Source organism: Anguilla rostrata, chromosome 4 (genome assembly GCF_018555375.3).
Source record: "Anguilla rostrata isolate EN2019 chromosome 4, ASM1855537v3, whole genome shotgun sequence".
In the NCBI taxonomy this organism is placed as follows: domain Eukaryota; kingdom Metazoa; phylum Chordata; class Actinopteri; order Anguilliformes; family Anguillidae; genus Anguilla; species Anguilla rostrata.
Genome location: NC_057936.1, coordinates 57,074,169 through 57,218,347, shown reverse-complemented (window position 1 = coordinate 57,218,347; position 144,179 = coordinate 57,074,169). Strand labels below are relative to the sequence as shown.

At 36.5% G+C, this 144,179-nt stretch overlaps 1 long non-coding RNA gene across 1 annotated transcript; it reads right to left on the bottom strand.

The window, feature by feature from the left end:
- Positions 1-30,277: 30,277 nt before the first annotated feature.
- On the bottom strand, positions 30,278-135,274 carry LOC135253735 (uncharacterized). Its single transcript, XR_010329682.1, has 3 exons — positions 134,927-135,274; positions 102,642-102,720; positions 30,278-32,912 (listed from the first exon to the last, which is right to left on the bottom strand). It is a non-coding gene; the product is annotated as an uncharacterized LOC135253735 (long non-coding RNA).
- Positions 135,275-144,179: the final 8,905 nt, after the last annotated feature.

The following is a 144,179-nucleotide window of genomic DNA, read 5'->3' as shown; positions in this document are numbered from 1 at the left end:
CCAGTCAGCACAATACAATGACCTCTTTCTCACACATAGCCAACTCTTGCATGGTGTGAATTCACCATTAGTTTAATAACTATTTAAACAGAAGCTACTGCTAAGCACACTTTACGACTATACCAGATAGATGCCATTGTAACAGAAAATTATAAAAATCTAAAATATTACACAAACATTTTATGGGCCAAAAACATACGCTAACATTGGAATTATTATTTTTTGGAATCCAAGAAAGTGAACTTTCCCTTTATGGGTTAACTTTGGAACACAGCCTACAAAACTAGACATTGAGAGTAAAACTGTGAAAATGCATAAAACTGTTTCAAGTGAAGCACTATAAGTAGATAAGTAACAGATACATGATTCCATCTATTGATTTTGGCCATTCATTTTCAGTGTCAACAGACCTACCAACTCCATCTAGCCAGTAAATATGTGGGAGGTGGAAAGAAAAACTGTATTTAGGCCAATCATTCATTTGGATTTACTGTAAAGATTAATTGCCTTTAAATTGTATTCACTGAGTGCTTCTACCATAATTTGCAGCTACTATAATGATAATGTTTGTTAGTCATTCTCACATACACCATCCAGTGATGAAAATATCCCCATGTAGAAGTCTTGTGGTGCTTTCTCAGTTATGGCAGGGTTTTTTTTTTTTTTTTTCTGCAACAGAGTTTTGTATTTTCTCAGACATTTTATAGTATTAATGGTACTAAGGGGAAAAGACATAGATAACATCTGAAAAATTAAAAAAAGTGAAAAGGGCAAGAATTGTGGTAAAAGGTGTCTTTGTCAAAGAAATGCCATGACCAGGAGCTTTGCTCTCAAATGGTTGGGTTGTGTTTGTACTGCACATCTCACTATACTACTACTACAAATTCAAGCAGTAAATTGTACCTCATCTGCACCTTTAATGTATTATTATTATTATTATTATTATTATTATTATTATTATTATTAATACTAATAATAATAATAATAATAAAAACAATAATGCATTTCAAAAGGATTTTGAGTGTCTTTCACTGTGCTAATAATAGTTGCAATTATCATACATGATTGCAACTGAATCATGTCATGACAAGTGAACACAATGGGATAATTGTTTATGATGACACAATTGACGTCTAATTCTGGAAACTATTTAAATCTTGAGGATGGAGTGGTGAAATAGAGGCAAAAGCACAGAGTAAATGTCATGTGCCAGTTTAAAATGAATACTTCTCCAAAGTTTGATTTAATTTGATTTATGAACTCAATAAGAAACTCTGTCTTTTCATCAATGTTTATTATAATAATACGGCATGCACATTAATTAATAAAGTGATTGTGGAAGACTACAGTTACAATCCTTTCATTAGTTACCTGTGTGGTACTGCCCTCGTGTTTTCAACATCATTAAAAATAAGCTAATTAGGATATTTGTTGATTATGGAATAGTACAGTTCCCTTGTATGTGTATTCATTTTAATATAAATCAATACATATTTGTTGAGTAGTCATTGTTGTTTTTAAACTTTTGTTTTCTTTATTCCCTTTAGCCCCTGTCTGTATTCCTTAACAACAAACCAAATTAGAGACAGCCTGTTTTCTTCTTTTTTACTGTCTTTGTCATTTTTGTTTGATGATTTTTAGTAAGAACTGAATCCACTTAATGCTGCATGTATTTCCATGTTGGCCAGTACCGATCCAATATCTACAGAATATGATTAACTCATCTGTTTTCAACTGTACAAGCTTACTGTTGTATAGTGTTCTTTCCCTCACAGCAGCTGCTACATAGCTCATACAATTAGGCCCACACAATCCAGAGAATGAGCACTCTGGTAGACTAATTGAAGGAAAATTATTTTTTAGCAAATCCACTTTCCTGACTACATTAAACATGGGCAATATTCATAATTTGTCTTGCAAATTTCAGTGCATATGCTGACAAGGTTGGTGAGCCTGCAAACAAGATCTAATCTTTCTAAGCATGCAAAATATGCACAATCACACTTACTCAGATCCAAGTTTCAATCTGTGTATAAAATAAAACTCAAATGTACAACCCTTATAGGGATAATGAATGCAGATTGGGTTTCAACAATACCATACACAAGTGATTCAGTGCTTCAGATGTTTCAGGAGCTCAGTTCAGCCAGGAAACATGTAACTATTACTAAAATGTCTTGATGTGTCCTGAGGGGGATCAAAGAGTGGCTGTGTGTTTATGGGACACATAGCACTGCATTTTGAATTGGAAGCAACTGACAAAAGGCACATGAAGTCATTGAAGCTGGCCTATTCCTCAGGGCAATACTACACCAGTAATCCAAGAATATTTGATGCATAGCATTTGTGTAAAAATGAAAAATGCAGATGATATATTATTCAGGACACAACGTGGTGCAAAATTAATTCCACACAAGTGCACCGAGGCCATTAGCTCACAATACAGAAGACCTATGTTTCTCCAAATCAGCTGTAAGGCCAATGCAAGGTCAGCCTACTGCAATGTACCTGGAATCCATAGATTACTTGTGATAATATTACGTTTGTCTCATAAATAAACTTGCCAATGTTTTTTCTTCTTTCACTGATACAATGCCCTCTGCCAATTATACAAGCTATTTGTCTGATTGAAAGTCATCCAGTAAAGATATATGGGTGAGCCATAAAGTCCTCCATGGTTATGCCTTCTGGTTAATTTTCCTTGGATGTGCAGTAACAATGTTGTCACTATTAGATCCTGGTATATTGTTATTTTAATTGATGTTTAGCTATCACACTATAGTAATAATAATAATAATAATAATAATCATCGTCATCATCATCATCATCATCATCTCACTTGGATGACACCTTTCAGTTACAGATTCCCAAGGTTTTTATTTATTTATTTATTTATGTTTTTACTATATTAAAAGTTTCAGCATAGGCCTATGGGAAAGTTTTCTGGTAAAAGAGGGGACAGTTTTAAAAGCACTGACAGATGGGGTAGTTCTGAGGTGGTCAGGGAGGGAGTTCCACAGATGTGGTGCCATTGAATAAAAGGCTCCAGAGTCGTGTTGTGGGCATGGGGATCAGTGGAGATTGGCTGGAGAGATTAGATTACTGAAGTAGGTGGGAATTGGGCCAGTGAGGGCTTAGTAAGGCAGACGGTGAGTGAGGACACATTTTGGATGATCCGGAGGCAGTTGATGAATTTAGCCGTGTAGATTGTTCATATCTGTTAATAAATGGTCTTATCGCTTGTAAGTAAACCTTTTACAGCCAAAAATTTTATGGGGCAGAAATACATGTAACAGTCTGGAGGAAGGCATAGCTTGACCTATTTTTTTATAATCTATCATTTTAAAAGATGTGTGCATGCAGTGGTGATTCACAGCAGGGTTGAGAAGGAGGCTGTCAGCACAGCAAGAAGCCCTGTTAGCTGCATTTACTAAAGACTGAAAGCTCTGAAGGGTGATGTCTTCTTTTGAAGACATGAAAAAGCTTTAGTATTCCAGGCGCTTTTTCCTATACCTTTCAATAGGAAGTTTTATTTCCCTCCGAAATGTCTGAATCCATAACCTAACCGCTCCATAGGACTAATGATTGCACCGTGGTAAAGAAACAAAACTAGGATAAGAAAAAGTGATCAGTACACCAAAATCCTGCAACCTCAGTTCCACGCCACTTCAATATTAGCAAGAATCAAGCAGCTGGCCTAAACCTACTTTGTTCGACATTGTTTTTGCAACACACAGCCCATAAAAAAGCCATGAATGGCGATCACAACAGCAAATACGGTTCAATCAGCACAATAACAACTGTGACGCAACTAAACACAAGTGTGATTTATTATTATTATTATTATTATTGTTGTTGTTGTTTGTTTTTTGTGTTGTGTTGTTTGTTATTTTATATAAAATATTTTAGGTGAACTGAATAAACTGCTTCGTCTATCTGAAATAATTCATTACCTCTGCTAAGGAGGTTATGTAATAATGTCTGTCCTTCCATACACAATAGACATATCTGGTAAAGTAATGGCTGGATTGCCAAATGTGCTGTGCTTATTTATGTTTCCAAGAGGAAGAAACCTATTGATTTTGGTGACCCTATGACCTTTCCTGTAGTGTAACAAACATATCTCAAAGCAATGACTGCCAAGTGCCAAGACATGTATAAGTGTGCACATTTACTCGAGGGGGTATTGATATGCCTTGGCAAAGGTTTACACTCTACTGAGTGGATTCATTATATTTCATTATTTCGTCTCACTCTAGCCACCATTTTATCTATCCTGAACTGCTAGCGGGTGGGCTCTCTTAGAATATTTTAATGAGAGCCAACAGAAAATTAATTGATGAAGCTCATTGATGAAGACTCAGTGAATGTTTATGCTCACAATAAAAAGAAAAAAAACAAAACAAAAGACAGCCATTGAACAAGTTAGTGTATTCAACAGTGTGGATCTGAAGAAATGGATCATACAATTTGTGACCAATTCTTCCATCACAACCCATACCACCAAAACCAGTACTTTTATTTCAGAATTGGGAGGTCCATCCAGCAAGAAAAACATCTTCAAAAAAAAGAAAAAAAAAAGAAACATACTGTAAAGTAATTTCACGCCAGTTTCACTCTTTTGAAGTTGTACCTTTTGGGCTCAGCACTCTCACAGAAAAGTGGTAGGATGAGCTATCTGTGCCTATTAGGACTTTAGAGTTGTTATTTGTCATCGACCGTGAACTGAAAACACATCTTTGGACAGTTACTACACTCCAGGATTTCAGACCATTCTTATTAATAGCAACAGCAGAACTCCGTAGAAGTCATTGTTTTACAAATGGCAGCTACATTTGCATCACTTTATTTATATAAAATATATTGAAGCTCGTTCTGTCCTTATAACGCTCAAAGTAGGGCTGAAATTATGTTCACTTACCGTGAGTCTGGTCAGCTTTGCATGAAACTGCAGCGTAACTGTCAACTCTGTTATCGTCCATGCTGTAATCCCAGTTATTGGCACTCGGTTTTGTTTGCTGTAGTTGTTATGAAAGTCACTTCCAGATCAATACATTCTAGTACACATGTAAATACATTCTAGAATGATATGCTGTTATTTTAATGTATATCCACCCAAATAACCATCATGCATTTCTCAATCTAATGCCTGTTTTTTCTCTGGTACCTATTCTTGACTACATCACTTAATATGACACAAATAGCCATGCAATTGTGCGAATAAACATATATTCATCATATTTTCATATCATTTGAAAATGTATACAAAAAACAATATGGTGCATATAAAAGCAGTAGTTTAACTCAGTATCATTTTTTTGTCATTCATCATTTCAGTTTTCTGTCCATAAACGTGTGGTGCAATTTGACCACTGTACTGTGATGTTGTACACGCTAAGAACAAGCTATATGCTTTCATTTTCCTCATCACTTTGGCTTGTTATGAGACTAAAATGACACTTTAATCAAATCCAGAAATCATATCTTAGGAAGCCTGTTGTAAAGTGAGTGGCAGGCAGCCACTGAACTGGAGCTAGGACTGTATTAGAACATGACAACTCACGCCACAACAATCTAATGAAACTGTCAAAACAAAGACATGTAAACAAATTTTTCACCTGTCACCTGGACAAGCCAAATAAAGATAACTCACAGCCACAATCTTGAAAATGTTACAAGTAAATATTGCATGACTGAGAGAATACGAACAATAAAGTTGTTACATATGGTTTTTATCTGGTGTCTTCCATCACCGTGCTTGAAAACAATATTTTAGACATGGAAGGACAGCAACATTTTACTACATGGTTTTAGCTGAGTCAGGCTGCAAGACTTCATATTTTTGCTTCTATTTGCAGTGAAATTAGCCCTTTTTAGCTCTCATCACGAGTATAGGAAGCAAAATCACTCTGCCCTATGGGTTCTCTAAACATTATGGTAATTTATTCAATTTACAGATTTTGACAACCATTTTTATTTCTGCATTTTAATTAAAATTATCATGACCTACAGTAAGTTAGATTTTCATTTGACGTCCCCAGGCTGGCACAGAATGGAGTATCAATTAGTAAGTTCCTGGTGGAGTTATTATTGTGATCAGGGATTCATCACATTTTATTCTGAATACTAATTATTTCAGTGAATAAATTTAAACATTTATGGTCTAGGATTTCATGACTTTGAAATGGATTCATCTACTGGTTCCACATAAAATGACACCAGCCTTAAAATTGTAAAGGTAATATTTAACAAAGAGTAAATACTTTTAATATGGCATATTCATCATAATCTATACATGTGAATGTGGAAGTGAGAATGAGGAGTTTGTAGTTGTATTTCATCCCAAACCAAAAGTAAGTGTGTTAAGTAGCACAGCTCCTTAAAGATCCACATTAACAATTACAATGCTTGCACTGAGCTTGTCAAACACTATTCAGTTTTGTGCTCTTCAATCAACAACCAGTAACTGTATTTTTTATTTTATGCACTGTAATGATTCCCTTTGCCAAGGACACCAGCTGTGAATGCCCATTAAAGGTCCTCTTTGAAGGGGAAATTCAGTGATACATCTGAATTTGTCATTATGATGTAATTCAATGTTGATTACCAAGAAACACTTGCAGTACAACTTATTTGAAATATACAGCCAGCTGGCATTGAGAAATACTGAATTAGACCAATACAAAACCAAATAAATATTTCTGAGGAGACCTGCCATCTGGGATTTAGATTGATATATCTAAGATTGATATATGTCACTTTTTGCCCCACTTTGTAATCCTTTCCGATTATGTTTTTAAATAAGTTCAACAGTCATCCAAAGTGTGACATAAAGTGATGGACACAACAAGAAGGGGGGAAGGTGGGGCGCTCTTATATTTGGCTCATTCTCAAAGTCTTTATTGCAGTTGGCAAGTTCCTTGTACTGATGATTAATGTTTGTAGCTGTGTTCAGGCAACAAATAAAGTTTTTGCGACATGGAGCAGTGCAGTTTTCATTAGAACAAATCTTGATGGCACCATTCCGCAACATATTCGAAGGAGACAGAGAATTTACTTTCGTGTTATTTTCAGAAATAACGTTACATTATAATACATTTTATAAAGTACCTCATGCCAAATATACAATGTGTTATGATTAAAAAAAAATATATAAATTGAATTATGATATTAGGTGTATGTTTTTCCATTGTAGTTATAGGTTGAAAAAAAAAAAATGCCTATTTATAAATAGTGATTGCTGCACCACTAGCAGAACTAGCAGAAGCAATATATTATTATTGAATGCTTTTTTGCTAGCTTGTAAACATAGTTTTGCAATTCTGAAAAAGAACAAAACAAAACAACATTGCTTTGAATCGGTTTTATTTTTCTCATGTGCCATGGATCAATATTGTCTTTTCATTGAAAAATCAATAAAATATACTTCATAATGTATAATAAATTGTACAGGAAATAATTTATCACATTGCTCAAATATTTGCTATGTTGATAAGCAATTTACATCTGAAATGTTTATGCACATTAGAGACACACAAAGGAAAACATAACCTTTTTGCTTAAATTTTTATCGGAGTCTGTCAGAAACTTAGCAGCTATTAAATTCTCCTGTGTGAGTGAGATAAAATGTTCTGTCTTTATTTGCAAATTAACCTTTTTTTCTTTTTTCTGTAAATTGCACACATCAGCAGTAGTCAGCGTCAAGTCAAACATGAAACATCAATTACATTAGATTGATTGTATTGCTCACCTCTCCTGCTTTATTGGTGTCCTTGTCTAGAGGACACAACTCATGAATTTATAAAACTGTTACACAAACAAAACAAAGAAGTTACTGAAAATTAAAACAAATCAAACAAAAATAACTAAGCTCCAAATTACACGGCCTCAGAGTGGTGTATCATTGAGAACACAGTAAATATCTTTCAGCTCGAGGCAAGAACAGGTACATAAACCTGTTAGTAAGCATTATTTCTAGAAATGTACAGAGCAATTTAACCACAGCAGATTAAGCACAAAAGAATTTCTGACAACACAGGATATCAACAAATATTTGGGATTATGTTTGGATAGTCTGATCGTTCCTAAACTTGCATTTCTACTGTGACCACACAGGAAAGTACTTTGAAATTTTCATGAGACATACCTGTTCTTACTGCAACCAGGAGAGCCACGGTTGCCTGTTTGCTTAGCTTTGCGCAAGGTAACATACTATATAAGGTAAAATAGCTCAACGAGGAGGATGCACTCTTGCAAATTTCCTTTGACACCTGAACATCAGACCCATATGTACTTGTTGAACATCTCATTCCAAAACTGGACATTAAGATAGAGTTGGACCCCCTTTGCTGCTGTAACAGCCTCCACACTTCTGGGAAGGCTTTCCAGTAGATTTTGTGACATGGCTGTGAGGTTGGGCACTGATGTTGGGCATAAGGCCTGGCTCGCAGTTGGCATTCCAATTTGTCCAAAAGGTGTTTGATGGGGTAGAGGTCAGGGCTTTATGAAGTTCAGTCAAGTTCTTGCCCATCAAACTCAGCAAACTATTTCAATATTAACATTGTTTTGTGCTAGGGGGCATTGTCATGTGGAAACAGGAAAGGGCCTCCCCCAAACTGTTGCCACAAAGCATGTGTACAATTCTCTAGAATGTCATAGTATGCTGTAGCATTAAGATTTCCCTTCACTGAAGCCTAGCCCAAACCACGAAAAACTGTCCCAGACCATTATTTTCTCCAACAGACTTTACAGGTGGCACTATTTGGGCCAGTACAGTTGGCACACTATGCATTCTGACAATTCATCTGTCAATCTGCGAGATGGTGAAGCGCGAGTCATCACTCCAGAGTTTCCACAGCTCCAGAGTCCAATGGCGGTATGCTTTACACCACTCCAGCCAACGCTTGGCATTGTGCCTGGTGATCTTAGGTTTGTGTACAGCCGCTTGGCCTTGGAAAGCCATTTCATCAAGCTCTTTACAAATAGTTCTTGTGCTGATGTTGTTTCCAGATGATTATTGCACACCACACGCTTCAGCACTTGGCAGTCCCGTTCTGTGGGCTTGTGAGACCTACTGCTCTGCGGCTGAGCTGTTGTTGCTCCTATATGATCCCACATCACAATAACAGAACTTACAATTGACTGGGGAAGTCCTACCAGGGCAGAAATTTGAGAAACTGCCTTGTTGGAAAGGTGGCATCCCATGGCACTGCCACGTTAAAGGTCACTGAGCTCTTCAGTAAGACCCATTCTACTGCCAATGCGTGTCAATACTGTACACTTGATTTTATACACCTGTTAGGAATGGGTGTGGCTGAAATAGCTGAAACTACTAATTAGAAGGGGTGTCCACATACTTGTGTGTGTGTGTGTGTGTGTATGTGTGTGTGTGATGTCTCCTGTTCTCACTGGAGAGACAGTGAATTGGATGTGACTAAGATAAATATTATCCTACACAAAACAGTCTCCCCAGCCTAGGATTGTGCAAGGGCTGCGGAGGATGATGTGTTTGAATTATTGATACATCCTCAAGGTTGAGTGCATTACACAACTTCAGAGGACACCCCCTCTACAGAGTGTTAAAGAAGCTGGAAAGCTCTTCTATATGGAGATATCCAACAAGTAACTGGAGATGAATGCATAATGAAACCTATGAAAAACAAGGGTCTTTGTGGGCTCTTTGCTGCTTTCCTTTGATTTAGTCAGTGTGGTGGGATGTGTGCTGTACTGCTGTGACCAAAATGATGAATTAAAGCCAGGAGTAATTTATCTAGACACCGCTACATAAGCTGTACTTCCCAACTGCCTTAATTAACCAATAGCCTACTATATTATCAACTAAATCAACTACAAATGTTAAATCTGTTTTTCATTATATACATTGTTAAAGTTTAGAGTATGTATCTAAATACTCAAAATCATTTGCAATCTTTTATTGCGTGTACCTGTAAGAGAAGCCATCCTTCGATGTCTTTTTTTAAAAATACAGTATGTACAAAAAATATAGCTAAAATGTATAATTCAACAAATTATCTACAAGTAAGATGATCAGAACAAATGCACTCTTGGCAAATTAAATAATAATTATTGGAAGCTATTTATATCTTACAAACAGATGCCCAATCATGCTGAAGGTACTTAGTTGTTATAATTAACTGTGCTAAGTGATTGCTTTCTGCAGAGATTATTTAAATGACTTCAGTTATCTCAGAAGTTCAGAATAGGATCATGAACTCTGAAATGCATCCCCTTGGCATCTGGGTCTCCATCTAAACAAACATACAACCTCATTTATTTCAGATTAAAAATGTAAAACTATCAGATATACAGAAGCTGTTATGCACATTACACATCATTAATAACGGGGTGTGCTGTGCAATATAAGGTTTTTAAATATGTTATGCCAAAAGATCACAATTTCAGAGTTGGAATTAACAATGCTTCCCAACTCGGGGGGGGGGGGGGGGGGGGGTTCAGGAGGGCCCCAATATCAAGAGACCCACCCACCACCTCCCATTTCATTGAATTAAATGATTATGAATGAGGAGTAAATATAAATAACGCATTAAAAGGAAAGGAAGGCCAGCACTCACAAAAATCTTATGATTTATTTTAGGCAGTATGTCTTTTTGAGTGAACAAAAGCATTCAAGCCGGTACAATGCCTATCTAGTGCTGCTTTTCCTTTTCTGTGCTTGAATTGTTTTGATCTACAAAAGCAAACCTTGAAGTCGTATAGACAGGTTTCTGCACAATGACACAACTGAGATACACATGTAACCTTGGGGCAGCATGTTCAATATACAAAAAAAATATTTTCTTGAAATGGTAGAAGCTGAAATATATAATAAACACTTATTTAGCATTGAGTATGTTAGTTATATCAACACTGAGGACACTAAGTAGTTGCGCAATATGTGCAATATGTATTTATTTTAGCAAGTGTTCACAAAGTATGTAGTGCTATGTTGTTAGGCCATGTTGGCTCCAATCTCATCACACATGTGCTCAATTGAATGCAGATAGCTTCCATAAGATTTCCCTACGACAGCATAGCTGTAGTTTAGAAGCAAGTGGAGTAGATGGTTAGCTAATGATCCATGATTGAAAACATACTGCGATAGTATTTTGACCCATGATAAAATTCAGTTTCAATACTGTTTATTGGCAATAAGTTGCTCCGCGAACCTTGCCAATAAAAACAGAAAAACATGGTCAGGAAAACCAGAAATTTCTGAGAATCAATATAAATAATTAAAATATTAAATCGTCCTTAAATAAATGTATTTTTTTAAAAAAACTATTTATTGTACTAATAAACTCCTTATGTGGAATTTTAGTTTGTTGCACAATTTTGACTCAACGTTAAACTCACATTTTGATGTCATTTTCAAAGCATCTGAACTGATTCATCAATTGCCAGGGATGTATGATCAGCTTGACTGACACCATCTATCCACAGACTATGGATATTTTCTGCCAAGACATGAACAGGGTGTGCAGCAGATGCAGCTGACAGAGGTACCCGTTTCACAGATTCAATAACATTATCCATTGATTTATCACTGGCAAGCTCACTCAAAGTGCCTGTAATGCACTCTTTTAATACCTCTGCATCAGTGAAGGGTTTATTGTGCCTAGCCCGTATCTAGGTGGCTTGGAGGGAAGCACTTGTAGCACGCTCTTGTTAGTTTAGCGAATGGGTGAATGCTTCCCTGCTGTGTTTGTAGCTTGCTTTCAAGGCCTCGATTTTCCTGCTCCGGGACCCAGACTGCGGTGGATGCGATTAATTGAAAGTGCCATGCTTCCGAAGATAATGGCGCCTAACTTGTACTCTTTTATCACAGCAGCTGTTTCATTGCAAATCAGACAGGTCGGTTGAGCATTTCTGAACGATGGCATTACAAAGACATTTTTTTGCGCCATTCTTGATTGAACATGCAGTTCTCAGCATAAATATTTCTCTTAAGACACATCGACAGAGATATTTGTTTGCTAGATCACTTTGCTAGCTAACTTGCAGTGCATGCTTTATGTGTTGCTTCCAAGTGAATCAGTAAAAGTGATACGTTTGGCTGCAACTACTGTGGATTCTCATGAGAAAAAAAAAATACATAGATTTAAATGATTGAGTTTGATAATCTGGAATGATTTATTATAAACTCCAGGATGTATTCAGTGCAACATAGTATTGATTATTCCTTATTCTGCATAGATATAATTTGACTGGGAAGAGACAGGGTTGAACATATTTGTTGTAAATGCAGGATGTGTGTGCTACATGAATGAGTAGGTGATTGAGAGACTGTTCGGTGAATGAATGAGGAAGTGTGTGTGAAAGTGTGTGAGGTGTGCGTGTGTGCTTGTGTGTGTGGTGGGCAGGGGGGCGGTCTGGCCCAGCCCAGCCCAAAGATTATTTGGTCTTTGAGAATTTTGCCCCAGGTCAAATCTATTTGATAACCCCTGGCCCATACCAAAACGTGTATGAAATTTCATTCAGCAACACTACAGGAAAAGAGAGGCTGAAAACTCACCAGTGACAAAAAAAAAAAAAAAAAAAATCATAATAATGTTCAACCTAGCCAAAGAGGAGCTTGATGATGCCATAATGTGGGCTAACTGACACGTTGTAATGAAGCAGCAATGGGAGCTCGGTACTACAATCTTGACTGCAGTTAGAGAGACCTTGAACAGCATTCTAGTTGCATAGATATACAATCTAAAGGCCCGGGTGAAAAAAATGATACTGTCTGCTCAATGAGCACAGATACAGCATGCTTTAGCCACTCTGCTTTAGCACTCATATCCTGGACACGCAGTCCAGATATGGGTGCATGCTAACAAGAACAAGCTTAATGAGCATTAACAGAAAATAGCTGAGCTTCCATTCAAGCTGAGTGAAATGGAGGATCAAAGCCGACAGATAAATGTGAGATTGGTGGGAGTTGCTGAAAACAATGGACTGGCTGGTTGGGACATCTAAACTGGAGGGGTTATCACCTGTACAGTAGCAACAACAACAGTCAATCTCGTTCAATTGAAAATGTGGACTGACAAGACATCCTGAAAGGGCCGAAGAACACCTTCCCCCCGTGAAGCACAAAAAAACAAATGCTGCTGTTTTTTTTTTTTCCAGATTACAGGAATTCCTGCAGTGAAATGCTGTATTTTCTTTACGCCATATATAATGGGACCTGCATTGTTCAACAAGATCCAATTGTGTAACTGTTCTGATTAATCTGTTCATGGTAACAGTGGTTTCCACCCTGCTACTCTCCCTGCTCCTCTCTTATTGTGCAGTCATGAACACCGTCCTTAGCTGATTGTTCTTCTGGGATCTTTTTATCACTTCCTGGATGAGTTGTTGTTGCGGCCTTGGAGAAAATTTGGCAGGCTGGCCACTCTAGGGAATATTCACCACTGTTCCAAGTGTTCTCTATTTTGTGATAACGGCCCTCACTGTGGTTCAGTGAGGTTTCAGAGCCTTCGAAATGGCTTTGTGACCCCTTCCAGACTGATATATTTCAATACTTTTTTTCCCCCATGTCTTCTAGAATTCCCTTTGATCGTGGTATTCTGTGCTTATACAAGCTTTGTGGCGACTACTTCACTCTGCATTTGCAGTGTGTTGGCCTGGCATTGTAATTTGTGTTCACGTACTTGCACAGGGTATGTTTCCGGCCTTAAGTTTTAGGTCTATGCCCTGTCGGTTAAATTTTTTGTTTCGCATTATTTTTTAGCTTTTTTCAGCACTGTCGCTTTTATGGCTCATGCACCTCTCTGTATGAGTAAACTGATGATAGGACAGCTCTCAGGATATTTGCTCTTACTTTATGTGGTGCGGACATTAATGCCTCCTTAATTCTCTGTAATGGCTAGGCTCAATATCTTAAGCTGGAGCTTAAGAGGCCTGAAATCAGTGATAAAATGTATGAGAGATTTGGAATTTCTACATTGTAAACATGTGTCCAATGCTTTGATATAGGACAGTCATTTAATGAAAGAAGACATACATGGGTTTCAAAATAAACATTAAAGTTGTCGGCAATTCCTGTGCTACAAATAAATTGAAGGGTGTGTAAATTATTTCTGCTAGGAAAATAAATGTCTCAGTTGACCTCTGTGGACAATGGTTGTGGATGATTTGTTTGAGCAATGCTCACAGTTAATTGTACAGATCTTATTTTGACATCAAGGTGTGTGCCTTATGATTTTGATGTTGAGTATCTGCCCTCTATTACTAATGTTCTGTTAAAACATACTGACTCTCACTTTTTTGTGGGTGGGGATTTTAACACCACTGTGAACCCAGTACTGGATCAATTTTCAGGAATACATCTCCTCTAGCTTCTTCAACTGCTCTGAGAGCCTATCTGGCAGATTTAAGTCTGTTCTAGGGTTTTTTTCTTTTAAACCCCCATCCTTTATTGAACTTACACCTTAAATAGACATGTTCCCCGTCCTCATCTCTGAAATTTCTACAGAGCAGAGGTAATTGTTTTGCTTTTTCTTCCAAACCTGAATTCAACTATTAATAAATGATTCATGGAAACCGAAGATACAGGATTTTGAAAGTAAATAAAAGGACTCATTCTCAGAACAGAGGTCAAAAGCATTCTTTTGATTAAAGGGCATATATAGTTCTCTCTATGGGCAAAAAAAATAAAAATGTATTTTGCACTGAAACAGACAAAAATACAACTTTAAAGGAGACAGGCCAAGCAGGTCACCGGATTTGTGATTGTATATTCAGCCTCAATTGTTCCAAGCAGGGATCAGTAATAACAGATTCTAGGGGAGTTAACAATATATGATCTACTTTTATAGTGGCCTGTATTCATCAGAGCTGACCTTTGATAGGTGCAGGTCTGAAGCCTTTCTTTAGAACCTGGTACTACCACATTTAGATACTATTGATACCAACTTCCAAGAACAGCCTGTAACTGTAGAAGAGCTGGAAACTGCAGTTAAATCTCAGACAGCTGAGAAAAGCGATGTTGGGCCAACACAGGCGCTCTATCGCTGTCTGTCTGTGGGAGGTAGTCACGACGTAGCGTGGAATTGGTTTGCCCGTGGGGAAGATGTTGCGGCTACATTGCGTAACCCTGCTCTGCTATAGAATCATATCTGTGTCAAAAGTATTAAACATAACCTTGTATCAGGTATCAAACCAAACAGATAGTTTGCACAGGCAGACTCAAATTTCTGCAAGAGGCTCACTATAGGCTTGTTTGTAGGTTAACACTGTGTGGAGAAAACTTTGTCATCATAACTCATAATGTATTTTCACTAAGAACAGTATTCCAGACACATTACTTGCAGCTCAGCTAGGTTCACTCACATAAATGGGGCACATGCTTCTGTCGCTACACTATTATATTACTAATGTTAGCTGACTTCCTGCCATTTGTGGTGCAGTATAAATAACGATAAAATACTCAGACATACTCGGAAGAATACCTGTGTGGCAATAAAAAGTTGATATTTTCCTGTATATGCCCTATTTACACAGTTAAACACTCCTAGACTGAGACATTTTGTTTTTTGACGAATGCTGGCCCGTCACAATACAACATAAGTTTTAGTTTCTTTTACAGAGTTTTAATTAGCAGAAAGTAACAAAACACATTGATGGTAAATCGTTTTTTTGTATCAACCAAATACTTGCCGGTTTCCTCAACAACAAAAAAAAACGCCTCTGAAGTCCTGCATTCCCCCAAAAAATGAATTTATTTGATTGTTCATTGAAACAGAATGAGTGAATTGTCATCTGCCTGTCAAGTGGTGAAGCTAACAAAAAATCGTGTTGCAAGTCTTAGTGCAGAGGTCCTATGAATAGGCAAGGTGCTTATGTGCATTTCCTGTCTATTATATCTCACTTAAAATGCTTTGGTAGAACTTTGTTTATGGCCTTTGTCAACCATTATCCAATTATCTCTCGCTTATGTAATTTTTTGGGTTCATTAATTTGAAGCGGACAATGTACTGCAGCTACACATGAACCAGCCGTAGATGAAGTGCCGCTCCACAGAGCCAATTCACAGTTCATAGATCTGGTTTCAAATAGCTGAAGCAGCTAATCACCTTGCAACAACGTGCCCTCCAATTTCTGTCTCTTTGAATCAATCAGTTCAGGCCCTGTGTCAGTTTTAATGGACAATTACAGGTTTCTGTTTCAGCCTGCGTTGGAGCAAATATTTAGAATTCCCTTGTCAATGAAAAATCACTTAAATTTCACCCACAACACTGCTCTCAGTATTTCCAAAACATTTTCATGTCTGAATGTAAATGTTTTCAAGGCTGCAATTCACTGATCTTCCTATAGCAATCTCAGAACACTGTCATTATTTCCCTAACAAAATAGTGCTTGACTCCCAAATAACTATCATTAAATGCGCAAATAAATGACCCATATAAGCTCATTAATATAACAAATTCTACACTGTAGTCTGCATTCTTGGATTTAATTACAACATGTTGGTCTCAAGTGTTAGAAAAGGCAAATCTACAAATGGTGCATGCAACTTTAAAGGGCACCTTGCTCAAAATTAATAAATCACAAAGATGTTCTCGACAGTACGTTAAGGACGTAGATTTTAAAATAAATCTGTGCCAGAAAAGTGAGACCCCCAGATAAAGGCCATGTGTAAATTACTTTAAAAATTGTAGTCTCTGTAATTATATGGAGCATTTTACAAGCAACTGGGGACTGCTTTCGACGGATGAATGGAATTTAATCAGTTTCTGGCACACAGAGGTCTTGCTCTACACCTTGCCTTGCTGGAGCGGATGTTTCGGTCTAACTGCTAGAGCGTCCTTATTTACAGCCTGTTACCGGGTAAAGAAAATCATAATATCTAATGCTGTAGGACTTACTAGTAGGACTTCAGCTCTAAACTGAAACTATGAAAAATATGACACACACTTTATTAAAATCATAACAAAACAGTAATATGAATGAAGAGTGAATTATGCATGTTAATATAGATCTCATATATCATTTAGAATACCGATGTGCTACACTCTCGCTCAAATTATGTATGCTGTCCACTCTTCAGATACAGTGCACATGAAGTATTATTTATATCAGAGCAAAGAAATGCATCATTTTCAAGAAACTGGTCAGCTTTACAGAAGTGTGAATATATATATTACGCCTCTGGTAACTCTTAACTAGAGCTGTCAGAGTCTCTTTTTTGAATACATGTATAATACTGATTAATAGTTAAAAAAAGAAACCGCATGCAATAAAATGGGGATTTAAATTATATGTATAAGAATGAGTGATATGAGTAATCTACCATATGGGTAAGGTAGATCATCGTACATGATATGGCACAGAGGAACATAGATTATAACCTTTTAAGTGTCCCTCTCACTGCTATGAGTCAACAAATATGAATTCCCATGGTGAAGAAAAAATGTCCATCCATCTGGTTTTCACAGAAAAATACAGCACATGTAGGCAAAAAAAAAATTATTTAATTTTTGTGCAGTGATTTTTTTTTTTTTTTTTTAATTCACATTGTATATAGCAGTCGAACAGAAAAAAAGAATATTCCCAATCTCTATTGATGAATTAAATATAACTTTGAGATCGGGCTTCATCACTAATTGACCTACAGAAAATCACACCTTCTTTAATACTTTACAAGAGATTCCCTTGTATTTACATGCTGGAAGAATCAACTAGGCAGAGATGCATTATTCCAGATTCAGCCTCCATTGTGATTTGCTCAGTCTGCCACAATATTAATCAGTCCCTGCCCCCTAGGCTTGAACAGATGGTACTGTTAACATGTTTAAAATGAACTAAAACTCCTCATACTGTGCTAGAATCCACTGGACTATCCATCTTTTATGATGCCCTGATGTTATGTTCCCCGAGCAAACATAAGTATTTTACTGTTTGCTTGGGGTGATGATCATGGCTCCAGTGCTCCCTTCAGTCCTATGGTTTGAGTAGCATCTCTTTAAAACAGCCAATAGACAGTGCAGCTCGATCGGCTATTATGGTCTGGCATGTGCTGAAAATTTTGGTCTGTTACCAAGGATATTTTTATTGGGTAGAATTGACATATTCACCTTATTTAAAAAAAATATATATATGCCAAAAAAACAACCATACCCAACAATCGTCTGATCTGTATTATGCAAAAATATAACCTTAACACAGACTGTGAAGAATCATTTGATTACAAGTTGCTTGGTAGTCTAGTCAATGTTAATGACAGTTGTCCAGTTTTCTCCCCCTCATCTAAGATTTAACAAACAAAATAGGGTAAAAGTAAATTTTGTGAAGGAAAAAAAAAGATATGATGAGTTCCTCCAGAATCACATATGTCTAAAGCAGTCGCTTTGTGGCCCAAATTGAAGTGAAACCTTTCCTAACGTATCAAAATGTGTTCATGTCTCAATAAAATGACATTGCATGCTTATTCAATTTCCTTCTGTTTGGTAGCAAAATGAATTATTTTTGGCTCCTCCATCACTTAACGGTCTTGAGACAACATCTCCAAGACAATGCAATGTAGAAAAAGCACTCCAACACAATGAAGGAAAATAAAGGATAGATTAAAAAAAAAACAATGATCAACATTTGCTTGGCATAAATTAGAGGCGGCAATTTTTTGGTGAGGGATTTTGTTTGTGGTTGAATGGAGTAAAAAATGCTATTCTTGTTACCAATAGCTATGATCATAAACTGCCGTTGATGACAGAAGTTTCAGGACAAATGCTCATGAGCTGAACCGGCTTCAAACAGTGTGTGTGTGCATGGATGTGTGTTTCAGAGAAAGAGAGAGAGAGAGAAGGAGAGAGGCAAATTTTCAGCTTTGTAAATCTGGTGACTTAATCCAGTATGCTCAGTGCAGTGTTCAGAGGACCAGGGGGAAGACATTGATCAGAAATCAGAGGAGCTCAACACCAAATTAAGCCCCTACATGAAGGAATCCTCTGGGATCTAAGACTGCAGCCTTCAGCTCTGAAGACACTGAATACTATATTTCTTACTGTGGGAGAGGGGGAGAGAGGGAGAGGGGGAGAGAGAGAGAGAGAGAGAGAGAGAGAGAGAGAGAGAGAGAGAGCGCCTATGGTCCAGAATGCCAGCACCATTCATCACAACCAGTTAGAGGAGATAAATCTGATTTTTAGATTTACACATATTCTACATCTCAAGTATGTGAGGCATTATGTCTGAAACAAATCAGAGATAATTAAACAAAATTATTCGTTTACAGAAGTCAGGGTCCTCAGAAACACTGAAAAACATACAATACAATAGGAAATTACACACAGTTTACAAATGTATTCTCACTTTCCTTAATGACATAGCCTGTTGTGAAACCCATCACAAAGAAATCTGATGAAATACAAATGGTCATATGAGCAACAGATAAGAAGTAAACCTCATTGCATACAAGGACCTTTTTGCATATTGTAGCCACCATTGTCTGCTGATGGGTTACCGCGGTATTAGCCACACCATTTTGCTGAATAACCACCCTCATTACCATGCTTTTGTTGGTGATGGAAGAGAGAGCCAACATAATCACAGCTGCATTTGTATAAAATGGCTGCATGAACAATTATGTTAATTATTTTCATCTCAGCCAAAATAACGCATTTGCGTCCGCTAAAAACGCAGATGACCACATTCAGCAGGATTCACACAGAGGGCCACTTCTGGCCTGATCTGAAGATTCACGTCTTCAGCATTCAGGCTGCATTGTGTAAAAGATAAATTAAAGGTGGTGTGAGATTGCAAACAGTATGTACCTGGAGTCAATATTACAATGGATTGAACCTCTTTGTTTCTTTCATATGTCATTAGCTGAGCTTCCACACTGACGTCAGTTTTCTAAGCACATTGCAGGATTACTCAATGAACGCATACATTATGTGTGCAGGCACCCATGCAGCGATTTGATTTTGTATTCTATAACATAAAATAAAACCTCAAAGACAAAACCCATAACCTATTTAGAGCCATGCTCTTCCATTCCTCCGTTTGTTGTAATAAGTGGGAAATTTGTTGAACTCTGTCTCCATCTGCTTTGGATTTTTAGCAAATTCACATTATTATTGTTCTTTTTTTCTGTAAATAATTGCCATTCACTAATTTGTATCTTATTTTCTGCAGTACTTGCTTGTCTGACCTTTAAACATTCTGAGGATGTGCACCGGAATTTAGTTTGATTTGGTATTTGCAGTCAGTAAACAGATCAATAAGGCTGGTATTTATAGAAAATGGACAAAAAGCAAAGACACAAAGAAGAATCGGAGTTAAAAGCTAGGCCAAATGTTTGTTTTACACATGATGAATAAATAAATAAATAAATAAATGAGATGCCAAAAATGGCAGTAGACTTCAGACTTCCTGGGAAGTGAGCCATGATTCGGCATTGCTGAGTTTTGTTTAAGGGAAATATTTTAATTTTTCATGCTTCAATATTTAAATCAATTGTCAAATAACAATGGAATTTAGAAATTTGAATTGTAAAAACCAGGCCATTCCTGATAGAATGTTATATATTTATGGAGAATAATGTTTTTTGATCAATTTCAATTTTATATCCAAACTGGCATAAACTATCCCAGAACATTATATAAGAAAATGTTCCGTAAGTAATTTTGGGCCAGTGAAGACATGTGTTCTTCATTCACCAACCAGTCAGTAAACATACATTGCTCACTAGCTGCGTGTGCTGAGTGCAACATTTTTTTTTTTTGCAAATTGACGCTTAAACAGTCAATGAAGTGGGAGACAAGGATAGCTGATTTTTGGCAAATGGTAGGTTTACTTGCTCTTTAAATTAATTTGAAATACTGCAGCCACCAGCCCAGGCTGGAGCACCAAACCTTTTGGCCACACCTTTTCCTGTCTCTCTGATTTTTTTTTGGTCTTAGAGTTGCCTTAAATTTAGTTTGACTGAATCTGGAACAAAGTCTGGTGTGATTGAAGTGAATATGCCCTTACACTGGGTGAAAACATGTGGACAGTAAAATCACAGACATTGCATGAAAACCATATTATTAGATATAATATTAACTATAATGTAGATTTGAACGTTTATAGAAACATTAATTTGGGCTAAATGGTTACATTTGGAACTGAGCAATCATAGAAAACCATTATAGTCGCCCTTTAACATGATGCAAATTCTCTCAGCCAATCAGAACTAAATACAGATTCAAACTAATGATTGTAACAGAGGTGCAGAATAATTGTAACAGTAAATTAGAACGCCCTCATATGTGAACACTGGTTTTTTTCTGCACATACTAATGTTATTCAAGGAAACACATATCCAGTTGTAACATGAGACCAGTCACATCCTCAGATTATGAAGCATGGGGCTTTACTCACTCAAAAAGTGCTTAAACATTGACAGACAAGCAACTTTGAAAATACTGTGAAGCTAGTTGTGGTAATGTCCAATGATATTCAATGATAAAAGCTGGTTTTGTTTGTTTCTTAACACACAGGTAAGCTGTTATAAAGCAAAAAGCCTACCACACAGACCAATCTGGAGTGTGCTTATTATAAATGCCTGTGACCAGGTTGCTTCTTTTACATTAATCACTTGGAGCATGCAGAAGATGTCAACACGGCAAGTACATAAGCTGAACACATCTAACATCAAGTTAAACACGTTAATCAGTAAAATTAATTACTTTAATACATATTCAATACCATTTAAAATGCCTATGGTCTCTCCAAATGGACACTACATGTCGCTGGTTATCAATACCGTCTAGTGTCCCTAATCTTCAGATAAGAAGCCCTCTCCATGACCTCCCCAGGTACCAACCCTCTTGTTTTCTCTGTAGATGGTATTCTATAAACATCAAACATACAACAGTGGCGGCATACCTGTTACATTTATACAGACGGACCCATCATTTAAAAAAAAAAAAATTGCCACCTTGCATCCAAGGACACACACACTGAAAACCATATAAACTTTTCAAAAATTTGAAAACTTTTTAAAATGTTGCATGATTTAATTAATTGTAAATAAATATATAGCCTTATACCCAAAAATTACTTCTGGAACAGGTTTTTACTTAGCACACATGTTTTTTTGGAAATATTTCCCGCTAAGGTTATCACATTGCTCCACTACTTTCGGAGGTGGTAGAGGACTGAATTGCACACACATATATATATATATATATATATAATAACCTATAAGATTGCAGTTGATGGTTTCATTGTAACCACAGTCATCAAATAAGCACTATTTTTGCCCCTACCTCCCCATCCCTGTACCCATCATCTGTGTCCATTCCATGTTCTTGCCACTAAGCTACATGCCAGTCTTTGAGCTCAATGTCTGGTAGACATTTAATGAAAGGCATACTCGCATATTGACCTGGTTAAAATGCCATAATACTGCAGATCCAACTGCAATGATTGTGTTTAGGAGATCTAAGGGGTGGTAAAGACTGCCTTGGACTTTAAGCAGTAGGGGTTCTTCCGCCTATGACTCCACAAACAAACAGATTCATTTGGGCAGATAGGGAAAAAAAGAAACTGCTCACATTCACGTTTCTTCTTAGCACATGATTTAGTACAACAGTTTAAGTACATTTAAGCAAAGGGGCTTACACACACACGGACAAACACACACACATCCCTCAAAGTAATATTTGTTAGGTTCCCGTAATGAACAATAAAGAAACCTTTGCTCACACACACACATACACACACACAATAATTTTCCCCCATTTTTACAGTTTTTCATACTCAAAGCACTCTTTCTAGAAAGATATAATTAGAGGTTAGAAAAGTTTAACTCATCATTGATCACAAAAAATAAATAAATAAATAAAATTGGCCGATTTCTGACTTCCACATCTAACTAAATTTATGTGATTTGTGTGAGTTCATAAATTTCTATTCAGACATTCCAGCAAAAAAATCACACTGATCTTATCACAGATCTCTTTTCTTAAATCTATATATATATATTTTTTGAGAAATAAGGCTCACAAAAAAAGTCCAGAATTTTAGAAAAAAGAGCTTAAAATAAATAATATTTATTCATGAAAATGTTTTGCTTCACATGCTCTAATTCATTCCTGCATTGCATATCACAGATGTCCTTTGTGAAAAGTATGAAATTACTCCATGTGGTTGTAGTTTGTAATCATTTGAAAAGGACAGAGCACAATGCATAGAGGAAACAATGCTTGAGAAATGCATTCTGGCCAAATGGTTAGATAAGTATAGCATGAGGATTTCTCACTGTATTAGGATTTGTTGGTCAAACCACAATTGGTCCCTATAGAACTCTCCATTCCAGAAATGCCAGTGTAGGTGAAAGTGTCTCGAGTGTACATTCAGAACAAACGTCCTCTTTTGTCAATGAAAGGCATTTCATAGTTAGCATATAGTTTAACACTACAGCAATTGTGTATGTGCGTGCTGTTGCGTGTGTGTGTGTGTGTGTGTGTGTGCGTGTGTGTGTATCTGAGACGGAGTGAAAGAGAGAGAGAGAGAGAGAGAGAGAGAGAGAGACAAAAACAGGAAACCATCTACCTGGATTATTGTACATGATTACTGTAGCTGTTTTCATGCTCTGGTTCACATATCATTATACAATTGTCTAAAATAATATTTAAAAAATTAAAAACAAAACAAAGAAAAGTAAGATCAATATCATCACCAAATATGTGTCTCTATATCAGTAACAGAAGTGTGATGTGTCATCAGTTCCCCAAAACTGTAAGTAGGCATGAATGTCATCATGTGCATTTGAAATCTTCAGATAAGAAAAATAAAATAAAATAAGAAAAGATGATCCCACTGTGTAAGTGTCATTCACCTGGCAGATAATGGAAATGTGTACCAGAGGACAGAAAGGATGGGTGTAACTTAAGAGATTTTCAGCTAAGCCACATTTCAGACTAGATGGCAGAAAACCATGGAGTTAGAAACTCTAATCTCCAGTCAGGGAGAGTTGGAAGTGCCAACAAAGTGGAAGCAAGCACAGTAGCATATTTACAGGCTCATTAATCTGTTTTTCCCTTAAATGTCTTCCTTCTCAACCAGTGCACAGTCACTTGACATGTGTTGTTGAGATTTTATCTGAAAAATAAAAGGGACATTTTGTCTGAAAAATAAAATTTCATGAATGTCTAGATCAAGATAAAACATATTTCAGAGAGACTTAACAGCATCTGGGGAAGTAGTCTTTTAAGAAATTACAACATAATATTGCCTGCAGTGTTTTTAACAATTAAAGAAGCAGTCCTTTCAAAAATAAACAAATAAATAAATAATAAACAAACAAGGCCATAGATATAACTTATAGATAATAATAATTTATGTATGACAGTAAATTTCAATAAATAAAAATGGATAGTCTTCTAAAATATAATGGGTGGTTAAAGCGTCACACTGTTGTTCAGGCTCTGTGCCATTATTAACCTTGAGAGAAATAATAGAGGAGGACATACATCCCTTCCCCCAGCACAGATATCTCTATGGTATGTATAAAACACATATTTGAAAGGCATAATAAGGTCTGCATTAGAAACATATCAGCTACAGTGGAATGGGTGGCTGATTTGGCAAACATTAGTTTGTGTTTTAAAGTCACACCAGCCACCTCAGTAACTGCAATGTAAAGCCCAAATCACTCATGCCCATTACCTCTGCTCAGTACAGCAAAATATTGAGGTATGTGTAAAGTACTAACAGAAACATCACTGAAACCTTAAAAAAAACAAACAAAAAAAAAACATTAAATTCAAGGAAATATGAGTATTAATTTTCTGATTTACATTGAAAATGGGGGGGGGGGGGGGGTCACGAATGTGAAGATAACCATTAAAATTACATTGATACACAATGTGTGACTGCCAGACGATGCACCCCGTAATCAGACACATTGTTGACACACAGGCAGACACATTTTTAGGTTTTATATGTTTTATATAAAAGAGCTGACGCCCATCTTCAAACGTGATTATTATTTCATATCTTGGTTATGGCATCGCTAAAGCCTCCAGGTGAGAGAGTAATCCCAGCACTTCCTCAGCATTCCCAAATTTCCCACTTCTTTGCAGTGACTCTGGCAAAGTGGCAGTGGATGAACAACAATCAAATCCCAAAGCGTGACAAATTGCATCCTTCAATTTGATTCGATATGCTGAAAGGTGTTTCATCCATCCCACCCAAAACCCATGCCATCATCAATTTCTGCTTTTGCAAAGCTTCTTCAAAGCTTCTTTTTCCCTCCAGAAAAAAAGCACATATAGTTCCATAACCTTAAAAAACATAATTAAAATACATACATGATTGTTCTATAAGACGACATCCAAGTGAAGTGGTGAGTTGTTTGTGTCAATAATATACAGTATAGTCTCGAAAAGATTAAGTTTGTATATTCTTAGTGCATATAAACACTTTCTCTTGGTTTAACTTTAAAATATTTCCTATTTATATATCTGAAAAAGTAGTTAATTGTTCGGTGATTATTGTTTGGTATTGAAAATGTTCTGGGCCACGTCTTTACCCCACAGGAAAAAAAAAATGGGCCCAGAGAATTCACAATACCAAACAATAATCACTGAACATTGAACTACTTTTGCTTTGTGTTATTTATTTTTTTATTTTTTTTTTTTGTCTTACCATCACAATCCCTTAATTACTCAATTATCTTAAGCCATAAAATACAAAAGGCTTTGGTATTTTATGTGAAGAAAAAAAAAAAAAGTTACATGGCAAATCTAAATATCAAAGCTAGATTCATCACAAAAAAGTTTTAAGGCTTTGGGTTTCTCTTGTTGTTCAGAGTCAATTGAATTTTTATCATTTGGGGGAATAAAATGTTTACCATGTTCATCAGATCAGATGCCTCATATGACATAACAACTTTGTGCCAATGAATGACTAACCATTGCTGATTTTAAATTTGTAAGTCTTGCTTGTTGATAACATCATCTACAGACAAAATTTATATAACAGTATAATAAAACATTCTATTTACATAACACCTTTCATAAAAGGAATCAAGCACTTCAAAGTGCTTCACAATGGAATGAAATAGATAAATAGAAACATATACTGAAGTACTCCAATGAATTACAAATATAAAATTTGAATTAATCTTACTTAAAATGAACTTGTGTCACATTTTCTTACATAGAATGTCTTTCTCTCAAAGATTACCATGTAATATGGAACATCCATATAGCCACGGCACTTCCGATTAATTTAGACATTTTTTAAAAATTTATTATTATTCTTTTTTCAACTAGAAATTTGGTTAAGAATAACAATGTTCGTCTTTGATTACCACTGTCGTGTGTATGGGAGTAGTCCAGGGGAAATACTTGAGAGTTTCTCAAGACTGCTCGACTTTCCTCTCGCGGGAATATATTGGTACCATATGGTGAGATGACAGGATCACTCATAATCTTCTGTGTACCTGTGCAGCACATTAATCATTGCAGGAGATCCCTTTCCTTTCATCAAGCGGGAATTTCCAAAAAAAGCCTTCACATTAAATTCCTTCGCACATTTTCAAAAACGACTTGAACATTTACAGTCGTCCTGTATTTCTGTACTTTTATTTTTATTGTTTTCGGTATGTGCTTTGTATGTGATTTATGTCTGTGCTCAGGAATTGCAATATAATTGTTCAAAAAAATGAATTTTTGTACATAATGAAAAATCACAGTAATATTGCATATCTGTGAACATTTTAATTCTGAAAATTTGTTTCCTTTGTTTCAAACTAAAGTGTAGCAACTCATTTTTGAACATTTTATTACAGTTTCTGTGCTTGAAAAACAAAATGTATATAATTATGAAATATATAAAAAAAGAGAAATCTTTCCAATTGCCCTGCCAGACCTGCCTCATTGGTTGTATGCTTCCACTGACCTGAAAAATATTTATGTTTCCATTTAAATAATGGTATGTATAATTACAGTTCCAGGAAGAAGGAAGGTGGTAAGGATGCCGTCATATGACAGATTATTAATGACACCTACCTTTCTGTACACGCTAATGAGAACTCCATTGAGAGGTTGCTGCAGGTAAAACAGAATAGATGATGTAGGGAAACTGACTCCATTCATTCAGCATTGGAAACAAGCAGCTCTATAAGGCAGAAGAGACTAGAGGCCATGGGGGTACAGAAAGAGAGAGAGAGAGAGAAAAAAAAAAAAGTGAGGGAGTGACCTTCTATAGTGATGGTGTCTTGGAGAATCAAACATGCCCTATTTGTGGAGCCCAGTGCAAGTGATTTGCATTGATTATCTCCCCTTCAACAGATACATTTAAATCAATGTGGCACAGCAGAGCGGGACAAAAGTGTGAGAAAGTGTGCAGAGTGGAGTGGATAAAAGAGCTGCAGCAGTCAGACAGACAGGAGGAGCTACAGCTCCCCCTTCATGCCAGACTGGTGAGATAAGGCCTCCAGGACTGACTGCAGCACGGATAGGAGCGCAGCTAAGCTTCACTACGAGCACCCTCTCCCTTTTTATGGAATTTTCACTACTACGCATGTAAAAGATACAGAATGGTAATTACGCATTATTATCGTATTTAAACACCGAAAACCCAAAAAATGGGGGCACATTATTTTCTGAATTTAAATTATTCCTTTTTTTTGGTGAGAAACACTTTCATTCCTTATGTTTCAGGACCGTAAGTAGTGCAATAAACAGCCATGGTTATTGTCACATATTTTCCTGCAGTGTATGAAGGCATTCAATAAAACACTCTTCTCTTGTTATTCTGTGATTTGAAAATGTTAATGAATATTGCATACTTGGGGATTCTGAACTATGGTGGATAGATGAACTGTGTCAGTTTTAAAGTAGGTCACACTAAAATGATAAACTAATGCATGCTACCTTCAAGATTTCCTTTGGCAGGCTTCAAACACGGATTTAAAAGAACATCGCTGAATGGAATGACAATACACATTTCAAATCAATATTATGTCTTCTGCTTCATTCTAATGTCAGGATGTGATTAGTACGGCATACTGTAATCCCTAATACCAGGGTAAAGGAAACTGAACTCGTCAAGGTATGAACAAGGTTTTCAACTGTGCCATTACACTTCATGAATGTAAATATGTTTTATGTGATTGACAAAATATACATCCAATACATATAAATGGGAACAAATACTACTGTAAAAACATTGTAAATTTTACAGTAAAATACCAGTTGGTAATAATATGTTGAGCATATGGTAGCAGGGCGAGTATCTAACAAATGTAAAATGTATTATGGTGTTTCACAGTAAATAGAATTATTTACACTTCAGCTGTTTATAATTTCATACCTTTTTGCCATTTTACATATTTTTACCAAAACATTCACAGACTTATTTATTAATATTATTATTATTACAGTTTATCTTGTTTATTAAGATCATTATTTCAGGTTCACATGGATGTAATGTGTTCCTGGAAAGAAAATGTACTGTTATTATTCGTACACGTTATAACTGATGGTGGTGATGATTATTATGTTTTTAATATTTTATAATTTTATAATCATTGACAAAAAAAACTTGACAATGTATTTGAAGACTATAAAGGTATCAATATAAATACATTTCACTTGACAGCACATGTAATAACATGTTCTGCATGTACAAAAACAATAAATAGAGATACAGAAATATTTTAATCTGAATTGTTTTATTGTGGGACTCTGCAGTATCTAAATTATCCAAACACCTTTTGCTTACCTTATAGGTAAAACATACACAAAATGCTTTGAAATGAACTAATCAAGAAACAATTTAGAAGGTTTAGCACTTGCAATGAATAGTAAGTCTGAGGCAAAGTCAGTGAAACAACATCATAAATATTGACTTATTTACATTTCTGACCACAGTGTAAACACAACATCTCAAGACTCCCACTGCCTGGAATAATAAACCTGATTTTTCTAATTGGCTGGAGCAATGTTTTTTTTTTTTTCTCTTCTTCTGTTTTCCACATAACTCATTGATAATTTCTTCTGGAGCTGCTGACCCAGAGGACTGTGATCAAAGTGACTGTCGCGTGCTGCCAGCTAGTTGAATACTGAGGAGAAGCGTTCCTCTGCAGTACATTTTGCAGTGCTTGATGAAAGACTGTACGAGGGATGCAGATGGTGGGAGAAGGGAAAGTGTGGGGTACTGTGGAAACACACTGATCCTGAAATTAAACCTACATCTTACAAAATACATATCTGCTGATCTTTAATTTGCAGAAATCATTTTTGTTATTATTAATAATAATAATAATAATAATAATAATAATTTATAAGTATGCCACTAAAATAAACACATTTGTACATACTGGATAAAGACAAACAGTTTTGGCATCTTAAAATAACAAATGTTGCAGTTGGATTAACTGATGGATTGTAGGGGTGGAACACCATTTTTCCAAAAGATATTTTCTCGTTTGGTGTTTTGACGATGGTGGCCATTGACTATGGTTTTTTCACCACTGACCTCTCAAATGTGCATACATCTTTGCAATGTGGGTTTTATGTACTGCAGCCTTACGATAATATCCCTCTTCATGTAGTTGTTGACAGACTGCTCTTGCTGACACAGTCTGATCACGTCCTGCATTGAAATTCTCAGTCGCTTGAGGAGTTGCTCTTCCACTTTTCCTTACATATCACAGTAATGTATGAGCATCACGGTCATCAAAAGTGTGCTTTTGACCACAATTTCCGATCCTATTCCGATTCAAATTTCCGATATATGTCTTTTCATATATCTAATTGCAGATGTCACTTTAGTTACTGTTCCTATTGAAACACACACACACACACACACACACTACAATTCTGTTTTAGCCTTAATTTGTAAGACAAATTAAGCAAATTTCCATACTGTACTATACTGTATATATATGCAGCTGAAAAAAGAAAAGAAAATCACAAATAGAGTGATATGCCACTTTCCTTGTTGAATTCCAAACACCACGTTTAGCTAATTGACTTCAGTCAGTGAATGTATGAAATTCCTTGCTATTTAGAACTGCAGGTTAAGAGAGTGACAGAGAAATGGCATGAAAGCACGAACTGCATGCAAATTAAAGTCACGATCACTAAGCATTATATAGGCCATGAAAAAGCTCCAATATCCTTAACTAATGACATGGTCATTGTTTGAGACTATTCATGCCACTATGTACTGTATAGTCCAACAGTGCGACACAAATGAAGGAGAATAATTTATGTCTGAATGTGTCATTTCCTGCCAAAGAATAATTCAGTTTCATTTACTTACACATGCAATATGTATCATATCACAATTTTATTATGCAAAATTAAAGGCCTCCTACTGGTGAATATCAATATGTCTTCTGCGGTCTTGTGAAGTCTTTGGAGATTTCAGGATGCAAAATCGTTATGCAGTTTTTTGACAGAGTGATGGGTGCATACCTTGCAGATGTGGGCCAACCCTCTTCACATTAAAAACACATCAAAAAAGTCATGCCTACCAATCCACCTGGGTGACAAGGACTCTCAAAGAGGCAAAATCCCTGTGAACGGCTTACTGGGTGGAATGCCAATTCTGAAATGTGGGGTGCAAATAAATCAATGATAAATAGTTGTGATTCTGCAGCAATGCCAAACAAAGAGCACAATTCACAGTAAGTATTATCTGCAGCCTCATGATGTAAAATACATTTTTTGATGGATGATTTAAAAAATACAAATAGAAACAGAAAACACACTTTAATCACAGAATGTGTTCCGAGAATAAATGTCCTGACCATTACTGACACATAAGTATGCCTGAAATACAAATGCTCTGAAATGTTCACCATTCTGCCACTTAAATATCTGAAATTTGGAATAGTGGTTGACAAAATAAAATAGCACATACTCAATGGCAGTATTGTCCAAAGCTCTGTAGCTAAGCTCTGTGGCTTCTCCACATGTCTCATATTAAAATAATCATACTGAACAAGACACGGATAAATGTTAAGTATTGCGCATGAATATTGCACACACCTACACACAGAAGCACGCACATTCTAATAATAATCTACAGTACATCAGAAAGAGTAAAACCATTTATCCTGAAAGCACAGATTACTCTGGATCATCTACCAGACAGAACAGAAAGTGCCCTATCCATGACCCTTATGAGCTACATGTCCATGAGAGATTACACCTTCTGACTACAAAGAGGTTGAAATAGAAACACTAAAACAAGTATAACCACTATGTCTGAAATTGCCTTTTGTTTGCCAAGCGACAGTGTTGTAATTCTGAGGACTCGAAAAGAGGCATAATAACACATTTTGTTTGAATGAAACGGTTTGACTGCTGCAACTGTTGTCAACACAGTTCAAAATACAGGTTTTCAATATCGAATGTAGCCAAATGCCTCCTGTGAACAGAGAACGCACCATGAGTCTGACTCATGTGTGCCCTCCTCTCTCACTGAGTGTGCGAGAGCAGTGAAGCAGAAGAAGTGAACTACAGAGGATCCTGCTATTTAGCAAACATCCCTGCTTTGGGGATGTATTCATTATTCAAGACAAAGGACCACAGCAACCTCATTTGGTCGCATAGCTGAAAGTGGGCAGTTTATCAGAGCTTTATATGAATTTCTCATCCAGCTTAACCCAACTGGCGTAACCAGAATTTCATTTGACACCAGGTACCTTGTCATTTTGTTTGCCCAATAATTATATTACATTTTACATGAAGGGAGGTTATATTTATATTAGTAATGAGTATAGTGATTGCTACTAGCTGGATAGACACTCAAGCGGGTAAAACAGAATACAGTATGCCTTCCATTATTACAACCGTATGTTTCCTTCAGCTAACTGAAAAAAACATACATTTTAAAAAGATATAGCCAGGGAGTGTACGTTTTAAAACGGGCAAACACCAAAACCATGATTATTCTACTGGTAACTGCTTCCCTCATTCACCTTATTCAAAACTATGTAATCAAAGTAGACACTGTGGATATGGGATGTGATCGTGATCTGAAAGTATCTTCTAGAGAAGCATCTTTAGGATCCCTATTTATAGAAGATTACTGGTGGTGTGATTAATCCAGTTTTAATAAAAATAATACCATGGATGATCAATTGTTGATAGGTTTTACATTCCATTTTCATTATCTGTGTAAATCAATAAGAAATTAGACTTTTTAACTGCACGTTTAAATACTGCGTGATTATGTGATGATTAACATATAAAGTAATTATGATCAAGCACATAAAATGTAACTGGAATTGTAAAATTAAACTGTAAACAAGAAAAAGTATATTTAAGTTATTATAAAAGTTCTGAATTCTGTTATTGGGCCCTATGATTCCAAGTTGTAGATGGATTATATACACTAATTACACTGCATAATTCAACAAAAATAGGTGAAGATGACGTTGTCTTGTTCTTATATTTCCTTTTTCACTGGAGCTGAATAATCAGTCTTGTCATCTAAATATTATAGTAGCAGTGGAAAATATTGCATTAATGAAACTTTAACACATTGACAATGTCCCTGGAAAAGTAAGTGGGTTCATACTTGACACATAAGGACGGATGAAGCAATTTGTTTCGTGACACGGACAATTCTTTTCTGTCATTATGCACCAGGTGAATTGTAATTTCCATACCTCTCCACCTTTCATGTAAGCTCAGTAATAGATACATCGGATCCTTCTGCCTAGTTTGTAGTTTTCTTTTTGCTGGAAAAATCCAAAATAAGTTCATTGTTTATACAGCAACGGGTGTCCTGGTAATCCGGGGAACGAATGGTTTGCATCCATTTTAGCATAATGTCCTCAATTCGCGGGGGGCAGCTGCAGCAGGGGAGGGAGCTGCAGCGAGGAAGCCCACACTTTCTGTACACAATCCAAACAGAGCTCTAATGTGTCCCAAGAGTGCAGGGGCTGAAACCTGAAGTGGAAGGAGAAAAAATGCTGAAAACAGGCAACAGGGGGCCCCTTCTGTTTCCTGACTCAATTTCAGTACATTAGAGACCGGAATGTCCATTAGATATTCCCCAAACTACTGAAACGCACTCGCGTTTTTAAATCCAACATCAATTTCTACCTTCATCCCTTTGGAAGGACACACCACATTAACCCAGTGACTAGCCGTTGCAATAAATTTGAGCATTAAAACATTTGTAAGATTTTTTTGTTTTTTTTGGGTGTGTATCTTTTTTTGGTTTCCAAAAAAAAAAAAAAAAGATACACAAAGTAATTAAAAAAAAAAAAATCCTTAACAAACCAGGCATAGTGACCCTAGTGACCCTTCTCTATGACCCTAGCTTGTTGTACACACCTCTGCATGTATCCTCACAATTTATTCCTGAACTTAAGGTTGACTGAATGACATTTGTCCTGGTACCTCACCTTGCTGGCTGTAAATGCACTCTCAATGTTGACAGCATAACTGAGATGACTTCAGGCTGGATATCGTTCTCAATGCCGATGTCAGCATCATTTGAAGAGACCTACAGCTAATTACTACCAATATAATGGCAGACCAGTACAATTTAAATACCTGAGAAACTTCATCTCTGAAGCTCAGAAAGGCTGAATGCAGCTGAACAACTTTTTTCAGTTGAACTTGTGTATAAACACTCAAATAAAGTGGAGAAAAACCACATAATGTAAAGTGGAAAACGAAAGAAAATGTGAACAGCTGTAATTTGTAATGCTTTATAAGCCTACAGTCTGAAATGATTTTTGCTTTTAAATATCACACATACGCAGTGTGCAAAAATAAATAAATAAATAAAATAAAATAAAATAAATTAATTAATTAATTTTAAAAACGGTTGAAAAACAATGTCTTAGGTATCATTAAATTCAACTTATTTAAATCCAGAGCACATTTAAAATGTGTCAGTTTTTATTCCAAAACAGGATCACAACAGGCATTGCTTTAATGTCCCAGGAACCTTCTTGCTGAATACACAGATACAGACGTCGAGGGCAAAGGTCTCTCTCAAAAATGATTTCTTGCAGATGGTACAGCCATTAAATCTAAGTCCAGCAGATCATTAATTTTCCAGATAATAAAGCTGATCCTGTTAGCACCTTTTTATCTTTATGTGCTGGCAACACAGCTGTGCTCCTGCCAAATGGAAAATGACAGTCGCACCGCTGTACAACATTGAGACCATACAGTTTAGTTGAGTGTGTGCCGCGCAATAATTAAATATTAATTCAGACACAAAAAATTAAGTGGTTTAAAAAAGTCTGTTGTCCATCCCCCGGGTGTTTTTTTCTGACACTGATGTCTGCTTCGAATGCATCTATTCTTAGACGAGCAAAACCGCTGGTAATGTGACCTAAGTAACTGTCTGCTGGCTTAGGGGAAAATGAAAACGCATTTGGGTCCGGGTCTCTTAACGTCCGTCCATCTCGCGCATCTGCATTCGTGGACCCATTATGCTTCACATGCCATCAATCACAATTTTGAATTAAACGATGAGGGGATTTCATGAATAGCTCAAAAATGTGAAATGGGTTATGCTCTTTGAAAGTTGATTGATATTATTGCCTCATTATTTAATGCCTTATTGAAATAAAAACATTTAAATAGCAAATTAGACGTTTAAAGAAAACAATTTGAAATGCTTAAATCGCATAAGATACGAGTTTTCTTAAAATAGTAATTTCTACAATTATTTAATAAATCACTCATTCTTATGGAGAAATTAACTAATTCCCCCCTTCAAGTGGTGCTGGGCATAGTAAGCTTTGATAGTTTTTTTTTTTTTTTCTAATATATTTTTTTTATTAAAATGTGAACCATTTCAGCACTTTATTTAGCTTTCCAATTAAAAGTTGTGGAAGATATGACAACTGAATAATTACTTGCAACTTCATTTCAATTTACTTTGAGGCATAATGTGAACTATCATAATGCCTCTAAAATGAATACTTTATTATTTAGTTAGAATTACTTTTGTCACCTTTTACTTTGTGTCAATATTCTTCTTATTCTTCTTATTTTAGACTATGTGGTTGTGCACTATTGCTTCCTGAAGATAAAGGAATTAACTTGATAAAACTACATTTAGGTAAAGTAAGATATAACCGAAAGGGTAACTGAAACACAACCATATTTTCCACATGCAGGACATCTAGTGGCTGTAACCAAAAGTTGACCATGCCAAATCTCAGTATGTATGCTGCCCCTAAGGCTTCAAGCTTAACTTTTTTTGTATTCCTTAGTTTGAGGCTCAGTGTTATGATCTAATGCATTTTACCAAGAATACTTTGTAAGTTCATGATGACATTTTAAGCTTTCGTGTATTTACTTACTTTTAAAATGTTTGTCCACAGTCAATACAAAATCAATGAAATCCTTTACACAACCAACAAAGTCATTGTGGTAAAGGTCAAATCAAACAATAGAAAGCAAATAAAGTAAGCAAATTAGTTAAAAAAAAGTATGCGTGTTTTCACAAAGTTGTCTTATAGTCTTCACTCTGTTGACTGAGCTATTCGTCCAATAGCTCAAGCTACCATTAGGGAGCCAGTAAGGAAATGAGTCAAGTTTGGAAAGCTGAGAGACGGTCAGAGGTTGCTGAGCACAGAGCTTGTTCAGGGGTATAAGGTCTGCAGGCAGGAAGAAGCTGTCCCCGTTTCTTCCTGGTGGGTTGGCTCAAGGGTGTTCTATTTCATGACAGCAGCAATTTAAAACAAGTTAACAGAGGCAAGGGACCCAATTAATTAAACGATACACGTGCAAATTAAATTTGATCATACGTTCCCATAGAAATGTTGGACATAACAATACTAATGTAACAAGCTCACTAAACATGAATGACTTCACCTGAACTTGCATGCACATATTTGCTTGTGCTTCCAAATCAGTATTGTTTAACGTTTTTAGCCTGAACATCTCAGAAGCAAAACAGCAGAGCAGCTAATGTCCTTACATCTCAGAAAGAAAATGAAAAATATATATATATAAAGTTAATGCTGCACAGGTATTTATGCAAAATTGACGATTTCATGATTTCAAAACTTCAGGCCAAACAATGATTCTGTTCAAATCAGAATAATGTTGATAATTAATAGAGGATGTGATGATAAACACAAAGACCCCCTAACATGTTGCTCCTGCCATCTAATGTGTATATCCTAACTGGTAGAGTTCATGTATCTGTGCTTTTTCAGGCATGAGAAAATGACATTCCTCCATATCAGCCACTGTAATCTAGACCGATTTGCAGAGTAAGCATTTTACAAATGCCCATAATCCATTTTGACAGCTGGATTTTTACAGGAGCAATTGAGGTGAAACTCCATGCTAAAAGGTACCTGAAAAGGATCAACACCCCACTGATGAAAGCTTTGCTAAAAGGGAGAGGATTTCCCTCTGTGTCACCTCCTGAAACAATGCAGGTATGTAAAACTATAAAACCAGTGCACTTGTCATTGCCTGCCACTGGTCCAACTATTTGTTCAAGAGGAAAGGTGACATTTTAAAACAAATTAGGGGGAGAATAAGCTAAGCTTTTTTTAAAGTGTGTGTGTGGGGGGGGGGGGGTTATAGTGGGTCCCTCAGTTATAGTGGGTCCAACACCCATGGGTTGCGCCCTTGATTTCCAAAAAGCTCCAGTAAAAAAAAAAATTAAAAAAAAACACAATTCCTAATTCCAGTTCATGCATGTTTGTCTGATCAAAGTATGATCCATTTTTCTGATGACGATCCCAAGTCTGAATGGAAGCACTTCTGCTGACTCTGACGCCAACTCTGAAAGAAGGAGGTTTTCCTCTCTCAACTTCTGCAGACGCCGACACCAACTCTGAACGAGGCCGATTCATCTGGGCCCAACATTGACTGTAATACAACTATTTATGTATAACAATGTCCTACATTTGCCACCGTACACCCAAGCTCAGCTCAGCAACAGAATAGCTGTGGGCAAAGGATTGCATAGAAGGAAACAGTATGACCCAAAAAAGATGGACAGTACATGGACAGTATCTGGCACTGACTGTAGTGGCTTTGCAGAACAAATACAATCATATGAAATTTCATCCGGTTACCAGTAATGAGGTTTAGGTTTATACCATCACCTGCCTTCCCTTTCCCTATCACTTGTATTGATAAATTGCTTAGTATTCTTGCAAATTGCACATTTCACTGCAGCAGTATTTTACTGTATATACTTACCTGCTATACTAACAATGCTCAATAAATGCATGTGGATGTGTGCACATTGTCCCAGTCAGCAGTAAGTCCCAGTTCATTGGAAATGCTGGAAAGTGACAATGCACTCCAGGAGTGGCATATTGTAATGTAATGTTGCCCTGTGTCATATCCTGCCTAAGGCAAGAGCTTCCTGTTATGTTTTGAGTCGCCATCTTTCTTGTCTGTGACAGAGAAATCCAACAAATAGCACATGCATTTTTCCGCTTGCCTCAAGGGGATATCTGTTTAATATTTAATCAATACGAGCCATTCTCTTACCGGTGGGCCAAGTGCAATGCTTATGTGTGGTAGTTAATTCTGAATCATCCAGGTTTGATATGAAGAGGAAACTAAGAAAACATGTATACAATGCATACAACGTATTTAGACTGGGCTTATTCTTTTGGGCCACAGATGTTCCGAGCCCATGACAATTTTAGGTCAGATCATATAGGTAGAACAATATGTACATAGTGTAACAGTCTGGGCTCTTATAATTTGGTTATCACAGAAAAACCTGAAATATGCCAAAAAACAAAACTGAATTGAAGGATTACAAAAGCATAATTTTCAAATGCAAATATTTTAATAAATACTGACAAACAGTGGTAAAATGTCACCACATTTGCTATACAGCATTAACTTTACAGCCTTGTATGTACTTACACAGATTAAATACATGGTGCAAATTAAATTCCTGACAGCTACTCAATTTAATACTTGCAAGGACAACTACATGAGGTAAAAAATTAGTGCTGAGTGAATAACCGACATTTCGGTGTTTTTTTTTTTGGTATTTAAATAATTAATTGGTCAATGTCGGTTAGATTTTTTGAATTGTCTTAATTCGGTGGATGAAGTGTGTTAATCTTCAAGCTCGGTGTGATAGTTTTCTTTAACTTGTAGTTCTTAAAAAGCTGCCATTCAACACAGTTCACCCAGAACAGATAGACAGAAATAAGCATAGTGAACCGTTAGTGAACCACCGCTTGACAAACACAGGATTGTTTACCCTTTTACAGCATGGTATTCAAGTGTTGCAATCTGCAGACTGATGTCAGGAAATTTCACTCTTTTACAGCATGATAAAACACAGCATTTACAGCAACTTGCAACACTTGAGCATCAAGTGGTGCATTCCAGGTTAAGTAATCTGTAATGCACTAATCAATAGAATATTCATGGGGATGCCTGGAGTAAACCATTGCTGAATAATTATCTTTTTTGCTGACGTGAAACACAAAAATATCATTTTATGTTGGAATGGCCTGGGATTTAAATCTAAATCATTCAATAAACATAGATCAGGAGTTCATTCAAAGTGAATCCTGACAGGTCACTAAACCCCTGGAACTCTTGAACAACTTGAGGTCCAACATCTCCCATAGGTGTGCAATTTGGTTGAGATCTGGTGACCGCGAAGGCCATAGCATATGATTCACATCATTTTCATACTCATCAAACCATTCAGTGACCCCTTATGCCCTGTGGATGGGGCTGTGTCATCTTGCAAGTGACTACTCCCAGCAGGATAGAAATTTTCCATCATAGGATGAAGGTAATCACTCAGAATACCTTTGTATTGATATACAGTGACCCTATAAGGGGACAAGTGGACCCAAACCATACCAGAAACTGCCCCCAGAGCATATGAACGCCCCTATCAGTTATCACTGTTATTTATTTTTTTACATTTGAATATCGTACCATCATTTGACAGCCGTAGTACACAGTGCTAAATGGTCTTTCTTAGAGGCAATTTCCTTGCACACTGTGGTGAATGGAGTTTTCAGCCTTTGATTGGTTCTTACTGGTTTTGTCAAATGGTCTGATAGCTCTGACGAGAAATATCATTAAAGCTTTCATGCTTTGCTTCGGAAATTTAAGGTTTTCAGAACTATAAAGCAGAAGCTCTTCAAATGTTCAAAAATCCCAATATTAACTGAGCTTTTTATGAGTTTGTCATTTTACTGTAGATGAAAGAAGTTACCATAACAAGAGACTTGGTAAAAGTGGTTCATTTCACTGCAACACACAAACGCCGTAACCACAGTAGCTTTCATGCCTGGTTTAAAATCACCAGTGATGTGCTTTGTGTATCCCTGTCACCAACACATTTGTAGAGAGACTTCACTTATGATGAGGACCAACTAAATTAACAGGTGCAGCATCACACTGATAAGGAGTGATATTCAGAGCAGGGAAAACTGTGCACTAGCTAGGACTTTTACTCATATGTTCTTAAGAAGAAGGAAATACTGGATCCTGCCCATTCAAACTAGAAATACAAAGTCAAGATAGAATAGAAATGGGTATGGTGAATTTTATTTTGTGTAAGTTTACGTCTTCACACGGTCAAGTAAAAAATCGCTTACCACGTGTATTTCTTTGGCAACTTTATTTTCATGGCCTATTACGTTCTTGCTGCTCTTTCAGTTTTAATTGTATTTTTAACAACCTGACAATGCACCATTTCATTTAAAATGTCATATTGTATATTAGATGTAACTTCATGTTGAGAATAATTGTGATGGATCATAGATGCTTAAAAGTTGATAGAGTTGTATCTGCCTGTCTGTCTGTCTGTCTGTCTGTCGGTCTGTCTGTCTGTCTGTCTGTTAGTCCTGCACGGTCCCACAAAGCTTTTTTGTGCTGTCCTGAAACTGAACCAACCAGGCCTGGTCATCCTAAATGGCGAGTTACTGCAGTATAAGCTTTTTCTTCATAAATTCTGCAAAGGCCTCCAGAGCAATTGTCTCTGAATCAGAGAGCTCTCATCAATCTTTAATCCCCCAGATTGCCGTGGAGAGCCTCAGCTGATAAAACTCATGTGCACGATGGAGGAAGAGACCTCAGTCCCACAGTCCCAAAGTTCAAGCACAGGTCATAGTACTTGTTGACACTCTTGCCCGGTCTGGGCAGGGGCGAATCAACTGGGATTTCATCTCCAAAATATTATTTTGCTTGTGCTTGTGCTGTATTGGAGCACTTTGTCAGTTTTGTCTGCAACAATAACAATGCATCCATCTTCCAGTGCTACTTGTCAGGGAATCTATTCTCGCAGCAAAGAGGTGCACAGTGGAGAAACAAGATCACAGGAGTCTGCCACAGCCTGAACATCAAAGCCACCAAATGTAGAGCAGACTGTCAGGACAATGGTAGGATAATACCATCACCATATCATCATTTTCAGGGAAGGGATTAGGGAAAATCACTGCACGGCGTAAGCAACAGAACCCCTCGGATTCATAGTCTCAGTTTTGTCTGCTGTGGCACTTCTTTTTGCAAACAAATCTTAAAGCTGCGGGAAACTACTTTCTTGCTCATTGGAGAAAAGCCTGAAATGGTGATTTAATATGGTTCATAGCTTAACCAAACGAGAACAATAAAATCATTGGTAGGCGATTATGCAATGCTCATGAAAAAGTAATTCATAAATTATAATTTAATCTGTTTGGTTAAATGAATCACAGCTACAATACATTAATTTTTAAAAATTATATATATATATATATAAACTTTTTCTTTCCATCTATCACAATGATAGCATTTCTTTGTATATAAATAAAGATGCTTCATTGGTTAATGGAGTGTTTATTGCTTATTTTATTTTATTTTTTCTCCGTGTGCTGGCAGAGTGGATTCAAGAAATGGCCTGGTGTGTCTTGTAAATAACGGTGTTCATTTCAGGATATTCTCAGTTTTGTTCCCCCATCTTGTCCCTACCATAGGAGAAAGCCATTACTTTCCAACTCTATGTCTCCAGAGAACATCTTGTTTCATAGATCATAAGCACTCTTATTTAGAGCAACTTAAACCTTAATTTTTCCACATACAATTTATTTATGCACCCAGATATTTTACTGAAACACCAAGGGATGGGGAAAAAAAAAAAAAAAACTACCACCAAAAATATCTCTGCCTTACTCCAAGAAATCTTCACTAAATAAGTGAATTTCGATGATATATGTTTTTCAAAACGATATGATATGATATGAAATGCTTTTAAATGAACAAATACATTTCACTCTAACATAATACATTTTACCCCAACAGGACTCACATAAGCCTTTAATTAAAACTTGATAAATGTAGGCCAGCCCATGAAAGTGTTGATATCAAATTGAGGCCAAGTTGCAACAAACTATTTTGGCTATCTTAGCTTCCACAAATTAAACAAGCTCTATTCCAAAGCAATGTTACCCAATGTTTCCTAAATTATTTAATGTAACTTGGCCCTGTGTTTTTCATCTGACCATCTGAAGAGAATGTGGCTCTCTAATTAGCTGTTGCTGCACATCGCCATGAGGTCAGTTTTTGTATGCTGAATGCATGTTTGTCTTTCTAGTTAAATATGCATATCTATGTGTACAATTGTACTCTTTGAGAGATTCTTTTCTCATCCCTTGAATTTAGAGAAATGCACTACACGCATGTATCTGCAGAAATACACATGAAAGTGCCTGTCATACAAACTGTATTTGAGCAAATTAATTCATAGACAATCTCAGACTACAGACCTCACATCTTAGAGCACAGCTGGATTCCTAGCTAAGGGCAGGTTCAATTTAAGCATCAAGTTAGCAAGATAAGAAAAAAATCAATAAGGCATTTTGGGTCATACTGCTTTTTGTGATGAAACATATTGCTTTTTTTCCCCATGTTTGAATAAAATTGAAAATGTAACACATTCCCTTTGATTTAATGAGCCCATCTGTAATCTTAAGAAAGCAAACATTGTTATTCTTCAGTATACCAGTCAGAATTACTTTTTTGTTATCAGCTCTGAAACTATATGACACTGTCGGACAAGCGAGGACAAATTAAAAATATGTTTATTTTCTGAATCCAGTGGTTCTAATGGGCAATGCCTTTGTTAAACTATTTGAATACTGAACACAAGCAGTATTGCGTGCTAGAACCCCTCACTTAATCTGCAACAGGATATTTGTAGATAGATAACTGTCAAAGCCAGCCAGTTGTAACCTCCACCTTCAGTCAAATTATTTTCCATATAACAAAACCAAATTGTACCACGTTGGTTTCCACTTTGGAAAGTGGAACTGGTTCTAAAAATTGAAATTTCAACTATCAGGCCTCAACACCATTATCTGTATAGACATTACGATTTTCACTCACTTAAATGTCACAGATTGCATTCAAACTTTAAGGGAAATGTTTGGCATGTAGCCATGCAGGGTCTCTGACCCTCGATATGGTGTCCTTTGTCTTCTGATTTGTCTCTTCTGCATGAGGTCAGACCCATAGATCGCCTGCCTAGATTAGGGTATCAATGGATTTTAAATTGGCCCAATCACATTTTCTTTGATTCTTGTGGAGGGCACGGAAGGGGACATTATTAGAAACATTATAATATTGTATACAATTCACTGTTTCTCACTCTAAGGCCACAATCTAAACGCTAGATATTTGAAAACACATGAAGACAAACATTTTCTAAAAGCATTTCCTGGGCCTTTGTGGTGTTTTGCCAAGGATGGGTTGACCTTTGGCACAGTGTTGCCATGTTAAATGTGGCACAGTGTCTACTGTGACTTTGTTGCTCCTAAATCCTGCCCTGAATCCTGATGAATGCGTGGCCTGCATATTTTATACAGTTTGATACAACATGACAGGGAACATAATATGCTCCATGAGCTATTTACAGTGTATGTGCTGTCGCTTTTATGGAAGAGATTTTCTGCTTTAAAATTATTAGTACACATAACTGATTTTGGTTTAAACAATGCAATTAAATATCATTAATATTGGGATGGCAGGTATGCCATCCACCCAAGTTATGGCTTAGCAGAGCATGTTCCACACATATTCTGTACTTCTGCACTTTCTAACCTCACGTAAAAACACAGACTTCATATACAACGTCACACATCCACACAATAAAGCCCCAAACTTAGGTTATTTTGCATTTTCCCTTTTCCCTGCCAATTTCATCATCACAAATGGTCCAGTCCCACAATCAACAATTCTCCACACTGGATATTTAGCTACATCTTCTGCCCATAAAAAAGACAATGCCTGCAGTGAACCGGTAGTCCACCTTCCTTCAAACAAAGAGCAAATGATGACATTAAAGAACATCTTTTTTTTGTTTTTTACTGCAAGGCATGTCCCAGTGTTTGAAACATTTGGGTGACATACAGCGGAACTATCGTAGGGCACACATACCATTCATTCACACACTCATATCTATGAGCAGTTTAATCTAAAATTAGCCTAACCTGCATGTAGACAGGGGGAGAACATGCACACAGAAAGGCCACGGCTGGGATTCGAACGAAGGACCTTCTTGCTGTGAGGTGACAGTGCTACCCACTGCTGCTAGATAGATATATAGGATACTTTATTGCATTACTAAAATAATATTGTTTCTGAGTGTCTGTTTACATTTCTTTTAAGTTTGTTTTGGTACAATGTGTTGTACATTCCCACGTTTGAGTCTTTAACGCTATAAAGGCCAGAGTCATCAGTGGTTTGTGCCATTTTATTCACAATCACACCCCCCCCCCCCAAAAAAAAAAAAAATAAATGAAAAAATAAAAAATTGTAGGCTAGTTTTCCAACTTCATCTTCATGTGAAGTGCATAAAAACTCATTTGTAATATACATTTATTAACATTAGTTTCTCCCAGTAGAATGCATGTCACCCACAGGTTACCTGCTGTTGTCACTGAGAAATATGTCTTTGCTGTGATCAGGACTAGCTCTACTGCAGTACTGTATGGCCTAGGGCGTGGCCTGGGGAAAATAGTCAGTGCCTCCAGGTGGCTTGACAGACACAATTGACTTTTTTATTTAATGTTTTATAGAAAACATTGATTTCTTCTGTCTCAATTATACTGTCACAATATAATGCATATTAATCACTCATTTTACTCTCTTTCTAACACACACACACACCTTTTTGCTAATTGTTTCCTTTTGAAGTCTGACACATCTTGGAAATGGGTGCCTCATAATAAATCTTATATTCCCATGTGTAGTAGCCTGATTGCATGCCTGTGTGTGTATCCTGCAGGTGAAGCTGATCTCCTGACTCCTGAAGAGGCCTACCTGGGTCCTCCTGATGGCCAAGAAAACAAAAGCCTGAATGACCTGCAGATCTTGTCTCTCCACTGACTTCTCACTCTGTTTTGGCAGAGTTTCTGTACCGCTACAGTCTTTTGCCATATTTGTCTGTAATTTAAGTTTCATGTTGTTGTGTTTTGTTTCCTGATGTAGATGCAAGTAGAAGTGCAGCTAGTTTATTTATTGAATTTTTTGTTACTTGTTGTGGTGGTCAAATAATATTTTTTTGTATGAACTACCAAGTGATCGCTATTGTCTAGTGTGTAATTATTGGGGTGCATAGTTGCAGATGAGACTGCAGTGAGGGGGTGCTTGTTAAATGGATGACCTGCACTGAATGGTGGCACTTAGAAACTCAGTATTTAGCATCACTGTATTGTATAAAGCTAAAAACACAGTTTGTTGTTGCTCGGGAAATTAAAATAATGTGATTCTTGTTGCATAGATTCTCTCAATGTTCTACTTGCATCTCGATTAATGCCCGCACTTTAGAGGCAATGAAATGCAAAAAAACCCTCATTCATTTTAGTAACTTTAGTAAATTCAACAGAATACATAATCAGCCACACTTAAAATATCTCCTTCCATCACTTGCATAATGCTCTTGCATGTGCATTAATGTGAGCAGTGCACCTTGCGATGACTCATGCAGTGCAGTAGATGACGCATACTGCACTTCCAGCTCTGTGTGCCTCTGATACATGCTGTAAGACAAATGTCTCTGGGCAGAATGTGTCATATCCGCATCTGAAATCAGTCACAAAAGGCTTAGAAAATCTTAACTTACCTAGCCTGCCAACTAGCTGTTTAGGAGACAATTTGTTTTTTTAATTGTGAAGCAAACGCAGAAACAAAAAACTATGAGCTAAAACAAATGTAACATCTGTTCTTATGTCGCTGCAGCGTTTTCCATTACACTAAATCACATTTGGATCTATTGTGATACAGAATTAGCTGGTAACATTTCTGAAAAAGGGAGGCGGGGCAAAAAAGCACAATCAATATTTTAGGGTTTACTTCTTGCCTTTATTTCAATAAAATTGTGAATATCTGGTATATCTGATGTTTTATAATATCTGGTACTTATACTTTAAGGCAACTAGCCCTGCATGCAAAGAATATGTAGAAAATTACTAAACATGTCTACTTTTATTTAAATCACAATAATATTACCAAAACATTATGGTGCCCTGAAATGGGAATAATTTCTACATGGTGAAATCAAAGTGTATGAAAATACACTTACATAAAAACTGAGAATGTCCACTTTAACTGAACCATATTTGAATGTGTTGAATACAAATTGAACATTGTGGAGCACAGAGCCAAATCAAGAAAAAAAATGCATTTGTCCCAAGCATTAAGGAGCTCACTGTATGTTTAGCAAGCTGCTGCTAGTCATTCTTAGTACTGTATGCGAGAAATTGGAAAACAAAATCTGGACTATGCCTTTCTAAATGAGGTGAAAAGCATTTTCCAGCTTTGTGTAACATAAAGTACCGTAAAGTTAACATGATGACAGAAGCCTACGGCTTGGCTAGTTAGTTTGTTTAGCTTGCTAAGTCTTATGTAATAACGTGTTACATGTTTGGGACATCTAACGATGTCTACTATTGAAAGAGGGAGATAATCTTCCTTTCCACTTTTTAACTTTGTCAGCTTTTGAAAACTGAAAACAAAAAATAACAGGGTCAGCACAGGTTTTTTTTTTCTCAATAGCAGACAGAGATGACTGTGACACATTTGGGCAATAGATACTCACTTGGTAGCTGTAGCCCAGGCTAATGAGAAAATTGTGTCCCAAAATGAACGTTTTGTTCATGCTCTCACTCCTCCTGTAGTGTACTACATATCATTTGCTATGTAGGGCATCATAAATGACTGAACGAGTAAGCAATTTGGGATGCAATCATCGTCGATGTGCTGGCTTGAAAGGGGTCCATTAAACATATTCCTGTGAGAATGCAGAAACCAAGTGTGCCATACAGAAGCTGGTCATTTACCTATGGACTCACAGCGCGCTTATACGGGTCACTTCAGTTTTAGCATTCATTTCAATTTGATGGACTACTAAAAAAATAAATAATGGCTGATTTGCCAATGCAATATACTGTATGTCACTTGAAAATGTAAGTTATTGGGAACCAATGAAAAAACAGTTCTCTAGATAAGAAGCAAAGCAAAGGCATCATTTTTAATCTGTGAGAACCTGAATGAATGATAACAGTTTACCCTGCTGCAGTCCATCAGTTCCACATAACACGTTTTAAATACCCTCAGGCTTGTCAACACAAGAGTTGTCACCATGGGTAAAACTCAGGCTCAGGTTTACAGAATAAATAGTTCAAGTGGTGCTTTTTTATTTGTTAATTGTGAAATACATCATTGAATAATTCAGTATATAATCTTATAACCTAATTGTGTTCTGCCAAAAGTAATACAAATAGAATGCCTATCAGTTAAAGAATATACATTGTATTCAGTCATGAGTTTACTGTAAATAATTTCTTAACCCAGCCATTTGTTGCTTTTCTTAAAATATTTTGTTCTATCCGTTACATACACTGAATTTTGGAGATATGACACACATTTAGTTCATTTTCTTTTCATGCTCATAGCTGTACTGTCCTAGATTCTGGGTTCAGCAATATATGCAGAAGAACTGCCTGTGCAAAAGAGACTGAATTTGTTTTATCTTTTATCACCATAATGCATATACAAAATATTTTTAAATTTCACTTGAACTGGGCACACCTCTTTGCAGGGTTGATACATTGCTGCTTGCATGCTTCTGTCTGTATACAATAAAGACTACCTTGCCTGTCTGACCAACAAGACTGCACTGATGCAATTAAATGGTGGACCTTTGATGAATGGAACATACTATGCTAATAACAACAGTAACATGAACATAACATAACACTCACATGTACCCTTTCTTTTCTAATCTAACAAAAAAATAGCTGCACAGTAAAATAATGATTTTTTTGTTTAATGGACTTAAATTATGTTGTTACCATAGTAGTGCCAATGTATGCATGCCTCTGTAACATACAGCAACAAAACTTTTCATATAGTCACTCCAATAACAACCCTGCAAATCTATTAAAATACCACTGTGCCATGGCATTTACACCAAACATCTCATAAACAACTCACCCAGCCCTCATCCCTCCCACTCAGTGCAAGAGTTAAAATGAGAGCGATGAAAAGTAAACCTAAATGCATACTGAGAAACTTCATTTTGAAAACATACATTACAAAATAACTACATACTGTACAGTAAGATGCCGCAGCAGTCATCCGATCTTATATGTATCCAAAGTCTGGCTTATGTTCCCCTTGGTTCATATTTCATACCTTACGAGCAACTGTAAAATTGAGACAAAATAGAGGTCAAGATCTGTGTCAGTATCGATCCAGTGCTTCCCAAGAGCTGGAGCTCAGGTATTTAACTGAGGAGAAAGTATAAAATCTTTTTGCATTGAATATTTTCTATTGGTCTGTATTCGTATTAATAAGAAAGTTTAAGTTTGGAAAAGATGTATTTTTACACTGTTATTTAGTGACGATTTGTTATGAGAAAAGAAAGGCCAAACTCATTTCAACTCACTGATTTTAATATAGCCCAAAGGGTGAAAGTGTGAAATTATATACACACAGACAAATTCACAAATAGTAATTACAATTATCACAATTAATCAGTCATGGTTGAAAGTAGATTCTCACCCATTGAATTATTAAGCATTTCTTCCTTGGTGCCCTACGAATCACTTTAAATAAAAATCAAATGGCCAGAGAGAAACATGCGAAGACTACTTTCAGTATTTATTCAGTAAGATGAGCCCAGTAAGAATTATAAGGTGACATCCCAGTATTTTGCCCAGTGTTTGTGCATATGTATATTGTGTTTCTACTGTTATATATTCAAAATATAATTATCTTTCATCTGATAGGATTGTATAGCATAGTATTGCATAGTGTAGTATATGTTAAGCCACAAATAGAATCATACAGAAATATACATTTCTTAATTTAATTATTTCTGCACTGCAACCCAACTTCACTGCAATAGCAAGGGATGGGAGCCACCATGTTATGTAAAACTTGTTCTATATGAACTGTATGAATAAGTATTAAGAACTGAAGATCTGTTGTTTGCCTAAATAAAGATTTTAAGGCAAGCCACGTTACTCATTATCTTAAGTACAGCCGCCTTGAAATGTTTTACAGCACAGTGTCTGCAGATAAAATAGCATTTTCTATATAACGGCACTAGTTGGCAGGCATAGCTGGACAGATCAAATCAGACCTTTTGTGAAAGTAAGCAGAAATTCCTCAGCTCAGAGAGCTGCATGGGATTTTGGGTAAAGGAGGACGTATATATTGAGGTGTATGTCAGGGTATTGAAGAGGGAACCAAAGACTGCTCAAAAGAAGTAGAGTGGAGCAAACAATGAAGCTAATGTGGTCTTGGGGGAGCAAGGACATGCTGACAATGGGGGGAGGGCATCAATACACAGACATAATATTACAGTGAACAGAGCCCATTCATTGCTAATTGTATTTTTAATAAATACAAACTCATACTGTATGCCAAGTCAAGGACATGTCTGTTCAATTTAACAGTTTCCCCCTTTTTTACTCACTTATTAGTATTATTATTATTTCTTTTTACGGAACTAGAAGGTTCTCATTGCAATTCCCGAAAAAAACACACATTTGAACGAAACCTGATTCTTGTCTTACACCAGTGGTTTTCAAAGTGGGGGGCGCCAGGGGGCCTCAGCAATTGGAGGGAAAATGAGGGAAAATGCTAAAAAAAGAATTTAAAAAAATAAAAATTGAATTATTATTATTATTATTATTATTATTATTATTATTATTATAATGTGTATTATTATAAAATATAATACATAATAATATATAACATATCAACATCTTATTTGCCATGCCCATCTTTCTAATTGCCCACCAGTCAAAACATCATTCATCACGTACTGTCAGTGTTGACCTGGTGACGGTCTGCACCTGCCACGATGCTGCTCTGCTCCTGAAATTTAGCTAGCTAACTTGCTTGCTAGCATCTAGCTAGCTAGTGCTAACTAGGATCTAGTTAGCTAGTGCTAACTCACAAAAATGGACAGGTTTTTGAAAAGGAAAAGACCTGACAAGCAGACCAGCAATGCTTATAATGGAGTTTAATGGAATGATTAAAGATTTTAAATACAAATGTAATTATTATTGCATTAATAAAAGTAAGGAAATATATTCAGGTTTTTTTTTTACATTTTCCGTAGTATTGTCAATGGGTTTCTAAAGACATCTTGCAAAGGCCAGAAGCTAATGCTATTTGGGGGGCCTTGGCATGGAAAAAGTTTGAGAACCCCTGTCTTACACTACAACTACTGTAATATAGTAAAAAGTAAAATAGACTGCCACTGCCGAGAATGATCTGATTACTGCCAATAATCTGCTCAGCATTAGGTCAGTAGTCACTTGATAAAGCTGAAATTTAATTATCTCTATTTTTATTTTGTTTTTTTAATTTGAGACATTTCCACTTTTTTTTCTGTGGCAGATTTTAGTTTAGTTTAGTTAGTTTAGTAAGTTCATGTATTTTTTAATTTATTAATTTAGTTTTATTGTTTTCCAGATAACATACAATGGGCCACGGAACATTCTTGGTCATACATAAGCAGTTTTAAAATTCCCATCATATTGAACTTGCAGAACTTCATGTTTTAAAAATGTATTATGGCTATTAAAAAGGGAAAATTTGATTTCAAATTGCATTTACCGTGAATTTCCATTGTTTCATTGCTCTGAGTCCTTTTCAGGATTCAGACGGTGCACAATACCACCTGTAATTAGTTTTATTCAAATAATTTAAAAAAATAAAATCATCCTTCTCTTTATGTTGCCCCCCTCTTTATTATAAAAAAAAAAAAAAAAAAAAAACCTCATTATTTCTCTGAATTAATTATACGCTGTTGAGGACCAAAACAGTTCTATAATTTAATGTGCAATGTATAAAATATATCTAAAAATCCTGGCAATCTTAATTAAAACAGCAAATTATTGAACACACTGAGGCCAAATCATTAGCAATTATGACACTTGAAAATGTCTTTCCTGCGTAGCTTAAAAATGAATGAAAGTTTGTTCTCTGTGGTGAGTGAAAAACCTGATAAATAATTCCATCACATGCTCATCCTTCTCTTCTCAGCAAGGTCCTAATTGATCTCATGGGACCTAAAGTTGCATTTTAAAAAGAAAATAATTTGGATTGCTTTCAGTACTACCTCAATAACGCCTCAGCCCTCTGTTTCCCATTAAGAACCGTTAGTTGATTATCACAAGTGCAGCATCAATTATCAGTAGTTCAATATTTTTCATTTCTAAATGTGTATTAATATAAATCAGATCAAACGCCTTCCATTTTTGAAAATCACAGGTGTGAGTCATATCTCAAGAGAAAGGTTTCTTCCACATGTTTATGCTGTGGGTTGTACTCTGACATGTTTGATTTGAAATAATATAATGAACATGATATTAAAGTACAAGCTGTCAGGGTATTTACATACATATCAGGTGATCCGTGTAAGAATTACAGATATTATACATACAATGCCCTCCAAAATATGAGAACAGTACAGTGAAATGTATCAGTTTTGCTATATACCGAGGGCATTTGGATTTTAGATCAAAAGATTAATACACGACAAAAGTAGCAACATGCATGCATGCATGCTTTACCATTTTACAGCTAAAAGCTATTTTTGTGTAAAGTCCCCCTACTTTTGAGCAAAAGTAAGTTAAAGGAGGACTGAATGGTGTTAACTGTTACCCAGGTTTATTTCCCCTTGTATTGATTGTTCACCCTTAAAAGTGCAGTGAGTGTCTAGTCTTTGTATTAGCCTTTGTTTTCATCAACAGAGATTGCATTTGGCTTTAGAAGGCATCCACCATCATGAAGACTAGAATTTCAGTCCTGCTTCAGAAAGAGATGTTCAGTTGAATTCAGTTTGGGAGATTGACTTGGCCAGTGAAGAACATTTCACTTTTTCACCTTGAAACTCTCTTTGATTGCTTTAGCAGAATGTTTGCAGTCATTGTCAAGGTGAAGTGTCATTCAATGAGTTTTGAGAAATTTGGCTGAATCTGAGCAGATAAGATGTTTCTTTATGCTTCTGAATTCATCCTGCTGCTGCCGTGAGCTGTCACAGCTGAACCAGTTCTAAGTGGCAGCCATACATGCACATGCACATGTCATAACATTACCTTCCACCATGTGTCACAGATGAGGTGTAATGCTTAAGGATCATGATTAGTTCCTTTATTTCTCTGCACTTTCCATCACTTTGGTACTGTTTAAAGGGGAAGTTGCCCCAAAAATGAAATTAACTGTATTTCCACATTTGCTAATTATCCATTCAGATAGTTTTGCTGAGATCTCACTAGCTTTCTAGATATCTGCTGTACCTCAACCAATGGACCTCAACAGGACCAACACTTGTGTCTCTCAAAGGGCCAGAATTTACATTTGAAAAACTCAACTGCAATGTTTCTTCCAAATATAACCACACATGCTCATCAACATCCACAGACTTCGTTGCACACAGTTACATTGAAAACTACTTTCTACCGAAGGATGCCAGCTGTGTATATCCGTGCAAAGTCTCTGTATTCTGGTATGCAGTGTCAATGTTGTTGAAAGAATGTTCAAATGCAAAGCCTGAGCCCCAGAAAACTGCTGTGCTTTTGTTGAGATTGTTGTGCAGGTTTACACTCGGGTACTTGGGTCGCTGGTCAAGAAACAGCTGAGCAGCCAATTGTCCAATTACTTGTGGCTCCCTAGAATGTAGGGACTATGTATAAAAAGGGCTGTAATTCCTGCAGGGATTCCTGGATAATGATGTGGATGTTAATTCCCTTAAATTAAAGCTGACAGTCTGCAACCTCATATTCATTGTCTTTTCAACTAAGCTAGAAGTAGGTAACACTAATGTATTAAAAAGTGTGACCTGTATATTGCCTTGAGTTAGTGGCATAAAAACTGACTATGAGTAATTGCTCAGTCGTTACTTAAAATTGTGACAAGGTCTGCACCTCTTTCATGTTTTGTTCAACTACACAGTGGGTTTACACAATGTTTGAAAAAGTTGATTTATTGTTTTAGTCCGGCTAAAACTGGACTAAACATGTAAACATTGTAGTCCGACTAAAATCGTACAAGGTCGATTTTTTCAGAGTCAGACCACCATACCTAGATAATGCGGTTGGGGGTAGATTTACTACGGCATATATACGCTTCAATAGGACAAAAATTGGCCTATGCGTTCTGTACATGTTCCTTAATTTACATAGCAACTATACGCTCACTGTGGCCAAGCGGAATCGATAAAGTTTCAGAAAATATATAACTTTAAAAGATTTAATTCAATCTTCTACTGGGGCTTTTGCCATTTATTGAGGGTGTGACAGAAAATTTCAGTGCCGCTGACTATAATCAAATGTTTTTCACATTTCCAGAGCATGCATGCACACGCACGCACACATGCACACACACACACACACACACTTATAGGTAGCAGCACACTCGAATAGCTGGCCAGACAACAGGAGTTTCCTATAAAACCCTCAAAGAACAGCTGAACGCAATTAGGTATATGCAAAAAAAACAACCTCTCTCTTCTCTATGATCTGGCACATTTCACAGCAGATGTACATTAATAATTAATTATTGCCTTACTTGCCATCATCCTAAATGGAGAAAGAAGCAATTCACTGAACTCGTCAAGGATAGTTTAGTTCAGGTAGAAATCTGTATGATATCTTACTTTAAACAAATTTGCATTGTAATATGAATTGTAAAATACACTTATATCGGTATGGTAAAATAATAATCAATATATTAATTAGAAATCTATATATGGAACCCTTGAAACACTTTTTTTTTTTCAAATGAATCACTTGATGATGACAAGATGATTTTTTTGTTTTTGATTAATGTCCATTGTGGAAGTTTTGAAATTCCTTTGCCACTTGTCAAGCTATTTGAGCTGATCACAAATTTTTGGAATTTTTTTTCAAATCAGCCAATGAATGTAGGCTACAGCATGGCCAATTTTTGGACATTAGTCACAAAGGGTTTCAGGCTTTATGAAGTTCATGGATGAGTTCAAGATTATCCATGAACTCATCTCCAGAAACATAAGTTAGGAATGTCAGATATTTAAATGGTGCACAGTCCAGACTCTTGCGGTTAAGGCACAAAAATAAATATGATAATGGACTACTTTCTCATTGAATAGCAAGGACAAGCATTGAGGTATGTACATATGTCTAAACTATTTATAGAGAATTCCTCTGGGATTTTTGACATAAGTGAGTTGTTTCTGTTTTTTCTTTCTCACTGGAAATCTGATCTCTTACCCCCTACTTGAAACACTGTGATCTATTGTGCTTCAAAAATCTGTACTTAAATTGCAGTTGAAAAGCTCATTTAACCTGAAAACCTTTGAATTGTGAAATTTTACATCACAACAGCTAAAAGCACATAAACCAAATTAATTAGTAATGCTAAACATTTCATCATTTGATGGAAATTCCTTATCCATGCCTGTCGTGAGTGAGGGAGAGAGATAATGTGTCTTACAGGGAAATAATATGGACCCATTCTGTGTGTGTGTGTGTGTGTATGTGTGTGTGTGTGAAAAGTATTAAAAAGTCAAATGTCAATAATATGTGGCTTTATTCTATATGAATATGACATATTGAGTACATATTGATTGATAAAACCAATCCTGCTATTTTTGCATGTAGTGTACCTAAATCATTTAAAGCATGATAAACAGACATTTAAATAATTATATTTGATACATCTACTTACTTACGTATTATACTAATGCAATGTTTCATCTTTATACATCAAACTGAATGACCTCTATGGTCACTTTCACTTAATATTTTTATTGTTTATGCTTTGTGAATATTTGTGGCTAACTATCCAAAGTATTAATCCAACTCCTGGATGGTAGGAGGCACATGTCTATGGCCCACACACACACACACACACAGAAAAGTAGAGTTAGGTGCCACAGCAGAAACATTACAGGCCATTCAGAGCCTGGATCAAACTGGCACAGGAGTACCTCCATGTAGTGAAGAGGTAGAAACGTACAGTACAAGGTCTTCCTTTATTATCTTCTCTCATTCCTTCATGGTAATGTGCGGAATAATCTTTTATATGGATACATGTTCATTGAATTGCTTGAATAGGATACTTTTTTATTAAAGCTACCAGTTATGCAGTTACATTACCAGCACACTTCCTTTTGGTGCAGAGGTGAGGGGCACACAGCCAGTGTTCATCTCTACACAAAAAACCCTGATTGTTACGTGAGCAATGGGATCAACGTGTCACATTTCTTGACCCAATAAAAGCATATATTGGTTTATGGGTACACAGTTAACAAAAAAGATTCAGCTACACAAACACGCCAAAGCCAGCTTCACATAAAATATACTTCCTACCATATTGGTTAGAGGGCATCTACTGGTATGGCAATTGGCAAGAGCAGGCACAGGATTTAAAAACCTGCCTGTCGTGGGGGTGCCAAAGAAAAGAGATTAGTGAATGCCGGGGTGGAGGGGGAGGGAGGAATTTATGATCGCAGGTAGCAATAAAAAACAATGATTATTGACTTAGCCAGGCCCTGGGGTGCTGCTGAATTCATTGTCCCTTTCCCCAGCATATTCACCTGGTACTTTGCAAGTAGGCTACTGATTTTAAACAAATGTTTGCTATGTCTTACAGATATGCTACAATAGAGAATGCAAAGCGGTGAATAATGATGTAAGAATGGCTAATATGAATAAAAATGACACTGTTGTCATGCTAGATTCTAAAGACTGCATGTTGCAATGCAATTGGAATTCTCTCTGAACTTTGCCAAAATTTGTTAAGTATTGCAGTGGGTAGCACCGTCACCTCAAGAAGGTCCTGGGTTTGAATCCCAGCCTGGGGTTACCTGTGTGGAGTTTGAATGTCCTTGCCGTGTCCACATGGGTTTCCTCCCACAGTCCAAAGACATGCAGGTAGCTAATTGGAGACTCTAAATTGCCCATAGGTATGACCAGGATAAGTGGGTATAGATAATGGATGGATGGACTATTATTTCTCATCGGATGCCTTACTGTTAATTTTATGCAGAAGAAACAGCAGCACTGAATTCACTGAATTTAATCGGATGGAGTGAAAAATATAATGTCTGACCAAATTCAGAAGATCAAACCAACTTCATTCTCAACAAAAGTCCAGCTCCAAAAACCTTTTTTGCTCAATGAGCCTTACCACGAAATGTTACAGAACCATGTAGGGGTCAAGTGAGTCAGTATTCTGGAGAAGGTGCTCTGGAAATTAAGAGGTGAAGCACAGACGTATGGTATCGTTTGGCTTAGAATTAAACTCCAGCTGTATTGTTTCTTACTATTGTTGAAAATAAGAAATTAAACATGAGCATGTAAGCTAGCCAAAATAAATGAGACCTTAGTAAATACATTTCACATGACCAAATTTAAAATAAAAAAAGGAGCAGTTCTGTCTCGATTATAATATTGGATAGCACAATCAATATGACTTTTATAACAGAAAGATCAGTATTTAGGGCACACAGAAGATGCTTACCTTCTCTGAGCATAATAGTGCATTTTTATCCCATTGTCATACAAATAAATAATGATAAAATTTTTAAAATCAACTCCTTGAGTATTTGAAAACCTAATACACAAAATGATTAACGAAAATGAATTAAGACACAACAACAGAAAAGTAGAGTGACTCTACAGTCCAAGTCACCAATGGTCGAGGCCAAGTCGAGTTACAAGTCACAAACTGAGACTGAATTTACAATAAGTCCATGTCCTGGAGTCAGGTACGACAACATTGACTTCGGATTATCTTCTTTTAAAATTAATTAAGTTAAACTTCAGTGTTGTTTAAAGAAAAGTATACATTACTGCTACTAATTACCTGTTTACCGATTAAATAATGCAAATTAATTTTGTTAATCATTTTCTACCCCTTTGTCAATCATATTTGTATATGTGAGCATATTGCAACAGAAATTTTAACGTTACTTCAATAGATATGATTTTGACATTTTCGGTATTGCCTGAAGGGACATCTCTTTCTCAGTAATATTGTATATATATAAATTGTAAAAGAGATTATGCTCCAATGGAGTTTATTTTGCAGTAAAACACTATGGTTTCTACTGGCCAATCAAAAAGCTCTTTATTACATTAGAATTTCAGGGAAAGGGGGTGGCCTGTTGTGATACAGTGATGTATGATACAAAGAATTCATTTTTGTGCTAGCCCATGCTGGTCCACAGTTCCTATTTAATTGAAGCTTGCAGCTATTTTCTGTTTTCCGTATTTGTTTTAAATCTAATTGTCAGTCAACATGTTACAGTAAGCACTGCACTCCTGGCTGTGAGACACTTCAGGGAAAACAACAAAGGGGCATGCTCCATCATCTTGTCAGAGGAATTCTTTACAAATTACCTTTTCCCCCGAAACAAAAATACAAGGGGATGAGCTTCCACCCTGCACAACTCTCAGCATTCATATCCCCCTCCCCCCCCCCCCCCCTCCTGTCACAATATTCTCATTCTGCTGTTATCGTGGCTCAGGCTGACATTTTTAAATGACATGACACATTTTTCCAGATTTGACTTCCACAATTAGTTTCAAGAGTTAAAACCCAAAGCAGAATAAATTGCTTCCCCACCTTTATTTCCAGTTTAGTTTCCTGAAGCCTGTCAGCGAAAATACCAAAGGAAATAAAAATTTGATATATATATATTTTTTGTGTGTTATTTATCTACTGCTTTAAAGATGCAGTTATGTGATCTGTCTGACTTGCCTTATTGGGCATCATAAGGAAAAGGAAAAAAAAAAGGAGAAACAAACACTCAAAAATAGACAGTGTCATACACTTTACATTGAAAAAAAACTGCCTTTGTTTCTCAATGTTTCTTCAGTTTTAATTCAAGGACATATTTCAAAGAAAGTGCACATCTCCTGCAGAATGTGCCCAAGGAATGTGGTACACATTCCTTGGGCAAATTCTCACCCAAGCTAGTGGGGTTAACTGCTCGTGTCCTTATTATAAAGAAATCACTGAAGAGCCCATATGAGTGCCATTTATTGTGGCATACTCTTCGATTGGAATGCTGGACATATGTGAAATACATATTGTAAACACCTGTCCTTGGAGCTATATATATATATATGTAATATATATATATTACACATTACCTTTAGCTAGATTTTAAATTGAAATGATCACATGATCACAAATATACTTAGAATGAATTGTTTGCCCCAAAACAATACAATGAGCACACAAATACAAGAATAAATCCACATTGTCCTTTCTTCAGAAAAGTTACAGATTTAGATTACTGGCCCACCTGTCAGTTTTAAGTTTGATGGCTTTTTATAGTGGCATAATTCTGCAGCTGCCAGATCCTCATGGTAAATCTTCAGGCATTACTTAAACTTGCATATCTTGCATTTCTTTGTGGATCCTATCCCAGAAAGGCATGCTAATTTGGGAAATTTTCCACCTTAATATTTCTAAATCAATAGCTTTGGCAGGAATCTGAAACACTGATTTAATGGTCTAGCACACACCACAGGCCTGGAGGTTTTTTTTTTTTCTTTTTTTTTGGGGGGCATTCCAAGAATGTTAATTTGTTAGAGCATAAAATGACAAAAGCCTTGCACTTATATATGATATATTATACACTTGATATATTTTAGACCTTGTACACCATCCACCAAATAAATGTTGCATAAAAATCAGATCCATGATCAGTGTTGTTTATTTATTTATTTATTTATTTATCAGCTCTACCATGCCTCAAATATGTACAGCTTGGAGAAAGCATTGCAATGAAACATCTAAAAGTTATTACAAAATGAGCTACACAGCTACCTAATTGTATTGCATTCGCTAACAAAATGTGCGTTTGATACTGATCCCACTCATACCAGATCTTTATTTGGCTTCTACTGTATATCACTATTACAATGATTATAACTACATTTCTTTTCATTTTCATATCCCTGGATTACCATCTTTGTAACTCCAATTCCTTGACATCTTGTGAGACTTTCAATGAAAGGTAAAAACTGAAGGAAATGCCTCGTATTAGACTATGATTTTAAGATGTCTTCCAAAATGCCAGTTTTTACCACCTTTTAGACCTTTGATCCCTCTGGCCATAGGATGATTGCTGACCAATTGAATCACATGTGATTTGTCCCCAGAATGTTTTTTACTCCAGGGGATTCCCTGGCCCTCCACCTTCCGTACTCCAGGCCCTGTTAAATGAATAGACTAATAGCCAATTTTATCAGTATGGATTAACACAAATATATTATTTTTGAAGCGCCAGTTCAAATTGTATATGATGCATAGTCAATTTTCTTGCTTTTAATTTTAATTCCAGACCATAATTTAACAGTAGACTGTATGGACTTTTCTGGAGACAATGAACTTGAATTGTGTGATAGGAATAACACCAAAAGCACTTGAAAACTTGCTATTTAATAATGTGAATACCACGTTTTATTTACATATCCCCTTTAGTTGCAATAATATGAAAGTCTTGTACGGAGGACTATATATATATATATATATATATATATATATAGAGAGAGAGAGAGAGAGAAAACTGTTTCACTGTCCAAATACTTATGGACTGAACTGTACACAGTATATATCTTTGTCAGAACAGGTATTCACACATCAACACCAACCCATCAGAGAAGAAATGGTCAATCAACTGCAGCTCAATATGCATTTTAACTAGATATAAAACTACAGAATGCTTGTTTTATTCTGGGGCTCTCATTTGATACTACCTGCTATACCAAACATTGAGCTGCATTGCCAAGCACTTACTGTTGCACTTTCAAATGCGAATGAAATCTTGAGCGCACGCTCTATCAAGACAGGGGCAGACATCACATTACTGAAGATGGCAGAAGGTAACAATTCTGAAAAAAAAAAAAAATCTGATGTAAGCCAGTGTAACACTCTCTGAGAGAAAAGACCTAGTTTTGTTTTAAAGAATGTTTCAACAAATTGGCCATTCATGGAATAACCATAAATATAATCATTAGTTAACATTCGATACGGTCAGCTCCATAATGTTTGGGAATTACTTATTTTTGTCTTGATTTGGCTCTGTACTCCACAATTTCAGATTTGAAATAAAAAATGAACATGTGGTTAAATTGCAGATTCCCAGCTTTTATTAAATTGATATTTTTTATACATTTTGGTTCCACCATCTAGAAATTACAGCACTTTTTTGTATATAGTCTATTAGCAACATATATATTTGGTGTTTTCTAAGTGCAGAATAGGCCATGTGAGTGCTTTTTATGTGCAACTGAGCACTTGTTTCAAAGCTCTCTGCACCTGTTATGAATACAATTAACAAGACTGACCTCGCAATAATGTCCTTAATATGAATAACTTGTGCCACAAACTCTTATTATAAAGGTATGCCATGAGGAGATAAATCATTATTTTTTTATTTTTTTATTTTTTATTATCAGTCCTAAAACGCCAGTTACTATACATTTAAAAGTAAATGTAAAGTATCAATAAATCAGAAAAATCCGGCTAAATGAAAATGTCTGGACAGAATTTAGTGTGAAACTGGAAAGTGAGCAAACAAACCTACAAACAAACAAACACATAAATAAATAAATAAATAAATAAATAAATAAATAAATAAATAAATAAATAAATAAATAGCCAACCAGTTTAATATAGATGTCATAAGATATAATAAGAATTTTCCTTTCAATGTGATGCATTTTCAAGACAGTTTGTGCCATATGGGGCACCAATAAACTGGATTTGATTTGACATTTTTGTGGAAAGTATCCCGTTGGCATTGCTGTTCTGTGTACTTTCAATGTGCTGTAGCTGATAGCAATGGGACACGTGTAGAACACATAGCCAACTGTGCAACACAAAATCAGGGAGTAGCACTGGCGTACTGGGTCCATGACCATTAACAGGATTTAGTACCACCCAGGGTTTACCATTCACAGTATCACCACAGGTATTGAGGAAAACTACAATAAAAGAGCAAACCCAAAATTGTTCACATTCATCGGTAACACTTTACAATAAGGTCACATGAGTCAACATGAACTAATGTTGAATCAATGATATACAAATACATTAATTAAGCATGAAAATAACTTTTCATTTGTCAGTAACTGAATACATTAATGTATTAGCTACATAAGTATACATTATCAAAACATAAAATAGTTATAATTAGTTAACCACTAATAAATACATTAACTTTTTTATTCCACTATGAATTGGCATTAACCAATGTAGTTGTTTAATTAACATTAACAAAGCAGTACATATTAACTTTCCGATAGCTAGTAACAAATGCATAACAAATGTATTAGTTACATGAATATTTATAAATCATCAAAACATAGGCTAAATCTATTCATTCATAATTAAAAAAAAAAATGTGGTTCTTTTATTGCAATAGGAATTGGCATAAAATAATGTAGTTATTAACATAAAATAATAATCTATACATACAATAGTGAAGTCTCATTAACTTCTCATCAATTATTAGTTAATAAATACATTAAATAATATGTCAGTTACATGATTAGTATATATTATCAAAACATAGGCTAGACTTATAATTAGTTACCGTTTGACAAGTATGTGTTTTTAAAAATCTCAATATGAATTGGCATCTTAACTTAACAACTTATTTAGTTGTTAACCACTAACAAACAGCCTAACTGTTTTTTATTCCAATAGGGGTACCTGAATGGACATTATTTTTTAGTCAAACAGTTTAGTGAGATGTGGAATCTGCACCCAGTATGTGCATTCAAGGAAATACCAATTGGTTCTCTACTACTGTTCAAAGAAGTTAGCTGAACTATTCTTGTACAGTATCTATCAGACTGCTCAAAGAAGTGGACAAGTTAGTTGAACTGCCAGTCATCCGTCACTCAGTGGAGAGATCTTTTTTTCTGACCTTTGTCAGCTGGCTGCAGAACTTAACGACTCAAAGAACATTAACACACCTGGCTGTCTTACATGTACAAACAGTGACATTCTGGACACACTTAACACTAAACCCCGCATTACAATTATAAGAGTCACGCTGGAGGTCATGTTTGGGCCCTTCTAAGTGTAAGTAAGACATTCAGTTATTCACTACACTGCCACCATGCAGAATATTTAAATGCAATGTTTTGTGATATAGGCATTGATTAGGAAACATTTTAATGTGCTATTAAAACACTGAGTGGCAGATGCCAACAATGACAGTTACCAAGACAGTGTGTGGATATGTATGTGTGTGGAAGTCACTTGAGAGATGTGATTGGTTTATTATTGTGTAACTGGCCACTGAATTCACTGTATACAAACAAAGTCATATGGCAGCATAATTCAGTGTCTAAATCGGTCTTACAAATCATTTTAGAGTTTGCTTTGTAAGCGAAAATACAGCCAACTGTGAGCATGCATTAAAAGCTATTTAGTTACACCGGTACATGACAGATTTGCAAATCATTGAGACAGTCCATCTATCCATCTGTTATCTAACCTGTTTATGCCTGGTCAGGCAGATGCTGGATCCTATCCCAGAATGCATTGGGCAAGAGACAGGAACACACCCTGGTTAGTTTCCCAGGCCATTGCAGCACACACCATTCATTCAAACCAGCGGCAATCTGGACTCTCCAATTAACCTAACCTGCTTGTCTTTGGACTGTGCGAGGAAACCGGAGTACACGGAACATGGGGAGAACAAGCAAACTCCATACAGAACGGTCCCGGCTAGGATTCAAACCAAGAACCTTCTTTGTGTGAGGCATCAGTGATAGCCACACTGAACCGATGGAAAGGCAGCAGTCATGTGCTTCGGTGTTGTGAATTCACATGTAAGAAAAAAAAGTCATGTTTCATTAAGTTTTGTTCAGTTTAGTGTCAAGAATCACTCTCTGGAGCCCGCCTGTGAAGGAGCATTATGCACTTCATTTTTATACTAACTTTATACAGTATAAATCTGTGTTTTGCATAGCTTTGTCATCATGCGTACAAAGTTAAAATGTAAAAGAAAATTATCTAGTTTAAAGCCCCTCCCTTCTAGTTCAACAAATACAGTTAAAGTAACTAGTATGTAAATAGTGATGTCATAATTTAGCCAGCAGTACCCTCTGTAGTAGTACTGCCCTGAGTGGGTTGCTGTTGAAAGTGCCAGCCTATGAGATTGAATTGAGCTGTTGCTGTGTGTCTCAACAATGGTTTTTGTTTGAAATTTGCATTAAATATGCTAAAATCATGCATGTACTCCCATTTATTTAATCAGTGTTGCCTTAGTTCTTAAAAATGTATTTGCTTTCAGGGTTTTTCAGAGTTCTTTATGTATTTCTAAGGGCCACCAATACGCAATACACCAGAAACAGTGTCATCAGTAAAAACTTGACAACACAGATGGTGACTTTATCCACAGGGAGATGGTAACTCCACTGGCACTGGGCCAGGTTTAGATATAGAAGACGATTACAGCTGTGACTATGTGGAAAAGTGGAACTGAATTAACTACTTCATGAAACATGAAAAAAGAGATTGCTGTGGTGAATTAAATGTCCCACAAATTGTATCATTCCGATTCTTATTTATGTATTTTGTGTCTATATTTTCTGTCCATCTGTCAGTCTGTGAACATGATTTGTAATGTGATTTGCAATAAGGACCAAAGTATTCTTTATTAGGTTTGTGCAAGCATTTGCTAAACGTGGTCAATTCATGGACTGTACACTGATATTAAAGAGGCTTGTATAAGTCTCCAATGTAGTGTATTTTGCAGATAAATTTGCTATACATTGTGTACTGCCTCTTTTTAGGGGGCATTTTGAATGTGAGCTTATTAAAGCAAGAGCCAATTCATCATTCAGAAACACACAGCATCCTAAGTAGAGTGTTACAGAGAAGCAGACTGTTAATTATAAATAAACCATCTTTAAATGCTTTTAGTACCTACCAATGAAAATAATTGCCATCTTATGATAGTTTTTTTATTTTATTTTATTTTTTTAAGTATGTAAGTATGAATCAGGTGTTAATAGTCATACCTTATTTGTAGGGCACTTCAGAAAAAAATGAAAAATTGAGCACAACCAAAAAAGTATGTTTTTCCCTTGCCTGGAATGGTTTGGGAATTTGTATGTTTTGATGCACAAGGAAGTCTACACTATATTCAACTTTATATCATATGTGTTATTTCTTTAATAAAATGATCCTAATTACAAGTTCTAACGTTACCACTGAAATAAAGCTTGCGAATGTGCTATACAGTACAACAGCCTTCAGCTGTGCCGAATGTGGAATTGGTGAGTAGGGTTCGAAACCGGGCCAGCTGATATCTGCCTCAGTAGGGCCGCAAAGAGTGGCTTCTGACATTCTGCAGAATGAGCCGACTTCAAAGAAAGAGCAGAGGGGGGAGCTCTTTGGGTGTGGGCGGGAGCGAAGAACGGAAAGGAAATTAGTGGAGACACAATCGTCGCTCATTTGCAGAGGTGTACAATCCAGGGCGACTGTGTGTAATTCTGTCGAACATATGCACTGTTGCAATGCTGGGGTGACTGCAACATGCTTGCAGGTGGCTCTAAATAAATATTGCTGCAGTTATTACCGCACAGTATTTTCATTATAGATAAAAATAGTACAGTTGATTATTCAGGATGGCATATTAAAATATTGGCATGGCTAATCAAACATCATGGACAATCATAAATAATGTTTTTGTATTAAACAGGTAAAATGGAAATGTATATGTCACCGATCTACCTAATATATTCCCCTCCAGTATTTTGTTCCAGAATAATTTTAATTTCTAATTTAATTTATTTATTTTTTGTTCCAATCACTTGCATTTGCTAATCAGCACAATGGGTGGAGAAAACATATGGCAGGATTTTTACTTTCTGACCTCTGACTGAGAATACCTTATTGCACATAGTAATTTCTGAAATTAAATTTCATTATGAAAATGAAATTAAATATTGTTCAACTTGTGATAAAAACATATAAAAAAAAACAAAAAAACTATGAAATATATCCAGTTAATATGCATTTTCCAGAGGGAATATAAGCCGACTAGCTACAGAAGCGACACAAACATGTCTATGTTTACTGTTTACAACAAAAACATTCTGATTGTCCATGATGTTTGATTGGCCATGCACATATTTTAATATGACATCCAGATTAATCAACTGCTCTTTTTGTATCTATAATGAAAATGTACAGTAATATTTATTTATAGCCAACTGCAAGCATGTTGTCAACAGGATTACACACTGGTATCTGTCAAATGTTAACCATTTCTGCATGGAGAAAAACACAAATGATATTTTCTCCACTGTTATTGTCAGGTCATCCATGACTTCAGATTCCCATGGTTAACAAATGTGTCGATTCTTAAACTGCTTGCTTCTGAACTTTGTATGAAAATATTGATGATGCATTAACATCATTTCTACAGTACTTTTTCCTCATATGTCTTCAGTCATCGAAATAAGTTATTTGCCTTGTTCCTGATGTTTTGGGCAATTAAATCCACAAGGTAACAAGCATGAGGTTGATACAAAGGGCTACTGGACTGATGTAATATTGAAAATGATGTTGCCACAAACTCCTAGTGTGGAAGGGTTCTATAATATATAAGTTAATACATCAGGCACAAAATGTTTCTGAGAAAAGAGGCAACTCCTATACTGAATAGTTGCATACTGAGTTGGCTCCTGTTACAAAAAAGTGTCAGAAATTATTCTTTTAAATGTTCTTTGAACACCTTGAACCTGTAAAACTATCATAGATTTGGTCCTTCAGCAGAGTTAAATAACTGAAACCTGCTTGTTAAAACAGTTCCACAGTATGTTTGCCCTGTATCTTTAATGGTCTACATTTCAAGTGGCTTTTGAATCTATAAATGTCAACTTCACCCACATGTTCAGGGATTTCAAAAGGTTCTGAAGGTTTTATAAAAACGTGTCTTTGTCAATCTCTCAGCATGAAGGTTTGCCATTATCATGGGAAATGTTATACTGAAAAGAATGCTGTTAGCATCTAGACTTTTACAATCAATAGTGTTAAAATACAACAAATAATTTTGAGCAATGATACAAACAATTAAAGAACACGGAATACATAAAATAAGCACCTGTCTGATCTTTGTTTATGTCAAAATTTCAGTAACACAGTATACATTCTTGCACTATCAGAACAAACAAGAGTGTAGAAAGACATACTGGGGATGTAAACATTATTTAATATCCATAACCTCCAAAGCACAATTTTTTAAACTGACATTTATTCCCATCTTTTAACTCAAGTGTGCATTAATAAAAAGAATGGTGAGCCCTAAACAAATATGATGCGTTAATATTGTGGACGAATGAAAGGACCTGCACAAAATCGTCTGGCATTTGGGTGATTGAACTGCCTCGACATGTGAATGCCACTGACAGCCACAAGGCTCCTAAATATTTAACTAACCCTTTTGTACTCAGACCAGTTAAAAATTAAACGGTACCCTGCCTGGGAAAGTTTCTCTTTTTTTTTTTTTTTGCCAGGGCCATTAATAGAAGATTCACTCTTAACCAAGCAGCATGTAATTCTTTCTGACTTTCCCTTCCATTTGCCTTGAGGACAGTCCGGTTTAAAAACAGTTCAGCACACAAGACCATCCCTAATAGGTAATCTGTCTAATTACGTCCTGGGAGAACTCAGGAAGTAAAATATTAAAGAGTCACAATAACCTCGGTTTCACCCTGCTTGTGAACAGGGGCTTCTGGAACTGAAAAGGTGCTCTCTCCATTTGCTCAGGTGTTTGCACTCTATGCATTCAACTGTGCCAAGATGACAGGAATCATAGGTTGTGTTTTGCAAAACCCTGCACAATACATGTTTATAATAATCGGAACGTTGCAACTTTGCAATTTGGTTGAACTTGAGCAGATAAGATGCTTCTATACACTTCAGAATTCAATCTGCTGCTGCTGTCAGCAGTTACATCAAGGAAGACATGTCAGCCAGTACTTGTGGTTGCCATACATGCCCAATCCATAACCCCCCTACCACCATATTTCACAGATGAGGGGGTTGCTTTGAATCTTGAGCAGTTCCTTTGGCCTTCCACAATTTTCTCTTGCCATCATTCTGATATAAGTCAATCTTGGTTTCATCTGCCCACATGACCTGTTTTCTAGAACTCTGCAGGGTATTTTAGGTACTTCTTAGCAAACTGTAACCTGGATATCCTGTTTTTTTATGGCTAACTAGTACTTTGTGTCTTTCAGTGTAGCCTCTGTATTTCTGTTTGTGAAATCTTCTATAGACAGTTGTTTGGGGATTTTTCTTCATTATGGTGAGAATTCATCGGTGGAGGTCTTCCTTGGCCTACCAGGCCCTTTGTGATTTCTGAGCTCACAAGTGCTCTTTCTCCAAACAGTTGATTTTCTGTAGGCCTGAGGCCCATGTTTCTGACAGTTTTTTTCTTACTGTATTTATCAGCCTCATAATGGCTTAATTGACTTTCGTTGACACAACTTGGGTTTTCACGTTGACAAACGCCAGTACCAGACACCAAAGTCAATCAAAAACCAAGCCAAGATACTGAAAGCAATCTTACAGGTGTACCTGCAATAAGGAAGCAACTGAACACACCCAACTAATCAGCTTGGGGCAAATGTTAGCTAGTTAATCTACAAGCAACAACAGAGACAACAAAAAGGACAGAGATAGGATTTGTAACTTGATGTGATCTGAAGCCGGAATCACATCAAGTTTTGAGATATCCCAGAAAATTCTTATGCTATGCCATTGCCCCAGCCAGATGTACAAGAGCTGGAGACAACTTTTGCTTACATGGCTCTGCGTTCCATGGATTCCTCTGGGATCTGCTCATTGGTGCATAAAGCCAATTCATGGAGGCCGCCATGTTTGATTGGGCTTTTGGCACCAGAGCATACGCACTGTGTACCTAAATGTGAAGGATCTTGGTAAACTGGTAAATGCAGAGCAAGGATGTAAACCCACGGGGGCACGCTACGACAAAACAAGCCAAGCTAGCAAGAGTGAATTATTTCGTAATTGTGGTTAGTTGGCAAACAAAACAATTATTATTTCTGATAAGCTAGCTGTCAAGCTGTCTAAATGGCTAGCTACAACCTACAACTATGACTAGCTTGCTAGCTAGACAGTAGAACAGTTGTACAAACATTCAGTGGCACTCAACTGTAGCAGAGTTATTTATATATAGCTAGCAGGCTAGCCACAACTTCATCAGCATCCTAGAATTGTCTCAAAAATACTTTGAGGAAATTATATATATTATAATTATATATATTCTCATAATGTATTTATGTTGGCCTATTTATTATTCAGACGGGATTACTCTTTGTCATCATCAGCACTATTATCATGCATAGATAAAAATACTACAACTAACAGCATTTTTTATACTGTAACAGTAAGCTATTAGTAGCAATGTCAAAATAACAACGTAGTCAGAATAATAGTATGGTGGAATCAGCTAAATTAAGTAGTTATGTATCTTATTTTTTAGCTTTCCAGAATTGATAAATGTGCACATTTTTTGGGGACCCACATTGATTATGCTAGCACACAAACTTTAAATTGTATGCACTACCTTTGAATAAGTCACTTTTCCCACCCCTTCAGAATCTGGGTATATTTTTTTTTTTTACCATTAATCACTTCATTCTGTAGATATGCTGTCATCTCAACAGCAGTTTACTCTTCAGTGAGGACTGGAAGTTGGAACCATTGTTTCCCCTTCCCTTTCTCAAGATTTATTACATTTCTTTTAGACATATGCCTCCTCCCTTATCCTTACATTTCTCTCTTCACCAGTGATTTGTCATCTCTTCCATAAGCGTATCTCAAGTCTCTGCAAGTTTGTCATTTTGATGCCCCTTGCAGTGGGGATCAAGAAGTGATGTGATGCATATATATATATATATATATATATATATATATATATATAGTCTAAAACTGGCAGGGGGTTTCAATCAAAGAGACTTAGACTGTTTAAGGGCATATGCAATTCAGTCAAACCCTCTGGATTAACCCAGTGCCAAATCTCAATAAGGACTACTTTGCTCGCCATATTGAGATAAAACGTCTGGACTTAAGAAGCTTGTGCCAATGAAAATTGGTTTTCATGGAATGATTGACACCAGGAATTGCTTGTGGTTTGGTCATCTTTTCATGCTTAACCTTTTGTTTGGGTTTCAATCTGTTGCTACTTCAAGCTTACTTTTCCATCCAGATAACAGAAAAAAAACAAATTAAGAAATTAATGAATTTATTTTAATTTGATTTCTGAAAACATAACCAGATCAAGGTCAACTCCACTTATGTTCATGACAGATATAACCTAATGTTTAAATATTTCATGACTTAAATACGTCATTTTATTTCTACAAATTGTCTACAATGTTTTTAAGTGGTTTTATTTGCATCCAGCACGCTATTTCATTAATACTGATCTTTACATGGACACACACATTCAAGGTTATATGAAGGTGCTCAATGTTATACATTTTTGAACAGACATAGTTTATTTGAAATGTTTCAGTAGATTAATCTTTGCAAAATTATTTGCAAAGTTTGCAAAATTGGCAGTAAAAAAAAAAAAAAAAAACACTGTAGTAAAATAAAAATAAAAAAACAACATGTTCAGTGTGTCCTGTGGGATATACCATTGCAGTATTACATATAAACTAAATCATATGTGAAATTATAGGCCAGCATTCTATTAATTGCTGGTCCGCAGGTCCTGACTTGGCTTGGCTCTGCTTTTATCCTATAAAATTAGATAAATAATGTGTGTACCGTGAAAGAAAATTAATTTTAATTTGTGGTGCCATAAGGCATGACAGAATGCTTGCACCAAAACAAAGCACCTTTCTCTCTAGGTGGAACAGTGTGCAGTATGTTCCAAGCAGGTGATCTTCTTCAGGATTCAGTTGCCATACCGCTAGCCACTGAAACCAGGTACAAGAAGTCGGCAAAAATATGAATCTTTGTAGTTTATACTGAATTATTGAAGATGATTGCACTTCATTACCAATGGTACCTTTTATGGTAAATGCTATCAGTCAGCATTAGTGCTTGGCTTTGAATTAAATGTGTATTTATTAATTTATTTATTTTTAATAGATTGATTGTTTGGAATAATTTGGGCTGTTTATTTTTGTGATCACTCCAGACTGTGTTTTTGAAGTAAACAGCACACATCTGAATTCATTTGTAAGTCAGCGATAAGGGCAAATGTTGATTAAATATAGGGACATGTGCTGTGGGCAATAAGTGCTTTTTATGCCTTCCCAGCTACACAGGACTGGTGTGCATCTACCATACAAGTAATCTCAATTGCTTAACTCAGAAATAGGAGGTTATTGCTGATGTACTTCTGATTTACTTGTCTTGACTCAAACATTCCATTCCATTTCCTTAATAGAAACCCATACTTCAGGGCTACAAGGGATGGGGGCTTTATTTATAAAATAGTTGCCAATGTATACATTTAAAGGCAGTCCATGCCCATCTCTCAATTGTTCAATCCCCAACTGAAAATGCAGCTTGTCGAAACAACAGAACAGCACATACTTAAAATATTACTTACAAGCCACATTTTAATTTGGATATACAGGATATGAACCTGAAAACTAATATTTGTGTGAAACAAACATTTTAAAAAGCTCAGTTTTAACAATGTACGTATGTTGCTAGAATAAGCAACAGACCCAGTTCTTACCCATTTGCTGTATATTCATATAAAAACATGTGCTTAGTTAATTCTGTAGTAAACTAAATAATGGTGCTGAGGGGGACCAGACAAAAGCCAGAGAAATGTTGCTGTGTCTATTAAAAAAAGAAGCATGGAGGCATACAATATTTATACTTCATCATGACTTAAGTACTGATGATACTTCATCAGTACGGTATGTAAATCTATTGTTGCCCACTCAAAAAAAAGTCTATTGAACTGTATTTCAATAGGCTTGCCCTATTTATTCCACCTTTCTTTACAAGGAAGGGTACCATAAATAAAACTAGATTTTAAATATATGTTTAATATATCAATTTATAAATAACTTCTTAAGGCTCAAGGCCTTCTTTTCAATCCACCGCAAGTGGCCAACTATCTTTTGCCCACTCGTCCAAGCAAAGATGCTTGCTGGGAAAAAAGTACATCTCTTGCAAAAAATGTAAGCATGAGTTAAGCATGCATATCTGAAGCCAGGAGCAGACCCCGTATAAATAAATTAAATCTACTTTTGAACTTTTATGATTGACTCACAATTGTTACTCACCAAGCCACTTACCAAGGTACCAATCATCTTTGGAGATTATTCTAGCAAATACTTGAAAATCAAACTCAGCTTCCAATACTTCTTCATGTGAAAAAAAAGAATATCTGGAAATATACTCCACCAAATTTAAATCTTAAAACACTAATGTCTGGATTTTATGCACCCTTTGAAATACTTGTAAGACTGCATTTTTATTATTTTCAAATGGGTCATACGTTCTGTTTGAATGTCAGTCCCAGGATTGCAGTGGGATTAATAAATGAACAAATACACTTCATCCCACAATTCCAATTTCAAGTGTTCACAAACTTATATTGCAACTGTATATCGTCATCTTTTTAACTAAGGTTTTTATGATGCCTGCAAACCATGTCTGCTAATCTGTAAACCAAGAGTGATGCAATGCTCAGTGACCAGCAGATTAAATCAGTCGCTGGCCAAAGTGGTTTGTGTCATTTACAAGCTGGCTGAGAGCATTGAAAAGTGACAATAGAAGTTTGAACCACAAAAAAAGAGCAACTCAGCAGACTATTCTGAAAAATAAATAAATAAATAATGAGATGAAGTGATACACATTGCATTCTGTAAGGCTAATTGCACATATAGCAATTCAGCACCTGGTATTTCTTGTGCCAAGGATAACAGGAATTGTCTGCCCTTTAATTTAGTTGCTGGCCTCAAAAAAACGCTGCACACCTCCCCTTCCAATTTATTGCTCATGTACCAAAGAGTTAACATATACAGGACATATATAATTATTATTTATTTATTTTCCCCAAGGTGTTGACGTTCTAATTGGTGTGAAAACACAGGGCTTACTTTCCCTAACCAGTGGGGTGGATGTGACCCCTCCCACCTGAGAGAAGCAGGCATGACATTTACCAGTGTTGCAAGGCAGTAATCCATTTTTGCAATGGCAGCTTTGAATGCACAAGCCTGAAAAGGACCACGCTGAGGCCCATCAGGGGATTCTTTACACCGGCCCACAAAGCCTATTCAGACAGGGAACAGTAATTAAAGGAGAGGGGGTAAAGCTCAGCTAATTCAAACAAGGTGCAGGGCAGGCATGGCAGAAACAGCAATGACGCAGCCGGGAAAAAAGAGAGAAAATGAAATCCACAGCATTGAAGGACCGAAAGAAGGACAATGATCCATATTATATATGTGTGTGTATGTGTGTGAAGTTTATCTGAGGGCAATTACATCCATATTGGGTGAACCGTGTAGGAATTGCCATTCTATACATATTACCCCCTGTGCTGGAGTACAGAACCAGAACACAAAAAATAAATAAATACTGTCCAAATACTTTTGCATTCGACTGTGCAAGCACGCACGCACACACACACACACACACACACACAAGCACACGCGCGTGCACACACGCCTGCACGCACACACAAAGGGTTACAGACGGGTGAAAAATGTAAGTACAGATGCTGCCATACAGGTGTACTGCATGATAAAATTAAGCAGTTAACGTCCCATCATGCTCTGTGGCATGCATACAAATGCTGAGCAGGCCCAGTTGACCTTGATGTTAGATCAAGATAGCAAGTTGAAAGAGGGTTCATTATTGGGGCACGGATGGCAGAAGCTTCAGTCACGAAGACTTCTCAATTGGCTAGTGCTTCAAATGGAACAGTGACTAAAGTGATATGTGCATTCATATCTATGGGAAAGACATCAATAAGTAAGGTTGGAAATTGTGGTTTAAAACATACAGTTGACAACCGTGATGCTTGTGCAATAGTGCAACATGTAAGGACAAACAGAAGACCTATTGTTTCTCAGGTGAGTGAAAATGTCAATACAGGACGTAATCAGACTGTGTCAGCACTAGAGTCCATTCACAACTACATAGAGAGGGATATTATAGTAGGGTTGCAGTGCATAAACCCCTCATTACAAAGATGAATGCACATTTGAGAGTTCAGTGGCGCAGAAACCCTAGTCTCTGAACACAGGTCTACAGAGATGTGGAAAAAATGTGATGTGGTCAAATGAGTCATCCTTCACCATATTCTCACCAAGTGGATGAGTGCATGTGTGGCATAAACCAAGAGAGTGGTACAGGCCAGAATGCTCGACGTCTACAGAGAGGGGGTCGTGTGGCTCTGTTATGCTGTGGGGGGCATTTTCCTGGCATCCACTTGCCCCCATAGAGGGAAGGGTCTCTAATAATAAAAAAAGAAATCCCTTTGAAATCTTCACAAGGAGCACCTATGTGCATTGCAGTGGAATCACTGAAAAATATTTCTATATGTTTAACTACTTGTGTTTCAAGACCAGAAAGGATCCACTGAAACATTTTCTTGATTTACAATGGCCACAAAGCTGTATAAAAGGGATTTATCAAGATAATGACTTCATTACCCATACCTATGAACAATCAATCATTAATATCTCTGTAGCTCTAAAGGTTATGACACATACAATATTTCCAATGTTGACATACAATTAAGAAATCCATTGTATATTACTTTGTAATATGTCATATATAATGATGCTGAATATCCAAATCGTCATTTTTATGTAGATCTCTGGTCTTTTTTTAGTGTATTCAAATCATTAGTATTGTCATGGCTTAGCAGATGCACGTTTTCTCCTCAGGGAGGGAAATAAGTTGTGACAGAATTCCTCTTCTTTGCATCAACTAAGTATTTTAGTTTTGTATAATGTGACATCCAAAGGCAATGTTTTTGAGGGTGTTTTATTGCAGCAATCAACTTAGCTTGTGAGACCACGGAGAGGAGAGAATGCCACTGATACCCTTCGAGTAACAAATGTATTAATGATATCCTGCATATCAAATGGACAGTCGTTATGTTAATGTTCTGCTGCCAGCCAAACTATATTTAGAGATATATCAAAACTAAAAGAAAATAGTCTTGTCCAGGTTTTTAAGGGAGATTTGAGGGGAAACAAATACTGGATGAAGGATTGTAGTATGACAGCCAAAACACAAACACACACACACACACACAAACACACAAACACACACACGCACACACACACACATACACACACCATAAATTCTAAATTACATGTACACGGGTTCAGTAAAATGTTCAACTGAAACATATGACAGTTGCATGTGAAACCATAAGATAACAGGTTTGATTCCCAAGTGACACACAGCCGTTCTGCCCTTGGACAAGGTGTTTCAATATCCTTTTAGCCATATTCATTGAAAATCTGAAATGGGTGGTAGGCAAGGCATATATTGCTCCGATACTTCATTTTGATAAATATCTAAGCATTTTCATATTGAGAAGAAAATGTGGCTACACTTGACATTTCTGACACTCATACAGTATGTCTTAAAATATCCAGCTATAGTCAGAGTATTTTGAGTATTCATATAAACCCATTCCAATCTCAGTTTATTAAGTGATGAATTTGATCACATGGGGGAATAGACCAGGAAGGGGAGAAATTGTATTTCATAAAACTTTTTATTCAGGTTCCCATGAAGCGGGCTGTAAATCATACGAACCATGATACTTGTGTCTTTTACTAGAAAAATAAATTAATTTAAATGAAAATAAAAATAATCCAGGGGCTTAAACATCTTAATAACAAATGCTTGTTTCATCTGTAATGAATCCTATTTAATCATATGTGACAGGTAACAAAAATTGTGACAGTAAAATGTCATCGTAAACTTTATCTCAGTGTCGTTTAAATGAGAGCTGACCTCCTGAACATGGAGAAATCAATCATCCTGACAGACATGACAGTGATATCACTGTGACATCACAGCCAATAAACTATTCCCTTGCATACCCTTTTCTTCTTTTCATGTAGGGCTGAGAATCCTTTGCAATGTTACAATTTCAAATCATATCTTCAGTTTTTAAAAGAAAATGTATATGAATAGAATTAAAACCTAACAGCTGTCTGCTACACATGTCCTAGAAGTATAATGCCAAAACAAACAGAATGTATTTAACTAGGCCACATATGCCACTTGGTGAATTATTTCATTAAGTTGCATCATTGCATTTATTTAAATAAATGTATTGCTAAATTATAGTTTAACATACTCAAAATTACCAAGAGTATCTGGACACCCCTTGGTTTGGGGCTGTTTTGCATGGTTTGGGCGAGGCCCCTCGTTTCAGTGAAGGCGAATAATACAAATCACATAAAATCACATTCTAGAGGATTCTGTGCTTCCCCAACCGTTTTGGGGATGGCCATTTCCTGTTTCAGCATAATAATGCCCCTGTGCACACAGTGAGGTCCATATAGAAGTGGTTTTACCAAGAACGGTGTGGTAGAACTTCTGTGGCCTGCCCAGAGTCCTGACCTCAACCCTATCAATCACCTTTGCGATAAACTGGAAAGCCAACTGCAAGCCAGGCCCTGGTCTGGCACACCCAATCAGTGCCAGACCTCACTACTGCTATTCTGGCTGAATGGGAGCAAATCTCTGCAGCAATGCTCCAACATGTAGTATAAAGCCTTACCAGAAGAGTGGTGGTTGTTATAGCAGCAAAAGGTGGACCAACTCCATATTAATGCCCACAATTTTGGATGTGATGTTGGATTCTACATACTTTAGGCCATGTAGTATCACTGAGTTTCAATTGAAAAATAAAATAACACATTATGCCATACAACTTTCATTACTAGCCAACATTCCAAACCCTAGAGAAAAAAATAAAATGTGAATTTAAATCATTCAATAGTGGGTTAAAGGGTAAATCCATGTGAATGCATTATATTAGAATACCTGCACTGTGCAATACTACTTACAGGCTCAGTAGGGTTTGACTCACTCATGCTAGTCTTGATTTTCAGTTTAGGTGCAAGTTACATTGGAAATTAAATATGTCCTTCACCAGTTTCTTTGAATTCTTATCTTATTATGTACATATCTTATCAGATATTTCATAGGTTGACTTAAACTTATTTTTGGCATCATTGTTTCTCTCCTTGAGAAATTTTATTTTATTTTTTCCCCAAAAGGTACTGAAATATTGTCCCTCTCTCATCTTGAAGTCGTTTAGCAGACACCACCTTTGACAGTATGATCACATATCGGAGTTTTTGCTCACTATTTAGTTTTTCATCGCCTTTTAGCTTTCTTATGCATGAACTACTGTAATGATGCAGTAACACACAGCTGACAAAGAAACAACTGCACCTACAATTGTCCAATTACTTTTGGTTCCCCAAAATGTATAAAAAGTCCTGCAATTCATGCATTGTTTACCTGACATGGATATAAATATCTGCATATATTCTATACGTACACATACACAGCGCACAACACACAGTTTTCTGTATTATTATTCTTATTATTATCATCATTATTATTTTAGATTGCATAGTCTCATCAGTTGTAATGCACTACTTTCTTCCGGAATTTTTGAACTAGTAGTACCGATTGGGAAGGACGTCACCAGTTAAGCCTGACCGGCTGGAGAAATACAATACAAGTCCTTCAAGGGAGGTGTTGCTCATCGTTTCTTCCCCATTTAATGGAAAAGGATACGGCGGCAATTTCCTGTTGTTGTGGAGGTTAGGAGACACTTTGCCCTGTATGTGTAATTAATCTTTTCAAGTGTTTTACTGTAAAGTGACACTTTTCAAGAAGTGCACTTGGTGAACAATTGGTTTTAAAAGCAGTGGCATGTCTGTCTCTTTAATGCACTAGACCATGCACAGCAATGGAAGCAAACGAAGAAACTTCACCTTGACGGGGATATGCAACCATACACACACACACACACAAAGCACTTAGAAAAGAGTATGGTGCAAAATGTGCGCGGCTACCATTAAGAGCAATTTCCGTTGTTAAATGGGAAACATTATTCAAAATCTACTTTTTTTTCTTCAATTGAACAATTACATGACATATAAAACTACAGAAAGGGATATTATCAATAGGTATCAAAATGTCCCCAGCCTCCATTTGTGTGAGAGTACAGCAGACTGTGACATACCATAATGGGTAGTTAGCAGCATACTGTTCTACTGGTTGCAAGTTAGGTCTGATATCCCATTTCAAATGTAGGTCATTGAAAGCTATACGTACTAGTAGCACTACTGATACAGATTATTATGTCCTTGAGAGGATTATCATTTCTGAGCACAATTAAAATGACTCCCCCTTCCTCACTGCCCACTCTACACAGCCCTGGTCCTCATGTGTGCACTATTGAAATTATCTTGCTGGTCTTCCTGACTGGCTTTGTGCTAAGCAAACCCATGCAGCTTATACTGTATGCAGCTGCACAACTTGTCTACAACCTCCCTAAGAGCATGCACATATCACACCTCTTATGTCACCTAACTGTCTATTTGTTATAGCTTGTGTCAAGTCAAAAAACTTTGGTACTAGCATGATGGGCTGCTCCACCATACCTCCAATGAACATTTAAACCACACTCCCCAACCATATTTCTTCATTACACAACCTCAATGTGATTGGCTGCATGATCGCTTCCTCCAGTCACAAGGCCTGTCTGTACTGTACAATCTTCCCGTTCCATTAGCTATCTTCTGACAGCATCTTCATTCCCCTTCCATGTTTTACCCCTAACACTCACTTTTTGTACGAAATCAAGGTACACATATCGCAAGGTATTTTCATGGTGTTATGCTTCTCTTCTAGGGATTTGTTATGGAGGATATTCAATGTATTCAGAATTTGTCTGGCATGACTGTTGCTCTGCATAAGATGAAATAAAATATCCAAAGTTAAAACTCTTTGTTCTTAATTTTAATTAACTATAGGTGTCATTTCATTTGATCACTTGATCACACGGTTGACACTGAGCTGGGTAGTCAGAAGCCATCTATGCATCTGCAGACCACTGTTTTTTTTTTCCAGTGTTCTCTCACTGATGCTGCATCTTTTTTTATGTGGGTAGAATTAAATAGAGGATTTTTTTATTTTTTTACTTGAAAATATTGTAAAATAACCATGGTATGGCATATCTATGATGCACTGGCAATACATGTCTTTACTTAGTTACATTTATGACTTTGCTTAACATGTTACTTCTTACTGTTTTGTGGGCTAATGTTGTTTATAACAATATGTTTGGACGTGTTCTGGGCGTGGCACTGGTTTTCTGTGTGGGACGAAGGCATGGTGGTGTGACACAGAGGGCCTGTTTCTGTTGGATCAGATTCCAATAAAAGTGTTTTTTAGTAGCTGCTCATTATGTCAATTTCAGTAAGCTGTTTGGCAAAAGCAATACAGCTTTCAATAATAGTCTTACTGTTGTTTCTCGATGGTATAGCAAGTTGAAAATGATGTATAGCTACACATGAGTTGAGCGTTATCGTAAAACTTGTTAATACTGCTAATAAAGTGATCCAAATTATATATATGCTTTCTTTTATGGTGACATCATTTGAATGGTTTGTATCTCAAAGTATCTCCAGTAGATATGTACATCTTTTAAGGCATAGTAATTCAGTGAAATGGGTTTTGCAAGGTTTTACATCGCCACTCTCTTATAGTGTCACCATTAGCCTCTTAGTGACCAACAAATGGCAAGCATACATCCATACAGTCTACACTGTATCATTTATTGGTCCAGGTTGGTTTGGTGCACAGCCATGCAAACCCATTATCCGTCTGCCAGTGAAATGTGCTGTAGATCACAGAATCTACTTGTCTCATAAAACACAAGGCTTTTCTCCTCCTGGAGGTAAATTTCTTAGTATGTTATTGCTTCTCTGCACGATTATGAGTCTCGGGAGCCTTTGACAAATATGGGAAAGAATGTTGCAGTGTCAAAGAGAAGGAGGAATAAATATGATACATGTGTGTAGTTAGGAGCAGTAGTGGAAAATGAGTGCCATTACAAATTACCATGCATCACAGAGAGTACAGGCGTTCTGTTTTTGTCCCTGTGCAGTGGCGGGTGAAATCTGCAAACTCTGGGGACTTAACACACTGTTTGAGTGGGCAGTGATCAAAGCCTTATCTCCTCTGTCCTGCCAGGAGTGCGATATGCGTTCAACAACTGGAAATGCTATGCCACACTGTAGCGCTGTAGACCTGTGTCTGTATCAGTATTCAGATTAAAAACTGGAAATGGCCATGGCTTTGAACAGGAGTGATTGGAAAATATATATAAAAAAAGTTCTGTGTTTCTGTGACATTAAATGGTATAGGGGTCTTCTGCAGTGTAAGGCATTATACATGTGAGTGTGATGTGCACATCTGGAGTTATCAGGCCTTAAACAGAAAAATTCAAAAGCGTGAAAACTGGCCCAATTTTGCTTCTGCACAAAGAGGTTGATCGCTCACTCATGTTGCACCTGTTGAGTGGTTATTTGTATTTATATGGTTCCTTGGCACTTTGTATTTGTATCTGAGGTTGTCATTACCTTCATCCTATGATGAAACATTTGGATCCAGGCAAAGAAAAAACAAGTATATCGTAGTAAGGTGTTGCACTTCAATGCATCTTGACATAAATTCTACAAATCTCTGGAAATTTGATGTTTTGATGATGGCGGTGGAGAGCAGGATAGAAATGTTTCATCATAAGATACAGGTGATCACTCAGAACAACTTCATATTGATTTGAACTGATCCTTTCCTCTTCTGGCCTGTACAGTTCTCTTGGTGTACACCACACATGCACTCCCTCACATGTCGAGAATATGGTGAAGGATGACTCGTTTGACCATATTTCTGTAGACCAGTGCGTACGGTTTTTGCACCACTGTGTGACTGAAGCTCCTGTTATGCATGCCAAAATAGTGTACCCTCTTTCAGAGTCACTTAGATCTCTTGCCATCTTGATCCAAAATCAAGGTCAACTGGGCCTGCTCAGAATTTGTATACATGCCACAGAGCCTGATAGGATGTTAATTGCTTAATTGTATTATGCAGTACACCTGCATGGAAGCATATGCATTCATTGTGTTTCTCCACTCATTTATTCAGGTTTTCCTTTTAATCTGTCACCCGTCTGTGTGTGTGTGTGTGTGTTTATATACAGATAAATATATGTATCACAGTGTGTATTATTTTATTATTATAATAAATCATCATCCATACATTCTAAAATGAGCAACATATTTAAGGGGAAGTGTTTTCCAAACATGCTTGTACTCTGTGGAACACTGTGGGCATTACATGCCCATCAAAACTGCCTTCAAATCCACCTGCCTTTCATCTTTCAATCTTGACATTAAAAGGGTAGGGTAGCTTTTGGGACGGAAATATGACTTACACTGGAGAATATTGGACAGCACATCTTAGCTCTAATGATACCAAAGATTTGCAAGGCTGGTAAAGCAGTATTTAAACCTGTCCTTATTTCTGTCCTTTTACTCTGATACAGAAGCCAGCACATGTGAATCTTCAGGCTAGAGATTACATCTCTCATGCGGTTTACAAATCTGAGAATTTATTAGCTGCGGTTACTGGCAACCACCTCTTAATAATAGAAAAAGCTAGAGTGACATCTTGACAGCAGAGCACTGCATGGAAGCCATGAATAAGAACAGGCAGCCCATGGGAGAAGAGACCCCTGCCTTTCACAAAATAAGTTTAAATGCCAGTTCTCATCCAGAAGCTATCTTAGTAGAATCCCCAGCAACACTTCAATAGCTACAACAAGCTAGCTGTTTAGGTGTTGGAGCTTGCGATCATTATGTACTCCAGGTTGGGTTTCCTACACCTTGCTGAGGTCTGCATCGTGATATGTCAGACACCCCAGTCGCTGAGCAATGGAAATGAAGGTGACATAACATAACACCACCCTCACACGTGCTAACATAGTTACTGCATGTACAAATTGAAGAAGTGAACCTATCAATGAACAAATCATTAAATCAGTCTTTACAGTGAACTACCTGAAAGGAGCTGAAATGCCCATACCCACCACTAACAAATATCTTATTCTTATACTATGATCCTTTACATTATGCCAAGTTTATGAATTAATATTGTGTATATAAAGGCTTCATAAATTCTACATAACTGCTACAAGTGAAGTGTTAAACTGTCTGCTTACATAATTATGATCACATAAAACACATGTCCTGTTTAGGCTATAGAGGTTCCATGAATGAAATCAGTTATGTGATTATACAGCACATATAAAACAACTGTCAGCAGTTGCAAAACCATAAAAGTTTATGAAGGATGCCAAACCATTTGACTGTATTTCTAACTTGATTTTAGCACTTCATACGACTGACATTTTAATTTCCGAGTGATCTTTTTATACACGTAAAAGACCATTACTCTTATTATAGATTTAGCAGCTCCTGTAGAAATCATGTATCCATCTCTGTTTGAAGCTGACACAACATCAGACAACTTCAAGGATTCAATATCTGGAGTCATCCAAGACAGGCTTTTGGTACATTTACACTGACGCTTGTGATATGGAGAGGTTATTGTACGTGAAGCACAGAACCTTAATTCACTACAGATCAAAATTTCATAGTTTCATTGATTCAAAGTTTCATAGAATTCCTACCCTCTGAATGTCACCTCTGGCACAAAATTTCACAGTTTGGAACCGAAAGTACATTCTACATATTATTCAATAAAAATGTTTATATTCCACGACTTTTGATTGTCAAAAAATGGATTTTCATGAATAGACTTAACAACTCAGATTGGCCTGAACCCAAAATATATTTAGCTACTCAGAAAAGAAAAGAAAAATGACTGTGTACCCACTGGAACCCTGGAAACTCAATGAAAATCACTATTATTGGCAAGAAGGTTCTGCTGGCTGAGTGGCATCTGAGAAAGAACACTGTACATCTCATAAGGATGAGTCTGAGACCGGATCACTCTGATTTTCTCATTCAGACGGTGGCTACAAGAAGAACAGCTCCTGAGCTCCCTTAAGCAAGAGTGAAAAAGTATTCTGTTCAGCCTCTGCTAACAAGGCACATGCTCCTGTCATGCTGAGGCCAGCTAAACCCAGCCCTGCTAACCTGAGCACAATTCTGCCTTTATGTGGGATGCTTACCCCTATTAAAAATAACACACATATATATATATATATCAGCCTGACAGCAAATGGCATGTAATGGACACACCATAAATAGAAAAATAGGAATCCTCACATCCAAACAGCTTTAAGAGGGAATGTCTACATTTACTCTGTCTTATAATAGGGATGACCCATTCCTACCACATAGCAGGAGTAGCTTAGTTTGAGCCTCAAGAATAATACTTATAAATGAGCCCTAGCAGTTTTTAGGCAGTAAGTAGGCAATTTATGTATATATGTGCTGTTCAAAAAATAATAATTGAGACATTATTTGTTTAATTTATTTTATTTTAATTGAACATCCTTTATTGTGTAGGTCTCAACATAATCAAATGATTCTCCAGATTAAGACCAGAGACTCATGTCTCCTACAGATCACATTGTGATGAATTTCCAGGTTTCAGAAATATACTGTAATTTCAGACTATGACTTGTCTGTTTTTTAATAAGATATGGACTAATGATTTCCCCCATGGTGAAATACTATTTATTATTTTAGCTTTTTTTTTTTGGTTGATATATGATAGCAAGTCTCTATCTGTTATATATATATAGGTAGATAGACAGATAGATATATATGTACGCATGCACACACACTCACACATGCACACACACACACACACACACACACACACACACACAAAGGTGCACACACTTATATGACAGGAAGTCACTGGTGGACACAGTTATAAGAGGCTGAGGGTTCTGGGATTGGTATACACGGTAAAAAGGGCAATGAAAGGAGACTATTTGGAGAAAAGCCTGAACTGTCAAAAGAAATTCAATTCAAGAACCTCTATCCTCCTAGAAATCTGCTGAGACAAGGGTGTAGCAAGACACCTGAACATTCTGTCAATCAACTGTGAATACTTCCCCTTTGAAGAAATCTGCTTTCTTGTCACACCTCAGCCATATTTTATATACAAAAAAAAGAAAAGAAATTGAGCCATGACTATGGATCTCAATTGAAAGCATTTCAGAATGTTATCTAATTACCCTGCAACACTGAAGCAATTCTGCTTGGCTTAATTGGAATAAACACTTAAAGGTACAGTGTGTAGAATTTAGTGGCATCTAGTGGAACGGAATAGGCAGAAATGGAATATAATATTCATAAGTATGTTTTAATTTGTGTATAATCCCATGAAAATAAGAATGGTTACCTTAGAATGAGCTCTCTATATCTACATAGGGAGCGGGTCCTCTTCCATAGAGGCCCCCATGTTGTACCGCCATGTTTCAACAGTAACCCAGAATGGACAAATGTCTCTAGAGAGGGCCTTTCGCGTTAAAAAAAAAATATATATATATATATTTTGGTGGGTGGCACAAATGCACCGGTTGGAAGACGAAGAAGAAAAAAGAACAGACTGAGTGATCATATATTGTCTTGGACAATCCGTTTGTGAAATATACGTGCATTTGTGATGTCAGAGTACCTTCCAAAATAGCTGTGTGTAATACCACACGTGTTGTTTATGCTGTTTCTGCCCTTTCAAGTACAGTCTGGCTTGATTGACAATCCATTTCTTCAGTAGGTGAGAGTATAAGCTTTCTACCGATGTATAACATGTCTAATTTTGCTTTTGGAATAGCGTTATATTGGTCAGCGTAATCGAAAGTTTTGTTATGATCGCATTTACTTACGGATTCACTCTGTGGTAGCAGTAAAAGACGTTGCACCTAACAAAATTCTGTCAACAATTTTTCATAATTTCTTGAAAAATACTATTATTATTGAGGAATTCTAGGCATAGCTAAGCCATATGTTTGCTGATAGACCTAGCTGACATCGTTTTCTCGTGTAAGACAGAAGCGGATAGAAATATATTATTGATTTACTGTCTCTGTCTCTATCTACTGAAAAAAAAGATAAGATTTCATCATTGCTATGAAAGTATTACTGCTCAAAATATTTTGGTTATATACATTATTTTTGAAATTGAGTGTCTTTAAATAGGTTAGTGGTATTTTATAATGAGGATATTTCACACTGTAATATAAGCATGTCTTTTTATGATTTACCATGCAAAGCAGCTAACGTCAGCAATAAAACTCTACCACAATGCGGAACAATTAACAATCATAATCGCTATCTTACTTGTAAGCTATGACCTATAGTTTTACAGACTAAATAACTAAATACAATGATGACATAATTTTTGGAACTTACAGGCCACCGTAGCTTCTCCTACGTCGTTGGAAAGGGAGGGGTGAGGGCAGGTGAGGGGGGGTATTCAGTTGATTTTTTTTTAAGCATATATTCTTACAGGTACATGCAAATATATGCATGGCACATTAGAGACACATAGCCATTAGACTATTTGAGAATAACATTTTTCTTTTTAATCATTCATGAAGTGCTCAAAAAACTCAAGAGTTGCTCAGCTGGTTGGTTAAAATGTACTCTGCATTTGAGTACATTTTAACCAACCAGCTGAGCAACTCTTTTGAGTTAAGACAAATGGCTTGTACCATCTTGTTACATTCAATTTCCTGTCCACCATATAATATTGTTTATGTTATATGGTGGTTGTTTGCCTGAATTACATACCCATACACTTAACCTAGTCCTTTCAATGTATTTCAAACATCTATTTTGTAAAGAATGACATCAAGTTATATTTAATTTCATAAATGAATGGGGGAATGGACACGCTGTAACTCCATCTGTGAACTGAAAAGATTATTAAAGATGTTACCTAAGACTGCCACAGGGTTTTTGTCTTGTGGCATGTTAAATAATTTAATGTATTCATAATATTTTAGATTAAAATCACTCCAGATCAGAATAAAGAACATTACTGAATGAATAATTGATCATTCTTCACCTTGAAAATATCAATGCCGTTTTCATTTCCAGTTGTGAAACATGAAATGCAATTTTAAAAGTAGGGGTTTAAAACAATAAAATTGGCAATAAACTTGGGCAATTGAGTCTTATTAATTTCTGTAATGTTAGTAAATTGTTCTTTCTTTTCAACCGTGACACAAAATAATGTATTAAACCTGCATTATTTATAATAGGCATGAGAGTATTAGAATAAAAAAGCAATGCAAAAAGGAAGTATCACTACTGCCAGTAGATCCATTTTCAATCTTCATAATTTTGTACATGTAGGAGTGTTTTTTTCTGTGTGCCTATTTATTATTGCACCCTTTAAGTAAATATGAAATTGGTTGCGTCACCAGCAAAACAGAGTTGCTCAGAGTGCAGGCATGTGCAAAATTCAGTCATCTATAGTGAAAAGTCCACATTCAACCACTATTTACATTGACTGCGCACAAAGTATGACTCATTCAAGGTAAGATGGTACCCTAGTAGTAGGGCAGAGAGACTCACTGCCCAATCAATGTTATTGACTCTTGGTACACTATATCTAAATAGAGGCAATGATTTTTTACATGAACCTATAATGTGTAAAGGGCACTGAGCAGATGGCCAGATGAAAATTGATGGGAGGTTTAGGAGTCATTAGTAATAACGCTCTCTGGCAGGAGAACTGCTGAGCAGCTACCATACCTGGATGATTTCCTGTGCTTGCCGTCTTTTGGGTCAAAGTGAGATTTGTGGGATATTGTGCCGTCTTGAAGCCCCAAATTAAATAATTTCAGTTGGTCCTAGCCAGACCTGTGTGACAACATCTGTGGACAGATCATTATTGTATTTGGAACTATTGTATTAGCAACTAAAATTACTAAAACTTTTTTTTTTTTTTAAGTCATATAAATACCACCATAAAAGTAAATACAATCTTTGTCTCTCTCAAAATTATTCCTCTAAATATATGTTTATCAAGGCAGTTGCATTTGCAAGGGTGTTGGATGGCTCATCGTATTAAGTCACTGCTCAAGTGAAAGAATGGGCCCCACAATCGGACACTGAATCCAGTCCATGGCAGTGCTAATTGTGGCTGGCAGTCAGTAGGATGATGTACATTTGGTTGCATGACCAAGAATGGGAGGACATCAGATAGTGAGCATTACATTTACAAGGAAGAGAAGGAAAACATAATTGACTTTAGTTTGATTGTGCCTTGAAATTTTGAACTAAGAATGATGTTCAATGATATCGTTGACAGATCGAGTCTTTTGAATGTCAACAGTGTGACATATCACAATAATGCATGCAGCATTTGTAATAATGCATTACCTGTAGCATTTTTCCTTGACTAAATACCAAAGAAAAAATGCTAACTACAAAATGATAATAATAATAATAATAATAAATAACATGACATGAAATAATCTGACAATGCATCAGATTAACATGATGGAAGCATTAGACATTTCACCACTTATTTTCAACAAAATTACTAGGAATTTATCTAAGAAAGAGGTTGCTCCTTAAACTTATACTCTCTTTTCCCACCAGGAAAATCCACCAACATTTTTCACAGTCTAAATTTACATCAGTAAAACTTCCTTCATTTGAAATGATGCAATAAAACCAAAAGAGAGTTCCCTGTGTGGCATCTCTATTTTGCAAAACCTCTGCGAAGGTTTTGTCCTGATAATGTCAGGTTGACAGCGGAGAGAGCTTTTTTTTTTGTTTTTGTTTTTAAATGTTTTCCTGCCAATGTACTTTCATTGCTTGGGTTGTGGAAGTAGTTATCACTTGGAAATTAGTCATGTCGAGTAGACACTTACTGCATAGATTCTAGATTGTACTGGCAGTTGTATTTATACGTTTCTGTCAAAATTACATTTTCTTTAAATAAATGTGATGCGATGTAAGGTAAAAGGTGGAATTATTCTAAAAAGCAGAATAATTATAAATTCACTATCCTGGAAACTACTGGTGCAACCCTGTTGTCCTTAAATGGCTAGCAAATGCATGTGTGTGTATGTATGTATGTATGTGAGTGAGTGAGTGAGTGAGTGAGTGAGTGAGTGAGTGAGTGAGTGAGTGAGTGAGTGAGTGAGTGAGTGAGAGAGAGAGAGAGAGAGAGAGATGTGGGGTGGGGGGAGGGTCAAATGCATACATAACCATTACCTTGGGAATTTGAAAGTACCTCACATATAAATAAACAGACATTAGGGGGATAATATTAATTTTGCCAATCATAAACCATCATGTACACATCTATAATGAAATACAGTGTGCTTGCTTGATGTGAATGTAAATGTGAATAAGGAACTTGGAGATGTTCATTATGACCTTAGGCTCATGTTTTCTCTATGGAAGAAGAACACTCCTTGTGACAGCTTCACAGACAGTCTGTTTCCACATAAGATTTTTTTGTTCACCTTGGGGAAAAAGCAGCAACAGAAGACACATAAAGTAGGATAAAATCATAATAAGCAGGAGTGCCAAGAATACATGCTCCCTAATACTGTCATCATGCAACACAGAGCTATATTGTCCTCTCTTAAACTCCGGTGGTAAGATTGTATTCAAATGTAGGGCCTAATATAATTACAAATTTGAGGATTCCAAGTGTGCTGCGATAGTTATTTAATGACATGTTTAAATGTTACATCTTGTTCTTATTCCAAAACTAAGATTTCCCCACCTCTCTATCAGTGATAGATGAACATCTGGAAGTCTTGCAGGCATCAAGAGAAAACATACATCTCAAACACACCATTCAGCCTTTTATTATATCATACAGCCCACATTTAAGCTTCAGACTAAATGTTCAAGTTGACATTTAAATGGTGACAGGCCTTTCTCATTTTACACCACGTGAAACACCCTCTGCAAAAGTACAATTATACTGTCATCCTTGCTGCTCTTTGTTGGACAGAGTTTAATTATTAATGTGTTTCCCTGAGAAAATGACTTTATCGTGTCACAACGCTAGGCAAATAGAGCTAATGCAAAATCATAAAATATTCACTTGAATACTGCTGATCTGACAGGAAATTAATTCCAAGAACACTTTTGGTATTAGCAGTAAATTAGTTCTAAGCACGAACAGCTGAAATAAATGTGTTCGTAATCGGCTCAAGGGTATTGTTCATCTGACAATCCACTAGTATCTTCATAAATATTGCAGATGTCCAATGTAGTTTTACTTATAGCTACATCTGAAACAAACACATTATTGAATTACTCTCCCTAAACATAAGAAACTGTAATTAACGGTCAGAAAATCTCAACCAACGAGACTGGGCAGCACAATTAATTATTGAATTTATAATTATGTATGTCTAAATCTAAAAAAACATTTGATCTGTTTTGACCAATGTAGTCTTAAGACTTGTCAAGACATGGAACTAGCCAACTGTATTTCTCCCCCCACCCCCCATCACTTGACCAAAATGTGTAAGAATTGGAAGAAGAGACTCCTTTAAAGATTAATAAAAGTTTTAGATGGTGGTTACATAAGGCCACAGAACTTTCAGAAAGTTAAAATTACCATAAAAATTAGCATGGCATATGGATTTGACTATTGACATTTTCCTCAAAAATGTGTAAATCAGAAAACCGGATTAGATTCCCACAAATTGTTAAAAATTGCAGAGGGCAAAGCACATACAAAGCTTTACGAAGAGAGGGACTTTGAGAAACCAGCGTCATTTCGGTGTCTGTTCAGCAGCTCCTTAATCCTATAATTCCACTCCACCCCAGAGACCATAGTATCACCATAGAAACACCCAACGACCCATTCTCCACTCCAGAATAAACTTCATAGCCATTTATGTCCTTAAAATTATATGTGTAATATGTATGATGTAATATGGATCCGTTTTTTGGATACAAATTGAAAAATAAAGTACATACATAAATATTCCAGAACTAGCGCTGTCTATCTATGGTGTTCATGATTCTTTCTCAGAGAGAGATGGAGTGAAGTTGAGCCTGTCCTTTGAACAACACTTTCAATGGTTTAATACATTGAAAACATCCAATAATAGCCTAATTAAACAGGGTTATTTTAAGGAAAAGTTGTGGAAGGAGGAGGGAATTGCATTTGCGATGTTGGAGTAATTCGCATTTTAATGTCCAAAACCCCGATGTCGTCGGCTCTGGCCTTTCTTGTGTTAAGTAGGCTACACGGGTTCTGGAACTTGACATCAGGTGAGTGGGTATATATAATTTCTACAAAATCAAATATTTAATTTTCTTTGTTGGACAGTCAAGAACATTTCACTTTTTGGCCATGAAAATCTCCTTGGTTGATTTAGCAGTGTGTTTGGGGTCATTGTACTGCTGCAGGGTGAAGCACCATCCAATGAGTTTTGAGGCCTAAAGTTACACGAGGAGATAACATCTTTCTGTACACCTCTGAATTAATCATGCTGCAGCCATCAGCAGTCACATCATCAGTAAAGACAAGTGAGCCAGGGGCAGCCATACACACCCTAGCCATAACATAACCACGTTTCAAAGATGAGAGAGTAGTTTCAATCATGAGCAGTTCCTTTCTTTTCCCACACATTTTTATTTCTGTCACTTTGGTATAGGTTAATACTCATCTCACCCGCTCATAAGAGTTTGCTCTAGGTTTTCAGCAAACTCTAACCTGGCTGTTCTGTTTTTGAGGATTATCAGTGGTTTGCATCTTTAAGTGAACACTCTAAGGTTAGGTTGGTGTGCTCCTCTCTGTATTTTAGTCTTTGCCTCATTCATGCCTGTCCTGCTGAGGTTTCTTGATCTGTTTGGCAGTTGACAATTGAAAGTATTCTTGGATCATCCACTGAAGTGGTCTTCCCCAGTCTACCAGGATGTCTTTCTGAGTTTTTTATGACCACTGATGGCTCACATATTTCTAGTTTAAGTCATAAGCCATTTATTTTTGTGCCAAAAAGCAATTAATTTATTTTCTGGTTGTCTGCTAATGCTAGCTTTAAACATAATTAAAAATAACAGACATGAACATCATAACATATTGAATATTATATTATAAACTGCCTTCCATCTGTTTAGCTGCCCAATCGCAAAGAAATTAGGAATTCTAGCACCAAAACAGCAAGGATGTGAATGGGCAGGCTTTCTTTTCATATTCAGACAAATAAATCAATGTTCATTAAAAGAAACGAAACTGGGCAGAATACATTAGATTTTTCAGAAAAGTTCAAATTCTGTTTTTTGATACAATAGTCATGTTTCCATCAACTGCTTAGTGTATTTTGAAGTAATGTTAATAAGTCCATAAACAGGCTTTGAGCAATAAAGTGCAAATGGGTATTTTCTGTACAAAATAATAAAAATAAAATTATGGATTCTCGGTAACACACCATTGACTTCCACATCTTTGCTGTCACTATCTAATTAACTTACTTATTTTTACTATGAATACTGAATGGATGTTAATTTATGAGGTAGTAATAATAATTTGAAAATAGACAGATCACTAGAGCTCAAGAGAGTCACAACTTTGCCACCGGGAAGCATCTTTGGCAGCAGAAATCACTGCACGAGATAGACAGTACTATGTATAGTGGTTAGTTTCCTTGAGGGCAAATCACAGAAATGTGATGTATTTTACACACACCTCTACTTTCTGTTCAGCCATTGTTCTTTGTCATACAATGCTATCCCTGTGTAATATTATGGCTGCTGTGTACGATATGCAATGAAATACGCAACAGGCTTGTAGCACAGGGGGCATATGACTTGCCATGGAATGTTATCAGTCTACACCTACACCAGAATAGGACATCCATTGCTAGGATTTATATTTCAGGGGCCTACAGTGCTTCCATTTTAGGATCATTTGCAACTGAAAATTGATGCATGCTAACTGGAAAAATAATTGAGGAGTAAATCTACTGCATTAGGATACATTAGTGTGCTCCAAACTTTTTTCAACTTAGGAGCACATGTGTTCCTTGGGAAAAGTGGTAGCGTAAAGTCCTGTATCTACTTGTGTTGTCTTTTAATAGTGAAAGAATGATTTGTAGGAAAAATATGTCCATCTTTTCATGTAAGCTTAAAAATCCAATTAAGCATAATTTCATTTGAAAATGGATGAATTATCATAATGATAATCTCTAAAAGAGCATGGGGAGCTCAGCTGTTTGGAATTGAAATACACTGCTTAAAATTTAGAAGTCTTCAGTTAAGAGTGCATCCTGTACTGTTACAAAACCAGAAAGAAAGCAAGTGCTCAGCAGCCACACAATGAAAGATGTGTCTGCATGCTAATGTTTTTAGCTCTTCAAATTGTTTCTGTAGAATTGTGCTGACTACTGCAAAATGTTGCTTTGCCTCATACTTAACGTTGAACTAAAATCCAGGACACGTTTTCTGATTTTATGATGTGTGAAGCAATTTTTTTTTTTTCCAGTGTGAGCAGGCAATGTCATGCTTTGAGGGGGCATTTTACATGGCCTGTCAAATGATTTCATTTGACTTCTACATGTTATTTTTTTATTTTTTATTTTTATTTTATTTTAATAGTATAAAGAATCTTTGACTTGTTAACAGATCAGCTGCTCACAAGGAAATAATGACAGATGGGCTCAGTGTATTAATATAGGTCATATGAATGAATTCATATCACATGTCAAATCATGTTTAGATGTGAGAAGAATCTCCCCAATGGGAATAGTAAGGCCAAGGAATGTAAGGAATGTCTGAATTTAGGACAAACTTGACCAACATCACCAGAACAGCATAATTTATGAAATGTATAAAGCATACAAAAATGTAGGCTTACTGGAATGGTGTTTTAATTATATTTAATTTAAACAGTAAGTTGATGGCATGGAAACAAAAACAATGTGCCCCTCAGGTCTGGAGCACCTTAAGCACATTATGTGACATGATATCTGTGTATACTAACTATACATCCTGGATATTTTAGTCAATTATTTTAAAGCTTCAACCCAGAATTGAAATATTGTGTCTGAATAGTTGTTCTGGACAAATGCATGTACCTACTCACTTGTTGATGGTTTAAAGTGACAATGAGACTCTAAATATATATATATATATATATATATATATATATATATATAATACCACTGATTTGCACAGAATTGTCTAATATAATCAGAACTTTCATTCATGTGAGTGAGTAACTGTACTAGACAAGAGTAGCAGAGTGAGGATTCTGCTCAAGGGCACACTGTATGTAAAACTCACTTAGACCAGAAAGTATTGTGTACACTTGCTACAAAACAGATGTATGACATAATCCACAAAGAAACTAAAAGAAATAAGAAAATGCCAAATAACTAAAAATAAAAATCAAGGAATCACGTTAATGAATGAATGAATGAATGAATGAATGAATGAATTTTAAACGTGGGCTGAAATGGAGAGTGGGGGAAGAGACTTTGAAATCACAGATGGGGGGGTGACTGTCATCGCAAAGGGCATCTATGCTTTGCAAAAGAATTATAAAAATAAAAATGCAAAAAGCTGCTGCCTAAAGGGCACTTTTGCTGTCTCCGGGCAGGGCTCATATACTTCAGCGTACGGTGTGTAGCTGCATGTGCCAGCTGACATAATCTTATTGGACGTACACACATAAATTGTCATTTTCTACCCATGTGAGATCAGTGATATTTTAAGTGAATTTTCAGGTTTTTTTTTTCTTCATTTTGTATTTGGAAAAATGTGATTAAATTGGAAGATAATAAGAAAATAAGTTTACAAGTTTCACTTTGCAATGCGGTAGTTTCTTCATGCCAGCAGCAAGGCTTAAGTTTCTATATTAATCTTCACTTGAAAATTCTGTGTACTATGCATAAATACATAAATGAGCCAGAAAACCTAAAAAAGAAAATCTGTGTGGTCCAAGAATTGATTATTTCCTGTCTTTAATTTGCATTATTTCTCTAACTATGTGAAATGGCCAAAATGTAATGCCCAAACTGTTAGTTAGTAGGGACTAGTATCCCGTTGTCTTGTTCTACTTTTTCTAACCACTTCATGGTAAAGTCTGTGTCTTCTAATCTAGGCAGATCATTAGCAGAAATCATCATCTATATCTATTGATGGATCTAGAAAGTAGCAGCAGTGCAGTGGGTAGCATTGTCGCCTCACAACAAGACTGTGGACTGTTGCATGTTATCCTGCGTGGGATTTCTACGGGAACTCCGGTTTCTTCCCACAGTCCAAAGACATACAGGTTAGGCTAAATGGAGAGTCTAGACCCGGGTTTATTCCTGCCTCTTGCCCCAACACAATACCCCCTCCCCCTTCCTGTAACCTAATCTATCAGTTCCCCAACCAAAAATGTCAATTAAATTTAAACAAAAAAGTACATAAATAAAAATATAAATATTACATAAAAAACACAGAGCTCTTAAGAAAGAAAACCTTGGTTGGATATTGGATAGAATCATGTCTACCTGCAGAACACTCTTATTAAAAATAATATGTTTTCTGCTTTTTTTTAGATCTTTACCTTCATGGGTAAACCATGATTGAAGGAACACGATTAATTGGGGTAAGTCCGGTTTGTAAAATATTTAAACCGAAATAGGAGCATTTGTACTGTGAGTAACCACGTTCAAAATAGCAGCTCCTAATGACTGGTTTACTGCAGAAAATGTACCATAGAAAAAGCTATTCAGATGCAGGCCATGTTGGTGCATACACAGCTTATAAAATGAACAGCTGGAAAGCATTAAAACCCATCAGAAAATGCAATTGTGCTAATAATCTGAAGATAATAACACTATAAGCCACAGACTAAAATATTTTTTTTTTAAATGCCATAACAATAAAACAAAAAAAACAAAAAACTGTAATCAAGTTAAAATTATGAATTTACCCTATAATTTTGTGGTAAACCTAGTGTGATAGTGCTTTGGAACATCTCATATTAGTTTTATGTGTTTACTCACAAACGATGCTAAGGACATCCCACAATAATGAGATATATTGTGTTGGTAAAATACAGAACTTTTGAAACTTTCCTCCATTTCATGTTTTACTTAATTTCATGCTGTATGGTTATATTGTCTAACATGTACTGGTATATAATTTTAGATCAGATTTTGTGTAGATCCACAGCGCCTAATTGTATAAAGTTGGTCAGATGGTGGATGCAGATGATTACAAAAATTCATCCAGATAATGCAAATATCAGTGCCTCTGCTCTGCACAGTACAAGACAGCAATAATAAAGCAGAGCTTAAGTATTTACTGCCATCTACTGTTAATGAAAAAATGAACTGCAATTATTCAAATGTGATAATGGTGCAACTGCCTGCAATACAATATCACATTGAAACACATGTTTCACTTGTGACCTGTTTCCTGGCAGGGACTGGTTTGCAATCAGTATACTTCATGATGTTTTATTCTAACTGATAATGTTTCTCAACAACACGGTGTTAAGTGCTTCTTGTGGATTAGATAAAAAGTTGAAGCATGATTTCTACTATGAATTAGACATGCGCAGGCTGTGTCTAGTAGAATGCATATCTGGCGCCAGTGAGAGGTAAAACGGGAAATAGAATGAGGCATACTTAATGAAGATGTTATTTCCATACGTTTGGAATTGGTTTATATCCATACAATTAGAACGGGAAATTGTTGGCTTTTAGATAAAATATTTAATTCATATTTATATAAATTCATACAGTATTTGTAAGTTTGTTGACAATGTCATTTTGACAGTTTGAAAATCTGTCAGGTTTTGCCTTTACCTTTTATGGAATTTGAAATATTGGTTAGTTAAATTTAATTCAACAAGTTTTTCGAAATATATAATTTGATATGCACTAATAAGCAGGCATTACATTTGCAGCTCTTTTTCATACAAGGTCCCCCCATTTTAGGGGACAAAGAGTAATCAGACAATTGGCTGCACAGCTATGTATCATTGCATTATTAGTTTTTAACAAGAAAGCTAACAGAAGAAGTATCAATGACAGTAAAGCAGGCCATCATGCAGCTGAAACATCTTAATAAATTACAGACGTAGACAAAGCATTAGGAGTGTCAAAATCAACTGTTCGGCCCATTGTTAAGAGTGCATAAACACTGTAGAATTAACCTTCACCAGTGATGGAAAGAGGAACGTATGGAGAAAGAAATAACTGCTCATGATCCAAAGCATACCACCTCATCTGTGAAACATTGTGGAGGTTATGTTATGGGTTTGGCATATATGGCTGCCACTGTAACTGACTTTATTGGCTTTATTGACGATGAGACTGCTGGCGGCCACTGCAGGGTGAATTCTGAAGTTCACAGACATATGTTATCTGCTCCAACCGAATGCCTCAAAACCCATTGGTCAGCAATTCATCTTGCAGCAGGACAATAAGCCAAAACATACTGCTAAAGTAAGGAGTTTTTCAGGGCCAAAATGTAGAATAATCTTGGCTGGCTAAGTCAATCACCCAACCTGAATCCAATTGAACATGTGTTTCACTTGCTGAAAACAAGACTGAAGGCAAAAAGCCCATGAAACAAACAGGAACTGAAGATGGCTTGGCAGAGCATCACCAGGGAACTGGTGATGTCTATGGGCCGCAGACACCAAAAGCCAAGGATTTGCAACCGAGTACTAAATATCAGCAGTCTACTGGCCCGACAATGAGATTATACAGACTATTCGCAGTAAAAGTGTCAAAAACGCCAATCTACAACGTTGTTGCTCTGTGGTCAGAGGGAGCAAAATTATAAATATTTAGTCAAAATGCAAAGTGATGCTACTAAAAACTGGCAGCCCAGCTGTGTGGATTGAGTGGGATGTTATCAGCTCATAGACATTTTCCCCATCTCTGCCATTGCACCCTGTAGTTCTTACAAAGTTGTTGTGGGCCTCATTAATACAATAATTAAGTGTACGTGGAATGCAGACTTTAACAGCTCCATGGGCATGTAAACAGTGTTTAATGGCGTTTTAAAACTACTTTCTATGCCCCATTTTTCTTTTCCAGTTTGGAATGCCCAGTTACAATTGTGGGCTCCTTCCCTCATTGCAACATCCTATGTTAGTTCAGAAGGGTGCAACACTTGCAAGCATGTCTTCCAAGATGTATGCAGCCAGCAGCTGCTCCTTTGCACTCTGCAATTCACCAACTAGCTCAGCCAGCTCAGGAAAATCACAGGCACCATTGCTTGTGGAGGAGAATACCCAGCCACATGCCTCCATTACTTTTAAACACACTAAAGATTAAAATTATGATCCTCCCTGGAATTTTCACAACAGGACAAAGCTGCATGTAGCAAAGTCCAGTGTGCTGTACCTTGAACTGTTTTTTTCACAATGAAAAAAACAAGCCTTGTTTAAGTATTATAGTTATGATTTCACCTATTTTCCGTTGTTGTACAGAGAAACATTATAACTATTATACTTAGTGTGGTGCTAGCAAAGATTTTCAGTTTCTTTCAAGTTTTGATTTTCAGTCATTTTTTCCCCCAGAATCGTAAGGTCTTGCACACACACATTTGTCATGAAGCACTGCCTACACCGCTATTGGACAGCCTTGCTCAGATGGAGGAAAAGAGATAAAATTCCCACTGAGAAGCCCTTGGATGCTGTTTCCAAGGTTATCGCTCTAATGCACAGTGCTTCCAGAATTGCCTGCTCATATATTGACACTCTGAGGGGCTCAAAATAAAGAGTCAGAAAAACATGATGTCAAAGTTATATGAACTGATGTATACACTACTTATAGTGTGTACATTCCTTATAAAATCGAAAAGAAAATGTGTAAAAACAGATAATTGAAGTAACATACAAATATAATCACCTGCAATCAAAATATTGTAATTTATCCATCCATTCTGTAACCTACTTACTGGGGGGGGGGGGGGGGGGGGGGGGGCTGGTTTGGGTTAGAGGCAGGAATACACCTTGGACAGATTGCAGGGCATTCACTCACGTACTCATACCTACGGGTTTGAGTTTTAGCCTAGTCTGCATGTCTACATGTGAACTGTGGAAGGAAGCCCACACAGTCACGGGCAGAACATGCATACTCCATCCCAGCTGAAACTAGGCCCTTTCTGTGAGGTGACAGTGCTATCCACTGCAACACCATACCACCCTAATGTGATTTACACAAGCTAAATTATTAGTTTACTATCCAATGAGTTATTACAGATATTACATCCTTTGTTATAAATATGATTTAAGTTCCACGTATATATCATTTATGAATCTTAGCTTGAGTATCATGCCTTACAATGCATATGTGTGTGTGCGTGTGCTTGTGAACTGCAGCACCAAATCAAACAGATTCTTTGCAAACTCACTAATTGCAGTTGTCATTTGAATAAAATAATAAATATTCATGCTGCCTGGCATGCCTGGTGTAATTGTAATGCAATTCTAAAACAGGACCCAAATTGCCATGAAAGGCCATAGACGAAAGGAAATTATTTCAAATGCAGCTGCAGTTTCCAACGATTTCAGGATACTGCCCATTTCAGTCATTCTGGATTTCTAAAACTTACAGATATCGCAATCTTATGTGTCTTGTCTATTTGTCTTGGAGACAGATTAGTGTCTGAACTGTGGATGGTGTACAATCAGGAATGATTTGTTCTTTGAAAGTGAATCACTTAAGTGAACAGTAGCAATCTTCACCAGCCTTACTGAAAATAGTGTTTAGACACTGCAGAAACCATTTAACTCAACTATACCGACATTGACAAGAACGAACCATCAATCCGGCACACTGCACTTTCAGTTAAACAAGTTCTCTTAGCACTACCACATTGAAAGTTCTCCCATTTAAGAAAAATCTAGTTCCATGTTTGTCTTCCCATCCCTATCTCCAAACATATCCCCTCATTTCAGAACAAAACGTTTGTGAATATATAATTAAAATCAGAAACAGCTAAGCCCACCGTGCACTTACTCAGCCCTTTTGATAAGAACATTGAAATACATGGTAGGATAGCTACACATTAAAATGTTCAGTATACATAGTTGGTCAGATGGTGGATGCAGATGACACATAATACATATGGTCCCCGTTGGACTCACATGTACTCTGTTAGAATTAAGAATTGAATTAGCATGTGGCATTTTACACACCCATGCAACATCACACAACAGGCAATAAACAGAAGTGTTTTTATTTTTATTTTTTTTATTTTCAACACTTCTGATACATGCTGGAGGCATGTTGCCGTAAGTGGGCACCACTACAAACCTCTCTGCACTATCTGAGCATTTCAAGTGCTAAACTACTATAAGTGCTCATCACAGTAAAGCATGTCACTAGTTTTAACTGTAACATGAGGTGTGACTGCTAGCTCAGACAATCAATCTTGTTTCAGATAAATTACAATGTTTGTTTTATGAATTGTCCGATGTCGTGTACAAATATCAAGACAGCTCTCTTTTCATTTCACATGAAAAAGTGGTACTCAGTTCAATACCTCAGTTCCTGCTGTCTTGAATGCAATATCCCGATACAGCAAAGTTTGAGGCTACAAAATCAATCTAAATCAATCTATGGCAATGCACTTGAATATCTCATCTAACACTAAATTGAAATACCCTTTTCACCCTGTTGACACAGGTTTTAGATACCTTGAAATATTTGTTACCCCTGACCTCAATCAGCTGTTCAGGGGAAATTATACACCCCTAATTAAGAAAATGAAACAATCTGGCCGACTGGTCTACTCTACCTATCAATGTCCTGATGATGAATATACTCCCTTGTTGACTTTCTATAAACTCAATATTCAATCCTCAAATTTTTTTTTTTTGTTTTTGTTCTTTTTTTACAAATTCGATAAACAAAATTTAAAGTGCTGAAATGAATATTTTTTTCAGAAAAAGGTATTCTATCAATCATTCATGAGGTGTGCTTATTTAGGACACTGTTGGGCTTCATTGGTATGCCGGGTAAATGTATGCGTGTGTGTATGTCTGTGTGTGTGCATATGTGGTAGAACAGTCAAATTCCTCAAATGAAATCTTTTTGAAAATACTTACTTTTTCATGATTGCCAATAATGTTTTAATCTTAATCAGTGTGCCCTAAACCAAATTATGTATCTTTACCATTGTAAAGAAGACCAGCATATAAGATGTATCACATTGTCCAAATGCTCTACCTCTAGCTGAATCAGTTGGATGAATTAATCTAAATATATCCAAAAAGTGGCAGAAAGCAAATGCTACAAATGTCATCTACCTTTCATCATTTCTGCTATTGAATTTTTTCTTTTGCTATCTACAGAGAACACACAGTAGGGTGTCTATCTTAGTGTGAACAGGGATTCTGTCCAAGGTATAATATGAAAAACACTTAAGGATGAACAGTGTGCAGATAGGATCTTATCCAGCCAATACACTCTGTTATTATTCCTGACTGGTGTTCTCTACTGACAATACAAAAAGACCCTGACCAAAATGTAGACAATGCAGTTAAATGGACTGGTAAATATGCATAAACATATAACAAAATAAAATGAGTAACAGTAGTAGTATCGGTAGTGGTAGTGTTATCATTTATTATTCTTGTAGTTGAACTTGTTCATCACTTTTTATAGAAATGTAATTGTGTGTGTGTGTGTGTGTGTGTGTGTCAGACTGTCTGTTTTAAATATGTTAAACCTTGAAGAATCAAGAATCATAAACAGGAACAGACTACTGATTAGGTGACACTATTTGTATCCAGAGAAATGACCAGCATTTAAACGCCTGGCGGTCAGTTCTACATTGTGATTGATGAGTAAAGGAGTAGGCTATGTATATTTGAATTTGACATTGGATGGATTAATTTGCAATCCTTTTTCTTGCATAAATGAACACTAAAATAAGTAAAGGAAAGACTAATATATAGTCTACAGGTTCTCTAGACTCTAGGCTAAGGTCACTGTTCATGGTTCCATAGAAAGAGACTGGGCAAAAATTGGATTCATGGGAGAGTAGCACAGTGGAAACTACTACTGACCAAGTGAAACATGAGTGCTCATCTCACATGTGCAAAAATGCACCTGGATCATCATTGCGATAATGCTCTACGAACAGATGAGTCAAAAGTGGAACTCTTTGGTTGATACAGGTCTCATTATGTTTGGAATAAAGCAAATACGGCATTTCACAGTAAGAAAATCATACAAATGATGGTGTGGGGATGAGATTTGCTGCCTTGGGCCCTGGACAACTTTATTGAAGGAACCACAAATTTGCTCTGTACCAATCCAAAACAAAAAAGCAAGTCCACATCTGAATGGCTGAAAAGAAACAAAATGGAAGTGATGTAGTCTAGTCCAAGTCCTGACTTGAAACCAAAATGGCAGGACCTGAAACGAGCAGTTCGTGCTTAAAAAACCTACCAATTTGTCAGAATTAAAGCAGTTCAGCAAAGAAGAATGGGCTACAATTCCTCCACAGCAAAGTGAAAGAATGATATCAAATTATAGGAAGCATTTGGTTGCAGTTATTCTGGTTAAAGGTGGTGCAACCAGTTATTAAGTTTAAGGGGTAATAACTTTTTCACATGGATGATATGGGAGTTTGAAATAATTTATTAAATAAATGTTCTGCATTTATGAAGGTTCCCTTTGTTGAATATTACATTTTCTCTAAAGATCTGAAACCATTCAATGATATCAAATATACAATAAAAGAGGGAATCAGGAAGGGGGAAATGCTTTTTCATGGCAATGCACTTTTTGTGTTGAGTATGAGTCGTATCATATATAAGAGAAAATAGCTTTCCAATTCTGTGGAATGTGTTGTATTGGCATAAAGAAAATGCATGCTCCTCCTTGAGTTCATAGTCAAAATGTAATTCAGCCATGTGTACTCCTAACTGGTGGGTTTCCCAAAAGCCTCTTAACGCTATAGTAAGAACCTTTTTAAATATTATGATCACGTTATTTTATAGTCACTCGTAAAATAACGTGGGTTTCCCCAAACACATTTGAAATGAAAGTGTCTCTTTCGTTCACTCTTTAGTTACAAGCCATTTACTGTAGGTCACACCATGAAGAACCACTGTCTGGCAGAACACACAATACGCATGCGCTTACGATGAATGGCCACAATCACAGCCTACAATAGCCTAAAATGCATAGCAGCCTCATAGGCTATTCATTCTTGATGTATCGTGAAAGTAAATATTGTAAAAATATAAAATATATACTCATAAAATAAAAGATTAGCAAATGATCACCCAATTACTTTTCATTAAAGCCTATTCCCCACAATGCCTCTGCATTTTGGGGAATAGGCTTAGTTCTCAAGGCTGCACTTCAGAGAATCCTGCCCCTGAACTAAAGCTGGGGATGAATATCATGACAATGCAATCATTTTCTGAGAATACATACTGCAATCAGTGACAATTTTAATCCACTAGATGACTTCATAGATGAAGCCAGGGGTGGGTAATTGTTCGGGAAATTGTTATTTTTCATGAAATCCTGTCTTAAAAAGACCTTTAGTTCAAAAATATTAGAATCAAAATGGGTACAGTTTAATTATAACACAATATATTCTCACATTTTAAGCACTTCGTTTGTCAGTGTTGATTGGCTAAAAATGAGTGATGTACAAACGCATGACATCAGTTTATCAACTACTCATGCTTTAGCAGGAGTGCACTTTGCAAATAAACTCTTTAATTTCCTCTTAACCATCCGTCTGATGATTGCATTTGAGAAACCCACTTAATGAGAGAACGTTCCTTGCTTAAGAACCTTATAAAACACACTTGTTAATCCTAAAATCCAACGTTATCAGGAAACCCACCTCTGAATGATTTACATGTTTATATTATCCAATTCAAAAAATGATCATTTAATTTTGCATAATTACATAGTAATTGTTTATTTAAGCTAACAAACTTTTGGCTAGCTGGCAAAAAACTTAATCCACAAGTTATAATTACAGCAGTCCAAATTAATACATACTACATAAGTAATCCACAGCTGCATTTTTGTATGTCGATTGTATATAATACATCATTTAATATTTACATCAACTGATTGTCTCCAGTCCACACAATATTAAAAGTGGTTAAAGTAGACAAAGAGCATACAGTAAAAAGGGCAGTGTGCAGTGCATTAGGGATCATGTACATGAATTAGTTACTTCAGCAAAAAACAGTCGATGGATTATCAGTATTCCTGCTGTGAACTGTCTCACGTTTTAATATGAGTGAGAACGCAGTCTTATTCATATTCATATTTCTGGGTTACCAGGCAACCATCATATTTCAGCATTATTCAGGTCATGTATTATGATGTGCAACCAAGTGCTTTGATCTCTCTCCTTTTCATAAATGCTGTCATACACTCGTGGCAGTCTCCTTTTTCAAATTAACAACCTCAACTTTATTGTAATCTTAATCTGAAACATTAAAAAAAAAAAAAAAATTATATTAAGCCAGTGGTCGAATAGTATCATCATAATTATTATCACCATCATCATCATTTTAGTCATACCACGCATTTATTTTGCTAAATGGAATCTGAGAAAGATGTTCTTACCATCGTCAGCCGTATATGCAGTGTAATATATTATAAAATGTATGCAATGGAAAACCAAGTGAATCAAACAGTAATACTGTTGTGAATGTGGGCTGGCTGTGATTGTTTACACATCGCTAGGAGTGTATAGTGCGCTGCCATTGTTATATTGAAAGCAAACAAAACAACTGAAGGGTCGTTCTTTTCTTTGGCTAGGATTTGGAGGGAAACTGACTGTTTGAATTACATGGACATTACTGGCCTGATCAGGCAGTGGGGAGCTCCTGACATCTCCTTACAATTACAAACACAACAGTGTCCCAAGCTGTTTCACATTCACAGCACTGACATAACCAAAAGCACACCTGCTGGAGCTTCACAAAAAGACAATGTAATATCCAAAGGGGGGACCCTGTATCTCATCTTCAGTAGTCAATTCTCTGAATGACAAACCGCGATTTCAAGTCTTATGTTCTCACCAGGACGCTGTGTACATCCCCTGATTTTTCCCCAGAAGTTTAGGAAATGTGTCATTGCATTCGTGTCTTAGAGAAAACCAGTGCTAAGCCTACCTTTCATTTCTGTTGTTCATGGATGTCAGAGGGCATTGTCTTCTTCTGTGGCATTAACAGTCTTCTAGCCAAAGGTTTTCTGAAAGAAACATGACTGCATTTAGTATTCTCAGTAATTATCTTTTGAATCAAAACAAAATGATAGTTTGAATCTTTATTGTGATTTTAAATGAAATGCTTTCTGTTTTTCAAAATTAGTCTAGCATCTTCACTGGGAGGTGCACTGAAAACATTGTTCAGTTTTTGTAAAATATGTATTTTGACTCAATTTGCACATTGCAGCTATCCTGTCTATATATATATATATATATATATATATATATACACACACACACACACTCACACACACACAATGTTTTTAACAATAATAAATAAATAAGACACAGCAACAGCATTAATTCCCGAATCAGCAAAGCACGCATCTCTTCAAGTCCCTGAAGATTAATGGGGAAGAGTCAAGTAGTGCCCAGGTCAATACTGTAGAGAATAAACTCCCACGCTGTATTATGTGTGCTAAAGATAATAAGGTGAGCCACAAATAAATAGTGCCAGTAGAACAACAAGGGTAAAGCAGAGATTCCAGCAACAAAATATTAATCCTAACATGTCACATGAGCAAAGTGACCTTGAGTATTTCACCTTATTCCATACAAATGAATTGTACACAATACAATATTGACTTTTACACTGTGAAGCATAGGATGCTATTCAAAATGATCCCTCATAGACTCACAATACATATTTTAATTCACTCAACATGATGTCAATACCATTAAAAAAAAAATACTTTAAACTTTCATACAATTCAGGTTTTATGGTGATTGTTGACTGTGACCTACATGCAAATGTTGGGTATAAGAGAAAACAAACCCAAAATGAACATTCTAAGTAGGCCACTCACACTTAGCCTTGCAGTGGTCTTCAGCAGATGCCCTACAAAGAACTACATTAGAGAATTTTACTTAATTAGTTACATACATGCAGTGCCACACATTGTAAATAATAAAGTACTTAAGAATGAATTATATTGAACATATTTTTAAATATCACAGATAATATTTTTCATTATTGTTATTGGATGTATACTGCTCTTCAGTGTTCCTATTGGTTCCATCCACTGAGCATTCTTATTTACCTTCCACAGAGAATAAAGGATAATGTGTTGTGTTATGGCCGTGATCTCTATAGGGAACCATTTATAAAAGCAAAAATGACAGCCTTATATAAAAACCTGACAAGCTGTGAAAAAAAATGGAATGTCAGATGTTTTAAAATGGCAACAGAGTAATTCTGCCAGCTTTCGGCCTGTATTGAGCGTTGCAAGTTTGACCAGGGAATACAAAGGCCGTAGAGAAATTTGATACAGACATTTGTTGATATTCTATAGGTTTGTGTAGACAGTCATGTTGACATTTTGACATGCTGTCTTTTATCAGTATATATATTGTTTTTTCTTACTGGCATGTCAATCAACGATTTACAGGGCTAATGAAAGCACACAAACTGACCTCGCCTAAGAGAAAAATTGGCCAGTCTTGATCTGATTGCACAGAGAGGTTTTCACATGAATAATGCAAAAGGAAATCAAGCTCTGTGTTCTGTTGCTGCACAATTATATAAAATGCGGTTTTGCCACATGTAGTGTTATTATTTATAAAACTGTTCCCTGTGTTAGCCAGCTAAGTGCTTTGAAGTTTAGGTTCCGTTCTTTGTGTTATTTTGAATCTTTAAGATCAAGGTAGATTTTCCAAACTTTGAATCCCATTTATTTATTTATTTATTTTATTTTATGGAAAAAACTACGCTATCAAAATGGTTTACAGCAATAAGCACTTTTATTTCCATGAAAAAAATAACAATAAAAATATAGCTGCAAGCAGCAATATATGGGGTCCAAGCACATGCAGCCAATTATACGCAACTTAGCAAGTGGCCGATCAGTGCCAAAATCACACAGTGGCTAAAGGGAGGTATCCTGCATAGGTCTCACCCGTGTGGTTAGGCCAAAACTGGATTGAGGAAAATGACAAATAGCATTTCCAAAATGGTGGCAATTCAAGATGACAGCAACAAATAAGGTACATATATATGTTGCAAATGAGTACATTGATAACTATAGCAAGACAACGGTGAATTTTCATGAATGTATGGATTTTTAAAAAAATGTTCTGAAATATATATATATATATATTGCACCACAATGAGATTCAATTGTGACAATACTTTGGCTCCAGATGTAATTGCAAATACAGCTGCCAAAGTTAATCAATTTATGTTGAACAACTGGGGAGTTGTTAGCATTTATGTGATAAACCATCACAAAATCAGATTTTATTATAACAACACACGTGGTATTACGCACAGCTGAATCAAAAACTTATTGACCACAAGTTAATAAAACCTAAGGGTGGATATGTAGAACTACTAAAGATCTATGAAGCAAAAACTAAGCAGTGTACCCAACGTCTCCAAATCTACCCAAAATGTCTAAATTATGCATTGCTGTAAATCACAACAAATTCACGTATTTCACTACAAATCAACTGTTTTTACTCAAGAAATTCACTGTTGCGTCATTTTCAAGTGGTAATTACAAGCTTTCTGTCAGTACAGTGGTCTAAAATAGTTAGGGGTCCAGAAACATATCCAAAACCTCTCCAAAAAGGAATAGAAAGTGTTTTGTTCATTGGGAAGCATATAAATTAGCCCCTTATGAAGGTTTAAGATGAAACATTGATATCAGATATAAACATAGGCTAATGCTAACATAATGACACACAATGCTGTAAAGTACCTAAATGTGTAATAATGAACTCTTGTATGTATTTCTATACGCTGTAATCTCATATGTTTTCTTGTATGGGGATGGGACGATATGAAACCACCAGGTTTTGGCAATGTTCCACTCTCGTCATCACTGTTGCAGGCATCACAAAAAAACTATTACTAACTAACGCCTACATTACAGTGCAAAATATCCACATTATATAATACCACTAACCTATTTAAAGACACTCAATTTCAAAAATAACTTGTATAACCAAAATTTTTTGAGCAGTAATACTTACATAGCAATGATGAAATTGTATCTGTGTTCAGTAGATAGAGACAGAGACAGTAAATCAATGACAGTTCTATGCGCTTCTGTTTTGCTCCAGAAAACGATGTCAGTTAGGTATATGAGCAAACATATGGCTTAGCTATGCCCAGAAGTCCTCAATAATAATAGTATTTTCCAAGAAATTACGAAAAATCGTTGACGTTTCCTTAGCTGCAGCGTCTTTTCCGGCTACCACAAAGTGAATGTGAATGCTTGAATGCGATGATAAGAAAATATTTGGTTACGCTGACCTATAAAACGCTATTCCAAAAGCAAAATTAGGCATGCTATACATCGTTAGAAAGGTTATGCTCTCAGCTACTGAATACATAAATTGTCAATCAAGCCAGACTGTACTAAAAAGGGCGACAATGCTGTAAACAGCACGTGTGGTATTAGGCACAGCTATTTTAGAAGGTACCCAGGCATCACAAATACGCGCATATTTCACAAACGGATTGTCCAAGACAATATATGACCCCTCAGTCTCAAAAGGGACATCTCTACGCGTAAAACCAATGGTAAGGTTGTATTTGTATTCAATATTTAGTCCCAGATATTGACTGTAGAATGACATGGTATTATTTTTTTAAACTTTGTCTCGTTTATTTCGTTATTCAGTGAGCAGCCTTTCCACTGCTGTGTTGGCATATCTTAGGGCTAATATTGGGTTTATCTTGTTGCTATGACGGAATACAATTTTTGAGTGGTGAAATACATATATATTTTTTTTATGAATGCCCATTTAGACAATATTGTCCATTATGTCATGGGTGGGGGGTGTAGTTGCAGATGAGACTGCAGGGAGGGGGTGCGTGTTAAATGAACGACCAGACTACGTTTACATGCACAAAATATTCCAGTTGTTGCCCTTATTCCGAAAAAGACAATAGCCCTACTAAGATGTTTACATGGCTAATGAAAATGAATATTCCACCAATATCCCCGTTTACATACACCCTGCATACTCTGACTAACGTAGTAACGTACGTTTTACGGCTCCAACCTGGCGGCCCCAAGGAGGAATTTCCCTCCTTTTCAAACTGCAGTCATGTTGCACCTGTGGTGTAGGCCTACCCTCGTTGTCATCCTTCTGCAAGTTTTGCAAAACTGTGTTCTTCAAGCTATTCTTTTTACGGCTATGCACAAGAACAGACTCCGACGCATACAACTTATGCAGCAGGCAGCTTGCTCAGTTTCTTGTGTGCATACATCTCTACCCCAGCCTTGCACACTGTTGAGAGCTGACCGTAAACAGGCAAGAGGCCGTGTGTCGCAAACTGCAGTAAAAACCCCAATTGAGACGCATATTCCGAATGCGCTCTACACATGTCAAAAGAATGCACCTGAAACTCGAATAATATCGGCATATCCCACATGTCTTAATTGGAAAATGCTACATTCAGAACAAGGCCTAATTCGGAATATCCAAACGAAATATGATGTTTACATGACCCTTATCAAATTCAGAATATTGTCATATTCGGAATAATAGTGGAAAATTGGTGTGCACGTAAACGTAGTCAATGGTGGTGCTGCGAAACTACATATTCGGCATAGTTGTTGTGTATTGTCTACTAATGAAACTAAAACAAAGCGTTTCTGTTTTTAACTCGTACTTTGATTGCAGTAACACTGAATGTTTGAGTTCAGCAATCTGGGCATGCCGGCATGCCGACCAATAGGGGCTTTGCGCTAAGAGGTTATTCTCTTTAATCTCTCAGTTTTTTTTTTTTTTTTTTTGTGAATTTCTGAATTCTTGAAAAAACATTGTGCACTATAGCACCACCATGTGTTTAAATTGTGACAATTGTGGCATTACTTCAGATGTATGCTCCTAATGGGAGTGCCAATATATCTGCAAAGTTGATTTATCTCAAACCTCTTGGGAGTTATTAGCATTTTTGTGATAAGCCATATGTTTCATATTGATGCATCAAACAGACTAGGAGGATATTTTTAAAAATGTTTTTCAAAAAATGCAAAATAGCAGACAATCCAATATAGTGGACATACTGGGATGGATGGAAAATGAATAGAAAATGCATCTATTGACATATGTCTAATGTCTCTACAACAAACAGGGCATTTTGCATTTAACTGTCCACTATAGTGCCACCGTGTGGTCAGTTGGGGTTAAATTTGCTCCATGGCCATTGTCCTCAAGGATCAACCATTATGCAAAATTTTATCAAAAGTTACCAAGCGGTCTTACTATAATTGTAAAAAAGGACATGCCAAAATGGTGCATGCCGGGTCCATATATAAGGAAAGAGGGGAAACATCCTTGAATGAGTCTGGGATGAACCTCTAAACAATGTACAGAACATCATACTGTATGCTGACCTCCCACCACAACATTGAACATTCATTCATATTGAACATTTTTCTTATTAATGGGAAGTATACACAGCTTAAACTGAACAAACTTTGAAAAAGAATCAGCAGTGTTGTAATGTATTTTCATACTTGCGCTATACCACAGAATAAAAAAAGAAAAACAAAATATTGATCTGACATACACCAGGCTGTAATGTATGAATGATTCAATGCCGAGTGATTCATAGTGTACCAATTCATACTGGATTGGTACACTATGGCATGTTCCAAGGTCCAATTCAAAAGTTGCAATAGTGGGTGTTCAGGATGATCTGGGCCACTATTAAACATTTGGATCTATTTTGTCTGTGATGATTCTGATTCACAAAATTTTAGTGATCATAAAATGCTATGACGCTACAGTGCTGGACAACATACGAGAAACCGGTGGTGTCTGGTATGCTCTTTTCTTAAGCTGTCTGAGGTACAATTAAATAGCAGTCCCCTGAATATCTCCTTCTTAAAAATGTTTTAGTAAAATGCTTTTGCTGCATCTTGAAGCCATTGAACCGCAGAATAGGGGACCATATAATTGATACCAAGGACAACAAGGGCTGTCCTTTGGTTGCGCAGTGCTTGTGGAGCAGTTGAAATGCTGCATTTGAATCTGCGGTTTTGTTGTAGAACAAAGGCATCCAACAGTCTGGCATGGCATTGAAATGACAGTCCTCCCTTGCCATTGTTTGACGAAACATGGGAAAGCAGCACCTCTAGAACTCCTAGAGGTCATGACAGATGCACCAATAATCCCTGCCTCTCGCTTTGAACCGGGAAGAATCTGCACATACTGTGGTTTTAGATAATTTGGTTATACACCAGTGACCTCGAATACAGAGACATCTCTGTGCCCACTGTGCTCTTTCAGCAAGATCCTCCTAACTGCTCAGTGACTTCAAACAAGGAGCCATTCCCACCCCTCACGGATAAAGGGGAGCTCTGAACAGACAATGTATCAATCTGGTATTGTCTTTTTATTGTTGGGGGAATAATCCTTTGTACACCAAAGAGGATGATTGACCGGCCGATAGAGAGACTCTCATACTGTCCGTTAAAGGAGTTTTAAATGTTCTTATGGGACTCTTGACTCATTAAAAGCCCTGAAAGCACTTTCTTTTATTCTTACAGGACATCTACAGTTGTTCTGAAATTATATATATGTATATATATATATATATAAATAATACGTGCAGTGGCATGGATAAACTTCACTCAGTTACTGAATTCAAGCGTAAAACCATGTCCATGTCTGGAAAATGACAAAATATATAAATAAAATAAAATAGAAATGTACTTGTCTCAGTTACAGTAAGCTGATTGAGCAGCTTTTTAATAATATAAATTAGCCATGCATGATATCTACATACTACTCATCTTAAACAAAGAAATATATTTTATTTCTGCCTGTATATTAAGTTTAGTTCACTCATGGTGATTGTGTCAAACACTGAATGATACAACTTTGCATTAGGAAATAATGTTCAGTAACAGTGCATATAATTCAAAATTCCATGTCCATGATGTCTGATAACTAGCAAACATCTTAATTGCTTATCAGGTAATCATGACAGAAAGGACTCAGAATATATCATAACACAACATAATAATATATGCTTGTAGTATATCATCATGTTTTCATAAGACAACACTGTTGCGTTTAACCACCAAAGCCTCCAGATCTGATGTTTAAAGATATGAACAAGATCTTTGTTTAGCGGACAAATGAGAACCATCAACAGTAGCTTCACTAATGCTGAGTGCCCAAACTGAATGTTCTGTAAGTGCTCCAATGGGGATCTTATCAGCACTGGTCTGAGGTTTCACTGATGACAAATGTGCAGTCCTTTTTCACAGAGTGGTTTGGAACACAACACTCCTCCTTCCAGTGTATGGCCTTGCAGCTCTCACTGTAGGAGTTCTTTCATATTACCTGTTTGAGCAATCTTACCAGCTCACATCTGCTGCAGCCTGCCACCCTATCATCACTGTTTTACTAACATCATTATATCTGAAATGTCAAGTGTATTGTTGCAAAGATTCTCCCCTATATTCAATCAAATGCTAACAATATGTTTTCTGTATGTCTTACCATTAAATGCAATCAATTAGGGTATTATTCCACAATAACGATTGTATTATTATTACAAATATTTGCTGGATGCATATATATATATATATGCATTTTAATGTGTTCAATATACAATGTTTATTGTTGATTAAGGAGATTCAAAGTTTATCAGATTCTATGTGCTCATGTAGTCGAGCGCATGCTATACTAATATTATTCTTCACACGTCTGTTTAGAGCACAGCTCGCAAAGTTTGTCATGCCAAATGCAGCATAATAATAAACAGTCGGCATCTCTGTTTCCCCTAATACGGTCCCTCACCTCATTTGTATATTAAAGCAAAGCAGGCATACAATGTAATGACCTTGGGCCAGCAACCAATATAATGCTAGTATATAACTGAATGCTTCCTAATAATACTGCAATAATAGAGCACTTTGCATCACCTAGTTACCTTGAATTCAAGTAGAAACCCATGTGCATAGCTTAATCTGCAAATTGAATAAAAACCATTTAAAAATGTGTGGTAGCTACCACATTGAGGAAAAATAATGTAAACAACTGGCCTATACTGTGTTTCCACATTCCATAACTGGCATCTGTGGATTGAAGTTATGCCTCACTCTTCGATCCGCAGGTTTGTCATTAGAATAGTTTGCTGGCCAATAAAAATGAAATTAATTAAATTAATTAAATTCCAACATTTCAAGAAAACTATTTAAAGTACACTAAACAATGCAAACATTTTGTCTTTAAGCCATTTTCTATGTCCAGGCGCCGGCAAGGCATATCAGAAGAAGTTTTATGTAGAGTGACAAACTGTAATAACAGAGAATAATTTTGATTTTTATTATTAGTACAAATATCAACAATTCAATGAAACCAGATTAATAAACAATGAAATGAAGATATATTCATAAAGAATATTTTTAAAAATAAGGGACACCACAGATTCAATCAATCAAATGAAACAGCATGAATGTGATATCAATTAATAGCCTTAGCAGTATTTTATAAACCACTATATCAACACACATCATGAAAAATTGCAGTTATGTTTTGCCATAATTGCTTTATTTTCTGTACTCTTTGAAATTTGGAAAAAATAAATCAAAGGTTAACAGGATGTATAGTGTCCACGTGACTCCAATGTAGGACCACATGTACTCTATTAGAGTAAAAAGTCCTCTGTAGGAGTTGAACACTGCACATCATATTGTGTAGAAGCATGCATTACAGATTAACCTTCAACTCATTGGCTAATATTTGTAATTGTTGAGTGACACAATAGTGGGACATACAAGTAAATTATCAGTAACGTTTCCCCTTTAACTTGTCCTTTTTGTAAAGAGAACAAATGGATATTTAAGATATAGGTGAGCGCATGGCCATTTCTTCAAATGAGAAGCTGCACTGTAGCGTATGAGCAGGAGACCCCAATTCATTGAACTCGGCTCACAATTATATTAGGTGCAAAATATCCATTATATCCATTATCCTTACTGCACATCGCAACCACAAATGATCTTTATAGTCTCTAATGGCTCACTGTCAGAAGTTTCAAGCCATTAAGCAATTTGTGGTGACTCGAGGCACACCGAAATAAATCAAGCTAACACTTTAACTACGGAGAAATTTTGAGTCCTTAGAATAATGGTGCCTGAGAATACTTGTAAACAGGGGCTTGCTCAACAGAACTGCAAAAAAAATAAAAAATAAAAAATAAAAATAAAAATATATATATAAATTCTCTTTTCTTAGGTTCATTCTCAAACTCAATCAATTTATTATTAAGTTATTCAGTGAAATCCTACAGCGAAACTCTTTCTATCAGTTTGTACCTGTCAACTAGTTTTACTTGTATTCGCTGAGATGTCGTAAAATCCTTTGTCTCTTTTGATCATTCATCATAGTTTTTTTTTTTTTTTTTTTTTTCTGGGTCAGAGTCAATATTGAATCAACAGTAGAAATTCCTGAAAGGTTCACTATTGTGGCAAGTTTATAAATCATTCACAGTACTTCTTTTCAGGCCTCATATAAAAGTAAAATCAACATAAGTTATTGTCCTTAAAAGGTTTGGATTTAGCAGCTTGTGAGTTCAGGCATTTCAGAGAATAGCTTGTTTCAGTAAGCCTTGAAGAGGCCAATATCCACTTTCTGCTAAATCCAAGAACAGTGTTCCTCAGCACAAATTACAGCTATTCATTTATAAGAGCAACTTTTAAAGGTGTCACGCCATCTAAAAACATACATTTAAAATAAAACCTTACCGTTAAAAGTTCCATATAGGCCTACAGTATATTCAAAACTAATTATACAAGAGATAAACAGAGGTATAATAACAGTTTTATATTATAGTCAGAAAGGTTTTTGTTTATCTATTTGTTATTTAACAAGAGCTTAATCGATTGAAACCTAAAAAGACAATTAGTGAACGCATTTAAATGGGGCTAAATGCAAATGCTAACAGCAGAAGTGAAATGGAGGTGAAATCCTGACTTCATTCAAGAAATGTCTTCAAGATCAAACTGAAAAACAACTAATGCTTTCTTTTATAAACCATTAGACATGAGGCAATTATGAAAATGTTTCACACCCGTTACACAATGGGTGGTTTTCTTTTTTCAAAGAAATAGTCGCCTCATTTAAGATCAGCAATTATCCAGTGACCTATTTAATACAGTGATTAGGTTTCCCATGTCTTATGAGGTGCTTCTGCTTAAGCTTGCAATTCATTTAACTTTTTTTTTTTTTTTGTTGAATGTAATTCTTTAAAGACACTTAATGCATTCCAGGTGTCCAGTTTAACATTCTGTTAACATTCATTTCGTTCAGTTTTCCTGGAACTCATATACATAAATTATGATTTATAAGTATGCTACTATACTGATATTTATTCCAATAGTGTACTCATCAGTGCGGTGTGACCAGCATATGTACATGCAAGACTCAAAGTAAACTTTTGTAATATAAGCCAGCTACACAGTTTAGGTTTGAAAACATTGGAATCATTTAGTTTTAAATTAATTTGAAATCATCAATATTAAAATATATAGGATATATCACTGATAGTGTGGATATATAGGATATATCACTGATAGTGTGGATATGCCTTTCACTTATTCAGTATTATATTAGTTACATATGATATCATTATATTACATCTATTGGATCACATCTTTAAAATATGAATACAATTTTAGACTCCTGCTTTCCAAGGAAATTATTCTTTGAAAATACACATTTTTTATAGCTTTAGCTTTGAATCACTGCTCACCATCAATACACTGCAACCTTTTAAAAGTACAAATGCAATTTATACAATGTATATTTGCTAAAAGTTAAATGCACATCATAATGTATGTCTTATACTTCCAGGACTGAGGATTCTGACGCTTATTGAGTGAGTACATGTTTTTTATCTAATATATTGGAAGAATTTTCATTGACTTTAGGTGTTACGCATACATAAAGCAAACACACAAACATGATTGTCCTCATAGTTACAGAACATTTTCAAAACGTACATACAGAACATAAATTCAGCATTTGTTCTGAGATGGATGTATAAACTACTGTCTCTTTAACCACATCACAGCTATCCATCCACTGAATTGTGTGAGTGGTGTGTGTGTGTGTGTGTCTATAGTTTAATTTTCAAATTGCAAATGTCTTTATTTTTGGCAAATCGCCCTTTTCACAAATGTACTCATCTTATTTAAATTTGAACCCAGTGGTTCATATTAGGACACATATCGACCCAGGGGATATTGATTATTTGATTAGGATCATTATGAGCTACGTTATTTTTTTCTAAATAACTTTGGACAGTTTAAACTGCAGTTCAAATGAAGATGCATACAATTGATTTCAGAGAGATAACTGTGGCTAAAGGAATTAGTCAACTCCACATGAGGTTGGATCCGTTCAGTCAATGTTGCTTCCAGAAGAAAAGTGGATTAGTTTCTCTTTAAGACAGAGTTTAAAAGTTTCACAGCTAATTTATTTTAATAAGCATTAACTCACTGGTTGCTACAGAAAGAGGGCTAAACTGTGCAGAAGCATGAGAGAAGAAAGCATTACTTTTTTCTTCTTCTTTGGAAGCATAATGAATAAATTAGATACGCAGCAGGCTTGCTTTTCGCTAGAAATTTATTACTTCAACTTTAAATACCACAGGGTGACAAAATCACTTTTCTCTCCACAGTCCCACAGGCTGATCAAGGGCTCCCTGCTTCCCCCTCACTGCCACACTGTCTGTGTAACACTATGCACCACTGCTGGGTTGCTGGACTTGTTTCAGCAACATCCAGTATTTGTGCTCTCTATAGCGTATAGCGTGGTAGTTAACTGAATAGTGCTGAGACAACCATAAGCAGAGCATTCCCATAAACATTAGCATGAATTAGAGGTATATATATGGTGGAATACATGTAGTTGTGCATAGTGATTAGTTTTATATACTTTTTAAAAATAATAAGGCTTCAGAAAATTATATTTCCATGACCGGATTTACAAATTCAATTTAACAGCACATTTTTTACACTTTAAATTTCTTTGAGGATCTTACCTGAAGATTGCAGCTATGTTCTTAGATAGGATGAAAGTGGCTAGTCAATTTGAGCAGGAGTGTTTTCGTGATCACAGGCTTGTTTTCTATGGGACATTGGCGAGTTGGCTGGTCTAGGTACTCCTAAGGTCCTTGGTGAATATGAGACAGGAAAGTAGACACCTTCACAACAGAGACTAATAGTCTTGTATTGGCCAAGAGCTTCCACATTACAGTCGGGAACTTAGAGGGCAGTTAATCTGCTTTCAAAAGAGTGTGAATAAAGCACTCAAGAGAAGGACACCCAAGGCCCTCATATGTGCGGATGCTAGTGTACATTCACAGCAAATAGACCAGTCAGACGTGTCAGTTGTCAGGAATCAAAATAATAAATAAATGAAGGAAACCACAACCACCTCTCCTGTAGCCTTTTTCAGTTATTTGAGTGTCCCCATGGTCTGTTTGGGCAAAGGACACTTAGCCATTCCCAAAGAATAAAAGGCTATTAGCTTCTCTCCTTACTATTTTCCTGTCTTCTCAACAATCCCCGTCAACAGCTTGTGATTCAGATGTAGGAAGAGAATAGGGTTTTTTTTTTTTTTTTTCCCCTCTATGAATGTATTCACACACCAATGTCAATGAATGAATTGAACCTCTGCTAAAATAGAATATTTCTGAAATATTTTATGAAGCTTTTAAATGTATATGTAATAGTTGTATTCTTAAGAGACATTTGTGTAAGGGCACACACAAAGTGAAAGAAGTCCACATATACCTAACCGAGTAGATATGCATGAATTAGAGAAAAATATGAAAATTAGTTCAGTAAAAATGGTGAATGTGCCACATCTTCATAGCAGAAGGGTCAGGACAAATGCTTTCAGAATATTAAATGCTGCATCCTTCAACTGATATTATAATAAATTCATAAGGGAGGGAGCAAAAAATGTGGATAGCAACAGCAGGGCATAAGTCTCTCTTGGTTTTATTATGTCTTTTTTCATATGCATGAGAGGGAAAAATTTTATGGGGATTTCATACATTTTTGCATTGGAAATGCATGCACTTTGTAATGCTGTACAGAATTTTGCCCTGTATCTTTGAGATTCTGACACCTCTCAGTGGGCAGACGCTAGAAATTAAGCATGATGAAGTGTTTGGGTCAACAGTCTGTACTGGAGAATCCAACGATACATGTTCTGCACTTTCAAAGCATTCTTAGCGAAGCAGATCATTAAGGCGGTGCCCTACAAAGAAGTGAATGCACATGCAATGTCCTTTTTGGGACACTTTGCTTTGTTTAATAGTGTCTAGATGGTGTATGGTATTATCTCAAATGCAAAAGTAGTAAAGTCACCTTTTGAAAAACATTTTAAGAGGAAAAACATATTTAAAAGCATGCTTCTTCAGGGTAAAAATTACACTTAAATAGCTCAACCTCCTATTACAATTATTACAAATTATTTTCATATTGTCCAAGAAAATGCTACTGCTACCACTACCATTACTGCTACTATTAACAATAATAATAACAACAACAACAACATCGCAAGCATGCAAGCACAAAATTATTCTTAAATCAGTCTGAAAGCATCCACCCCATTTTAATCCATGAACCCTTATAGTTTAGGGATGACATTCTGATTGCATACATAAAATAATGAGGCATCGTTTGGAAAGGGGTATAACCTCAAGATTATTTAAACTTAATCAGTCAAAAAAAATTATAAAGGGTACAAGGAATTTAAAATTGTTCATTAAAATACACATAATTAATCACTTGTAAGGGTGTCATTTCATGTTAATCTTTATAGCATGTATTTCAACATTTGTTTTGAAATTATACAAATACAGAAAAATAATCTAAGCATTGAAAGTCTAACTTCATGCACACAAATAAGAAAATGGTAAATAGTATAGTATACCTTAAAAATGTATATTTATGCATATATTGTACTTTTTTAAATTAAATTTTTTTGTAAATCACAATTACTAAATTTAACATACAGTATCTATGAACAACTGACAGAACATACAGACAGATGGGATACATCAGCTGATGTTATGAAGTTAGTTTATTTACTTTCCATTTGCATACATATTGAGAATACCTACACAATGCAGAAACTTGTACAACTCTGTTATAATGTCTCTGACAACGCAGGAGTTCCTTGTCATGTTATTCCTGTTTATCAGTTACAGTAGGTAATGGCAAAAACAATGTCTTCCAAAAAAAAAAAAAAAAAAGGAAAATAAAGCTAAATCTCTTCATTTTCTGAGAGGATCATTCCAGCTGAATGGAGTATGGCTGCCCCCTGTCTTTATGAAGATTTACAATCTTAGGCACTGTGAACAGTTATTTCAGTCTCTGAGAAATGATTGTACACCCCATCCCCCACACACTCCAGCTAACTGCTGACAAAAGGACTGGCATGGAGAAGAATGGTCTTACAATGCGTGTCTCCTGGACACTATATATCACATTCCTGTCAACCCCCGTTAACCCACTGTGTCAGTTGTGAGGTACTGGGCACAACCCAATAATATGTTTGCAATCCCTAGAGTAGAACATACTGAAGCAGTGAAAACACCACCCATCTTATTTATTTATTTATTTTTTATTTGAACTTGGAAACTGAATTAATTTTAAATTGGTCCAATACAACTTTAGTTGACACATTGTAGATAACTGAGACACACACTGGTCATTTAACTGAATTTACATAATCGATTGCATCGAAAAAAAGCCAGGAAACACACCATGCCAGCAAGATGACGGCATTAATTAGGGAGTCCAACTATATGGTTAATAACAATAGGCTATTAAATCCTAGAGGTATCTGACTTAATGAACAGCAGACCAAATTCCTTTGATAACTGCTGGACAGTGAGATCTTGAAACTGAAATTATTAGGCATTGAATCCAAAGTGCCTAGGGAAGGCCTGCCAAGCTGTATAAAGGAATTAAGTTGAATCTATGTTTGAAGAACGGAATCAATTGACATGAATTGATTAGGGAAAGATCAACAACTGGATATCTAGAGGGAAAATTCAAAAGATTAAAAAAATGGACTTTAAAAACGAGAAAATATTTCATTTTAAAGAGAGTACAGTCCAGCCAAAAGAAAAATAATGAATTCAAGAAAATCAAACCACAGTAGCTATACAAGATAATATAATTCCTTTTCTTAATACTCTATTGGTTGAATTTATTTTTGTAGGGGTGTATCTGAACCCAAATACCCCATTCAGAAAGACAGAAACATATTCTTTGTATGCTATTATTGTTTTCTTTCCCCCATTAACCAATGATATTTGGAGATCCCCTTTTTTAATTCCTTAGTATGCAAAATCCCCAGAAATCCCTGACTAATACAAAAAATCATTTTTGATTCATTTTTGCATTTCGCTGCTGAGAGCTGGTGCGGTCTACTGCAGAGCCACAGTGTCCCAAACGCGCGCACACACGTGCACACACACAGGGTGAGCCTAACACCAGCTCTGCTAAAGCTAGCAAACTGCCAGTCTGTCTGGTTAGACAGCCAGTGGACACAAAGGCTAGCTAACATTGACAAAGGCTTGCTAATGTGGTAGAACTAGAATCTGCCTGCCTTTCACTGGTCATGTCTGAAGGCATGTTGAGGTATACGGGGTGTTTCTGCTGTTGACACACACACACACACACAAACATAGGGTTGCCTACTGTCATGCTTCTGGTGTGAGACATATGCTTATATGCTCCGTCTCACACTCGCATGCTACCCAAACACATCCCTCGCCAAATAAAAATGCGGCAACTAAAAACAAAGCTACTTCCTGATTAGGCAAATTAAGTATTAGCCTGCAGGAAACATTACAGAGAGACTGTTGATTGGCTGCCTAACCTTGGCAGCACACACCCCCCACCTTTTGCCTTTCAGGGCTTCCATAGGGAAGAGGAGAACACACGGATGAATTCATGAATCAAAGAAGAGGTGGCTCTTCTGCTTAACCATAAGGTGGACGTAGTTTAATGGGCTAGCAGGATTATATTTCTCATTTATTGTAGTTTAGATGAGTTCAATAACTCATTCAGAATTGTATTTCCATAGTTGCACAGTTGTTTTTTTTTTTATATCAAGCCACTGGCACACACCGTGCATCTTATTTGCAGTTTACAGCAGACACAGGAAATTTGATTGAAACAAGCATTGAAGTGATTCTATATGAAAATTAATAATGCATTATTTTGTAGCAAAACATAATTCGTGCACACAATCAATGTGATATCAGATATTTACATAGCCAGCCTATTTATTGGCTGTATTTATTGAATTACTAAAATCTTGTAATGTTTTTTCCCCCCCATATAAAAATATTCTCTATGGATTCTATTTAAATTTGAGTTGGAAATAAACATATTATATCCAATTGATGACTAAGAAGGTCAAGGTAAATGAGTGAACTATATTTTGATAACATCTGCTCATGTATGTCTGAATTTCTCCTTTCACACACAGTATGTAGATTATGACATATAGAGATATTGAAGTGTTAAGACCAAGAAATTGTATATGGGAATGTGGACCATACCAGATTTTTTAATTAATTATTTTATTTATTTATTTATTTATTTAAAGTGTTTAATGTATTGAGAGCTAGCAGGGAACAGACAAAGTAACACGGTTTACAAAAAAAAAATAATTTATTGGTGCTGAACAAAAACAGCGATGGTGAGTATTTACAACTATTTACAAGTGAACACACAAACAAAAGTCTTTACAAGTGTATGCACACCAATCCGAGGATTGGGAATAGAAAAACAAGCGGTGCCAAAGAAATGGCAAAGTAAAACACAACACTACTGACTACTCTATTATCCCAATCATGCTCTAATTAACTAATAAACTCACAAATAAGCTATTCTATACAAACCTAGCAAAACCAAAGTGCAGGGGGTGGCACTCATCCCTAACCTCATGTGTGCAGTACAAATATTGAATCTACTTGTGTGTGATGAAATGTGCACAGTAAAATGTTCAGTGTTAAATCCATATGTACTCTGTGTGTACCCTATATGTACTGTTTAATTAACACAGAACATTTTACTGTGTGTATTTATTTATTTTTAATTATGCTTGCTTATCTGTTATTTTATCCCCACTACAGAGTTAAACAAAAGGCACATTTACAAGAGTATGTAAAGAGACATACAAATGGGGCACCACACAGTAAACACATAATAGAGCAAGCAAAAATACAACAGAATGCAATCGGCCAAGGGAAATATAGCATGAAGCACTGGGTTGGAGAATGGCGGAGGATTTGAACTGCCAATCGGCTTTTGGTTGGCTGGCTGGAATTAACTCGTGCTCAGGAGGAATAACAGCAGACCAATGAAAGGGGGATCTGAATAGCAAGACAGTGACTGAGGAGTGGAACCAAAAAAAAAAACAAAACAAAACGCACAAGCATACACAGGCACACAGGACTTAACGAGGCAGAAGTAAACAAAAATGTTGCGAAATGATATTTTAGGTAATATTGTGAAAATATTACTTTAAAGACTTAATTAAACCATCATCTCTACCGATCGCTGCTATACAAACATAGTTGTACCTTTACCATCTTCTCTTTTGTGGAACCTAAGTGTGTGCATGTACATAATGAATACCAGTCAACGAAGGTTGCTCACATGCATATACAGTGCCTTTGAAGTTTCACGGGCATCACATCACAAGCCTGACTTGCAAGTGAATCCAAGAGGCAGTGATGTGTCCAATGATGTGCCAAAAACTATTATGAAACCTGTCAGTTCAGACTTCTGTCTGAGTAGAAATAATGCCAAGCATATTTCAGCTTAGAGAATAAAGCCAGAGGTAGGACTTCATGTGTAACATCTTTAATGCTCTACACAATACTTAAACAGCACTAGAATCACAAGTTCTTTGGTTAAATCAGATAAAACGGCATTTACTGCTTCTCTCTTAAACTTTATAATGTCAAGTCTATATAACATTTGTCAAGAACATGATACAAATCATTATAATAGTGGCCAAGTCCTAGAGGAAGATGGAGGGAGTAATTCTTGATCTGCAAAAGAGGCACAAATGCTACACTCAGCAGCCTGGTGAAACTTGTATAACCTGACACACATTGACTTTCCACAGCCAGAACAGTGCGAAATGAGATGCACATTTGATGCAGCTGCTGTTCAGAGATAGCCAAAAAATAAGTAATTCCTCATACATTATGAGACCCAATACAGCCTTGATAAAGTACAAACAGCCTCTATTTTTCCACGGGGACAAAAACATTACCAAATCCTACAGAAGCTACAAAAGGTGGTATTCAGCGAGCATTGCAAACTTAGGGCATTGGGGAGAACTAAGGTAATCTTAACTTCCAGTTAAATGCCCATTCCTCCAAGGAACAATGCAACAGGTAAAACATGAGACCATTCTGCCAATAGGAATGCTTTGGAACCTGGAATATGTTCTGTGGACAGAAAACCTCTTCCAAAATCTCAGCCAGAACACATATTTAATAGTGCATATTTAAAACTGAGGCCATTTCAATTATCAGAATATAATAAATGACCTAATGTTTATCTATCACAATCATTTACGAATAAAGCCAATTCCAAACAGGGTGCAATAGTCAAGAACAGGAAATAACCGTGTGATAGCAAACACATTCCTTCAGTCGTTCAATGCTCTTCATTAAACTGACTTTGTGATTTCATGTACTGTACAGTTGACAAGCAAACAGTTATTTTTGGTTGCAACTTGTCAGTTAGAAAAGCAAAACAAAATGAATGGCCTGCAATGTGCACCAAGGTTGCTCCTTTGAAAAACGGTTTTGTTAGTTTGAGAGAAGCAATATGTGATGCTTTATTTTATTTTTCTAAACAAGATGCAACTGAAAACAAGGACAGGTATTTCGCCTTCTTTTTCAAGTCACCAGCTTCTCCTCCACAGAATGGCTGAACACCACTTCAGATAACATTTTAAGCTAAAGAAATGGCATTTTAAAAGCTTTCAATTGTGTGAGTCACGCAGGTTCTGTGACCATGCCTGGACAGTAAAGTTCCTGACATCAATGGAAAAAGAGTTGAATACACAAAGCCCTCCATACACAGGATACAGCCAGAACAAAAAAATAAAATAAAAAATAAATTAAAAAATAATGTTTTGGTCAGGGGAATACGCCAGTGATGCTCAACAAAACTTATAATAAAAAATAAATAAAAACATAAACAAAACCCCAATATCCCAACACCATTAAAAAGGTAGGTCACAGAATCAACCATTTCTTTCTTTCTTTTTTGACTTTATTGTTAGTGGAAGCACTTGATATTTACTGATATAAATAAATAAATAAAATAATAACTCCATCAAACATAAAACAGGAGGTTTTTGCAGTGTGTCATTGAGTTTCTGTTCATTCTCCTGCAACCCCCCCCCCCCCACCCCCACCCCCCACCTCAAAACATTGGTAGGTAAGACTGGTTTGAATGTGCCCTGGGAGCCCATTAACTCAAAGATGGTGATTCAATTGGCAATGAACTGGGGAGAGCTCACTTCACATTTGTGGCTAGAATGCCTTGAGCATCCTCTACTGGTTAAAAAGGAAAAAAAAAAAGAAAAAAAAAAACTTCAAAGACTTCTCTGAATAATGAAGTGCATTACAATTCTTTATAATGGCTGTGTCTATAACACAAGCCAGCCGACAAGAGGTTTAACATAATCAATGTCTCTACAGATGTTCAAGTCCTAGTTCCCAATGTTATGTCCAATTCATTACCATTTCAGTATTGCCACATAAACCTGTGTTGATCGCAACAGGCAAATTCTGTAGCTGTACTGCAGGTACATCTTGTAACCCTGTTTAAAAATATCTAGCATTTTCCCTGATAGACCTTCCTTTTTGACAATACATATTTCAAGTAAGTTTAAATGTCAAGAATGAAAAACTTTTTACTTTCTGTTTACTTTCTGTTGTCAATCTTTCTGTTGTCAATCAGACCTCATTTTGTAAATCAGATTGGAATATTATTATTAGATTATTATACAGTGTCATACATTATTATACAGTAGCAGTTTTTCCAGTTTTCCCAGAGAATGTTTGTTGTTTTGGCTCTGTACTCCAGAAAATTGGATTTGAAATGGAACAATGAACATGAGACTAAACTGCAGCATTAATTTGAGGGTATTTGATACCATGTAGGAATTGCAGCTGTTTTTTTACATAGTTCCCCCCATTTTGCAGGACCAAACACAATTGGACAAATGGCTGTTCAGCTGCTTCTTGGCTAGCTGTGTGCTTTTGCATCGTTTGTTCATGCACACACAAAAGATTAAAAAAGGTCAGCCCAATCAAAAACACTCCAGGATGTAGGCATAGATGTGTTATATACTAAAATAAAGAGAAGACTATACCAACATAACTTTAGAGGGCTCAGTGCAAGATGTAAATCACTGGTAGGCTTCAAGAACAGTATGGTCAGTTTAGAGTTTGCTAAGAAGCACAATAAAAGACTAAAAAGAGTTCTGGACCAGTCTGTCATGGGCAGATGAGATGGGTATTAACCTGTACCAAAGTGACAGAATGGAGAATGTGTTGGGAAAGAAATAACTGCTCATAATAACACAATTGATGACAAGTGAGCAAGCATTTGTGGCAACCATACATCCCCGAAATAACAACACCCCACCTCTTTCTTTTGGCCTCCACACTTGTGCTCTTGCCATCACTCTGATAAAAGTAAATATTGGTCTTATATGTCCACAAGATATTTTTCCAGAACTCTGCAGGCTTTTGAAGGTACTCCTTAGCAAATTGTAACCTGGCTATCCTGATTTTGCAGCCAATTAGTGGTTTGCATTTTGCGGTGTAGCCTCCGTAGTTTTGTTCATGAAGTCTTCTGCAGGCAGTGGTCACTGACACATCCATGCCAGCCCCCTGAAGAGCGGTTCTGTTCTGTCAGACAGGTATTTGGGGGTTTTTCTTCATTTTTGCTCACTCCGTGACATTGCTACACAATTATGCAGGCCTCAAGAAAGGTACAGACAAAAAACTAATCATTCTTTCTAAACACCAAATAAAAATTTGAGTGAAAAAAGTCAAGCCGTGTATCCAACATCTTCCTCCTATTATATAGTTGTGATTCTCAGCTGTGCAGCTCAGGCAATCAAATCCCATGCCTTAGTGATGATATTGCACCAACATAAATTGTGCATGGACGATCCATAACACCATCAAGAGCAGTGACACAGAAGAAGGCAGCCATCAATATAATTCTGGGACTGATGACATATCTTATCCAAGTCAAGACAGAAAAATTAGGTTATGTTTACAATACTCCTGATGCGATTTATATGTGGATCTCAGGAGACAGAGTTGGTCTTGAGAGAGCTTAACATGTTATTGACACCACAAATCTTAAGGGCCGCAGCAGCTCAAGCCTGGCTTTTCGATTCTTGGATTTTTTTTCTTGTGATAAATACTTATTTAGATGCAAGTGCACACCAGAAAGTGCAAAACCAAACCCACAGGAAACTGTATTCATTCTAAATAAATACTCTTAAAATTAAATAAAATGAATTATTATTATTATTATTATTATTATTGACAACCAATTTTCAGTACAATATTAACAATTACAATGGCAATTCTCAATATATTGGTCAAGGGATATTCAGATGGTATTCGGGTGAGTGATTTAAATAAGATTATGGTGAACTATATGAAGAAAATGATTGATGGTTTCAGCCAAGGGTGGGCACCTCCTGGAGCCTACATAAAAAAGTCACAGGGGAGACACGGGCATGGTAGCAGGAACTGTCCAGCAAATTACAGCACAGGTCAAGCAGCATGTACTCCTGAAAGTTCATCTAGATGCCCACATACTGCTTTTACTATTCTCTGAAGTCATCAATTTTAGACTTGACACCGCGGAGAGTGAAGTATATCAAAAGTTTTTGACCCTCCCCATATTTTATCACATCCCCAAGCTAACCTCTAAAAGTGAATTCACTCCCCGGTGAGGAGGAAACTGCCATGGGATTATTAAAGATTAAACTGTTGGAGATTAAGCGCCCGTGACTGAATTCTAAAGTACAAGTCGGACAGGTCCACGTCCGTGTGTAATGACCTGATTTCAATTTTGGGTCTGTAATTCAGCAGACTGTGTAATGAAAAGAAATGACCAGTATCCTTAATTATATGAATTCACCAATTGCACTTTCTTATTAATAGGTACTGTATGTAATAAAATGAAATCTTGCAGTGACACTTTCACTGTGCATAACAATAACATATGCATTGACATGTACCATTTAAAATGTCCATTACAAAAAAAAAATGTAAATAAAAAAAATGTCCATTACTGTTTTGTTCAGCATGTTTTTTTTTTTTGTTTTTTTTTCTCCTTTTCCATAAAATATAACATTCATAAATGTGTAACCCCCACATCAGTTTTATTTAGACTCTGACACCATTAGCACAATTAATCCTATCTATGCCTGATGATGGATGGGGGAGAAAAAAAAACAAAAAAACTGATGATTCTCCTTCACTTTTAACTTGAATTATTAATGTGATTTCACATCATTTTTTCTCTCTACCTTTCCCAGGCCACACCATCCATCCATGTCTAAGCCATAATCTCTGCCCAACTTTACTTGCTCTGTGATGGTGCGGTCTCCAGTGAAACTGTCTTTATAGCCAGGTATTATGGTATTATTGCTGAAGTGCAAGGCCCTGTGTTCAATGCACCTTTCGTTAACCCAGACATGAATTCTGTAGTGGAAGATAAAACCACTGGAGGGAGACTTTCCTTGTAATAAGACATTTTAATGCCACAGATAAAATCACAGTGAAGCAGAGTGTTGGCAGTTCTACATGAAAGATTAATTGTTAGACATGGATGAAATTTCAACGTTTGTTTTTTTTTTTTTTTTTACACCAAGGCATACACTTCTAAAATAAATTAAGAAACGTCGTGAAAACACACAGTGGTTAGTACTCAAATGAAACAGAAAATGAGGTAGTCAATTCCAACTCTGACTGATGAAAAAATATCAGGCTGCAACTCTGCCTGTCTGATTAACAGCTAAATAATACCAGTGGGCAGATACATATTCATGAAATCTAATTATAATTATATTATAATTATATTATAGTCACAACTAATATTTTGGGCAACATTAAAATGTAGAATTTAACGGCACTGGGAAATCAAACTAAACATCTGGCAACAGTGAAATATGAGTGCCTTCACATTTCTATTTTTTTTTCTCTTTTCTTTATAACAAGCTAGCACAAATTCTCTAGGGGCCATGGTAGACTATACGGTAAACAGAAGTATATCTAACAAAAAGAGGTTGTATGAGGCGACATATGAAATTCCCACATAGCATTATGATGGTGTGCAAAAGCAACCCTGCTTCTTTGTCATTTTTACTGCATTCAAATGTCACTTAATTATAGAAAAAAATTAGTGGGGACAGACATGGATTTGGGTGGTTGAAAAAACGTGCAAACTATGTCGTCAGCAAGCTGGCAGTGACACCATTCACACTATAACAGAAATGTTAACTCATTAGTTACCTCACTACTGTTTTTATATAAAAAAAAGACCCTGTGATTTCCTAAAACCAGCATTTGAGCCCACCTCCCAAATTCTGTTGTCAGTGGTTTAGCTGGTGGCTCTTTTTTATGTAAAATAATCATATGCATATTTTGCTGATGCACATTTTAACAGAAGTAACATTATGGAAAAGTAACTTTTTCAATCATGTCTTTTTTTAATCGAAGGGGGATTTTTAAGTGTTCACTGCAAAAGAATAATTTACAGTCACAGTTGCACCTACTTCAGAATATACTGTCCCACAACAGTGTGTCAGTCATCAATCCTAGGAAACCTTGCTATAGCTCAGTAACAGTCTTATCGACCGTACACACAGAAAAGGCACGCACACCAACAGATAACTGAGAACCAGGCCCCGTTTTATGGCCCTCCATAGGTCAATTTCCCTTTTTACAAAAAAACAGGTAATAAAAATAAATAAATAAATAAACAAACAAACAAACAGGTCATACCTCTGTCCCTCCCATGATTCAATGCCACACCTGCCAGATCCAAGCCTAACTCCTCTGCTCTCCCATAACCAGATACCATCTTTACAGTGTTGTATACAAGAGACAGATGTCATTCAATGACCTTAAGTGAGGGAACTTCAACATGCCTATAAATGGGTGATGCAATTGATGCGTGTTGTGCAGGTATTGTTAATAAAAACCCTGTGCTTATCTCAAACTCTTATTTTCACATTGTATAAATAAGGCAAACATTAACAATGTATCATGAAAAAAAGTAATGGGAATAAAGCCTTTTATTACAGTTAAACACCTTAATTCCCAAACCAGCCTTGGTAGCAGAAGCAATCACATCAATGAAATTGCTCTGAACACTACTTATATCTGCCGATATTAGTTTGCCTCATCAATTACACTGCACGCCCTTTTTAATCCATCATCCATCCATTATCTATACCCGCTTATTCCAGATCAGGGTCGCGGGGGGTGCTGGGGCCTATCACAGCATGCACTGGCCGAGAGGCAGCAATACACCCTGGTCGCCAATCTATTGCAGGGCACACAGACCATTCACTCAGACACTCATACCTATGGGCAATTTAGAGTCTCCAATTAGCCTACCTGCATGTCTTTGGACTGTGGGAGGAAACCGGAGTACCTGGAGGAAACCCATGCGGACACGGGGAGAACATGCAGAACTCCACACACAGAAAAGCTCAGGCTGGGATTCGAACCTAGGACCTTCTTGCTGTGAGTCCAACAGTGCTAATTAATTTTTGTGTTTCCTAATTTTAAGTATTTGCGTAAGTTCTATGTAAATTGTGTATGGATGTTCTTGCGAGAATATCCTTAATATAATTCTTTATTTATTCATTTACTCTTTGAATTTCTAAATTTCTTGTGTGCTGGCTACTTCCCCAGTAGTTCCTCTAAGGAAAAAATAAAAGTATATTGTATCCTGTACTATTCAACCTTAGAAATATGCTAAATTAAAAGTAAACCAGTAATTGGCTTTAATTAATTTATACCAAAATACTTTAAAAAGAGAGCCCTCTCAGATCTGATCCATGCTGGTGGTTTCAATTGACTGAAACATCTGTCTATGCCTCTGCTCTTGCAGATGATGCCCTGATTATGTAAAATGATAACTACGTGGGATAGACCGCAGATAACTTAACTATTTTAATTCCAGTTTACACCCAGCTGCAGCTGGTGTAATAATGTTTTCAAAACTGGGAAGGTTCTATATCACTGCCTTACATTATCAACAGCATAATTTCAAAATCACATTTATGCAGGACTAAATAGTCATTTTTATTATGCCTCTAATGTGACCTGCCTTTTCTTTTTACCATTTTATTAATGAAGAGCAAGGGAAATGACCACTCAGGGACTGTAAGTAAAACACAATTACAGTATTAGCTGTTCTCCCAGCTTTAGGAAGAAAGTATATTGCTGAATACAATACCCAGTATCAGGCACCAATACTTCACTCAGCTGGCAAAGTTCTAGGAATGCAAATGAGACTAGGCTTGCTCACTCCCCATGGGTGGATTCTACGTTTGCCTGATTCATTATGCCCCAATGGACAACATGTAGTAGCATAAAAAATCTTCCTGACCATAGTCTTTGCCACACTGATGCCAACGTGCTTCCCATTGCAGACAAGTATAGGAATAAGCACCATGCACCAGTGGTACATAGGCAATTCCAGGCCTTTCATGAAGATTAAATAGATCTGTACTCACTGTATGAAAACATTCTGCAAAATATTCCAAAACAGCACACGTAATACAGAGAGAAATGACATTCTCATAGACTGCTCACCACAGAAGAAATTCAGTATACAGTGCTGGACTGACAAAGCACAGCTTTTTTCATGTATAATATTTCATTAGTCTCGGAGCAGAATAAATTCAGTGGCAAAAAGAACGTGGATTTTCGCTTGGTATTTCCTCTGGAGTGAAACCCTCCTGAGGCTATGCATGAAGTGAAAAACATCCCACATCACTTACCATTAATTACCATTAAAATCTGGACCTGGTGCGCGGAGTTATTCTGCTATTTTAGGAAGGCCTTGCAGGAGGGCCGAAGGAATATTAATACTGAGGCAGCTCATGTAACTGAGTGCCCTGGGATCATCTTCAAACTCAAGACTGAGGATGTCATCACTATAATCCTCCTGTTCCCCTTCTGGCACGTTGCCACTTTCTCACTTTTTCCCGACCGTGATTTCGTCTGGCCATACGTCCTCTACCTTTTGCTCTCCTGCTGCAGCTCCACTCTTCTTTCTTCTCTAAGTCCCTAAAGTCTCCCCGTATTCTCTTTTCATCTTCTTATTAATAAATCAAAACGAGCGTTCAATAATTAAGGGTACATTCATACAAATGCTTTTCGATATTATTCCACAGATGTGAATTATTACATTCAACATTACCCTGGGATCGAGGGGCCAACTCCCAAGAGCAGAAGTCTTGAACCGCAGGCTTATGCCCCATTTTTAAAGTACCTGAGGACAGAGCCTGAATCGCACCTGTGCAGACCCACTGATCCTTTACTTATTAGGTGGGGTTAAAGGCGGTCTATCAAATAAACCCGTGGTTTTGCACATTCTAAAGTGCATCGCTTTCCTAAACCACTGGCATCCTCATCCTCAAACGACAAGCCTCTTCACCTCTTATCTTGTTGTTGCTTCATTCCCTTGACTCTACTTTCTCAGTCATTTAATTTTCACTCACTCTTGCTAAATGTTGATGTTGTCAACCAAATTTTAATGTGATGCATTTGCTTTGATATTTATAAAATTATGTTATGGTTTGCCATACAGAAAGGAAACTAAATGATGTAATTTCATGCAGCTTCATAACAGCAACTGTCATCACAAATGTTTATGTCACAACCATTTACAGTTTTTAGAGGACCAGGAAAGGTTGTCTAATATAATCACACATATTTGCTGTTGTTACTGAACTTTTTAATACAACCATGCGCCATATTAAGCAATTACAAGACTCAAAATTGTACTCTGATGCTGTTCCTGGTAGTCAAACATCCAAATGAATTTTCAGAGAAAAAAAGGCACTCTCAAAAACATTGCTTGTGGAGTTGACACTATATTCTTGATAGCAGCTTCTTTCAATAGCAGCATCAAACACAGGACACATTCCCCCATACACACCCATCAACTATCAACTGCTTTCAAGCACAAAAATCAATCTTCAGAATATAGAGGCAACTTTCTGGTGAGGATAATCGTATATCTATTTCTGTTGAACAACAGGGCTTGTGACCCGAATATTGCCGGTCACTCTGGAACACCACTTGTAAAAATAACTTCTCACAACTGCAAATAACATCATTCAGTTCAAAGTAATGTATCATACAGATGTCTGGCACTCAGACACTGACACATGTTTTCGATGTGGCAACAAATTCCTTGGTGAATCAGGGCCCGGATCAAGGGGAGGTACTTCCCCAACACATTTTTCCTCTGAGAATCACCTCTTGACAACTATTTAACAAGGACACTAATATTAAAGGAAACTTAAACACTTTGTCATGTATGCGTTTCCTTGCATGAATACATATTGTAACCAAATGTTCCAGTACAAAAAAAAAGAAGTATTTTCAGTTAGTTTTGCACCACAAAGAAGTCATGTAAACATGGCAACAGATCCCAAGTTGCCATCCCTTAAATGCAGGAGGAATATCAGAGATTGGTAGAATCAGAACAGAAGCAAGTGGAATTATTTGCTACAATGGATCTTTGTAGTTTGTACTGACTTTTTTTAAACTTTTGTGATCAAAACAAGATTGCATTGATACCTACGTTTTTCAATAAATCTTTTTTTTTTTTTTATAATATAATTTAAATTTATTACACAGTAGATAGTCTATGCATTGGCAGATTCTACATTTGTAGCACATCAAAATGGTAAACTTAAATCTTTGTCTCATTGCATTTCATATCGCCATAACAATATTCAACATGCAAATCACACATTGGGCATCCTGCCCACATTCTGCTGCCCTACAAAATATCTCTTCCTTCAAACTGTAGAAAGCAACTTTCCGTCAATGCTGAGGTGCAAAATCATTCATCAGACAGAATTTAGCATAAAACAGGCAATGGGAATAAAAGTAATGAAATAAGCATGCAAATGTACAGTGAAAAGCCTTCATTTACCATCAGAGGGTTAACAATAATTATGCTTCTAGCATTTATAACTCTGATGTCCTAGTTCATTCTTAATAAAAACTAAATTACGTTCCCTGTACACTTTTCATAACATTTGCCACAGAAAATGAATGAAGCATTTTATGGGAGAGGACACTTTGCTGTTAATGATAACAAAACCAGAAAGCAAAATGCTCCATGCTGCTTTCTGTTACATACCTCTATTCAATTTGCTGAGCACTTGTCTCTGAGCAAGTGACCTAACCTATGAAAGGTTGTTCAAAATGGAATTATTGAAGGTCCCTGAAATTTAAAGATTCAAAATTACGCACAAAGGTGGATTTGCTACAGAGACTAATAGTTTCACCTTTGGAGACACATAAATCAATCTCTCTAAAGGTCAGAATCACTCTGTGACATATCAATGGGTATTATATGAAGTTTTTAAAGACGAACATATCTAGCAGAGCAGTTGACACTTGAGTGATGTGTCAAAACATTTATCACTTTTAATAACTTCAGTAATCTCAATAGGAAGCCTTAGAAAGTGCTTTTGGCTGCCTGCAGAATACATAAAAGAAACATGTTTGAGAGTTATAAAACTGAAAAGGAAAAAAGAAGTACAAAATGACTTTGGATTTTCTTTTCTAGTTTAATACTGTTAACTTTCAGAGGCAGCAATATTCAAAGCCCAACAATAAAAAACAATGTTTACGTGATTTATTTTGGGGGCATACATAGATTCCATAGTAGAACAAACATTGGTTGCACTGGTTTATGGAAAAATTACCCCATGATGTTTAGTGGTTTTAGTTGGTAAACTGTGGTAGACCTGTATTTCTGCCAGATTTCTGTAAAGGCCTTTTATGAAGATATAATTAAAATGTGTTTAATTCAATATTCTACTTCTTTTTATTTTCTTTGGTGAGACAAAATGTTTAAATTATGAGCAATGATTTTTCTTTCCGTTTTTATATTTTGTTCATTGTTGGAGCCAATGAGCTGTGTTGGAACTCTCATAGAGGTTTTGCCATGATTCTTAAGCCATGATCTTGCTCTTGCTGATGAGGCTGCATTTCCCCCCCACAAGTTCAGTGATGGCTACAGTTTAGAGTCAACTAAATTAACTGGTAATGTTACAGAACTGAACTCAATGTGTAATGTTTGGCCACTGGGTAAAAATGAAAACAAGCATCACAGTATATGTTCTCTATGGCGCAGCAGACAGTGTAGTTCTAAATATAATGCTGAAAATAAAATGTTTAATGCTTAAATAGAGAGCTAAAATTGATAAAACTGTGCTTAGTTGTGGTTCCAGAAGGAGAAAAAAATCTAAACAAATAGTTTTTATTGCCAAATGTCGCAGAGCCCATGCCAATAACATCATTTTTTTTTACAAATTTCAACATCATACACATCTTCTCTTAGAGACACACAGCTTCATCCACATTACAGAAGTGTCTTATTCCTGCCTCTCAACATACATTGACAAGTGTAAGGGAGTTCAGTTGGTGAGACTAGCTGAAATAATGTAATGAGAAAACTTCTTTCTGATTCCTACAGCTACGGTTATACCCAAGTCTCCCTGGCCTTTCCCTCCAGTCATCACTGGAGTTAGGACAGGTATGGCGGTTTCTGGGTATGCTTGCCTGACACAATCCTGAGACTGGTGTCTCATAGTCTTTATGAGGGAAAGGACTACTCACTGAGATGCTGAGTTCATGTTCTTTGTTCTTAATCACAAGGCGGTAAGAACATTCCCAAGCCCTTTCAGCTAGGTTCTGGGTTTCATGCATTGAACAATTATTTAGGTCTGCTTTTACATTGACAATTGCTACCCAAACTGATAAAATTTCCAGGACCAACAACATAGAAACATTTCAAACCCAGCACACACAACCTTGTCCACACCATTACTTTCTTTCAAAGACTTCCTTAAAAGCACTGTCCATTCTTAGAGCAATAACAGTTAACCAGTCAGATTAGAGAATACCTACAATCACACAAGGGAAGCTATTTGGCCCTGTCAAATGCTCCAGGGGGAATAATTCTTTCAATGATTCAATTAAGAAACATAGTTACAGGTAAACAGAAAACCCGTACTGGATGACATGAGGAGTCAGGAATATTCCATTGTAGCTGTAAATAAGTGTGTACATTTGTCTCACTGTGTAGGTATGTGATCATGATGCTCTGGGGCCTCATTTTTAAAATCATTGTAAATGTGAGCACACATTTGTTTCCTAAAATGTTCCCACAAATTATTTATAGTATGTCCATAAGCATGAATTAAGGTACTAAATCGTTCCTATGCATGATCAATTTAAACATCACAAATCATTCTAAAGTCAGGCACACATGAGCAAGCTTATCAACTCTACCCATTGATTGTTCTCAAATGTCCTTCTGTGGTTAGATTTTATGTTAAAGTATGTACTCCCTGCACAACCATTTTTGCATGATACAAAATTGATGTATGTCCATTTGCATAATTGTCTTTATTCTTTGATCGTTCACAGCAATGTTAATGTTTCAGTACTGCAGGGCTTAATAAAGAGGAGCTGTTGTATTCTTTAAGAGTGTTTGATTAAATGCTGTTGTGTTTTCTTAGCTATTAATGCGTTTATGACATGCTTTTTGGTTTGATTGTTTGTTTGTTTGTTTTTGTGAAATGTTGTGTTTCCAAGTACAGGAGCTGTTGGTATTGTGTTGAGCTGCTGTGTTGTGATTGTGTTTTGCAAAATTACATTGTAGTTTCAGATTTGTTATTTTCTTTTGTGAAGATGTTGTATTTGTTAATGTGTTTTATGAATGGTTTTTGTGTTTTCTGATTTGTTAATTTGTCTTGCCCTTCACAGCCACCATGCTTTCTGTTTCTGCGTACCAATTCCATCCTTTGACACAGTTTGTAGGCTGCGTCAGACTTCTAGTGAAGATTAATATTCCTCCTGTGTACTGGGGCTCAAAGTGGAGCAGTAAATTCAGTAAATGAGAAATATGTATTTTGTCACAAGAACCAATTTGATTGTATAGTAGTGACTTCATGCATATCCACACTCTCATGGATATCATAATTAGCTGATCTGTTTGAGTAAAACATTATTTAACAGCACAAATCTGCAGTACATTATGCTATACATTGATCTAATTGAGTTAAGCTTATTTTTATTCGCACATGTTGTGGCCTCTGTCATCAACAAACTTTGACTGCAAACTTTTTGCTTTCCCAAAATGCAGTATGTCCAAACCCGTAGCTTCTGATATAGCTCCATCGATTCACCAGAAATACTAAGCTAGTCTCCATTTTCTTTTTGAGTTTTGTCCCTTTTCATAATTTTCATTCCACCAACATCCTAATGACCCATACAGGCTCAATGTAGTGGGGTCATAGATACTGTGTCCCATTGAACGTGCCAGTGTCAATGAACCTTCTGCAGTTTGAGCACAGCATTATACTTCTGTTAAATGGGGCTGTGGCTGGCAAGGAAAAATGCCATCACATCTGCCTCTTCACTTGTAACTATGACAACCATGACTAAGACTTCTCAGATATACTGCATGCATGATCAAAATGACTTCAGCTTAACTCCTTATTGACTGTAACTTCCAGCCTGTTATGCAGTAACATACATTCGTACCTCCTAGAAGACTGCCTCTCAGGGTACTATAAATAATGGTTGAACCATACCTCGCTAACAATGTATATCTATGTGATCCATACTTTCTGGGTGGAATTTCACCTACATTATTGAGTTTCCCCTTGGCACTCAACATTCTTTCTCAGGTTAATGAATATGTGACTTATGGGCAGGTATCGTTGGCTGTGTGCAATGTGTAAAAGCTTTCTTTTGCAGGATTCCTACTGTGATGAATAGAAGTGGCCACTGCTCATGTGGTGAGCAGACAGGACAAAACAAGAGAAAGTTTGGCTTACCCCAGGCCTCAGCAACCAGAAGAGGGCTCAGAAGCAAGAGTGCAGTGCCGCCGACGTGGAATAGCTTCCTCTTTTTTTCTGTTTTTTTTTTTTTTTTTCCACCAGGGGGCACTATGTCTGCATTCTCCTCCAACGTGAGGCAGGGCTTCGGGGTAGCCGCTTGCTCATGTGGTGGACAGACAGGACAAAACAACAAAATGTTTGAACTACTGCCTTCTATTAATCCAAAAAAGCCAAAACAATAGAAGTCTTCAAGAACAAATGAATGGCCAAAACTTCAAACAAGGGGGGGGGAAAGAAAAAAAACTACAAAAACCAGGCAGGCGTCCACCACACTATGCATTCCCCATTTCCCAAATACCTCTCCTCTGAGCCTGGGAGCCAGGCCTCTTATAGAGCCCATAATCAGGTAATGGGCCACAGCTGGTGTGATTACAACGAATCACAGCGGTGACCATACCTGTCTGCAGGGCCAGTGCTGCCCTCTGGTGGACAGCACCCCAATTCCCTTCTTGGCACCACACTATGTACAGGTACAATTATGATACAATTATAGTTTTACATGCCAGTGGATTCTTTTCAAAATTTGTACACGTGCTGTTGGAGTTAATTCTGTTTAAATGTAAGATTTCTAACCCTTTATTTCTACCACGCAGGAGGGTAATGATTGGAAGTAAAAATTGCTGTCAATAAGTGATTTCTTGTCCATAGTATTAATACAAATGTAATTTTACAGAGGATATCAAGGATGTTCATTCAGAACCAAAAGGAAGACTGAAAGATGATCATTAAATATTAAAAACAGTTTGTAAATGCTTGGGCTGATTACATGGTGCCAATAAGAAATTAATACCAGAATCTCAAAGCATGTGTTAAGCTGCTTGGTGGCCAATATTAAGCCAACGTGATACTGTGATATGTGAGATGTGCTCTTTTTCAGTTGAGAAAGACAATATATTTAAATATATAATATCAGCTCTTTTTTCATTTTCTTTTTGTCACCATATAATCTCTTCACCTCTTCTGTCTTCACTGACTGCTGAACTTCCTCTAACTTAGACAGTGTTGCTCACAAACAATCCCATAATAGCCGAAGCTGTCACTTGCAAAAACATCTCAAAATTTTAATATTTAAGTTGTCACCATAAATCTTACAAGGACAGTATAACCTTTAAAAGATGTGTTTTATCACAACAGCACCCCTTAGATCCTCCCTGATGTAAGTACTGGGTGCCATTTTGGATCAAGAGGTCAGTCTGACATCACAATCACATACTCACGGACAAACTGGTTACATGGAATGGGTACTTCCTGTACTATAAATGTACATTCCCATCACATGCATTTTTGCCATTCTTATCTTTGCTGCTCAACAGGAAATATGTGCATAAGGCACTCTCTGATGGCACAGGCTTAAAGAGAGCAAAGGCCTCTCTGTAAAGGAGCGCTCAGACACTCTCTTTCAGGTTATAGCCACAACCAGTGGTATAACTCCAAGTAAATGTGTAGCTATACTGAAAGTTAGCTTAAGAAACTAAAGATCCACCACAGGATCCCCTCAGACACTATAGCTTTACACATTGTTGTCATGCTGCAACATAGCAACAAGTAAACGCACATAGTCTACAGTATGCACCTTCCTGCGACAGCGAGCTAGCACAGCCTCCAGGCTTCCCAAAAGGACGAAAGAAAACCATGACAGAGACCGGCTTTTCCTACAGACAGCCCAAGAGACATCCAGAGACTGTGCCCAAGGCAGAGTTTCCTTGGACATGGCAGCACCACACAGAACCGTCTGCACTCTGGCAGTCAGACTGACAAACATCCGGCAATTAACTAGCATAAGATAATTATAGTGATAAATGCACTTTCCAATATTCTTTGAGATCCCCAAAATTAGGGATTGTCTCCAATCCCTTCGCTTACACCCCCTTTCGAGGGACAAGGGCTCAAAGTGTAAAAAGGCACGCAAACTCAAAAAACAGTTTTACAACGTCCAGTTATTGTGGAGAATATATTTAACCGAACAATGAATCAACCCTCACCACATGCGAACACCCAGTATGTGATGAGTGCGCAGGAACTATGAAAATAATCCATTTTACACCTATGCTATTTCAAGTCGCATGTTTTGTTTTCACGTGAAAATTGTACTTCACATTTGAATAAGTTAAGATGCAAATTTCACAACCTATTTTCTTTTCACAAGAGGAAGCTTTTATTTACATGTGGGGGAAAAAGTTAATCACATAAGAAAATGTCCAGTTCACGTGACCTTTTTTTATTTTTTATTTTTCACATGCAAATATTTTAATTCAGTTAAATTCACATTTGAAATTTGGATTTTCACATATGAAAAGGCAAATTGCACATGTGATTATTTTGTAAGGGAAAATTACAGACAGCAGCAATATAAATATATATATATATTTTTTTACCAAAGCAAAGGGGTACATGGGGGCACAAAATAAACAATTACTCAGGCACCTGAAGTCTCCTCCCCTCACATCTGCATGCAGTTTTAAGTTATATTATGTGAATGGTAAATCACACACACACACACACACATACACACATTGATCTACTGTTGAATCTCAGGCATTCCATGTGATATGTGCTGTATGCTGCATTGCAGTGTGCTCAAGGCAATGTCTCAGTCCCCGTTCAAATCAAAGTTGAAAATTTCTTTCTGGAATGGAATGTTATTTCTTCTGTCAAGTGACTTACTCTGCTACTCAATTTTAATCTGAATAAAAAATACATGAAGTACTCACAATATCACTTCCAGATGCAATTCCTTTCATTCACTCACTTGATAGTGGCAGAGGTTATTCCAATTGTATGCATCTCCTGCTTGCTCAAACATTATGACAATGCTCAGGTTTGTCCTCTGGCACCTCTTGAGTATCGCTTAACTAATTTCAAATGATAAAAAAATCTTTAACTGAGGCTGTACAACCTGTTCCCAGCAGTTTATAGCAGACTTTTACCCTGTCTCTTCGGTTTAACTAATGTGCAGGTGTTCACCACGAGTTGCTCCTTTAAAGCTTACATGACTGCACATTTAGCTTTGAGCCTCATCCTCACTTGTTATCTTCAGACAAGGCAGCCTTGGGAAATTCTGCTAAATTGTTGTTGTGCACCAAATAGACAAACTGCAGCTTCTCGTGTTCCATTTATCTAGTATGGATCTGTGTGTATGTGCTGTCCATTAACTCTGTCTGTGACTTTCTGTTGCAAAATTATGCCTCTCTGCTTGTATGGATTCATGGCATGGTGTTGGGGGGTGCCTCAATCCCTCATGGTCTCTTCAAAAATCCAATCAAAATGTTCTCTCTTGAAAACCTGTTAAGCGCTAGCGTGGAATAATAGTGCGTCCACATCACTTTTGTGAAGAATGTCAAGACAGGAACAGGAAAATTGAACTGAAAGTACTTAATGGGAAACAGAACTCAACACTATTCAGATGAAAAATAAATCCCTCAGCACTGTACATTCAGTTTTAGCACTTTTTTTTTTCAGACAGAGACTAGGCATGAGGTGAAAACCTAGCTTTCTGATGCCATTCATAGTTGTCTTCTTTTATGTCATCCAAAATGAAGAAGGACTTGCTAGCAGAGGGAGATAAACTCTTAGTAACAAATCTAAGAATTAATCATTATGACATTTATTCTTAGATGAATGCCATAATTCATCTAAGAATGTTCTTAACTGAAAATATCCACAACAGGGCGGAAATGCAGTTTTGGTTTGGGCTGACACAATTGGACTGTTTGTTCCTGGTCCAATAAAGACATGCACAGAAATGTAGGTGCAGGTTGGTCCACAGAAGGAAATAATTGTTTTTCAAAAAAATGGCTGAAAATCTAACCTGACAGAATTCATTGTTCAATTCACAAATTTGTAGAGCTCATTCACTAGATTATGTAAACCAAATATTGTGATAATCAGATGTATGATGTGGGAGTTGATATTTAAAAGTAAAAAATGTGTCATTATAGTGCCAGCTAGAGCAATTAACCTGACCAGACTGCCAAAGCTTCACAGGAAATTAAAAAAAATGGAATAATAATAATAATAATAATAATAATAACAATAATAATAATAATAATAATCTATCATACAATAACAAAAGGGCTTCAGTCCTATGGGCTTGAAACTCTGGTAGTATTGTTTTCATTTATGTAATGCATGGGAAAAAATAATAATGTGAAATTTGCTTAATTTTTAACTATCCATACTTTCCTTGTCTTCTCCCTGACTTTCTCTCCTCTCCTCCCTCCCCACCCCTTGCTCCCTATTCATGTAGCATCCCCCCAAAACATCTCCCATTGGATTCCCTGGTCCTCATATATAAGCAAAATTATTTTCACCCCATGTCAAGTATCCTTGACTGCTGTGTGACCTCTACAGTGTCCTGAAATCACCTAAGTGGGTCATGTGTTTGTCAGGGTTATGTCAGGACATACCATGTCACCCCATCCACAGTTCCAGAAGAGGACAACAATACTCATCAGGGACAATCTGGCACCTGTTATGCCTTCTGCCTACTACAGGGACCACAGTCCACATATGGTGGGGGACAACTCTGCCACCTCTCCCTAGTCAATACGGTGTTCATCCACCCCCCATTGTATCACTCTTTTCAGATCATGATCTCCAGGCCATCCTAGCAGCTGATAACATAACTTAGTGGATAGACACCACAGGTGGTTGACGCTGCCTCCCAGGCCTCAGGTCTTCAACAGTAGAGACACTCATTAGCCAGCCATAGCCTTTGGGAAAATCCATTGATATTCTGATTAATCTTCCCTGAGCGGTGTTCCACAGTGAACTGGAAGTACTGGAGTTACTCCTGCTAACAAGCCATCTGCCTCTATAGTTCCTTGAGCAAATGAGTCGTCTCAAAGCTGCCTGGTCAGTCGTAATGTTAAAGGGCAGCCCACATAGATAGAAGGTGCTGTGATGTAGGGTGTACTTCATCAAGTAATTCTCTATGGGTAACTCAATTTGTCTCAGGTCTGGGAATTAACAGCTGTAGTAGGAAATCACTTGCTGTCCTATCAGAGTGGTTTTAGCTAATACAGCTCCCATTCCTTTATTACTGGCATGCATGTATAATAAAAGGGGGTGTTTTGTGTTCAAAGCAGTTAGGAAATGTGTCCAACAAATAGCAGCTCTGACGGCCCTGAGCTGTATGCTGGCCAAGGTGCCACACAACGGTTTAGCTCCCTCAGTAGCTGATGAAGTGCCCTCCCTGAGCAGCTGATGGAGGTTCCATTGTAGATAACTCGGTGACAAAATAGTGATAATAGGAGGCTAAGCCCAGGAAGTCCCTTAGCTGATGAACCCTAATAGTTGGTGATCAGTCCCTCACTGCCAACACTTTATTTTTTCTTGCTTACCAGGAGTCCAAGGAATGATATCTCTACCTCATGATCTAGCAATTTTCCAGGTGTAATTTCAACCCTCCTCCATTTGTCCATCTAAGAACTCCGTCCAAAGCACCAATACGCCGTCTAAATCAATGCCATGCACTGCACAAGAGTCGGCGACCCCGGCCATGGGTTGCTTTGTTTGCTCCATTGCTACTCTGCTATAACATAGCATAACTATTATTTAAATTATACTTGAGAGTAGTCAATATAGAGTCGCCAGTGAATGCCTCTGCAAAATGACAAATAATGTATCTACTTTCAAACAGAGACAGCCTTAGCAGTTTTAGGATTGTTCTTAATTATCTGAATTGTCTTGCTCCACATTATGTTTTGCAATATGGATTTTAAACCCAACCTAAGCACAACAGAATACAACGCTGTTGTATTCTGCAGATACATTATTTGTCATTTTGCATTCACTGGCAACTCAATATTGCAGAGGCATTCACTGGCAACTCTATATTGATTAGTCCTGGAGTGTAATTTAAAGAATAAATTAAAATGAAAGGTAAGTATTCTGCCTTGGAATTATTACGTGAGCTCTGAGAAAATGATTGAGATGGCCGATATGCCTTTGACTGAAATTGAGGAGGTCCTCAGGAAATTATTGCATTACCAGATGTCATCTGGTCATGTGGCAATGTGAATACTACTCCTTTAATCCACTGTAAAATAAGTACATTTTGACCCCATGTTTACATTCACTATAGTGTATATTATGATTCTATAAAATGTATGTAATTTTTCATATATTTATTTTACTCATTTGTTATAATTGCATTGCTATCAGTATCTGCATTCAAGTGCATTCTTTTGGCATTGCTTGGCAGGAAAATCAATGCATCTATTATGTTTTTGGTGAATAAACATCAGGCTTTCTAATAAATTATAACATACAGTAAAAGTACTTTTACAAGCATATTCATGCAAATCTACTAAGACCTTTTAGCACATGCAAAAGCAATTACATAACCAATGATTGGTCATGGATCTTGTTTTGCACAAATTATTGGTAGTGTTATTTTTGCATGTGCTAAAATGTTTTGCATGTGCTAAAGGTCTTTGTACATCGAGCCCTCTGAGTAAAAAGTATATTTGCATGAATACACTTGTAACATTAAAATCCAATACAACTAGCAAGTAGCTAAATATTATACAAAAAACCTGCCTTTTGCAACTCAGAAAAAGTGCCTTTTAACAGTAGGGATTCCAGCTGATAAATAAAATAATCTTGTTTATGTAAAATTTTTATATCTTTATATTATTTTATAGCATAGTCTTTTTTTCATTGCCCATTCCTAGGTAGCTTGATGGACTAAGAGTCAGTACACCCCTCCTTGAAGGAGTTGTCACGTAATGCATAATGAAAAGACTGTGCTTCACATTGATTGGTTTATCGCCTTTTCTAGTTAAACCCATTGTGTCTTTTTCATTTCTGATGGAAGCTGTCAAACACAAAACACCACAGAATGAACACAAATTAGCCATCACAACAGAGCATATTAAATATGCTCTAAATTTTAGCATAAGCAGTCTGATATGCATGGTAGTTGTTTGGATGTATAGTGTATATGTATATTTATGCATACTGGAAAAATAGCTTCATATACTCTGTGTAATGCACTTTCAGTATAATTTTTTTTTCCGGGCATACGGTACCGAAGGAACACAGTAGACACGACTAATAATCCAACTGGTTTAAGTCCCGCGAATCTGCTTTGAGGGCAGTTGGGATAATAAGCAAGTTACTCTGTATGTATGAGGTCCAGAATTATCCACACGAGTTGCACGAGCAGTTCTTTCATCAGGTGTTATCCCTCTGCTTTGACCTCAGGTCAGGGTTGTTTTAAAACAGAGACCGCTTGTTGATGAAATAAACGTTTGAAACTTAAAGGATTTTTATAATCCTCCACAATATCAGTCATGCAGTTATTATGTGTGGACTTGTTTTCGCCATATAACTTCATGGGAAAGGTCACAGCCTAAGGCTTTGAAAAGAACCCATTCGCTGTGTGTTTTGCTCAAGGACACTTTTGCTTTTTAAACCAGGACTCATTGATAGCGCACTCGATTATTCTGTATGCATATTGAGAGAGCATATTATTAAATATATAATCAAATAATATATAATACCTTCACTTTATTTTATTTTTTCCATACAGATAGTTGAATTGATGGATACATGCAGGTGTATATTAAAACCCTAACTTTGTTGTTAATGAAAGGAACCATTCATCTTGGCAACAGTTTAACTGTTGACATCTTCAAAATTGATATTCCAATGTTTTATTAATGATGTAGTATGTCAGTCACGTTCACAGTATGTCATTTTTATTAATTTTCAGAGAATGTATTTCAACTTTTGAGTTTCCTTTTATATAGCCTAAACACAGGGTATGCTGGTTGTTGCTTTTATTTGGCACTTAATAGATCAATGCAATCCGGTGATTACACAATTAACTCACCTCACCTGGTTTCTTTGGTATTGTGGTTGTTGTATTTAAGGTGAAAACATAAACTAGCAGACCTTGCGGCTTCCCAGACCAGGGTTGGACACCCTACTCCTGCTATACACACTTATCTTTACAAATGTGTAACTTAAGGCAACTGTTCCATTGCGGCTGTATATGCATGTGGTAGTGCAAGTAAAAGAGAGCTTTCAGTATCTGGTCTTGATTCTCGGCTTTTGATTGCCTTTTGAGTCTTATTACTGTCTGTCAACATGAGGACCAAAGTTGTGTCAATGAAAGTCAAGGAAGCCATGATGAGGCTAAGAAATAAGAAAAAACATAGGCCACAGAATCTTAGGCTTGCCAAAATCAACTGTTTGGAACATGATTAAGAAGAAAGAGAGCACCGGTGAGCTCAGTAAAAGGTTTTCCTCTACATTTGATGACCACGGAATTCTCACCAAAGTGAGAAAAACTCCAGATCAGAAGCACATTTCAGGAGGCATACATGGATGTGTCAATGACTACTGTGCAAACCACTAGTTGGCCACAAAAACAAGATGGGCAGGTTACAGTTTGCTAAGAAGTACCTAAAAGAGTTTTGGAAAAAAGTTATTGTGGACAGATAAGACCAAGATTCACTTGTATCCCAGAGATGACAAAAATATGGAGGCCAAAAGGAACTGCCCTAAATCCCATGCATCCCCATTACTTTATGTAAAAGCTGAGAATGTGCACTTTAAGCTCATTGACTACTGAATATACATATGACTTCACATTATTAAAGTTAACATAGTCTCTTAAAATGTAATGTTCCAGATGAAACATTTAGAACAGGGTAATATAGCCAAAGTTGGTCCAGCTTGATCTCCTTAGCAACAGTGGAAAAGCACGGCAAAATACTGGGATGCACCTATAACCTTGAAATGTCCTAAATTCTCTACACAGGGTTCCTGATGTGGCAATTCCTTCTTCTCTACAGTATGTGGAATGAATGTGCATCTACCTCTTCAAGCCACTGAGTTTTGTGTACTTTTGATATATTTTGAATGTTTGTCATTTCTAAGTAGTTATTCATCAGTTTTTTTTTTTTTTCTGTGTCTTGTTGCTGTCAATTGTAAAGCCTTTGTGTACGAAGAATTTACTGATTTGTTCCTTGACTGTAGCCTTTGCCACGTCACACAGACTGTTGCCATGGTCCATGTATTTTGTAAATGTCCCTTTGTTTTGCTTATACTGTTCCCATGAAGGTCAAGTTGTTCCTCGCTTATGTGTGCATAAATATTACAGCTTGCAACCAAGAATATGCTGAATTGACCTGGGAATGTGCGTTTTAGAAATGTATTGTGGAACTAACAACAGTGA